The sequence below is a fragment of the Amblyraja radiata genome, chromosome 38 (assembly GCF_010909765.2).
Source record: "Amblyraja radiata isolate CabotCenter1 chromosome 38, sAmbRad1.1.pri, whole genome shotgun sequence".
Lineage (NCBI taxonomy): Eukaryota > Metazoa > Chordata > Chondrichthyes > Rajiformes > Rajidae > Amblyraja > Amblyraja radiata.
Genome location: NC_045993.1, coordinates 2855286 through 2958435, shown reverse-complemented (window position 1 = coordinate 2958435; position 103150 = coordinate 2855286). Strand labels below are relative to the sequence as shown.

The window sequence follows — 103150 nt, the reverse complement described above, 5'->3', positions numbered from 1 at the left end:
GAGCCAGGCCAACGTGTCATCGTCCAGGTCAATCAGACCTCGTTCACCATTCAGTGGCCGGTGTTTGGGGCAACTGGTGACTATGTGCTCCACTGTCTGTGTTGGGTCCCCACACTCGCAGGAGGCGTTCGCTGTCCACGAGGCCCCACCTCTTCATTGTTACTCCATAGCGTTCGATGCCCGTCCTCAAGCGGTTGAGGGTTGTCCACTGCTTTTGGGGCAGGTCCTGGCCAGGGACGTCCATGGGGTCAATTTCCGCTTACATCAAGCCAATTAACGTTCAAACCTGTACGTCTTTGGAGCGCGAGAGGAAACCGTAACAGCAGAGAAATAGCAGTAAATTGTCCCTCATGTGTGTGTGTGTGTGTGTGTGTGTGTGTGTGTGTGTGTGTGTGTGTGTGTGTGTGTGTGTGTGTGTGCGTGTGTGTGTGTGTGTGTGCGTGTGTGTGTGTGTGTCGGATGGTGTTAGTGTGCGGGGATCGCTGGTCAGCGTGGACTCGTTGGACTGTAGGGCCTGTTTCCGCGCTGTATCTCCGAACTCTCGCCGAGATCGCCAGCGGTGGAGCTTCCATCCTTGTTGGCTTTGGAAGCCACGTTCTCCGGCAAGGAAGCGGCCGTTCCAGGCATCCCAAGCCGCTGAGAGGATTCTCCCGACGCCGGAGCACCGTCACACGGCGAGAACGGCCTGGAACATCGGGCCCTGTAAAGGCAACTGTGGAGGCCTCAATAGGCCCGACTATGGGTGGACATGGGATGGGGACTGGACATTGTGCCTTCCCTCATAATGGGAACCATTGTGGGGGGATGTTTTTATGTTTACATGTCTTTATTACTGTTATGTCTCTATTCTTTATTTCTGTGCTGCATTGGCAAGAAGCATTTCACTACACCTAGGTGTATGTGACCAATCAAATCACCTTTGAACCTTTGGACCTTTGAACTAAACTAACCCAAAATGCATGCTAAGCTAATGTCACATGGACTCGGAAGACTTTACACAATTAAAGTTCTTGCAGAACTCCACAGATACCAGCTGACTAATGAATCATGCCATCTCACATCACCAACAAAGAAAGCTTGTAGTGAAAAACCATTATTGGTAAGCATGAACATCACATGTTTTTAATCAGAAAGATACAGAATGAATATCAACACAGCCTAGTAACTTATCAAATATTCTTACATACACATTCCATGGATTCCCTTGCAGTGAACTTTTAAAACTAGTTACAAAATTGGTAATAAGCAGGACATGATAAACAAGATAAGGAAAAGGTTGGATCATTACTATTGATATATTTGTAAAATGCAGGCAGTTTGTCTATAGTCAACTATTGAAGAAGGATAAATGTTTTGGGTCAGATGCACACAGGGTTTAGATGATGAGCTGGTTAGTCAAAGAACATAAAACATCCAACTGTTTCCTTGATCTTTGTCCTCTCTGATCTCTCGTTTTCACGCCTTACCTTTCCATATCTCTGTGTCTCCCTCTCCCCTGACTCTCAGTCTGAAGAAGAGTCTCGACCCGAAACGTCACCCATTCCTTCTCTCCGGAAATGCTGCCTGTCCCGCTGAGTTACTCCAGCATTTTGTGTCTGTCTTCGATGTAAACCAGCATCTGCAGTTGCTTCCTACATATAGAACAGTACAGCCCAGAAACAGGCCCTTCGGCCCACATTGCCTGTGCTGAACAAGATGAATTGTTCTCCTCTGCCAGCAGGTGATCCAGATGCCTCCCATTCCCTGCCTATCCATGTGCCTATCCAAACGCCTCTTAAATCCTACTATTGTGTCTGCTTCCGCCACCAGACTGAACTTGGAGTTTGAAGAACTGAAGACCTTCAGTCTGAAGAAGGGTCCCGACCTGAAACGTCACCCATCCTTGTTCCCTAGTGCCGCTGCCTGTCCCGCTGAGTTACTCCAGCACTTTGTGTCTATGTTCAAGAACTAGAGATGCTGGTTTATACCAAAGATGGACACAAAGTGCTGGAGTAACTCAGCGGGTCAGGCAGCGTCTCTGGAGAAAGGGGATAGGTGACGTTTACTCCAGCACTTTGCGTCCTTTTGCGTATTAACCAGTTTCTACTTTCAATTTTTCTGTCTTTCTATCATCACAGATTATATATCAGGAGTGGATTGCCCTCGCCTCCAGTGCATGTTTGAATGTTCAGTAACAGAAGTTTTCTTTAGAACTACTGCATGTATGGCTCGGGGCACATGTCATGAACAATGCATTTCAGAGCCATCTTTGAAACAAGGCCTGCCTTTCGACGGAGACATCAGAGTTTGCAGATGTTGCAAATCGAGCAAAAACAAACTGCTGGAAGAACCTGATGGGCCAGGTGACACGTGCAGCAAGGTAGAGTGAAAAGCTTTTTGTTGCACGCTATCCAGTCAGCGGAATGACAACACATGATTACAATCGAGCCGTCCAAGTGTACAGATACAGGATAAAGGGAATAATGTTTTGTGCAAGGTAAAGTCCAGTCAAATCTGATTAAAGAAAGCACCAGATAAATGGAGAGACCAGTGGAAGTCAGCGGAACCATCTATGCTACACCAGTACATCAATGACCCCATGGACGTCCCTGGCCAGGACCTGTCCCAAAAGCAGTGGACAACCCTCAACCGCTTGAGGACGGGCATCGGACGCTATGGAGTAACGATGAAGTGGTGGGGCCTCGTGGACTCTAATAGTGGAAAAGAGGACACTTACACAATTCATCTTTGGTAAGAGTAAGCACACCTTCGGCTGATTACTTTGAATGGTTGTTGTACAGAACATAATGTACCCTTTCTTAAGTTGCATCATCGAACATTCCATTCTAAGTATAGCATTGGGTTAGGTTCACAGGCACCTCCTCCCACCTCATCTACTGTATCCACTGTTCCGGGCGTGGACTCCTGTGCATCGGTGAGACCAAGCGCAGGCTCGGCGATCGTTTCGCTGAACACCTCCGCTCAGTCCGCCTAAACCCACCTGATCTCCCGGTTGCTCAACACTTCAACTCCTCCCTCCCATTCCCACACTGACCTTTCTGTCCTGGGCCTCCACCACTGTCAGAGTGAGGCCCAGCGCAAATTGGAGGAACAGTACCTCATGTTTCACTGGGGCAGCTTACACCCCAGCGGCATGAACATTGACTTCTCTAACTTCAAGTAACCCTTGCTTTGCCTCACTCTCCATCCTGTTTCTCCGACCAGTCGGACTGCCCCCGATCTCTGTTTTATCATGTAAGATTGTTAAGGGTTTGGACACGCTAGAGGCAGGAAACATGTTCCCAATGTTGGGGGAGTCCAGAACCAGGGGCCACAGTCTAAGAATAAGGAGTAAGCCATTTAGAACGGAGACGAGGAAACACTTTTTCTCACAGAGAGTGGTGAGTCTGTGGAATTCTCTGCCTCAGAGGGCGGTGGAGGCAGGTTCTCTGGATGCTTTCAAGAGAGAGCTAGATAGGGCTCTTAAAGATAGCGGAGTCAGGGGATATGGGGAGAAGGCAGGAATGGGGTACTGATTGGGGATGATCAGCCATGATCACATTGAATGGTGGTGCTGGCTCGAAGGGCCGAATGGCCTACTCCTGCACCTATTGTTTATTGTCTATCTCTGTTTGCTTTGTTGTCACCTTCTCCTAGCGTCACCCCCTCCTTATCTCCAGGGATGCTGCCTGTCCCGCTGAGTTACTCCAGCATTTTGCTTCTACCTTCGGTGTAAACCAGCATCTGCAGTTGCTTCCTGCACATTGGGTCAGGATTAGTTCACTCCATTGCTGCTAGTGTTGAGTAGTGAAGTTCTTTCAATACCATTCCATTGGACAGGGGTTGTGGTGTTATGGGACTACAGCCGCAGTCACTCAAGGCGTTCCCCAAGGCTCCGTACTCGGCCCCCTCCTCTTCATCATCTACATCCTCCCCCTTGGTCAGATACTCCGCCACTTCAATCTGGACTTCCACTGTTACGCTGATGACACCCAGATTTACCTTGGCACCAAATCCCCCCACAACCCCCCCCCCTCTCCCATATCAACTCCTGTTTGTCAGCTATAAAAACCTGGATGCAACATAATTTCCTCAAACTCAACAGCGATAAGACAGAATTCCTCCTCATAGGCTCCAAAGCCACACTCAGCAAAATCAATAACCCCACTCTCACCATCGACGGCACCACTGTCTCCCCATCTCCCCAGGCCCGCAACCTTGGCGTGATCTTTGATTCCACCCTCTCCCTTGAGCCTCACATCCGCCATGTCATTAAAACCTCCTTCTTTCATCTCCGCAACATCGCCAAACTCAGACCCTCTCTCACACCTCCCGCTGCTGAAAGACTCATCCATGCCTTCATCTCCTCCCGACTGGACTATTGCAACTCACTTCTCCTTGGCATCAGCTCCACCTACATCAACCGACTCCAACTCGTCCAGAACGCAGCCGCTCGACTCATCACCCACACCAAATCCTGGCATCACATCACTCCAGTCCTCAAACAACTTCACTGGCTTCCCATCTCCCACCGGATCACCTACAAAATCCTGGTCCTCACCTACAAAGCCCTCCACCATCTGGCCCCCCCATATCTCACTGACCTCCTCTCCCCCTACCAACCCTCACGGTCCCTCAGATCCACATCAGCCGATCTCCTCTCCATCCACAAGTCCAACCTCCGCAGTTTTGGGGACAGAGCCTTCTCCAGGGCAGCTCCCAGGCTCTGGAACTCCCTCCCCCAACTGATCCGCAATTCCGTGTCCCTCACCATCTTCCAGTCCCGCCTCAAGACCCATCTCTTCACCTCTGCCTATCCTTAGCCCCACGTCCCCCTCCCCGTCCCTTTTCATCTGTGCATTAATTGCCTCATACTGTGTTTTGTATTGAATTCTGTCTTTACTTTGTGTACTAGTCATGTCTCTACTATTTATTTCATTCCCCTTACATGTTTTTCCTCTACATGCTCAATTTTTGTAAGGTGTCCTTGAGACTCTTGAAAGGCGCCCATAAATAAAATTTATTATTATTATTATTATTATGGGAAGAAGGCAGGAGAAGTGGGGTTAGGAGGGAGTCAGAGATAGATCAGCCATGACTGAAAGGCATAGTAGACTTGATGGGCCGAATGGCCCAATTTTTTTCCTATCACTTGCGAACTTATGAAGTTATGACACTGAAAGGTTTGATAGAGTGAATATGAATAATGAAAGGCCTGGATAGAGTGGATGTGGAGAGGATGTTTTCACTAGTGGGAGAGCCTAGGGCCAGAGGCCATCACTTCAGAATAAAAGGACGTGCCTTTAGAAAGATGAGGAGGAATTTCTTTAGTCACAGGGTGGTGAGTCTGTGGAATTAATTGCCGCAGAAGGCTGCGGAGGCCAAGTCAATGGGTATTTTTAAGGCGGAGATTGACAGATTCTTGATTAGTAAGGGTATCAGGGGATATGGGGAGAAGGCAGGAGAATAGGGTTGAGAGGGAAAGATGATTGAATGGTAGAGCAGCCATGAATGAATGGTGGAATAGACTTTATGGGCTGAATGGCCTAATTCTGCTCCGAGAACTTATGAACATACTAACTAGCAACAGTGGGGTGAGGTGGATCAAAAATACACTGTGGGAACAATGCGATAACACTGAAGAGGGTGCAGAGGGGATGCACCAGGTTATAGCTTTGAGTAGACAGTTACAGCGTGGAAACAGGCCCTTCGGCCCACCCAGTCCATGCCAGCCATTCACACTAGTTCTATGTCATCCCACTTTCTCACCCACTCCCAACACACTAGGTGAAATTTAACGAGGGCCATTTAACCTACAGACCCGCACGCCTTTGCGATGTGGGAGAAAACCGGAGCGCCCGGAGAAAACCCACGCTGTCCCAGGGAGTTGTTGCCTGGGATGGTGTTTCAGTTCTTAGAAGACACTGGAAAGACTGGGCGTTGGTTTTCTTTGAAGCAGAGGAGGGTTGAGCAGGTCTTGATGGATTCTGTGGTGGAACAGTAGTCAAACAGGTACAGGGGGATGAATACGTTTGGGTTCAGAGCTGCAAGGAGAGGCGTTGAATGATTAAAAGGATTATGGTTCTGTGTTTCAATTCACATTCTCTGCTCACAAATCATTGCTCACAAATCTAGTTATAATTGTTGTCAGGAATGTATGTTTGTGACAAATATACAGTAGGATTGTCACTGAAGTGTATGCCAAATAAAGAATTTCACCGTACTTAGGTACTTAGTAATTTTAAGTTTATTTAATTTCATGTTCCATGTATCTTGTTGTGTTTTTATGACTGTCGGCAGACCAATTTCCCTCCTGGGATAGATAAAGTTCTATCATATCGTATCTTATCCCATTGCATCGTATCGTATCGTAGTATTAAGTATACGTGACAATAAACTACAATTGGACCATTGAATGTTTAGTTTCGTTTAGAGATACAGCGCGTTCCCACCGAGTCCACGCCGGCCAGCGATCCCGGCACACTAACACTATCCTACACCCACTAGGGACAATTTACAGTTACTCCAAGCCAATTAACCTACCTACTGTACGTCTTTGGAGTGTGGGAGGAAACTGAAGATCTTGGAGAAAACCCACGGGGTCAAGATTCAAGATTCAAGAGAGTTTATTGTCATGTGTCCCAGATAGGACAATGAAATTCTTACTTTGCTTCAGCACAACAGAATATAGTGGGCATGAATACAGAACAGATCAGTGTGTCCATATACCATTATATAAATAAGGGAGAACAGGGAGAATGTACAAACTCCGTACAGACAGCACCCATAGTCGGGATCGAACCCGGGTCTCCGTCACTGCAAGCTGTAAGGCAGCAACTCTACCGCTGCGCCACCCTGCCGCCTGTTCTATTCACATTAGAATATACACTGTTTATTCTGTGAGCTTCATGCAAACAAGGAATTTAATTGCAAGCTGGTGTATATGACAATAAACTGCTCTTGAATCTGAGTCTTAAACGTTGGCCTTCCTTGCCCCTAAAATACCATTGCCAGACCATGAATATACCGCTTGGAGTGCATACTGTCGTTGTGTCCTTGGGCAATGCACTTCACCCACCTTTGCCTGTGTGTGAATGTGTGTGAGTGATTGGTGGTGGTCGGAGGGGCCGTAGGCGCAGATTGGCAGCCACGCTTCCGTCAGTCTGCCACAGGGCAGCTGTGGCTACAGAAGTAGCTTACCACCACCGAGTGTGACTGAGGAGTGAATGAATAATGCGATGTAAAGCGCCTTGAGTATTAGAAAGGCTCTATATAAATCCCATCCATTATTATTATTATTATATATGAATAAAAAGAAGACCATAAGACATAGGAGCAGAATCATGCCATTCGGCCCATCGCGTCTACTCTGCCGTTCAATCATGGCTGATCTATTTTCCCCTCTCAACCCCATTATCCTGACCTCCCCGTGGCCTTTGACGCACCTTACTAATCAAGAACCTGTGAATCCCTGCTTTAAAAATACCCAATGACTTGGCCTCCGCAGCCGTCAGTGGCAACGAATTCTACAGATTCACCGCCCACTTCTTCAAAATCTTTTTGTAGAATGCAGTCCAGTCACATAAATTGTCTGGTGAAAATGCAGTTTATTTCAGCTATAATTCTTTTTTTTTAAAATATTAATTTTATTAGAAGCAATTGTACAAGGAGAAAGTAATCGACATAACAATTATACAATTTTCGTACAGCTTCAGTTTTGACATTTTATAAACTAATAACTAAATTGGAAAAAAGAAAAAGGGAAAGAAGGGAAAGGGAGATCAGTTATAATTCTTACACATGATCCAAATAAAAATCACAAAATCACATGCCACATGACCTAGTTCAGCTTTTGTAACCTTTGGAAATTCCCAGTATAAACCAAACTGGTCACAAAGGCCACAGCTGACAATGGCCTGTTTCCTTGACCAGCGTTACTTTTTTTGCACATCTTTCATTTATTGTTCTATATCTCTCTACATCCGTCTGTATCTCTTGTTTCCCTTTCCCCTGACACTCAGTCTGAAGAAGGGTCTGGACCCGAAACATCACCTATTCCTTTTCTCCAGAGATGCTGCCTGACCCAGGGAGTTAATCCAATTTTCTGTGTCAATTTCGCTCAAAGTCTATTGCCACTCGGAACCTCTTGGCTCAATGCACATGTACTGTTTTCACCGCATGACCCTGCTTTTTAGTTTTGACCTGGCGACCTGCAGTGAATTAGAAGCTGTACCTATGCAATACTTTGCCCTAAACTTACAGCCCAACAATCTAGTTGGGAATGTTATCTGATTGGACTGACAAGGGTAATAGATCTGTTTTTTTACATGTGAATGTAAAATTGCTACAAATGAACATTGAATGGAATGTCCCGGTACTGAGCAATAAATAACTTTTATTCCTTGATTGTTTTGTTAAAGGTGAAAGTAACAATTGCCCTTTGCATACCTCAGAGTTACTAAATAGCTTTCTGTTGTGGTAATGAGTAAATTATTAGAATTTTAAATGAGTAATCGTGATTAGTTTTTAGTTGCATTTTTGCACTAAGTAGAATAATTTATCTTTTTATTTTGCACTAACTTTTGCATAACTAGCTTTTTTTGCACTAACTTTTGCACCAACATTTTTGCACTAACTAGAATGATTTATTTTGGGTAAAGCGACTTGTGATTTTTAGACTGAGGTGCAAAAGGCAAATGGGTTTATCCAGGGGATAACCGACCACAGTTTTCACTCTTGGTAATTGTGATGGGAGCTGGATTGAGAAAGTGCATTGTGTCATAATTTAATGAGGACATCTGGTCAAAGAGGCCTTGAGTCATGAGTCAATAGTCACGAGAGTCAAGAGTATTTTATTGTCACAAGTCCCGAAACGTAACCATGGAATTCTTACTTTCAGCGGCATGACAGATACACAGTTATATTAACATAGTGGAGTGGATGGTCGTAGAGTCGAAGGGAAGGAGGAATTACTGTCTCCAACTACATTCTATCTTTGTCCCGCCTCTCCCCTGACAACAGTCTGAAGAAGAAGGGTCTCGACCCGAAACATCGGCCATTCCTTCTTTCCAGAGATGCTGCCTAACCCGCTGAGTTACTCCAGCATTTTATGTCTATCTTCGATTTAAACCAGCATCTGCATTTCTTTCCTACACATAGATCATTGTTAGCCGGGGGAAGTTCACAACTAAGAAAACAGAGATAAAATGTAGTCGGAGATAGTAAGACTGTTCGGAGAACTGGAAAGGGGAGGGATAATAATAATAATAAATTTTATATTTAATGGGCGCCTTTCATACAAAATCTCAAGGACACCTTACATAGTAAAACATATAATCGGAGTAAAACAAGTAATTAAAGACATCACAATGACACAAATTAAAAACAGAATTCAATCCAAAAACAGAAAATCAAAAACACAGTGTGAAGAGGGATGGAGAGATAGAGAGAGAGAGAGAGGGAAAGCAAGGGGTTACTTGAAGTTAGAGAAGCCAATGTGTGTCCTATCTGGGGCCACATGACAATAAAACACTCTTGAGTTGCCCAAAGATCATAGAACTCTTGACTCATTGTGTCTCCCTGCCAGCATCAAAGATGGCGCCGGCCATACTGGCACAGCCGCGTGACGCCGCCCCCGCTCCGTGACAGCACCGTGCTGTGGTCCCGCCCCCCGCCGCGCCGCCATTGGTCGGAGCGCCGGCTGTCCGGGCTCTGAGTGGGCGAGGCGGCTGTCCGTCAGGCGGGGGGGGAGGGGGAGGGGGAGGGGCTGGGGTTGGGACGGGGACGGGGTGCGGGGACGGGAGGAGCCGGGCTGCAGGGAAATGGGGAGTGGGTGAAGGTGAACGGTGGTGGTGCAGGTGTCGGTGCAGGTGAGGAGGGGGCGCTGTTGTGGCGGCAGCGGCGCGGGGGGGGGGGGGAGATGGAGATGATGATGATGGAGTCGTTGCCATGGCAGTGGGGGCCTGGCCCTGCGGCGCCGGCAGCAGCAGCATCCCCCCCCCCCCTCATCATCATCATCATCATCATCCCGGGGCCGGGGTTGTGGCCCACACCTGAGACCCAGGCTTTGGCCTTGGTGCTTGGGGCTTGTACTACATTGTGCTTTGAGGCTTGGGGCTTGTACCTAGTACATTGTACCTTGGGGCTTGTACTACATTGTGCTTTGAGGCTTGGGGGCTTGTACCTTGTGCCTTGTACCTTGGGGCTTGTACCTTGTGCCTTGTACCTTGGGGCTTGTACTACATTGTGCTTTGAGGCTTGGGGCTTGTACCTAGTACATTGTACCTTGGGGCCCCTGGGTCTATGGCTTAGGCTTGTGTTTTGGGGCATTTGCTTGGGACGGGACTTCTGTCTTGGTACCCAGGTTTGGTACTTGTAGTACGATTGTGCTTTGGGGCTTGTACCTAGTACATTGTGGCTTGGGGCCCCTGGGTCTGTGGCTTAGGCTTGTGGTTTGAGGCATTTGCATGGGACGGGACCTCTGTCTTGGTACCCAGGTTCGGGGCTTGCAGCCCAAGCTTGGGGCCCTTGGGTCTGTGGATTGGACCTTTGCTTGTGATTTGGGGCTCTAGGTTGGGGCTTGGGGCTTGTGAGCCAAGCGTGGGGCCCCTGAGTTTTGCGGCTTGGAGCCCAAGCTCGTGGCATGGAGCTTGTGGCTTGTGGCCAGAGCTTGGGGCCCAAGCATGGGGATCAAAGTTGTGGCTTGGCAACCCTGGGCTTGGGACCGAGGCTAGTGGCTTGGAGTTCAAGCTTTGGGCCGCGGGCTATGAGTTCCCGGGTTTGTGGCTAAAGCTTGCGGGCCTCGGGGTTAGTCTGGTGTCTTGAGGTTAGGGGCCCCTGGGCTTGTGGCTCCAGGCTTGGGAGTCTAGCTAGAGACAAAATGCTGCAGTAACTCAGCAGGTCAGGCAGTATCTCTGGAGAGAAGGAATGGGTGACGTTTCGGGGTCGAGATCCTCCAGACTGCAGGTCAGGGGAGAGGGAGTCTAGAGATATGGAAGGGTAAGTTCTGGAAACGACAGAAGAAGCAGACTGATTCAAGATTCAAGAGAGTTTATTGTCATGTGTCCCTGACTTATCTATACTCCCAAGCCTTTCCTGACGTCCTCTGAGTGAGGGCTACATGTATATATGTATGTAGTTTGTTTTGTTGTGCTATTCTTCTAACAAATGTAAAGCACTTTGGCCAACGAGAGTTGTTTTTTAAATGTGCTATATAAATAAATGGGACTTGACTTGACTTGATAGGACAATGAAATTCTTGCTTTGCTTCAGCACAACAGAACATAGTAGGCATGACTACAGAACAGATCAGTGTGTCCATATACCATTATATAAATATATACACACATGAATAAATAAACTGATAAAGTGCAAATATACAGATAATGGGCTATTAATGTTCAGAGTTTTGTCGGAACCGAGTTTATTTGTTTGTAATGTATGGCTGCAGAAACGACATTTCGTTTGGACCTCAAGGGGTCCAAATGACAATAAATTGAATTGTATTGTATTAATGGCTGTGGGGAAGTAGCTACTCCTGAACCTGGTCGTTGCAGTCTTCAGGAAAGGAAATGTAGAATGGTTCATTGTTGGCTGAGGGGAAGGCGACAAGGGGGCATACAATCAGTAAAATTAATCAGGATAGTGAAACTAGTCGGAGAACTAGGGTGGGGGGAGGGATGGTGGCAGTCCCTCATTGGCAGACCCCTGGCCATCTTCCTGGTGAATTGCAGTTGTTAGTGTCAAGGCCAAGTGAGTGGTTCCACATACAGAATGTCTTTAGGAATATCACTCCTATGAAACATGCATTCAGGGAACCATAAAAATCGAAATTGATATGGTACAATGCAAAGATAGACACAGAAAGCTGGAGTAACTCCGCAGGTCAGACAGCATCTGTGGAGAAAAGGAACAGGTGACGTTTCGGATCTAGACCCTTCTTCAGTCCCTGGTTAGGGTGGTTAGGTCTCGACCCGAAACGTCACCCATCCCTTCTCTCCAGAGATGCTGCCTATCCCGCTGAGTTACTCCAGCTTTTTCTGCCTATCTTTGGTTTAAACCGGCATCTGCAGTTCCTTCCTACACATGGTAAGCGCGATCTGGGAAGCGCGATTCTCTCCCCCTTCTGCAATCTTTGAAAACATGCTGATGCTAGGCCAATACTCGAACGCCCAGTTATTGCCTGCAAGCCTAACTGAAGTCAGTTGCGTGGGAATCAAGGACAAGGTTGTTGGTCTGGAATAACATTCAGTGCCATGTTAGCATGCGGTGGGTTAAAATATGTTGCAAACCTGAAATTAACCAATGAAACTTTTTTTGTTGTTGTGTATGGCCCTATGGTAATTCGCATATGTACCTTAATTGGTACACGTGACAATAAAATACCTTTGATCCTGGGTCACTCGCAACTCTACCGCTGTGCAACTGCTGTTCCTTTCATTTTGTATGCTTGCCAAATGAGAGTAATAGTTGACATGAGATTTGCATATACTCCATTCTGTTATCAGCCAATATCTTTCCAATCAAAGGCTTATTATTATCGGTGAGTGCATCAATTTGTATTCATTGGCCGCCTGCATTTGCCTAGAAAGCCTCCCGATGCTCTTTCGAGAAGTATCAGCAAACAAACTAGTTGTTCAAGAAGGGACTGCAGATGCTGGAAAAATCGAAGGTGGACAAAAATGCTGGAGAAACTCAGCGGGTGAGGCAGCATCTATGGAGAGAAGGAATAGGTGACGTTTGGGGTAGGGACCCTTCTTCAGACTTCAAACAAACTAGGTCACATAATGAAATATTCAGGTGTATGGAGGTTTATAAAGGACGAGAGGAAGGAGGCAGACAGGTTTAAGGAGGGAATTCCGGGCCTTGTATATCTTTGTTTGGCAGCGAAACAGTCTTGACGCCTGTTCTTCCAAACTAGATGTTGCAACAACAAATGCTAAATGTTGCAACTTACCGAGGTACAATTTGACAGCTGAAAGATTGCTTCTAACTTCTGATCGTATGTAATCTTGTGATTATAATTGGATTAAAATTATTTTAATTCTTTAGCATTGCTGGTGTGCGACTTTGCGACAAATTGGATTTCACTAAACCTGTTTGCTGCTCGTAAGCGCTAACTCGTTGCCTGGCACTTTGATTCTAATCTGGAATAAGCAATGAATATGTGAGAACGAAAGCTAGATACTGTTGAGGTTGGAGATCTGAAATCGGAACTGAGAACGCTGGAAGGATTCACCAGGTCAGGAAGAAAGACACAGCGATGGTGGTGGGGGAAAATTTTAGTTTAGGAAGGAATTGCAGATGCTGGTTTACACCGAAGATAGAGACAAATGCTGGAGTTACTCAGGGGTAGATCTCAACGGAAGGAAGGTCGGCGAGCCCCAGGCGGGTCAAAGAAATGCTTCAAGGACAACATCAAGAACAGTTTGAAGAAATTCCACATTACATCGAGCATCCGGGAGCACATTGCACTGGACAGGCGCTCCTGGAGGAAATCCGTGCAGGAAGGTGCTGCAAGTCATGAAACGGAACTACGCCGTGTCGCAGAGACAACGCAACAGCACCGTAAGGAGAGAGAGAAGGGGGCTCGACGACTACCAACTCCAGTGCCCACCTTGCACCAAGGTGTGTGGATCACAGCTCGGCCTCTACAGACATCTGCAGACCCACAAGTAGACAACCCTATGGAGAGGAGAGGACAGTCGTACTCGTTTTGAGTGACCACCGATGATGAGGAGACGTACAGTCTTTTACCCAATCTATTATGGACACAAATTGATGAGTCTATCTTTAGTTTGGTGTACTTTATTGGTACAATGTTTGGCAGATGCAGTATAATGTGGATAAATGTGAGGTTATCCATTTTGGTGGCAAAAATAGGAAAGCAGACTATTATCTAAATGGTGGCCGACTAGGAAAAGGGGAGATGCAGCGAGACCTGGGTGTCATGGTACACCAGTCATTGAAAGTAGGCATGCAGGTGCAGCAGGCAGTGAAGAAAGCGAATGGTATGTTAGCTTTCATAGCAAAAGGATTTGAGTATAGGAGCAGGGACGTTCTACTGCAGTTGTACAGGGTCTTGGTGAGACCACACCTGGAGTATTGCGTACAGTTTTGGTCTCCAAATCTGAGGAAGGACATTATTGCCATAGAGGGAGTGCAGAGAAGGTTCACCAGACTGATTCCTGGGATGTCAGGACTGTCTTATGAAGAAAGACTGGATAGACTTGGTTTATACTCTCTAGAATTTAGGAGATTGAGAGGGGATCTTATAGAAACTTATAAAATTCTTAAGGGGTTGGACAGGCTAGATGCAGGAAGATTGCTCCCGATGTTGGGGAAGTCCAGGACAAGGGGTCACAGCTTAAGGATAAGGGGGGAAATCCTTTAAAACCGAGATGAGAAAAACTTTTTTCACACAGAGAGTGGTGAATCTCTGGAACTCTCTGCCACAGAGGGTAGTCGAGGCCAGTTCATTGGCTATATTTAAGAGGGAGTTAGATGTGGCCCTTGTGGCTAAGGGGATCAGAGGGTATGGAGAGAAGGCAGGTACGGGATACTGAGTTGGATGATCAGCCATGATCATATTGAATGGCGGTGCAGGCTCGAAGGGCCGAATGGCCTACTCCTGCACCTAATTTCTATGTTTCTATGTCCCATGTACCGAGGTGCAGTGAAAAGTTTCTTGTTGCCTGCTATCCAGTCAGCAGAAAGACTATGCATGATTACAATCAAGCCGTCCACTGTGTACAGATACGGGATAAAGGGAATAACGTTTAGTGTAAAGTAAAGTCCGATTAATGATAGTCCAAGGGTCTCCACTGAGGTAGATGGTATGTCAGGACCACACTCCAGTTGGTGACAGGATGGTTCAGTTGCTTGACAATGTCTTGGTGGCTGATGCTATTGCTTGTGAGAATAACGTTCACATTATTTGCACATTCCAATGGTATTCGGGGAATGAGAACAAGATTACAGACAGTCCTAGAACACAAACGCTGCCTAACTGGTAACCAAGTTTAGTTTAGTTTAGAGATACAGTGCAGAAACGGGCACGGAGTCCGTGCCGACCAGCGATCCCCCTGTACACTAGCACTATCCTACACACTAGGCCCAATTTAAAATTTTACCAAAGCCAATAAACCTACAAACCTGCACGTATAGGAACTGTATATCAGGAGGTGCAAATCCAGAGCCAACAAGATCATGGGGGACCCCTTCCACCCCAGCAACAGACTGTTCCAGCTGCTACGGTCAGGCAAACGCCTCCGCTGCCATGCTGTGAAAACAGAGAGGATGAGTGGGAGTTTCTTCCCAGAGGCCATTAGGACTGTAAACTCCTATCTCACCAGGGATTAACTTACTGTACCAGTTTACTGTTGTGTGATGTCTTTTTAGATTGCTGTTTCTTTTTGTTTTTGTTCTCCCACAAATATGTAATTACCGATCCTGTTCCATTCTGTTTTGTAGTTGTTTTTGCACAATCCGCAAGCATTGCCACTTTTCATTTCACTGCACATCTTGTATGCGTATGTGACGAATAAGCTTGACTTGAGATACAGCGCGGAAACAGGCCCTTCGGCCCACCAGGTCCGCACCGACCTGCGATCCCTGCACACTAACACGATCCTACACCCGTGCCACAGTATGCTGAGCTGGGCACTAAAAGACTAAATGACATCAAGGGCAGGTTAAGACTTGATGCACTCGAGTTTACAGAGAGTAAAATCACATTTAGATGTCCCCCTATGAGTTGTTGGTAATCCTAAAGCCTGTGATACCTTAGACCCATTCACCCTCTGCACATCCAAATGTGTGAATATCCATAAATCGGATATAAAGTAGAAGGCAATAGTCTTTTTGTTTTTAATTACAATTACATTTGGTTTTGATAATATGAAAAAAAAAAGTGAAGCAGAATTTAAAAACTGCCTGGAATGCAGAGGAGAGAAATTGCATGGTTTGGGTGTGATATCTTTCGCAGAAATGAAAATTGAAACTTGCGTCAGCATTTTTGTAAAATATCTGGTACTTAGAAGTATAGCAACAATGAATCTCTGTAATGCACGAGTCATGGGTTCAGTGAACTACCAACTAGAAAAGCAGGTAATCGTGGGATGATGCAAACTTGCCTCAAGGATGCTACTGAAAGGAATTGAAGTCAAGGTTAAATATTCAGTGCCCCACTCAAAGTAAACATGAGAAAGTGGGGATAGAGTTATTAGTGTCATAAGGCACGGAAACAGCCCCTTCAACCCAACTTGCCCAAGCCGACCAATGTGTCCCATCTATCCTAGTCTCACCTGCCTGCCTTTGGCCCATATCCATCTAAACCTTCCCTATCTATACATCTGCCCAAATGTTTTTTAAATGCCTCGACTGTGTCCTCTGGCAGCTCATTCCGTATACCCACCAGCCCCTGTGTGGATAAAGTTGCCACACTTCACACGCTGGGGAGCAATTTGCAGAGGCCAATTAACCTACATACAAACCCGCATGTCTTTGGGGCGTGGGAAGAAGCCGGAGCACCTGGGGGAAACCTCACCGGGTCACCCGAAACGTGCAAACTCCACACAGACAACACCCGAGGTCTCTGGTGCTGCGAGGCAGCAGCTGTGCCACTGTGCCACCCCTCATACTACCAACCCCTCAGGAATGCTTCAATGCTAATATGGCACTTTGGGACATTATGACTGTGAAAGATGGTCTAGTAATGAGATTGACCTCTGTGTTGTAACCAGTGACAATCATTTTTATCAAAATAAGTTGATAACCAAAGTTGGGAAGCTTTTCACTGCATCTCAAGAGTCAAGAGTGTTTTATTGTCATATGTCCAAGACAGAACAATGTAAGTCTTGCAGCAGCACAACAGAATATGTAAACATAGTACACTGTAAACAATATAATAAATGAGAAAAAAGTTCAGTGTGTGTGTGTGTGTATATTATATATCTATCTTCTATATTACTAAAAGTCTGATCTTGACCGCTTTTGGCCCACCGTGCTACGATTTCTGAGAACACCGCCACCTACGGCCGTCATTCTTGGCCACCTCTCTCAGAGCCCCCCTCCGACCTTCCGGGACCGGAGGATTTTTCCCATTGATGAAAAATCAGAGAGATATTAATGTTTTAAAAAATTCCCTATTCTCTCTGCTGCCCCCGCCGACAGCAGGGGGGAGGGACTATAAAACCCGGGGATTATCGCTCAGTCTCTGCCAGACCCAGGAAGCGACCCAGGAAGCGAGAGGGTCACGGCTCTCTGAGCTGTGCATAACACTGAACGCACGTATATTCCACGGTGAGTCCCCTCGATGCGGCTGTAAAGTGGCTGCTGCCCAATTGTTTGCCTCGCCTTTATAAAAAGTTTGTGTTCAGAAAATGAATTTTGGTTGTCGGGTGGCTGCAGCCAAATCGTTTGCCTCGCCTTTTAAAAAGTTTGCGTTCACAAAATGAATTTTGGTTGTCGGGTGGCTGCAGCCAACTTGGTAAACCAGTACCTTCGGCCCACAACACCCATACTTGCGCAACAGAAAGCCCCCCCCACTGGTGAGCAATATTGGAATTGGTGGAGAGGTGGAATATTGCGTTGGTGACCAGCCCTCCCGTGTGATGCAGGGACCCAACGGGTCCCACTTAGTCTAATATATATATATATGTATATATATATGTATATATATATGTGTGTATATATATATATATATACACACACACACACACACACACACACTGCTCGCACACGCTCTAATAGTGTAAAAAGAAAACCAATATGGCACTTTGTAGTTCATAGCTTATTTGGAGGTTGTCGTCCTTAACAGTCTGATGGCTGCAGGGAAGAAGCTGTTCCTGAAGTTGAATGTTACAGTACACATGACAATAATTAACTAATCTAGCATGTTTTTTTTCTCCTCTCATTCCTCCTGTGCCCCTCCTCCGTGCCCATTCCCTGTCCCAACTCACCCAAGGTCCCGTTGCCGAGGGTCGCCGCAGAGATGCAGTTCTTTGGCCGCCTGGTGGAGAGGCTGAACACCGTGACCAACCTCTTCGCCAATCCTTACCGGGTGCGGGAGGTGCCGTTGTCTGCGTATGCGCCTCAGCACAGGGTCATGGACGACGGACAAGTGGTGCTCTACAGAACCGCCCAGTCCTGGGACTGCTTGCTCATCAATCCAAGCGCACCTCACAATGCTTTGAGGTGAGGATCTTTTGTAGGCAATCTATCAGCCATTCGCAAACACCCTGAAATGCAGAGCCACACTTTGCAAGGATGTATTTCTGTCGTGACACAAATCTAGAATGAGTTCTAAGGAAGTGGAGGTGATGATGGGCTTTCTTTATGATTGCATCAATATACAAAATTAGACTTTGGAGTTAATTAAACGATTCCATTATTGAAAAGTGCACAAATCAATCACATGTAAAATGCGAGATGAATAGACAATAGACAATAGGTGCAGGAGTAGGCCATTTTGCCCCTCGAGCCAGCACCGCCATTCAATGTGATCATGGCTGATCATCCCCAATCAGTACCCCATTCCTGCCTTCTCCCCATATCCCCTGACTCTGCTATTTTTAAGAGCCCCATCTAGCTCTCTCTTGAAAGCATCCAGAGAACCTGCCTCCACCGCCCTCTGAGGCAGAAAATTCCACAGACTCACCACCCTCTGTGAGAAAAAGTGTTTCCTCGTCTCCGTTCTAAATGGCTGACTCCTTATTCTTAAACTGTGGCCCCTGGTTCTACACTCCCCCAACATCAGGAACATGTTTCCTGCCTCTAGCGTGTCCAAACCCTTAACAATCTACAGACGAAGAAGGGTCTCAACCCGAAACGCCACCCATCCCTTCTCTCCAGAGATGCTGCCTGTCCCGCTGAGTTATTCCAGCGTTTTGTGTCTCTCTTCAGTGAGGTGCCTTTACAGGATAGACAAGCCGTCACAGGCAACTCGAGATTCTCCTGGTCTGGTTTATCCCACCTTGCTTTCACCAGGGTCAAGTTGTGAGGCAGGATTAGAAACAAATTGGAAATGGATTGCCAAGAATTTAGGGTCTGGGCTGAATTGGCCGAGGTTTTCAGGGAACTGAATGGAGAGTTAGGGGAAGGCAAATTCCAGTGGTTGGGGAATCCAGAGTTTGTGTAAGACTTTGTGGAGTGAACATTTCTTTCCACACAGATGATGGTAGGAATTTACAATACTCTGTGTAAATGTCAACTCATGGTAAATCGGTTGTTTTGGTTTTGTTGAGCTGTAGTGGGCTGCACAGCGGTGCAGCTTGTGGAACAGCTACCTCACAGTTCCAGTAAACCCGACCTCCAGTGCCGTCTTTGTGGAGTTTGCAACTATCTTTGGTGTAAACCATCATCTGCAGCTTCTCCCTACACATTTTGTCCTGGTTATATCCCTAACAAGATTAGTACATCTCAGGGCATCGGGTCCAAAATAGATTTAACTGGAAAAGAATATAGCCCTTTATCTTAGGAAGACAAAAATGCTGGAGAAACTCAGCGGGTGAGGCAGCATCTATGGAACAAAGGAATAGCTGATGTTTCGTGTCGAGACCTAAAAAAATGAAGAACTTATTCTTCAAATGAAAACTAGTTTTTCACTAAGAGAAGGGGCTATATTCATTTTGCCTTTTACATTTTTTTTATTTAACGCATGACAAAAGCTAATTTTGGATCTATGAGCATGCATTAAGTCTGGAACGGGGGTGGGAGATTGCAACCTTCACGTGGTCCGCCCTGTTTCGACGAATGCAATCAACCTGCCGTGCACAATCAAGTAAGATCAAATAGAACAAGTTGTCCTACAACTTTAGTCTGTGCACGCCATACGCAAGAAGAAGTCTGGAACTATCTACCCTTGCTTTCCCCTACCTCTCACCCACTTATTGACCCATGTTCCAATCGAGGTTCTCCACTGAGCGACTCTCTTTTCACCCAGAGAGTTGTGAATCTGTGGAATTCTCTGCCAGAGAAGGCAGTGGAGGCCAATTCATCGGACATATTCAAGAGAGAGTTAGATTTAGCTCTTAGGGCTAATGGAATCAAAGGATATGGGGAGAAAGTAGGAACGTGGTACTGATTTTGAATGATCAGCCATGATCATATTGAATGGTGGTGCTGGCTCGAAGGGCCGAATGGCCTACTCGTGAACCCATTTTTTCTCTTAAGTTTTTATGTTTCTGTTTATATGGAGCATTTAACATAGCGAAAACATCCAAGAGTTATTTGCAGGGCTATCCAGAAGAAAAAAAAACCAGGCTAGGCCATGTAAGGAAGTGTTGGGGTTGGTGAACAAAACATTAGTTGTTTCCAAGAAGGAGAGCGAGGTGGAGAGGTTTAGGACGGGAGCTAAGAGCACTGGTAGCTAACGGGATGTTTGCCAAAACCGGAGCAATTATATTCAGGAAATAAGAGGAGCTCACGAACACGATTATTTTGTTGGATTACTGGGAGAGAGGAGATTGCAGCATTAGTAAGAGGTGAAGTCAATGGAGGAGTTGGGAAACAAGGTTGGGGCTTTGTTAAAGCTGTGGGCGCAAAGGTGGCTCGGAATTCTCGCAGTACTTTCTCCCCCTTTAGTAATCCCAGTCGATGTATGTAAAGCAACTTTGGTTGTGGGACAAAGCCCAGAGGCAGTTGGGTTGGCAGCAACAAAGTTGTTTTGGCTGCAGTCTTCTCCTTTCCTTGGGTGAGTGTGTTCTGCGGTGCAAACAAGACAATTATAACGGCAGGAGATGGAAGTATCACAGCATAAAGTTGTTTTCAAACATGTTTCTTGCTACCAGGATGTTGTAGATGAGCATTCAGAACATATTTTTAGTTTAGAAAATGGTGATTGAAGTGATGAACTATATCTTCAAAGGTAGACAAAAAATGCTGGAGCAACTCAGCCGGTGAGATAGCATCGATGGAACGAAGGAATAGGTGACGTTGGCTCCATAGATGCTGCCTCACCCACTATTCTTCGCTACATAGATGCTGCCTCACCCGCTGAGTTTCTCCAGCATTTTTGTCTACCTTCGATTTTTCCAGCATCTGCAGTTCCTTCTTAAACAATTGTATCTTCAAAATCACCACCAGTCGAAGCTCGAAGGAAAGATTGAAGCATAAATGGTATTAGAAATTCTTTATGTTCACATGTTTTAGGAGCAGAATTAGGCCATTCGGCCCAACGAGTCCATTCCGCCATTTAATAATGGCTGATCTATCTTTCCCTCTCAACCCCATTCTCCTGCCATCTCCCCACAACCCTTGACACTCGTACTAATCAAGAATCTATCAACCTTCACTAATGGGGTTAGGAGGGAGGGATAGATCATCCATGAGTGAGTGGCGGAGTAGACTTGATGGGCCTAATTCTGCTCCTTTCACTTATGACCTTGAGTGAATTAGACAGCACCTGAAGTTTATGGAAGCGGCCATTCCCAATCCTTTTCTCGTTTATTCTCCTGTTCTCTTGTGCTCGCAGGTTGTTCCAGTTGAGCTCTGAAATAGAGGCAAGAACCGTCTTCGTGCAGTTTGCAGAGAAGATCAGGCCATTCTACGAGATCTCGCCGGAGTCGCTGAAACTGGACACGGTGCAGCAGCTGACGGACTGCTTGCGAAGCCACCCGACCTGGCCCTTGGCCCACGTGGCTGTGGAGATGGGAATGAAGGACAGCTTCCGTCACAATCACATCATGCGGTAATGGATTTGTGTCGGGCCTTATGAGCCCAGTGGTATGAATGTTGATTTGTCGTGAAGATAGACGCAAAAAGCTGGAGAGAAGGAATGGGTGGCATTTCGGGTCGAGACCCTTCGTCAGACTGATTTGTGCTAATGGATTGTGTTGAATAGAATAGAATATTCCTTTAATAATCCTTTTCAGGAAATTATTTGCCACGACAGCTTCAAGACAAACATAACATAACACCACGCTTTCATACATAACAAGTTAAAATACGTTAAAATACAAGTTAAAATACAATTAATTTAAAAAAAGTGCAGTTATTTGTGCTCATTAAAAAGTCTTATTAAAAAGTCGGACAGTGTAGGTGACAATAAAAAGGTACGACTCTTTGGGCGACTACTCACGTCCATACAGGCTTCACGTGTCGATATGTCACGGGGTGACGCCTGTATGGTCATGAGTAGTCGCCCAAAGAGTCGTGCCTTTTTCTGGTCGCCGCTGGATTTTCAACATGTTGGAATTTTTTGGCGACCTGCTGCGACTATGAAGGGTGCCGGCAGTCGCCGAAAAAGTCGCCGAAAAAGTGGGACATGCCCTTTACACTATCCTACACACACACAAGGAACGAACAGCTTACAATTTTACCGAAGCCAATTAGCCTACAAACCTGTACGTCTTTAGAGTGTGGGAGGAAAGCGGAGAAACCCCACACAGGTCACGGGAAGAAATTAGAAACTCCGTACAGACAGCACCCTTGGTCGGGATCGAACCTGGGTCTCTGGCGCTAAGAGGCAGCAACTCTACTGCTGCACGATACAATCTGCAACATCCAGGTTCAGAAACACAAGTTTAAACAAACTCTGAACTATAACAACCTATTACACTTTATCTGTTTACTGATGTGTGTGTGTATATACACACATCATATATATATATATACACACACACACACACACACACACACACACACACACACACACACACACACACACACACACACACACACACACACACACACAAATATATATAAATAAATAAATAAATAAAAATATATAGATAATATACATGTATATGTATAAAAAATAGTAAAATAATAAAATAATTTATATATATAGATCCACATCAGCCGGTCTCCTCTCCATCCACAAGTCCAACCTCCGCAGTTTTGGGGACAGAGCCTTCTCCAGGGCAGCTCCCAGGCTCTGGAACTCCCTCCCCCAACTGATCCGCAATTCCGTGTCCCTCACCATCTTCCAGTCCCGCCTCAAGACCCATCTCTTCACCTCTGCCTATCCTTAGCCCCACGCCCCCCTCCCTTTTCATCTGTGCATTAATTGCCTCATACTGTGTTTTGTATTGAATTCTGTCTTTACTTTGTGTACTAGTCATGTCTCTACTATTTATTTCATTCCCCTTACATGTTTTTCCTCTACATGCTCAATTTTTGTAAGGTGTCCTTGAGACTCTTGAAAGGCGCCCATAAATAAAATTTATTATTATTATTATTATTATAATATATATATATATATATTCTATGGTATATGGACACACTGATCTGATCTGTATTTATGCCTACAATGTCCTGTTGTGTGCTGCAACAATGCAAGAATTTTGTTGTCCTATCTGGGACACATGACAATAAACTCACTTGACTTGACTCTTGCATGTTTTCTGTTGGAGTGTCCACGGACCGTGAGAATAACATGCAATTCTGCGTGCAGCTGCATCAACGACACGGAGAGCGAGGAGGGCATCACCCCTATCCACCTGGCCTGCAAGAAGGGCGACGTTGACTGCGTCCGTGAGCTTGTGGAAGGCTGCGGCGTTCGCTTGGACGTGGCGGATAAGAACAGCGAGACGGTCTATCACTACGCTGCCACGCAGTCGAACTGTCAGATCATCGAGGTACGCACCAAATTCATCAACCATTCTTGGGGCCTGCAACCGTGTCAAACGTTACGGGGAGAAGGCAGGAGAATGAGGTTGAGAAGGAATAAATAACTCGGCCATGATCGACTGGCTGGGCAGACTGGATGGGCAATATGGTCTAATTCTGCACCTGTGTCTTATGGTCATGAAATGTTAGCTCTCTTTTCCCCTCTCTCTGCAGATGCTGTCAGACCTGCGTCTTTCCAGCATTTTGTTTCTTTTTTAATCCATACTTCTTGCAGAGTTTTTCATCCTCGGAAGAAACACTGAACCAACATGCCGAATGACTCAAATGATACATTCGGACACTTGCAGCCAATTCCTGAAAGCTTTTTCGATAGAACACAAAGATTAAGCACTTTTTTTTTCGCTTGTGACCTTCACAAGGAGATAGGAAGGAATGAAATGCCTGGATGTACACAAAATGCTGGAGTAACTCAGCGGGACAGGCAGCAACTCTGTAGAGAAGGAATGTGTGATGTTTCGGGTCTCGATATAATTTAGTTTAGGAAGGAACTGCGGATGCTGGTTTACACCGAAGATTGACCCAAAATGATGGAGTAACTCAGTCAAGGAATGAGTGATGTTTCGGGTCGAGACTCTTCAGACCCGAACCGTCGCCCATTCCTTCTCCCCAGAGATGCTGCCTGTCCCGCTGTGTCACTCCAGCATTTTGTGTCTATCTTCGATTTAAACCAGCATCTGCAGTTCCTACCTAAACTAAACACAATGAAATGCCTGATCTTTGCTGAGATCAGAGGCTGTAAAGATTGCCACATTTTGGCCAAACTTCTAGCAACGCGAGGCAAAGATTTGCGACGTATTGGATGGGACAAGTGTTTAGTCTGCTGTAAGATTGACTTCATTATTTGAGCTTCCCCAGCCAATATTTAGTACGACAGAATTTGGAGTGGGATTTCATGTCTAGTGATCTGTGCATTCCTGCCTAATCTGAAAACATGACGTTTGTCTGGGATAATTTCTGCAATGATAGTTGTGTAATTAATAAACTTGTCTCTGCATTTGATGAAAGAAGCAATTAATGCCTTTGTCTCCAGAGATACTGCCTGTCTCGCTGAGTTACGACAGCACTTTGTGTTAAGCTCTAAAGGAGATGAGGAGGAATTTCTTTAGTCAGAGGGTTGTGAATCTGTGGAATTAATTGCCACAGAAGGCGGATTTTGACAGATTCTTGATTAGTACGGGTGTTGGGGATCAGGAGATATGGGTTAGTGCATGAAAGTGGCAATGCAGTCTGAAGAAGGGTCTCGACCCGAAACGTCACCCATTCCTTCTCTCCGGAGATGCTGCCTGTCCCGCTGGGTTACTCCAGCATTTTGTGTCTATCTTCGGTTTAAACCAGCAACTGCAGTTCCTTCCGACACAAAAGACCAGCCATTTTCTAAATGTTTAAGAAGAAACTGCAGATGCTGGGGAAAATGGAAAGTAGACAAAAAATGCTGGAGAAACTCAGCTGGTGAGGCAGCATCTATGGAGCGCCTAACATCGTCTACTCCTTGTCTCCATAGATGTTGCCTCACCCGCTGAGTTTCTCCAGCATTTTTTGTCTACTAGCCATGATCTCAATGAATGGTGGGGCAGTTTTGAGGGATATAATGGCACAATGCTGATTCCATTTATGATGTTCTGATCAATTGAAACCAGCTCATCTGTCATCAACGATGACCTGGCAGGATAAACATGCTCTGCTGCATTAGAAAAGGATGTCTGAATTAACTAGTTTGACTTGAAGTCATTATCGAGATGTTAACTAGATCCATGTGTGTTCTCTAAACCACCATCCTTTGACTTGGCACACAATGATCTGTGAATCTTGCCATGTCTCCCACTAGTCCATTATTGTTAGGCTATGGGGTGCGAGTTCCAGTGTTCTGATGCTCATTGGAAGCTGACTTGAGGCCTTTACTATGACCCCTTTAGTTAAGACCATTTAGCTTGCACGCTGTTGTATATATTTGTTCTGGACGCCAGCCCGGGAGTCGAGTGGTTCAGCGACCATGACTATGCCCGCAGCCACCTACTAAAGCGCATGGGGGGGGAAAACAAAACCCTGATCTTATTTGCACTTATTTCATGTCTGTTTTTAATTTGCAGTTGTTGAGTAAACAGCATTCTATCGGAGTGAATCACTTGAGCAACAATGGCGAGACGCCACTTCACATCGCTTGTCGGTTGGGAAAATCTGATGTCGCCAAATCCTTGCTCCTCTGCCAAGCCAGGTGCAACATTGCTGGATCACAGGGGTATCCCATTCACACGTCCATGAAGTTCAATCAGGTTGGGTAAGGACTGAATTCATGTGCAGGTGTCTCTCTGGCTGTATCTCCAGAATCGGGCAGCATGGTGGCCCAGCGCAGCACAGGCAGTTGCTGCCTTGTACACTCTGAAATTTAGAGGGATGAGAGAGGATCTTATTGAAACATATAAAATTATTAAGTGTTTGGACACGCTAGAGGCAGGAAACAGTGTTCCCGAAGTTGGGGGAGTCCAGAACCAGGGGCCACACAGTTTAAGAATAAGGGGTAAGCCATTTAGAACGGAGATGAGGAAACACATTTTCACCCAGAGAGTGGTGAGTCTGTGGAATTCTCTGCCTCAGAGGGCGGTGGAGGCCTAGTTCTTTGAAGAGAGAGCTCGATATGGTTCTTAAAGATAGCGGAGTCAGGGGATATGGGGAGAAGGCAGGAACGGGGTACTGATTGGGGATGATCAGCCATGATCACATTGAATGGCGGTGCTGGCTCGAAAGGCCGAATCTTGACCTACTCCTGCACCTATTGTCTATTGTCTGTAAATTAGTAGCCTGGACAATGCCAACACGTGTGACTTTCCCATTGTGTTTTCTTGTCTAGCTGTGCCGAGGCGATTCTTGAAGCCGATCCGAAGCAGGCCCATAGTGCGGACGCTCAACATGGGGGAACTCCTCTTCATTGGGTCAAAAAAGCCGAGGTTATTTTCCTTTTTAAAGCCCTTGCTTACTATCTCTTTAGGAAAGAACTGCAGATGCTGGAAAAATGGAAGGTGGACAAAAATGCTGGAGAAACTCAGCGGGTGAGGCGGCATCTATGGAGCGAAGGAATAGGTGACGTTTCGGGTTGAGACCCTTCTTCGGACTGATGAAGGGTCTCGACCCGAAACATCACCTATTCCTTCGCTCCATAGATGCTGCCTAACCCGCTGTGTTTCTCCAGCATTTTTGTCTACCTTTGCTAACTATCTCACTCATATAAGCTTGGATAGGGCCAAGTGTATTAGCTTTAACTCAATACTGCTTTATAGCAGTGTGTTGCCTTTCAACAATACTTCATTTATTGTGCAAAGGTTTATTTTGTTCTGGGGTTCAATAGTTCTTTATTATCCCAGTAATACAGGGACATTCTTTTTTTTGCATGCAGTTCAGTAAATTATTTCTGCACACAAGTACAATCCCATATTAAGTACAGAGTGTATAGAAACGCTGGCACAGTGGGAGTGGCGCAGCGGTAGAGTTGCTGGCTCACAGCGCCCGCGACCCCGGTTCAATCCTGACCACGTCTGCTGTCTGCACGGAGTTTGCACGCTCTCCCTGTGACCGCGTGGGTTTTCTCCGGTTACTCCGGTTTCCTCCCACACTCCAAAGACGTGCAGGTTGGCAGGTTAATTGGCTTCAGTAAAATTGTAACTTGTGTGTAGGATAGTGCTAGTGTACGGGGTGGTCACTGGCTGGCGCAGACTCGATGGGCTGAACGGCCTGTTTCTGCGCCGTATCTCTAAAGTCTAAATAGTTGACTGAGACCATATACAAGAGTCACTGGGTTTGGTGCCATTTTCAAAGTGCAAGCTGCAGCTGACCCTAGTTGCAGGCGTTGCCTCCATTTGATTCATCCACCGAACCATCATCCCTCTCCTCGCCCGGCCACCTTCAGCCTCTGTGCCCCAGGGGTGCCTCCCTTTATCATCCCTTTGTTTAGGTTAGAGACACAGCGCTGGAAACAGACCCACCAAGTCCACAACGACCGGCGATCCACGCACGCTAACACTATCCTACTGCACACACTAGGGATAATTTTTCCATTTATAACCAAGCCAATTAACCTACAAACCTGCACGTCTTTGGAGTGTGGGAGGAAACCGAAGATCTCGGAGAAAAACCACGCAGGTCACGGGGAGAAGGTACAAACTCCGTACAGACAGCACAGGATCGAACACGGGTTTTTGGCCTTGTACGCGTGTGTAATGCCCCTGTCCCACCTAGGAAACCTGAACGGAAACCTCTGGAGACGGTTCCTGGAGGTTGCAGGTGGTTGCCGGAGGTTGCAGGTAGTGGAAGCAGGTAGGGAGACATGACAAAAACCTCCGGGAACCTCACAGAAACCTTGGGTGGGGCGCAAAGACTCCAGAGGTTTCCGTTCAAGTTTCCTAAGTGGGACAGGGGCAGCAACTCTACCGCTGTGTTCTTGCGCCCGCCATCGTCAACTACCTCCACCTTCCTCTCCGGTCTCCGGGGATAAGCAGGGGTCGGGCTCAGCGGCTTCCTTCCACGGGCGGTTTTCCGCAGTGGGCGAGCCCGGCCCTGCCGCGCAGCGCGACGGGTTTTGAGAGCCGCCTTCGTGATTGCAAATTGTTCCGCCGTGGAATAACGGCGTTGTGTTGATGGGACTATTTCAGATGATTCGGCTGCTGATGGACCACGGATGTAGCTTGAACTACCTGAGTAAGACTGGGGAGACGCCCTTGCACATCATGGTGAAACGCGAGCGTTTCGAGTGCGCTTTGGCACTGCTGGTGCACGGGGCCGACACGAACGTAAAGGGACAGAGTGGTAATACTCCTCTTCATCTTGCCATGAAGGTCAGTGTTTTTCCAATACTTCACTGAATTGTCAATCAGTCAGCAGTCAAAGTCAACTTTATTCGTCCCTTGCACATTACATGCAGTGAAATGAATTTGCCAGCAGCGATACACTTAAAAAGAACACACAATACACAATAAAATTTGACACAAACATGCAAGTGCGCGTTAGTTTATAGTCACTAAATGTATTCCTCATTATCTTTTGTGTGTGTGTTGTTTTCTCCAACTAGCCATCCCATTAAAATGTACCGGAAGAATCATAGTGAGGAACTGTGGGGAAGGTTGGGCTGAGATAGGTGCGAGGATCGCAATATATGGAAAAGCTTACAGGAAGAACTGTCCAGTTAGATTGCCTTTATTTCTAAATTGTCCTGAATTCATTTACATACTGATGACCTTTTCCATTCTTAATGGCATACGGTCAGAGGGAGATCCACACGGGAACAGGCCATTCAGCCCATGGGGCCCATGTTGACCATCAGCCACCCATTTACACTAATACTACATTGATCCCACTTTATTCTTTCCATCAGTGTCTTCCCCCCCCCCCCCCCCCCCCCCCCGCACAGGATCCGTTACTCACCTACACACAGTGGCCAATTAACCTACCAAACCTTTGGGATGTGGGAGGAAACGGGAGCACCCAGGAAAACTCGCACAGTTCACAGGGAAAATAGACAATACTGGCCGTCAGGACTGAACCCCAGCTGTGTGCTGAAACCTTTCAAATTGCTGCCTTGGTCTTCGTCATAGAGCATTGGAAACGAGCCCTTCAGCCCAACTTGCCCACGCCGAACAACATGCTCCATCCACACCAGTCCCACCTGCTTGTGTGTGGCTCACATCCTTCTGAACCTATCCTATCCATATATACCTGTCCAAACATACCTGCCTCAACTGCCCCCTCTGGCAGTTTGTTCTATAAACCTACCGTCCTATGTTTAAAGAAAGTTGCCCATCAGGTTCCTATTAAATGTTTCTCCCCTCACCTTAAACCTATAACCTCTGGTTCTTGACTCCCCAACGCTGGGGAAACACTAGATGTATCCTCTCTATTCCTCTCATGATCTTATACACCTCTAAAAGATCACCCCTCATCCTCCTGTGCTCCAAGGAATATAGTCCTTGCCTGCTCAACCACTCCTTATAGCTCAGGGCCTTGAATGTTGGCAACACCCTTGTATATCTTCCTTGCACCCATTCCAGCTTAACAACATCTTTCCCCTACGCGGTGACCAAACCCGCACACAGTTTGCATTAACCAACCTGATCTCCCGGTGGCTCAGCACTTCAACTCCCCCTTCCATTCCAAATCCGGCCTTTCTGTCCCGGGCCTCCGCCATTGCCAGAGTGAGGCCCAGCGCAAATTGGAGGAGCAGTACCTCATATTTCACTTGGGTAGTTTACACCCCAGCGGTATGAACATTGACTTCTCCAATTTCAGGTAGTCCTTGCTTTCTCCCTCCTTCCCCTCCCCTTCCCAGCTCCCCCACAGCCCACTGTCTCAACCTCTTCCTTTCTTTTTCCCGCCCCCCCCCCCGACATCAGTCTGAAGAAGGGTCTCGACCCGAAACGTCGCCTATTCATTCTCCATAGATGCTACCTCACCCGCTGAGTTCCTCCAGCATTTTTGTCTGCCTTCGATTTTTCCAGCATCTGCAGTTCTTTCTTCAACACAATACTCTAAATGTCTCTTCACCAATGTCTTGTACAACGGTAATATGACCTCCCAACTTTATGCTAACTTCGAGTAATTGAAAAGGAACAGGCTTTATTTGTCTCTCCAAGAATGTGCCTTAATTGCAACTTGGTTCGCTGAGTTTATAAAGATCTGAGAAAGATAATTGCAATGTTTGCAATTTCTGTAAGAATTCCAATCTGTTACGTAATGCTGCTTGGAATGTATTTTAACCTCGAGGTGCATCAGATAAACGAGACCATCTAGAGTCAATTAGCACAGAAACAGTCCCAGTCTGCCCACTAACTCTTCGCTAACTATCCCACATTTATTAAAACCAACCCGACACTAATCAAATGCTATTCTCCCCACATTACCATCAGCCCTTCTCGGTTTCAGTCACTCACCTACACACTGGAACAATATACATTGGCTAATTGAATGCCTAACCTGCACGTCTTTGGGATGTGGGAGGAAACCAGAGTGTCCGGAGAGAAGACACACACAGTCACAGGGGAGGTCATGCAAACTCCACTTAGATGCTGCCTGACCTGCTGAGTTATTCCAGCATTTTGTGCTGCATTCTGTGTTGAAGGGGTCCTGCTGGCTTTCCCCACACAGGCACTAGAGGTACTATGCCCTGATTCCATCATCTTGATTTAATATATGTCAGCTCATGCAGCAGGATGTGACCTAATTGAATGGTAAGTTAGACAAAAAGAAGGAATTTGTATGATTTCCCAAAGACGGGTTTAGTTTAGAGATACAGCGCGGAAACAGGCCCTTCGGCCCACCGAGTCCGCACCGACCAGCGATCCCCACACACTAACACTACCCTACACACACTAGGGACAATTTTTTAACATTTATACCAAGCCAATTAACCTACAAACCTGTACGTCTTTGGAGTGTGGCAGGAAAGTGAAGATCTCGGAGGAACCCCACGCAGGTCACATAGAAACATAGACAATAGGTGCAGGAGTAGGCCATTCGGCCCTTGGAGCCTGCACCGCCATTCAATATGATCATGGCTGATCATCCAACTCAGTATCCTGTACCTGCCTTCTCTCCATACCCCCTGATCCCTTTAGCCACAAGGGCCACATCTAACTCCCTCTTAAATATAGCCAATGAACTGTGGCCTCAACTACCCTCTGTGGCAGAGAATTCCACAGATTCACCACTCACGGGGAGAATGCACAGACAAGTACCCGTAGTCAGGATCAAACCCGGGTCTCTGGCGCTGTAAGGCAGTAGCCACGCCACCAAGCCGCCCGTTCTGACTGGGTTGGGCTAAATAGTTGTGAGAATGGGTTTCTCCGTCGTTTGGCCACGTTAATAATATTTACTTTGGAGGGCAGGACTAACCTCCAGCATCTTTGCGGTAAAGAAACCTTACTTCCTGCCACAGGATAGCAATTACTGTTGGAATTGCTGAGACAAAATACCCTTTTGTTTCTGCCAGCAGGGAGGTGCCCGTGGTGATGGGCGTTTTTATCCCCATTTCCCAAAAATTCACTTAGTCATGCTGTTTTTGGACATTTTTTGATTGTGGGCATTTCTGACGAGCTCAGCATTTTTGTCTATCTTTAGAGTCATTGAGTCATACAAGCGTGGAAACTGGCCCTTCGGCCCAACTTAATCACAGCGGCCAACGTGTCCCATCTGCCTGCATTTGGCCCATATCCCTCTAAACCTGCCCTATCCATGTGCCTGTCTATATGCCTCTGAAACATTGCCTCAACTACCTCCTCCGGCAGCTCGTTCCATACACCCACCCACCACCCTTTGTATGAAAGAGTTACCTCTCAAGTTCCTTTTGAATCTTCCCTTCCCCTCCCCCCCACCTCACCATAAACCTATGGTCTTAAACTTGTTTAAGGAGGAACTGCAGATGCTGGAAAATCGAAGATAGACAAAAATGCTGGAGAAACTTAGCGGGTGAGGCAGCATCAATGGAGTGAAGGAAATAGGAAACCCTTCTCCAGACCTTAAACTTGCGGTCACCTTAAATTAATGTTTTATGTTTTATTCTCAATTGTTTACTGTATGTCGTGTTGTTATTTGCGGGCGGAGCACCAAAGCAAATTCCTTGTATGTGTACATACTTGGCCAATAAACTTATTCATTCATTAATGAATTCACCTAGATCTTCTATCCGTATTTCACACCTTTTTGTCTCACACCTCCAGTCTTTCCATCTGTGGACTTTGTTTTATTTTGGAGTATTTGTATTGGGGGACACCGAGTGAAAGCTGAGCTGGAATTCCTTTTTAAACCGTTCAGACCGACCAATGCATAAAGCTTCAACTTTTTGAAATGTACATTTTAAAAATTACTGAAATAGCTTTCTGTTGTTGCAGCTTGACAACTTGGATCTCATCAAGGCTCTGATTGTCTTTGGTGCTGATGTGAAATCCCCCAATGACTTTGGAGAGACGCCTGGCTTAATTGCTGCACGGCACAGCAAAGGTGGGAATGTCCATTGCGTAGGAAGAATTGTGAATAGATGCTGGTTTAAACCGAAGATCGACACAAAGTGCTGGAGCAACTCGGCGGGACAGGCAGCATCTCTGGAGAGAAGGAATGGGTAACGTTTCGGGTCGAGACCCTTCTTCAGACTGAGCCCTGTCTCAGTCTGAAGATGCGTCTCGAACAGAAACGTCACCCGTTCCCACGATCCAGAGATGCTACCTGTCCCGCTGAGTTACTCCAGCATTTTGTGTCCATCTTTGGGAATATCCATTCAATGTCAAGGCTTACCTGGGGAAGAAAAAGTGGTATCAGCGAATGTAAAGCATTGAGTCATTGAATATAAAGGCACGTGTTAATTGAAGGTAATAGGACATGTATATTTGGTTAAAAGTCACATGTTTAATGAATGTATGATCGTTGAATCATAACTCGACTGTTTAAAGACTTTGATGAAACATTGTCCCTCTACAAACTGATAGACCTGAAAATAACACTGAACAGGGACCTATAAACCTAACAATGGGAAGAAAGCAGGAAAAGGGTACTGATTTTGGATGATCAGCCATGATCATATTGAATGGCGGTGCCGGCTCGAAGGGCTGAATGGCCTACTCCTGCACCTATTGTCTATGTTTCTGTCCTAACTAGCAGTTTCCGCATAAAAGAAGTATAGAATTCACTTCTTTCAGAAAACATTGTTAATAGCCTTGCTACTAATGTTGGTACACTGCTTTCCAGCTTCAGGAATAGACATTGGAGCCTCTTTTGGAACATATGTGTAGCATCCCAGTTATTTCCAGCTTCTTCCGATCCCTATCACCTGTCCTATAACCTGTCTATGCACACTAGCACTATCCGACGGACCAGGGGCAATGTACAATTTACAGAAGCCAATGAACCAACAAACCGGGAACAAAGGAGGGGACTGGGGGGGGGGAGAATACAAAGGCGGACCTGGCGCAGAATACTTTGTGACTTTGTTGGTGCCCTTTATGTGGTGACTATTGGCATACCTTGGGTACGCAAGCAAAGGATTTCACTGGGACAATAAAGCATTCATTCATTCATTCATTCATTCATTCATTCATTCATTCATTCATTCAAACCTGTATGTGCAGGTTTGTGGATTAATTGGTTTCTGTAAATTGTCCGTGGTGTGTGTAGGATAGTGCTAGTGTACGGGGTGATCGCTGGTCGGCGCGGACTCGGTGGGCCGAAGGGCCTGTTTCCACGGTCTATCTCTAAAGTCTAATGAGTGGATTTCTAAGCCACTCCTCCTGTACTTATAGCGCATGTTTGTTCTAAACAAATCAAGTGAATGTGCATGAATTGGCCCATTCTGATTGAAACCAAAGTTGTAAATGTTTCAAATGTAGTGAGAATGTAGAACGTGTCCTAATGTAAATTAAATTGATCCAACAAATCTGCTCAAAGATTCAGGCAGCTTCTTTAGAAAAGGTGGATAGGTGACGTTTATGGACAGGAGCCTTTCTTCCAACTTGCCTGCAATTGCCCAGGTATCAGTATGAAGAAGGATTCATAACCCGAAAACACAAAACGCATGTCTGTCTGATTTGCAATAAAGAGGTTGAAAATGATTATCTCAAACTGAACCGTAGCCTTTATAGTTTTTAGATGTATTGGTCAGCACGCAACAAAAAGCTTTTCATTGTACCTCGGTACATGTGACAATAAACTGAAATGAACTATGTAGTGCATAAAGATGCATTAATAACAAATAACCTTTAACAGTTCAACCTGCATGTGGTAAATGTGTTTTATTTTGGATTAGATTAATGATAATGCCTTGTGTATTACTTGCCTGGTACTAACTGTTTGATGCCCTCAAAGGCAATAACCGGAAGGTGATGCTGAACCTACTGTATAGTATAGGTGTTGAATGCTGTTACCCGCCTTCTGATCCCCCCACCTCGCCATCTAGACAGCCAGCAAGACCAGCCCCTGTGAGAGGCAACACTGGATTAGGTAACCCCGGCTATTGACTTTGTTCTGTTGCAACTTTCCTTTTTGTCTTCAGGGCCTGTCCCACTTACGCGATTTTTTTTTTGGCAACCTACCGGCACCGTCACAATCGCAGCAGGTCGCCGAAAATGTTGAAAATCCACCAGTGACCAGAAAAAGGTACGACTCTTTGGGCGACTACTCTCGGCCGAAATTTTTCAAAATGTTGAAAATCCAACAGCGACCAGAAGAAGGTAAAACTCAGCGGGTGCGGCAGCATCTAGGGAGCGAAGGATCTATTCCTTCGCTCCATAGATGCTGCCGCACCCGCTGAGTTTCTCCAGCAATTTTGTCTACCTTCGATTTTCCAGCATCTGCAGTTCCTTCTTGAAAGTAAAAATCTTTGGGCGACTGCTTGCACGACAGATGGCACAATGGGCTAAGTGTTCGGCTGGCAACCTGAAGGTGGCCGGTTCGAATCCTGCTTGGAGTGTGTACTGTCGTTGTGTCCTTGGGCAAGACACTTCACCTACCTTTGCCTGGGACTAGAGACGGAAATTAGCTACTGATTGGCTACAATCTCGCATATTTACGTGCAAAATGTTCATTAATATGCACTGTCCCTATAAACAAATTATTATTATTATTATTATACAGGCGTCACGTGTCGACATATCATGGTCGTGAGTAGTCGCCCAAAGAGTCGTACCTTTTTCTGGACTCTGCTGGATTTTAAACATGTCGAAAATTTCCGCCGACCTGCTGCGACCATGACGGGTGCTGGCAGTCGCCGAAAAAGTCGCGTAAGTGGGACAGGCCCTTGCACCTGAATCTCTCCTGCTTTGCGGTGGTGGAGCTAGGGGAAGGGTTGTGAGAGACACAAAATCTTTCCCTTTCTGAAATGCTTTCCTATCCAGCCGAAAAAAAATTCGCAGAACAAGATCCTCTTGTCGTTCCACTTTCTCGTTCCCAAGTCTGCTTTTAATTTGTTTTAGAATCGCTTTGATGTTTATTTAAAAAAAAAAGTGAGATAGAATACATATGGATGGTAAACCTCAAGTCAAAAGGGGCTATAAGGAGGTGAAGATCGGGCGGCACGGTGGCGCAGCGGTAGAGTTGCTGCCTTACAGCGCCAGAGACCTGAGTTCCATCCTGACCACGGGTGCTTGTCTGTACGGAGTTCATAAGATAAGATTCGTTGATAAGATTTGTGATTAGTGCAGGTGTCAGGGGTTATGGGGAGAAAGCAGGAGAATGGGGTTCAGAGCGGAAACATCCTTTCCACATCCATCTTTGATCCTTAAACCAAACCAGAAGAAAGTGCATGGAGAGGTCTGGCCGTGACATGTGTGGGTTTTCTCCTACTGTATGTAACGGCTCAAGTTCACAAATGACTCTTGCGGGGGAAAAAAAAAGTCATTGCAGGTAACATGTTAATGCAACTCCACCCCACAAAACATGGCTGTCACTCAACTCCGCTACATGGCTGGTCCGGTTTCCTCACCCAATCCAAAGACATGCAGGGTTTGTAGGTTAATTGGCTTGGTGTAATTGTAAATTGTCCCTCGTGTGTGTGTGTGTGTAGGGTAGTGCAAGTGTGCAGGGATCGCTGGTCGGCACGGACTAGGTGGGCTGAAGGGCCCGTTTCCGCGCTGTATCTCTAAACCAAACTAAACTATACAATACAATACAATACAATACAATACAATACAATACAATTTATTTGTCATTTGAACCCCATTGAGGTTCAAACGAAATGTTGTTTCTGCAGTCGTACACACAAGAAAGACCCAAGACACAACACAATTTACACAAACATCCATCACAGCGCATCTCCTCCTCGCTGTGATGGAAGACAAAAACTTATCTCTCCCCTGCACTCCCCATTCCCCTCCCGATGTCAGAGTCAAAGCCCCCGGCGGGCGATGGTAATTGTCCCGCGGCCATTTAAGCCGCGCCGGGTGATGCAAGGCCGCGCTCCGGGTCTTGTTGTTGGAGTCCCCGGCAGGCGCTAGCAAAGTCCCGCGGCCATTCCAAGCCGCGCGGGGCGGTGATGTAAGGCCCCGCTCCAGGTAATCTTCAACCCCGCAACTCAGGCGGGGGAAGTCGCCGTTGCGGAAGCCCCGAAAAGCGGTCTCCCAGCAGGGACCCGCGGGCTCCCGTCTGCCAGACCTGCGGTTGGAGCCTCCGAATCCCCGGGGTCGGGTCGCAGCAGCGCGCCACCACCGCTCCTCCCGCTCCGAACTCAGCCAGCGATGGTGAGTAGGTCCGCAGGCTCCGTGACTGGAGCCCCAGGTCGTTCCTGCTGGAGGCCGCTCCACGGTGCTAGGCCCCAATGACAACGGAGACCCGACAGAGAAAAGGTCGGGTTCTCCATGCAGGGGATAGATTTTTAAAGTTTCCCCCCGCCCCCCTAGAAGGCATGGCTCTAAGGTGAGTGGGTGATGTGCGGGGTAAGTTTTTGTCTTTGCACAGAGAGTGGTGGGGGCAGTTTTGTTAAAAAACTGCACCACAAGTTGACTAGAGCCACTACCCTTTGTCTGCCTCCCCATAAACACAAGTAGAACAGCAGTCACAGGCACTGCGAAGTCATCGTTTATGAAACCATCTGTTTTACCAAGTGCCGGATAGATGCCAGTGTGGTTTCCACATATTTGTCTGAAATGCCAGCTACAATTGGCAAGTTCTGCATCGTCCTCTTAGTCAAGGGTGGAGCACAGCTACACACAAACAAAATGCCTTCACTATTACACCAAGATAATTGTCCTGGAGAAACATCAAATAACAGGGAACTATTTGTTTTAGCCAGACCTCTCCATGCGCTTTCTTCTGGCTTGGTTTATGGGCCAAAGATGGATGTGGAAAGGATGTGGTTCTGGACGCCCCCGACATTGGGAACATTTATCCTGCATCTAGCTTGTCCAGCCCTTTTATAATTGTATACGTTTCTATAAGAAACCCACTCATCCTTCTAAACTCCAGTGAATACAAGCTTCGTCTTTTCAATCTTTAATAGCGGCGACCAGAAAGACGCTACGACTCTTTGGGCGACTGAGGAGACGACTCACGACCATACAGGCGACACCCTGGCGACATGTCTTGAGGTGAAGCCTCTATGGTCGTGAGTAGTCGCCCAAAGAGTCGTACCTTGTTCTGGTCTCCGCTGGATTTTCAACATGTTGAACATTTTCGGCAACCTGCAACGACCTATGATGGGTGGGGTGGAATCGCGTAAGTGGGACAGACTCATAAGTGCCAGCCTTGTTGTGTGGGGTGGAGTTGCATTAACATGTTACCTGCAATTACTCCCCCCCCCCCCCCACCCCCAAGAGTCATTTGTGAACTTGAGCCATTACAGTAGGAAAGGAAGCCATTCAATCCCTTGAGTCTGTGGTAACTCTGCAAACGCAGCCTGCTCATTTCTGTTCCGCACTTTGTTTTTTCTGACTGTCTTCATGCTCGCTGGAGATGGACACAAAATGCTGGAGTAGCTCAGCAGGCCAGGCAGCATGTCTGGAGAATAGGAATAGGTAGCGTTTCGGGTCGAGACCCTTCATCAGACCCGAAACGTCACCTATTTTTGCTCGGTGGTGCTGCCTGACCCGCTGAGTTACTCCAGCATTTTGTATCTATCTTCGGTGTAAGCCGGCATCTGCAGTTCCTTCTTACACATTTCACGCTCACTGGGATATCTTCTCAGTTTTCCAATTTTCCAATTCAAATTCAAATTCAGAAACCAGAGTGTTGAAACTGAAGATTCAAGGAATTGCAGATGCTGGAATCTTCAGCAGAGCACAAAATGCTGGAGTAACTCGGCAAGTTGGCCCACTGAGTTATCCCAGCACTCTGTGTTCTACATTCAGATTGGAACTTGTTTTCATTTGGTCTCCCAAGTACTAACCCAATAACAAACTTCTCTCTGCTTCTCTTTCCTGCTAATCAAATAACACAGTTTTAAAACTGGAAAGTTTTTTTTCACCCAGTGAACAAGGTGAAGGAGCTGAATGGAACTAAAGAGTACTTTCTGCTTTCAGGATATGATGACATTGTAGGGATTGCCACTGTGCTGGGGTCTTTAACCAAGGGCTTGGACTTTCCAGATGCTAATGGCGACAGACATCGAAGGTGAGAAAGCAAAATATGCGTCTAATCAAACCCCACTGTTATTGAGTGATACACAAATAGACCCTTCGGCCCAACTTGCCCACACCAACCAACATGCCCAATCTTCACTAGTCCCACCTGCCCGCGTTTGGCCCATATCCCTCCAAACCTGTCCTATCCATGTAGGTGGTGGGTGTTTGGAATGAGAAAAACCCACGCAGGTCACGGGGAGAACGTACAAACTGTGTACAGACAGCACATGCAGTCAGGATCGAACCTGGCTGGCTGGCTCGAAGGGCCGAATGGCCTACTCCTGTGTCTATTGTCTACTGTCTATAAGCCGGGTCTCTGGCGCAGTGAGGCAGCAACTCTACCGCTGCGCCGCCGTGCCTTGTGTAAACCAGCATCTGCTGTTCCTGGCTTCTACGCTTAGTGGGATTGTGTCTATTTCCAGATATGATCGCTTGCTGTGCCTGGACGGAGGAGGGATCCGAGGTCTGGTCCTGATTCAGCTGCTGATCGCTATTGAGCAGACAGCGGGGCAGCCCATTCGCGAGCTCTTCGACTGGGTATCAGGCACCAGCACTGGGGGCATTCTGGCTCTCGCCATTGTACACGGTGAGCGACCTGTGGAACCCACTAGGGACAATTTCACAACTTACCAAAGCCAATTATCCGACAAACCTGCACGTCTTTGGAGTGCGGGAGTAAACCGAAGCACTCGGAGAAAACCCACGCAGGTCACGGGGAGAACGTACAAACTCCACACAGACAGCACCCGTAGTCAGGATGGAACCCGGGTCTCTGGCGCTGTGAGGCAGCAACTCTACCGCTGCGCCGCCCACGTTCATAGTACTCATTAAAAAGAGGAATCAGTTTAACTTGTATTCACGCTGTCTATTTCCTAATCCTTTAGGCTTTATTTTGATTTTTTAATTAAAATAAATATTAATAATAAATGCAGTGTCAGCAGATTCCAAGCTTTAGGTTTAAGCATATTATTATCAAGAGCCTTCTTCAGACTGAGAGTCGGGGGAGAGGGAGACACAGAGATGTGAAAATGAGAAACATAGAAAATAGGTGCAGGAGTAGGTCATTCGGCCCTTCGAGCCTGCACTGCCATTCAATATGATCATGGCTGATCATCCAACTCAGTATCCCATCCCTGCCTTCTCTCCATACCCCCTGATCCCTTTAGCCACAAGGGCCACATCTAACTCCCTCTTAAATGAGACATCAAAAGAAAGCTTCTTCTTGTTGAGTCCACACACAAGATTAGAAGTTGTTCAGCCAGAGCTAAACAAACTTCTCGGCATCTGCGTACAATGGTGTCTGTCTTGTCGCTTCTTGTGCGTGGTGGTAGAACGATTGGTGGAAACAGGGCCGCGACGTGAATGCTCTTTCCTTGACCCCATCACAAGAGATGAGAGGTTCAAGGAAACTGTAAGCTAAACTAAGATTGCTTGCTGTTACTGCTGTGATGTGGCTTTCATCATGGGATAAACCTTTCCTCCCTCTTGTAGGAAAACCCATGCAATACCTGCGTTGTCTCTACTTCCATATGAAAGACAAGGTCTTTAAAGGATCCAGACCATTCTCATCCATTCCACTCGAGGAGTTTTTAAAGAAGGAATTTGGGGAGAATACCAGGATGACGGATGTGTTAAAACCAAAGTAAGTTGATAGATTTCTCTGTTGAGATGGTAAATAAACCTTGCTATCTCTTTGTGGAAAAAGTGAACCGCAGATGCTGGTTTACGCTAAAGGACACAGAGTGCTGGAGTAACTCAACGGGTCAGGCAGCGTCTCTGGAGAACATGGATAGGTGACTTTTCGGTGTCAGGACCCTGAAGAAGGACCCTCACTCTTCCATTTGTCCAGAAGTGATTCCTGGCCCGCTGAGTTAAGGGCCTGTCCCACTTTCACGACCCAATTCACGACCTCTGCCGAGTTTGCCCTTGACTCATACTCGCAGCATGGTCGTCACGAGGTCGTAGGAGGTCGGAGCAGGTCGTGATGCTAGTCGTAGGTACTCGTGGCATCAAGTAGGTCGGAGCGTTTTTGGAAAAATGTCCACGAGTAAAAAAGGTCGGGAATTAGGTCGTGAAAGTGGGACAGGCCCTTAACTCATAAAGTCATAAGTGACTGGAGTAGAATTAGGCCATTCGGCCCATCAAGTCTACTCCGCCATTTAATCATGGCTGATCTATCTCTCCCTCCTAACCCCATTCTCCTGCGTAAGTGTACGGGTGGGTGCGCGTGTGTTTGTACGCGTGTGTTAGTGCGCGGATGTTTGTGCGCGGGCGCGTGTGTACGGGCGTGTGCGTGTGCACGGGCGTGTGCGGGACATGTGTGCGTGTGCGTGCGTGCGTATGCGTGTGTGTGTACACGCACTGGGCCTTTTCCTCGTTTATTATATTGTTTACAGTGCACCATGTTTACATATTCTGTTGTGCGGCTGCAAGTAAGAATATCTTTGTTCCATCTGGGACACGTGTCAATGACAGACTGGTGACTCTTGTCTCTGTGTGTTCCTTGCCTCCTCCACCACTGACAGAGTAATGGTGACCGGAACCCTGGCCGACCGGCATCCTGGGGAGCTTCACCTCTTCCGTAACTACGACCCTCCGGAGTTGCTGCACGACCCGCCCTTCTTGCCCACTGCAGAGTTCAAGGCCCGCACCCAGCCCAAAGGTACGGCTCGAAGGGCCGAATGGCCTACTCCTGTATCTATTTCCTATGTTTCTATAGGCATCTGCTTCACTGCCTGTCTACGTTTAATTTGCTGATCAAAAGAAGATTCTCTAACCTCAAGTAACCCTTGCTTTCCCTCCCTCCCTCTCTCTCCATCCCTCCCCCTTCCCAGTTCTCCCACCGGTCCGACTGTTCCCCTTCTTCTTCTTTTCTCGCCCATCTTGTTACAAATGTTGGCCTCGCTGTTATCGTCCGTCCTGAAAAGGATGCAAGCTTCCGGTGACAATCAGTGGGAGCCATCACTTGTCGCAGTGGATGATGGTGGTAGCAGAAATAGCTCAGGATACTCCCAGTTTCCAGCCCCGACACGTGGAAGCTTACCCGTAATGTTCCCCTGATTACATTTTATCATATTCTGTCTGAAGAAGGGTCTGGACCTGAAACGTCACCCATTCCTTCTCTCCAGAGATGCTGCCCGTCCCGCTGAGCTACTCCAGCTTTCTGTGTCTATTTAACATTTTATCTCTGTTTGTTGTCACCTTCTAGTTAATAATAATAATAATAATAATAATAATTTGTTTATAGGGACAGTGCATATTAATGAACATTTGCATGTAAATATGCGAGATTGTAGCCAATCAGTAGCTAATTTCCGTCTCTAGTCCCAGGCAAAGGTAGGTGAAGTGTCTTGCCCAAGGACACAACGACAGTACACACTCCAAGCAGGATTCGAACCGGCCACCTTCAGGTTGCCAGCCGAACACTTAGCCCATTGTGCCATCTGTCGCATGATCTGTAATAATGATCTGTTTTACATTTTCCTTGAACCTCATCTCTCTTGATGTCTCGTTTACCCTTCCTTATCTCTGTCTCCCTCTCCACTGACTGTGTCTCAACCTGAAATGTCACCCGTTCCTTCTCTCCAGAGATGCTCCCTGTCCCAGAGATCAAAGTTTTCAAATGACAGAGAGAGAAAGAGAGTTTAATTCATATTTCAGTTGTGTTTCAAAGTTGCGTTTTGGCAGAATATCACTTCACATTGGACAGATAAACATCGAAACTTAGTTTAGTTTGCTTAATATTATTGTTGCATGTACTGAGGTACAGTGAAAAGCTTTAGTTGCTTGCTAACTAGTCATCGGAAAGACTGTACTTGGAGCCACCTATTTAAAAAAAGAAGAGGTTTTTAAAAATATATAGTTATATGCCGTTTACGGAGTTTGTACGTTTTCCCCTGTGAGTGCGTGGGTTTTCTCCGGGTGCTCCGGTTTCTTCCTACACTCCAAAGACGTGCAGGTTTGTAGGTTAATTGGCTTCAGTAAAATTGTAAATTGTCCCTAAGTGTGTGTAGGATAGTGTTAGTGTATGAGTCGATGAAGGGCCTGTTTCCACGCTAAATCTCTAAAGTCTATAGATTAAGTTTAGTTTAGAGATAGTGCGGAAACAGGCCCATCGGCCCACCAAGTTCGTGCCGACCAGAGATACCCACACGTTAACACCATCCTACACACACCAGGGACAATTTACACAAACACCAAGCCAATTAACCTACGTCTTTGGAGTGTGGGAGGAAACCGAAGATCTCGGAGAAAACCCACGCAGGTCACTGGGAGAGCGTACAAACTTCCGTACAGACAGCACCCGCAGCCGGGATGGAACCCAGGTCTCTGGCGCTGTGAGGCAGCAACTCTACCGCTGCACCACCGTGCCGGCTTCTATTCTCCCATAAACAGTGGCAAAAGCTGGCGGGCTTCCCAGATGCTGGAATATTGTTCCCTGAGCTACAACAATTAAAATTGCAGTCGGTGCCACAGATAGGTTTCTTTTAAACGTAGGAAGAAAAAAATGGTGTGCGTGTGTTTATTTTTAAATGCACAATCCCAGATGTAAGACTGTCTAAGAATGTGTGCTGCAATGGAGATGGAATTTCCTTAGGCTTTGTTTTAGGAATGTACAGCATGTTAGAAATGTTGTCAGCAGAAATATCCAAGGCTGACTGTTTTCTTATTCATTTTATAAGACGAGAGACAAAGTTTAAAGGAGAAAATGTGAGAATAGTCGGTGTCTTGACCAAGGTGCCGGGGTGGTGGTGGTGGAGTCAGACAGGATAGTTGCTTTTGAGAGCCTCTTAGATAGGCACATGGACATGCATAGAATGGACAAGGCACAAACTCCATACAGACAGCACCAGTAGTCGGGATCGAGGAGGGAGGTGGGGGGGGCGGATGGTGGTGGGGGTGGGGTTAAATCCAGGTTTGATCCTGACTTCGAGTGCTGTCTGTCTGGAGTTTGCACGTTCTCCCTGTGACCACACTGTGGGGTTTTCTCCGGGTGCTCCGGTTTCCTCCCACATCCCAAAGACGTGCGGGTTTGTAGGTTAATCGGCCCTCTGTACATTGCCCACAGTGTGTCGAGAGTGGGGGTGAAAGGGGCGCCCCAACCTGTCGGTGAAAGGTCGGAGACTTTAAAATGAGTAGCTTATAAACTTAGAGAGGCGTATTAGATCGTGAGAGGAATAGATCATAGTCTCTTGCCCAAAGTAGGTGAATCGAGGACATAGGTTCAAGGTGAAGGGGAAAAGATTTAATAGGAATCTGAGGGGGTAACTTTTTCACACAAAGGGTGGTAGGTGTATGGAATGAGCTGCCAGAGGAGGTAGTTGAGGCTGTTACTATCCCAACGTTTAAGAAACAGTTAGACAGGTACATGGATATTACAGTTTGGAGGGATATGGACCAAACGCGGGCAGGTGGGACTACTGTAGCTGGGACAATAGACAATAGGTTCAGTAGTAGGCCATTCGGCCCTTCGAGCCAGCACCGCCATCCACTATGATCATGGCTGATCATCCACAATCAGTACCCCGTTCCTGCCTTCTCTCCATATCCCCTGACTCCTCTATCTTTAAGAGCTCGATCTAACTCTCCCTTGAAAAAGGACATGTTGGCCGGTGTGGGCAAGTTGGGCCGAAGGGCCACGCTGTATCATTCTATGACTCTCTCTAAACGGCTATTTGAAACCACGATAGACACAAAGAGCTGGAGTAACTCAGCGGGACAGGCAGCTTGTCTGGAGAGAAGGAATAGGTGACGTTTCGGGTGGAGACCCTTCTTCACACTGATGTTGAATGTGATTTGAAGCCTTTGTCGTTGTCTTTCTTCTAAACAGACCAGCTGGTGTGGCGAGCTGCTCGTTGTAGTGGTGCAGCCCCAACGTACTTCCGGCCCATGGGCAGATTTCTGGATGGGGGGCTTCTTGCAAATAACCCAACACTGGATGCAATGACTGAAATACATGAGTACAATCAGAACCTGAAGAGAAAGGTACGTCTCATTTAGTTTTTAATTCCCTTCTGCTAAAGCCGCTGCCTCAAAGTGCCGGCTTTGATCCTTTTGGTTCTGTTTGTTGTCACGTGTACCGAGGTACGGTGAAAAGCTTTTGTTGCCAACCCCCACAATTAAAACGTGGATTACGGAAATGTCTATTTAAGAGGGAGTTAGATGTGGCCCTTGTGGCCACGTTTTGGTTTTCCCGTTCGTTCCCTCACAAGAAGCCGCGTTGGTGACGAAATATGTATCTGCCTACTTTGTTTCAGCGAAGATTAAACATAAAGTGCAAAGAGGCCCTTCATTCTCATCTGTATAAAGGATGAGGTACAAAAAGTTTTTTAGTGTAGTTTAGAGATACAGCGCGGAAACAGGCCCTTCGGCCCACCGTGTCCACGCCGACCAGCGATCCCCCCGCACACTAGCACTAGCCTATACCTATTCTCGCCCCCACCCACCCTACTCTCAGCCTGAAGATAGCGTCAGCTATCCATTTTATTCCAGAGATGCTGCCTGACCCGCTGAGTTATCCTGAAGAAGTATCTGAAGAAGGATAAGGGGGAAATCTTTTAGGACCGAGATGAGAAAAACATTTTTCACACAGAGAGTGGTGAATCTCTGGAATTCTCTGCCACAGAAGGTAGTTGAGGCCGGTTCATTGGCTATATTTAAGAGAGAGTTAGATGTGGCCCTTGTGGCTAAAGGGATCAGGGGGTATGGAGAGAAGGCAGGTACGGGATACTGAGTTGGATGATCAGCCATGATCCCCCTTTGTTTAAGGGGGAAATCTCTGGAATTCTCTGCCACAGAAGGTAGTTGAGGCCGGTTCATTGGCTATATTTAAGAGAGAGTTAGATGTGGCCCTTGTGGCTAAAGGGATCAGGGGGTATGGAGAGAAGGCAGGTACGGGATACTGAGTTGGATGATCAGCCATGATCATATTGAATGGCGGTGCTGGCTCGAAGTGCCGAATGGCCTACTCCTGCACCTATTTTCTATGTTTCTATGTTTCTATTCCTTCTCTCTGTAGATGCTGCCTCACCCGCTGAGTTCCTCCAGCATTTTTGTCTACCTTCGATTTTTCCAGCATCTGCAGTTCTTTCTTAAACACTGAATCTCGTGCTGTGTGTTTTCACACTTCTGTGCCTTTTGCCCGATGGGAGAAGGGTAGGAATTCTGGATGGTTTCAGCTTTTGAGAGTCTAGATGTTTTTCTAATTAAAATGTGTTCACTGTGCAGGGCAGAGAAGGTCAGGTGAAGAAACTAGGCATCGTGGTTTCACTTGGAACGGGGAAACCCCCACAGGTGCCTGTGTCTTCTGTTGATGTGTTTCGTCCATCCAACCCTTGGGAGCTGGCCAAGACTGTCTTTGGTGCCCGCGAGCTGGGCAAGATGGTGGTCGACTGTGTGAGTATAAATCATAGAAGCATGCTCACTTTCACCACACTCGTTTACATGGACCGTGTGTGTGTATATGTGTGTGTAATATTGTGTGTACAGTATGTAATAGTGTAGTGTCTCCATAATTCTAACTGCATTTTTAATGTCTTCATTTTACACTTTTTTTCCTGAGAAATATTGTTTTTTTTTTTGCCATCGCCCTTCCTTTGCTTTCCCCCCGCCTCCCCAAAACAAGCCACATTGCTGTAACTTTGAAACATGACCCTATGACTCTGCAGCAACTATTAATGTAACCTTTAACGTCTGGTCTACAGTGCACTGATTCTGATGGCAGAGCTGTGGATCGAGCCAGAGCTTGGTGTGAAATGGTGGACATTCTATACTTCAGGTACATATTGCATTGAATTAACCAGCTGGCAAATTCAATGTTGAGCTTGATGTTGCTATCCTGCAGTACGTTCATGAGTTCATAAGTTGTATGGGGCAGAATTAAGCGATACGGCTTTGCAGGACGTCATGAAATAGGAGCATAGAAAGCATATCTTCCTCGATATTAGCAACAGCAAACATTCTGGGATTAAAGGGCCTGTCCCACTTGAGTGTCATTTGCGCACCCTTTATTTATTTATTTATTTATTTTTAACCTCAGAGTTATTTTATTAGAAGCAATGTACATACATCTTAATCATAATATGCAACATATTACATTTCTTGTACAACTTCTTTTGCGCGTCATTTATGCGACACCATTTACGTGTCACGACGCACGTATCACGCGCACATGGCACGTGGTGAGGCGTGGTGGTGTAGGCAGTGACCCAGGATTTTGGGATTCACAATATCTTTGCGTGTCATCCCAAGTGGGACAGGCCATTAATAATCCAAATAACAGTGTGAGCTGCAGGCAGGCAGTTCAAACCTATTGCCTCTAACCTAGTTAGACGTTTCGGGTCGAGACCCTTTTTCAGACTGAAGAAGGGTCTCGACCCGAAACGTCGCCTATTCCTTCGCTCCATACTCTAAACTAAATTGAACTAATATTCACAGAACCTCTTCCCTCAAAGAACAGAGCAATCTGTTTTAATACTGTGAGAAGGAGCCGTATGGATAGAAACATAGAAAATAGGTGCAGGAGTAGGCCATTCGGCCCTTCGAGCCAGCACCGCCATTCAATATGATCATGGCTGATCATCCAAAATCAGTACCCCGTTCCTGCTTATTCCCCATATCCCTTGATTCCATTAGCCCTAAAATCCCTGTCCCACGGTGCGAGCTCATTCCAAGAGCTCTCCCGAGTTTAAAAAAAAAATTAAACTCGTGGTAAGCACGGAGAATTAACGTAGCGGGTACGTCGGAGCTCGGGGACGTCACTTAGCGCTAACGGCAGGTACTCGGGAAGACTCGCTAACGGCAGGTAAGCACGGGAAGACTGGTGGAGATTTTTCTACACGTTGAAAAATGTCCACGAGAGCCCCGAGTACCGACGAGTGGCCATTACCGTAAATCTCTGAGTTCGAATCAGGGCAAGCTCGGGAGAACCCGTGGAATGAACTCGTACCGTGGGACAGGGGTTTATGAGCTAAATCTAACTCTCTCTTGAAATGATGTTGTTGGCTGGAGTTTGATTTGGTTTGTTGTTACTTTGCAGGCTGAACTCTCAGCTGAAGACAGACGTGATGCTGGATGAGATCGACGATGCTATTTTAGTCAACATGCTGTGGGATACACAAATCTACATCCACCAGGAGAGGGAGAGAATCAAAGAACTTGCCCGCCTTCTGTTAAGTGCTTGATATTTGGGGAATGAAGATCGATTGTTGACTAACTGACTGAATCAGTGACTAAAACGTAATACCGTTGTCGCTCGAACTGCCAGAATTCTTTACCCTTTATTTAATATTTATTCTTTTTTTTAACACTAAATAATGGTACCTTGCAGCACCTTAACCCAAGAAAAACACAGAATGCCTTCGAGAGTTTGTGTAAGAAGGAACTGCTGATGCTGGTTTAAACCAAAGATAGGCACAAAAAGCTGGAGTAACTCAGCGGGACGGGCAGCATCTCTGGAGAGAAGGAATGGGTGACGTCTCTCCAGAGATGCTGCCTGTCCCGCTGTGTTACTCCAGCTTTTTGTGTCTGCGTTCGAGAGTTTGGTGCCTTGCGAAAATGAAGTCAAGAAGAAACGAAGAGGATTCTGGTCAATAGTTCTTCTTCTTCTTGTGTGTGCCGTGCACAGCCTCTAACAACACACCACGTCTATTTGTTTGTGCATGTCGGGTTGATTGCGTTAGTCGAAACAGGGTGGACCACGTGAAGGTTGCAATCTCCCACCCCTGGTCAATAATGTGAATCTAACATCAGTCTTTTTCTGATTTATTTTAATTTTAATGAGTCTTATTCTGGCTGAGGGTTTTGGGTGGGGTGGGGGGGGGGGGGGGGGGGGGGTTACACGAGGCAGGGATTGCTGCTGATGGATGCTTCTGGTGAGAGGAAGGCAGATCTGGCCAAAGATCCCCACAAGTATTTATCGAATCAGTTGGAAGCCTTTGAGCTTTTGGAGGGAAGAGAATCCGGGAGCCGTCTGCAGTTGTATATCAGAGCTGTCAATGGTACATTGTACATGTCCACCACCGAATGTCCGGCACCTCCTTTAATCCACACTCAAAATCCCCCCCTGGAAAATGTGGTGCCGAGGCTGACCTCGTCGGGACTTCCACGGCAGATCGATGGGTCTGTTGCCCCTCTGGCCGGGACTCTAGAACCCCGGCCTGGCTGGAGCCAGCAGATCCATTCCCACAGCCGACTCCGCGGGCCAGTATCTCGCCCTCCCTCCCCCCCCCAGCGGCCGAGGCGGAACATTCCGGTCCCTCTCGGAGGCCGGGACCTCTGTTGCCCCGGCAACACGGATAATCAGAGAACCAAGGGTGGCAGGATATCAGTGGTGGACTCGTCATTGCATCATCGGTCAGTGTGAGTTTTATAAAATGTCAGGATATATTAAGCAGCAAAGGTAACCTTGCAGAATGATCTAATATGCCTTGTTATATCTCTCTATTCCCCCCGGCCACCCATAAGCTTTGTCCTGCCTCGCCCCCTTCTTCAGCTTTCTTCTCTTCTCTCCCCCCCCACCCCACCTTCAATCAGTCTAAAGAAGGGTCTCGACCTAAAACGCCACCTAACCCTGTTCCCCAGAGAACTGACAGCCTTCCTTATGTTTTGTAAAGCATCTGAATGTTTGCCGTTCATTTTGTCGTGTTCTACGAAGGCTGCGGATAAATGCTGCTTCACTAAGTCTCTGGAAGAGCTACAGACAAACTGTGCCTTTTGGTCAGCAAAGTCTTTTAATTTAAACCATGTAAAGAGGGCAGTTAAAGCTGGAAATACGGCCACTGTCGACTTGTTCATGAAACATGATTTTGTACTAATATTGTACGATGTGATTCGATTAAATAAATTAACCCATCTAAATGGACCAGAAGAAGGGGAATTTTGTCTTCATGGAAGCGTAATAATTTATAAAAGATGACCATCCTCATCTCATCTCATCTCATTCACCTCTGGGCACCAAGTTATAGGAAAGATGTCGTCGAGCTGAGGTGAGAAGAAACTTTTTCACCCAGAGAGTTGTGAATTTGTGAAATTCCCTGCCACAGAGGGCAGTGGAGGCTAAGTCACTGGATGGATTTGAGAGAGAGTTAGATAGAGCTCTAGGGGCTAGTGGAATCAAGGGATATTGGGAGAAGGCAGGCACGGGTTATTGATTGGGGACGATCAGCCATGATCACAATGAATGGTGGTGCTGGCTCGAAGGGCCGAATGGCCTCCTGCACCTATTTTCTATGTTTCTATGAACTGGAAAGGATGCAGAGAAGATTTACGAGGATGTTGCCAGGACTAGAGGGTGTGAGCTACAGGGAGAGGTTGGGGCATGCTGGGTCGCTATTCCTTGGAGCGCAGGAGGATGAGCGGAGATCTTATTATTGGTGTACAAAATCATGAGAGGAATAGATCGGGTGGACGCACAGAGTCTCTTGCCCAGAGTTGGTGAATCGGGGACCAGAGGACATGGGTTTAAGGTGAAGGGGAAAAGATTTACTATGCGTCTGAGGGGTCATTTTTTTCAGAGGGTGGTGGGTGTATGGAACGAGCTGCCAGAGGAGGTAGTTGAGGCTGGGACTATCCCGAAATGTAAGAAACAGTTATGGGCCTCTCCCACTTAGGCGATTTTTTAGGCAACTACAGATGACTAGTTTGTCGCCACATGTTCGCCAGGTGTAGTCTCCTCAGTCGCACAAAAAGTCGTAGCGTCCTTCTGGTTGCCATTAAATTTTCAACGTGTGCTTGACGCCAATGAGCGCAGCTCGACTTCTCCTGACGTAGGTGCTGTCGTAGGTTGTCGCCGGTTTTTCGGCGACCTGCTACGACTATGACAGTCGTCGGCAGTTGCCTAAAAAATCGCCAAGTGGGACAGGCCCGTGAGGTTCAAGTTCAAGTTCACGTTCATGTGAGTTTATTGTCATGTGTCCCTGTATAGGACAATTAAATTCTTGCTTTGCTTCCGCACACAGAACATAGTAGGCATTTACAACAGAACAGATCAGTGTGTCCATATACCATAATATAAATATCTACACACACGAATAAATAAACTGATAAAGTGCAAATAACAGAAAATGGTTATTAATTAGGTCCACTGGGTGATTAGGTAGGTACATGGATAGGACAGGTTTGTAGCGAAATGGACATCCTGGAAAATTTCACTCCATAGCTCCCCCATGAGAGGTTTGACATTTCCGTACAAATGTTATCACCCCAATTTCCCAATGAGAGGCCAAGTTCACTAATATTCACCGTTCTTTGCGCCGACCAGCGATCCCCGTACACTATCCAACACACACACTAGGCACAGTTTACCATTTCTACTGACGCCAATTAATCTATAAACCTGTACGTCTTTGTACCTGTACGTTCTGCTGACAATCCAGTAAAATGAGACTACAGATAAGGACAAGTGTAGATAGGTTCAAAAGTCCACTGATTGTAGTGTAGGAATAGTAGACAGGTTAGCACGCAACAAAAGCTTTTAGGATCACGGTGGCGCAGCGGTAGAGTTGCTGCCTTGCAGCGAATGCAGCGCCGGAGACCCGGGTTCGATCCCGACTACGGGCGCTGTCTGTACGGAGTTTGTACGTTCACCCCGTGATCTGTGTGGGTTTTCTCTGAGATCTTCGGTTTCCTCCCACACTCCAAAGACGTACAAGTCATAAGCGATAGGAGCAGAATTAGGCCATTCAGCCCATCGTCAACTTTGCCATTCAACCATGGCTGATCTATCTCTCCCTCCCTCCCGCTCCTGCCTTCTCCCCATAGCCCCTGACACCGATACTAAGCAAGAATCCATCTATCTCTGCCTCAAAAATATCCAGACTTGGCCTCCACAGCGAATTCCACAGATTCACCGCCCTCTGACTAAAGAAATTCCTCCTCATCTCCTTCCTAAAGGAACGTGCTTTGGCGGCAGTGGGTGGCAACCTGAAACGTCGCCCGTTCCTTCCCTCCACAGATGACGCCTGTCCGTCCCGCTGAGTTACTCCAACATTTTGTGTCGATCTTCGGCCTCAGCGGGGCCTGATCCATGCGATTCCCCAGGCTGCTGCCGGGCCTCCAGCGGCCCACTTTGCCAAAGCCTCAACCGTGTCCCAGCCCGCTCACCGACCCGACCCTCCATCCACCACCATCTGGAAATCGGCCCTTTGTCCAATGTTCCCCACCATCGGCAATAATATTGCTCCCACCTCTTGTAGTTACACAGGACACTGGGTAGGTGGTGCTGTCTGCTGTTAGATACAGGTTTAACTTCAGTAGCATTCACTGTTGTTGACTTTCCCATTCAATAGGCAATAGACAATAGGTGCAGGAGTAGGCCATTCGGCCCTTCGAGCCAGCACCGCCATTCAATGTGATCATGGCTGATCATCCCCAATCAGTACCCCGTTCCTGCCTTCTCCCCATATCCCCTGACTCCGCTATTTTTAAGAGTCCTATCTAGCTCTCTCTTGAAAGCATCCAGAGAACCTACCTCCGACCTACAAACCTGCACGTCTTTGGAGTGTGGGAGGAAACCGGATTAAGAATAAGGAGTAAGCCATTTAGAACAGAGACGAGGAAACGCTTTTTCTCACAAAGAGTGGTGAGCCTGTGGAATTCTCTGCCTCAGAGGGCGGTGGAGGCAGGTTCTCTAGATGCTTTCAAGAGAGAACTAGATAGGGCTCTTAAAAATAGCGAAGTCATAGAAACATAGAAAATAGGTGCAGGAGGAGGCCATTCGGCCCTTCGAGCCAGTACCGCCATTCAATATGATCATGGCTGATCATCCAACTCAGTATCCCATCCCTGCCTTCTCTCCATACCCCCTGATCCCTTTAGCCACAAGGGCCACATCTAACTCCCTCTTAAATATAGCCAATGAACTGGCCTCAACTACCTTCTGTGGCAGAGAATTCCAGAGATTCACCACTCACTGTGTAAAAAATGTTTTTCTCAGGGGATATGGGGAGAAGGCAGGAACGAGGTACTGATTGGGGATGATCAGCCATGATCATATTGAATGGCGGTGCTGGCTCTATGCCTACTCCTGCACCTATTGTCTATTGTCTAAAACCCACGCAACTCATGGGGAGAAGGTACAAACTCCGTACAGACAGCACCCGTAGTCAGGATCGAACCTGGGTCTCTGTCTCTGTGAGGCAGTGACTCTACCACTGTGCCACCGCACCGGTAGAAAATAGACAGCTGTCTATCCTGTTAAATAGAGGAGAGCCCTGAACTTTGGCTTGCCATTTAAATTAAACTCATTCAGAAAGCTATTGCGAAATAAGCAAAGTTTATTATTCTGTAAGCTATACTGTCTAAACCTCTTTATAGCTTTCCTGGACAAATTCCATGGTTATGGCCAGCTGATAATGAGGTGGATGAGTTAGATGTGGCTCTCAGGGCTAACGGAGTTAGGGGATATGGGGAGAAAGCAGGAACGGGGTACTGATTCTGGATGATCAGCCATGATCACATTGAATGGCGGTGCTGGCTCGTAGGGCCGAATGGCCTCCTCCTGCACCTATTGTCTATGTTTCTATGATCGTTTGGTCTGGAGTGTTGAGGGGTGCCCTACACACTCGTGGCGCAGCGGTAGAGTTGCTGCCTCACAGCGCCAGAGACCCGGGGTCGATCCCGACTACGTGTGCTATCTGTACGGAGTTTGCACGTTCTCCCCGTGACCTGTGTGGGTTTTCTCCGAGATCTTCGGTTTCCTCCCACACTCCAAAGACGTGCTGGTTTGTAGGTTAATTGGCTTGGGTTTGTATACTTGATATATGTGTAAATTGTCCCTAGTGTGTGTAGGATAGTGTCAGTGTGCGGGGATCGCTGGGCGGTGCGGACTTGATGGGCCGAAGGGCCTGTTTCTGCGCTGTATCTCTAAACTAAACTAGTTTACAATTTTTGTTTTTTTACTGAAGCCAATTAACCTCCAAACCCGCACGTCTTTGGAGTGTGGGAGGAAACCGGAGCACCCGGAGAAAACCCACGCGGGTCACGGGGAGAACGTGCAAACTCCGTACAGACAGCACCCGTGATCGGGATCGAACCTGGGTCTCTGGCGCAGTGGTGCAGGATTGCTCTGTGAGCTAGCATCGACTCAAGGGATTGAATGGTCACCGTCTGTGTTGCATGGAAATAGAATTTTTAAAAAAATTTCTGGAATCTATTTCAGTGGCAGTTTTTTGAAGAGTGTGTGTGTGTGTGTGTGTGTGTGTGTGTGTGTGTGTGTGTGTGTGTGTGTGTGGGTGTGTGTGTGTGTGTGTGTGTGTGTGTGTGTGGGTGTGGGTGTTGGTGTGTGTGTGTGTGTGTGTGTGCGTCAGCAGGTTATTTTTTGTAGGGTTACCTGTGACAGGTGTGAATGTGTATCACAGAGTGTTTGGGTTGGTGTCTGAAACGGAACAAGGTGCTTAGCAAGCGGGGAGTTTTGCTAGACAGCTGGCAGCTGAGGTTCTGATGAGGTGCGGAGGTTTTGTGGCATCCACTGCCGACACCTAGACATCTCACACTGGGACAAGTCACAGTATATCGGTACTTTCTGCAAACAGTCACAGGAGAGAGAAGAGAGAGAGACGGGGTGACAGAAAGTGAGACGGTGGGCAGAGAGAGTGAGACTCGGACAGAGAGAGAGGGGCAGAGAGAGAGAGACGGGGCAGAGAGAGAGAGACGGGGCAGAGAGAGACAGAGACACAGAGAGAGAGAGAGAGAGAGAGAGAGAGAGAGAGAGGGAAAAAGATGAGGAAATAAAATACCTTTGAATCCCACAAATAAAACAGCTACTAAGTATTTAACATCCTTTGCAGTCCCAGCATATTTTTTAGTCTGAAGAACGACATATAGATGGATCCCAATCCAAAACGTTGCTTATCCAAGTTCTCCAGAGATGCTGCCTGACCCGCTGAGTTATTTCAGCACTCTGTGCTTTTTCTTTTGTAAACCAGTACCTGCAGTTCCTTGTGTTATTCTATTTTATTCTGGCTGGTTACACAGGTAAGTGATCCGGATTGTCTGGAGGGAGGGAGGGAGGGGGGGAGGGGGAGAGGGTGCAAGGATCAGGTTAGTTACCGCCAGATAAATTATTAACAGTATGATCCTCTGTACATCTGGACTGTCATTGCAGTCTCAACCTTCACACACGCACAGAGTGGGGAAGAGAGGCACATTTGCAAGACTGCCCCTGACGTTTGTTTGTGCCCCCCCCCTCAACCCCACCTCTGGACCATGGCTCAAACGACTGACCAAGTCTACTATTCAACTCTGAACACCTACCAGGTAAGGGACGGCACGGGGAGGAGGGGGGGGGGGGTGGGGGGGGTGTGTGCAGCGGTAGAGTTGCTGCCTCACAGCGCCAGGGACCCGGGTTCCATCCTGACTAGGGGTGCTTGTCTATACGGAGTTTGTACCCTCTCCCCGTGACCTGCGTGGGTTTTCCCCGGGTGCTCCGGTTTCTTTCACCCAGGGTCAGGGAATCGAGAACCAGAAGAAGTAGGTTTTCAGTGAGAGGGGGGAAGGAACTTTTTCCACACAGAGGTGGGTGGACATACAGAACAAGGCTAGATGCAGGAAGATTGTTCCCGATGTTGGGGAAGTCCAGGACAAGGGGTCACAGCTTAAGGATAAGGGGGAAATCCTTTAGGACCGAGATGAGAAGAAACTTTTTCACACAGAGAGTGGTGAATCTCTGGAACTCTCTGCCACAGAGGGTAGTTGAGGCCAGTTCATTGGCTATATTTAAGAGGGAGTTAGATGTGGCCCTTGTGGCTAAAGGGATCAGGGGGTATGGAGAGAAGGCAGGTACGGGATACTGAGTTGGATGATCAGCCATGATCATATTGAATGGCGGTGCAGGCTCGAAGGGCCGAATGGCCTACTCCTGCACCTATTTTCTATGTATCTATGTATAAGCTGGATGAGGTAGCTGAGGCTGCAACCATAACAGCATTTCAAAGCCATTTGGACACGTACATGGATAGGATCGGATAGGTTTAGAAGGATGTGGTCCAAACGTGGGCAGGGAGGACTAATGTAGATGGGGCATGTTGGCCGGCATGGGCAAGATGGGCCTAAGGGCCAGTTTCCGTGCTGTTTGTGACTCTATAAGTGTTAGAGCCTGCCTGTGCATTCACTGCAAACTCAATGAGTGATATTGCATGGAAACAGGCCCTTTGGCCCAACTTGCCCACACCGGCCAACATGTCCCAGCTACAAAGGTAGACAAAAATGCTGGAGAAACTCAGCGGGTGCAGCAACATCTATGGAGCGAAGGATATTGGCAACGTTTCGGGCCGAAACCCTTCTTCAGACCTATCCCAGCAACACTAGTCCCACCTGCCCGCGTTTGGTCCATATCTCTCGAAACCTGTCCTATCCATGTATAAAAAAAAAAATGTCCCTCAGGTTCCTATTTAAACTTTTCCCCATCACCTTTTGCCTCATATTGTGTTTTGAATTGAATTCTGTCTTTACTTTGTGCACTAGTCATGTCTCTACTATTTATTTCATTCCCCTTACATGTTTTTCCTCTACCTGCTAAATTTTTGTAAGGTGTCCTTGAGACTCTTGAAAGGCGCCCATAAATAAAATTTATTATTATTTTATTATTAAACCTCACCTCACATGGCGAAACCCTACCCGCAAAGACCTTTGATGATATTTTCCGACACTTGCCGCTCGCTTAAGTTGCTCAAAGCGTCGCCACTTATTCAGGTAGAATATCAAATTCTGTTCATTAGTTAATTGCTCGTCCCAAACCTATCAGTTTAACAGTTCATCATTTATTAACAGTCCACCCAAGCTGCGTACCTATCCAGTCGTTCACTCGTTAATCCATTTTGGACCAACAAGGTGCAAAGATGTGGACCTTCCATTTTGTCTGCTCAGTTGGTTGTATGATCAAGTATCCCTCATGGACTCGTACATCGGCGAGACCAAACGCAGACTGGGCCATCGTTTCGCTCAGACCTATCTACCTGATCTCACGGTTGCCAAACACTTTAGTTCTCCTTCCCATTCCCACACTGACCTTTAAGAGGGTTAAATATGGCCCTTGGGATAGAGGGATCAGGGGGTATGGAGAGAAGGCAGGTACATAGAAACATAGACAATAGGTGCAGGAGTAGGCCATTCGGCCCTTCGAGCCTGCACCGCCATTCAATATGATCATGGCTGATCATCCAACTCAGTATCCTGTACCTGCCTTCTCTCCATACCCCCTGATCCCTTTAGCCACAAGGGCCACATCTAACTCCCTCTTAAATATAGCCAATGAACTGTGTGGCCTCAACTACCTTCTGTGGCAGTGAATTCCACAGATTCACCACTCTCTGTGTGAAAAATGTTTTTCTCATCTCGGTCCTAAAAGATTTCCCCCTTATCCTTAAACTGTGACCCCTTGCTCTGGACTTGTACAGGATACTGAGTTGGATGATCAGCCATGATCATATTGAATGGCGGTGCAGGCTCGAAGGGCCGAATGGCCTACTCCTGCACCTATTTTCTATGTTTCTGTCCAAGGCCTCCTCCATTGTCAGAGTGAGGCTAAATGCAAATTGGAGGAACAGCATCTCCTATTTCGCTTGGGCAGCTTACAGCCCAGTGGTCAGAATGTTGATGTATTTAACTCCAAGTAACCCCGGCATTCTCATTCTCTCTCTCTCCCTCTCCCTCTCCCTCTCCCTCTCCCTCTCCCTCTCCCTCTCCCTCTCCCTCTCCCTCTCCCTCTCCCTCTCCCTCTCCCTCTCCCTCTCCCTCTCCCTCTTCCTCTTCCTCTCCTCTTCCCTCCCCACCGACATGTTGGCCAGTGTGGGAAAGTTGGGCCGATGGGCCTGTTTCCACACTATCACTCTGTGTCGTAATGACTGAGGTAGATAGTAGTCCAGTGCTGCTCTCTGGTTGTGGTAGGATGGTTCAGTTGCCTGATAACAGCTGGGAAGAAACTGTCCCTGAATCTGGAGGTGTGCGTTCGTTTTCACACTTCTGTACCTCTTGCCCGATGGGAGAGGGGAGAAGAGGGAGTGGCCGGGGGTGAGACTGGTCCTTGATGATGCTGCTGGCCTTGCCGAGGCAGCGTGAGGTGTAGATGGAGTCGATGGAAGGGAGGTTGGGTTTGTGTGATGGTCTGGGCTGCGTCCACAATTCGCTGCAATTTCTTGCAGTCTTGGCGCAGTTGGAAGAGCGGGTACCTCACAGCGCCGGAGACCACGGTTCGATCCTGACCTCAGGTGTGGAGTTTGCCGAATAGCCTAATTGTGTTCCTATCACATATAAACTTATGAGTGTGGCAATGGGCAGGGGCGGGAGCCTGTAGTTATAACGTTATCGTTCTCCTTGTGTCTCAAATTCAAATACCCTTTGTACGGGACCAATGCAGTTCGCTTGGGCTCACTGAAGTGTTTAAGAAAGAACTGCAGATGCTGGGACAATCGAAAGTAGACAAAAATGCTGGAGGAACTCAGCGGGTGAAGCAGCATCTATGGAGAGAAGGAATAGGCGACGTTTCGGGTCGAGACCCTTCTTCAGACTGATGTTGGGTGTGGGAGGGGGGGGAGAAAGAAAGGAAGAGGCGGAGACAGTGGGCTGTGGGGGAGCTGGGAAGGGGAGGGGAAGGAGGGAGAAAGCAGGGACTACCTGAAATTGGAGAAGTCAATGTTCATACCGCTGGGGTGTAAACTGCCCAAGCGAAATATGAGGTGCTGCTCCTCCAATTTGCGCTGGGCCTCACTCTGACAGTGGAGGAGGCCCAGGACTGAAAGGTCAGATTCGGAATGGGAGGGGGAGTTGAAGTGCTGAGCCACCGGGAGAGTTGAAGAGTTTAGTTTAGTTTACAGATAGAGATACAGCGTGAAAACAGGCCCTTCGGCCCAGCGAGTCCGTGCCGACCAGCGATCACCCCGTACGCTAACACTATCCTATACACCAGGGATAATAACTACATTTATGCCAAGCCAATTTGTCTGCAAACCAGCCATCTTTGGAGTGTGGGGGGGAAATCTACGGCACGGAAACAGGCCCTTCGGCCCAGCGAGTCCGTGCCGACCAGCGATCACCCCGTACGCTAACACTATCCTACACAATAGGGACACTTTACAATTCTATCAAAGCCAATTAACCGACAAACCTGCACGTCTTTGGAGTGTGGGAGGAAACCGGAGCACCCGGGGAAAACCCACGCAGGTCACGGGGAGAAGGTGCAAACTCCGTACAGACAGCACCCGTAGTCGGGACGGAACCCGGGTCCCTGGCCCGTGAGGTAGCAACTCTACCGCTGGGCCACCCTGCTGCTTGGATACAGACTGGCGCTGCCTGCCAGAGTAAACCGCGGGCTGGCAGCGATCGGTCCCTGTAACCCAGGCCCTTGTGTTTAATTGCAGAATATCATGGAACACTTCAACCCTGGGCTGCAGAATCTGGTGGTACTGGGAAGCAACTTCGTTAAAGCCTTTAGAAGTAAGTATTGAACTGAGAGTCAGCTGAGACGTTTAATACTGCTCCCATTTTGATGATCGTTAAGATTGTGAGTGATAACTGAATAGATATATTGAAGTTTGGAAGAGCTTCACAGTCGGTCCAGCTCCCAATGCAGCCTAACTTGTGCAACAATCCCTATTTTCCTTCTCTCACTATCGCTCCCACCCCCCCCCCCCCTCCCTTCCCTGTTCCCCACCTGGATATCCCAAATGCACCATATTTCTACTTTACCACCCCCCCCCCCCACTTCCATATACATGTTTATATTCCTTCCTCTAGCTTCACATTTCACTATTCTATCCGTGAATTAATATAATAATAATAATAATAAATTTTATTTAATGGGCGCCTTTCAGACATCTCAAGGACACCTTACATAGTAATCGGAATAACATATAATCGGAATATAACAAGTAATAAAGACATCACAGAGACACAAATTAAAAACAGAATTCAATCAAAAACAGAAAATCAAAAACACAGTATGAAGACAATATAGACACATATACAGTAGATACACTGGACTTTTATCCCCTGTTCTGTACTAGGTTTACATATTCTGTTCTGATGCAGCAAGCAAGAATTTCATTGTCCTATCTGGGACACATGACGATAAATCTTTTGACTCTAATATTTTACTCTCCCATGTGAAATTCTTTGCTTGCGAACACAAGGTATGTAAATAGTCGCCACATAAAGGGCGGGGACAAAGTTACCCCCCCCCATTATTCTCCCCCACCCCCCTCCCCCTCTCGGGGGTCCCCACATTCCAGCTCCCCCATTGTTCACCCCCCCTCTCTCATGCCGGGTACTCCATTGTCCATTGTTCCTCCCCCTTCCTCACGACTGTCCCCCCCCCCCCCACGCCGGGCCCCTCCTTTGTTCCTTCCCCCCCCCTCCCCGCCCCCTCCCCGCAGCGGCGTCCTCACTTCCACGTGGTCCGTCTGCGCCGTTATCAGCCGCCGCCCCGACCTCTCCACCATCGCCGCCTGGTCCTCTCTGGACACCTCCGTGGCGCCGATCCCGACCCCGGCCCCAGCCGCTGGCTCCATGGACTCTGTTGGCCCCGGGCTCCGACCCACGAGGCTCTGGCCTCGGCCCGCCAGGAGGCATCTTATCTTCTCATCTCTAACCATTTGTCCACCACTTTTCTTTTCAGTTTAGTTTAGGAGATACAGCGCGGAAACAGGCCCTTCGGCCCCCCCGAGTCCGCGCCGACCAGCGATCCCCGCACATTAGCACTATCCTACACACACTAGGGACAATTTACACGTACACCAAGCCAATTAAGCTACAAACCCGCACGTCTTTAGAGTGTGGGAGGAAACCGAATATCTCGGACAAAACCCAGGCAGGACACGGGGAGAACGTGCAAACTCCATACAGACAGCAATAGACAATGGACAATAGGTGCAGGAGTAGCCCTTCGAGCCAGCACCACCATTCAATGTGATCATGGCTGATCATCCCCAATCAGTACCCCGTTCCTGCCTTCTCCCCATATCCCCTGACTCCGCTATATTTAAGAGCCCTATCTAGCTCTCTCTTGAAAGCATCCAGAGAACCTGCCTCCACCGCCCTCTGAGGCAGAGAATTCCACAGACTCGCCACTCTCTGTGAGAAAAAGTGTTTCCTCGTCTCCGTTCTAAATGGCTTACTCCTTATTCTTAAACTGTGTGTGGCCCCTGGTTCTGGACTCCCCCAACATCGGGAACATGTTTCCTGCCTCTAGCGTGTCCAAACACTTAATAATTTTATATGTTTCAATAAGATCCTCTCTCATCCCTCTAAATCTCAGAGTGTACAAGGCAGCAACGTACAAACTCCGTACAGACAGCACCCGTAGTTGGGATCGAACCCGGGTTTCTGGCGCTGCAAGCGCTCTGAGGCAGCAACTCTACCGCTGCGCCACCGTGCCGCTGTTCTCCAGAGACGCTGCCTGACCCGCTGAGTTACTCCAGCATTTTTGGTCTATAAATAGGCCGATCAAAGGTCACTGAGACCTCGCAAGCCGGAGTTGCTTATCAGAATATCGTGCCTAGGACAGCTGCCTCTTCCAGCAATAAAATCACTCCTTAGCACGGAACAAAGGTCTTTGTCACTGCATAAATGCCATTGATTACTTTAGATACAGCGCAGAAACAGGCCCTTCGGCCCACCGTGTCCGCACTGACCAGCGATCCCCGCACGCTAGCACTATCCCACAAACAATTTGGGTGCAGGTCTTTGGAGTGTCGGAGAAGGGTCTCGACCCGAAACGTCACCCATTCCTTCCCTCCGGAGATGCCGCCTGTCCCGCTGAGTTACCCCAGCGTTTTGTGGCTATCTTGAGTGTGGGAGGAAACTGGAGCTACCCCACACGGTCATATGGCAGAACGTACAAATCTCCAAGCCTGTTTCCGCGCTGTATCTCTAAACTCCCCCTTCTCCCCTCTCCCATCGGGCAAGAGGTACAGAAGTGTGAAAACGCACACCTCCAGATTCAGGGACAGTTTCTTCCCAGCTGTTAGCAGGCAACTGAACCATCCTACCACAACCAGAGAGCGGTGCTGAACTACTATCTACCTCATTGGAGACCCTCGGACTTAGCTGGCTTTACCTTACACTACCCTTGTATTGTAAATACACAGTAAATGGCTCGATTGTAATCATGTATTGACTTTCAGCTGACTGGATAGCACGCCAGGTGGGAGGTGGCAGCGCCTAGCGGCAGCGGCTCGACTACAGTCGTCTGTCTTTGTTTATTTTTGTCTTGTTAAATGTATGTCTTTGAGTTAGTTTTTATTTTATTTTTTTAGCTGTGTATATGTGGGGGGTGGTGGGGGGGGGGGCTGTGGGGGAAACCGTTTTAAATCTCTTCCCTGTGCGGGGACCCGACTATTCCCTGTCGGGTCTCGGATGTCGTTGGGCCTAACATCGTGGAGCCGGCGGCGACCTCCGGCCGGGACTAACCTGAGGGCTCCAGTTGCAGAGCCTGCAGAACGGACATCGCGGAGTTGGCCGACTTCGGAGCGGGAAGAGCTGTGGTGGCGCGCGGCTGCGACCTGACTTTGGAGTTCGGAGGCACCGGCCGCAGACCCGGTGGACGGGAACATCGGGAGCTCGCAGGTCCCTGGTGGGAGACCGCTTTTCCGAGCTCCGCAACGGCGACTTCTCCCGCTGGAACCGCGGGTTTGAAGGACATGGAGCCGGGGCCTAACATCGCCCGGCGTGGCTTAAACGGCCTCAGGACTTACCATCGCCCGCCGGGGGCTTTAACATCGGAGCCCCAGTTCACCTCGACACTGCAGTGGGACTGCTGGACCACGGGAGAAGGAACAAAGGGAAGAGATAAAGACTTTGCCTTCCATCACAGTGAGGAGATGTTGGAGACTCACTGTGATGGATGTTTATGTAAACTGTGGGTCTTGGATTGTTTTGTAATGTAAAAAACTGTAGAAATGATATTTCGTTCAAACCTAGGTTTGAATGACAATAAATAGCATTCTCTTCTCTCTCACACATACCTCGGTACTGGTGACAATAAACTAAACTCAAGTTAGACTAAACGAGGAAACTAAATGCGTGTGTCCTGCTCTCTCTCTCCAGCATTGACCGGAGCAGCCAACACGTACTTCGTTGCAGTCGGGAAGTTTGGCGAGCAGGCATTGAGTACGTCAACGTCACAGATACTGGGTAAGAGACCACCTATTTTATTTTTATTCTTATTTTATTATTATTATTAATTTATTTTTTTCTTTAGTTTAGGGCGGTTTTGTTTTTTCTTTTTTTCCTTTTCTTTTTGTCTTTTCATCTTTATTTTCTTTTACACTTATAGGTTTTCTTTTAAAGATTTAACTATATTTACATAGAGACCGGGAAGTCTATATTCAATGTGTATTTTGACACTGGTCTCATAGTTAGGTCTGAAGAAGGGTTTCGGCCCAAAACGTTGCCTTTTCCCTTCGCTCCATAGATGCTGCTGCACCCGCTGTGTTTCTCCAGCTTCATATTTAGGTTATACCTGTTATTAATGTAATCCTGATTGCTATGTATCAATATCTTTGGTATGTTTATCATTATTCTTTTTGCTCTGTTTTTTATGTTTTATTTTTGGGGTTTTTTGGAAAGAAAAACAATAAAAAGATTTTAAAAGAAAGAGGCCACCTTCACCCAGACTGTGAACAGTGAAAGGCCTGGATAGAGTGGATGTGGAGAGGATGTTTCCACTAGTGGGAGAGTCTAGGACTAGAGGGCACAGCCTCAGAACTAAAGGATGTTCTTTTAGGAAGGAGACAAGGAGAAATGTCTTTAGTCGGAGGGTGGTGAATCTGTGGAATCCTTTGCTACAGAAGGCAATGGGGACCAAGTCAGTGGATATTTTTAAAGGGGGGGGGGGGGTGGTCGGTGAGCAGGCAGGGACAGAGGTGGCATCTTAAACTGGCATCTTAGAAGTTCAAGTTCAAGAGAGTTTACTGTCATGTGTCCCAGATAGGACAATGACATTCTTGCTTTGCTTCAGCACAACAGAATATAGTCGGCATGAATACAGAACAGATCAGTGTGTCCATATACCATTGTATAAATATATACACACATCAATAAATAAAACAGATAGTGCAATTAAACAGATAATAGGCTATTACAGATAATGTTCAGAGTTTTGTTTGAGTTGAGTTCAATAGCCTGATGGCTGTGGTGGGTTGAGAAGTGAAGGGTTGGGAACTTCTAAGCTTTGCATGTTTGACCTGTGAACTGACTTGTTGACCTCTTTTGTTGCCCAGGTCAGATCCTATTACAGATCGCGGACACACAGAGGGAGCTCAACAACGACCTGGAACTAATTGTAGGTACCGCTACTCACTTCCTGTCACACTTCCCGACTTCACTGATTATATCCCTGGTTATTGTTGGGGAAAATGTGGAACTGCAGGTGCTGGTTTACAGGGGAAAAGAAAGACTCGGTGGGCCGGAGGGCCTGTTTCCGTGCCGTATCTCTAAACTAAACTACCGTTTAACTTCGCAGTTTCGGAGGTTTAACGATGAGCTGCTGCGCGAAATGGAACGCAATACTCAACTGGACGTGGATTATATAACTGTGAGTCCGCACTCCTCATTAGTCTGCTTCAATCTCGGGGAGACAACATGAACCTGGTTCCAGCCACACCTCGGGTGCTGTCTGTGTGGAGTTTGCACGTTCTCCTTCTGGCTGCCGAAACAGAAACTGATAAATGCACAAAAGGACACAGAGTGCTGCAGTAACTCAGCGGGTCAGGCAGCATCTGTGGAGAACATGGATAGGTGACGTTTCACAGAGTGCTGGAGTAACTCAGCGGGTTAGGCAGCATCTCTGGAGTGAAGGAATTCCTTCATTCCAGCATTTTGTGTCAACCTACAAACCTGTACGTCTTTGGAGTGTGGGCGGAAACCAGAGCACCAGGAGAAAACCCACGTGGTCACAGGCAGAACGTGCAAACTCCGTACAGACAGCACCCGTAACCATCGTAAGAGGTCTAGTCCCCTGAGCAACGAAACATCGAAAAATAGGTGCAGGAGTAGGCCATTCGGCCCTTCGAGCCAGCACAGCCACTCAATGTGATCATGGCTTTTTCCCCCATATCCCTTGATTCCGTTAGCCCTAAGGGCTAAATCTAATTCTCTTGAAAACATCCAGTGAATTGGCCTCCACTGCCTTCTGTGGCAGAGAATTCCACAGATCCACAACTCTCTGGGTGAAAACGTTTTTCCTCATCTCAGTCCTAAATGGCCGACCCCGTATTCTTAAACGGTGACCCCTGGTCCTGGACTCCCCACCAACTTGTTTCTCTTCCTTTGCAGAAAAGCAAACATCGCTTCGAAAAGGAGCACAGGGAGAGGACTCAGATGTTGAACGACACAAACACAGAGCTACAGAAGCTGGAGAGGATGAGAAACTCACACACCAGGGACCTGCAGGTGAGCGGAGGCTGCAGATGCTGCAAACCTGAGTGAAAAAATACAGTGCTGGAGGAACTCAGCGGGTCAGGCAGCATCTGCGGATTGAAAGAATGGTTTCTCAATCCCCTCCCCTCCCCACTCCCCCCCTATCCTCACCCCTCCCCACTGCCCACTCCCCCCCCCTATCCTCACCCCTCCCCCCCACACCCCCTCTTCTCCCCATCCTCACCCCTCCCTGCTCCTCCCCTCCCCCCCACACCCCTCTTCTCCCATCCTCACCCCTTCTCCCAACCCCTCCCCCTCTCCTCTCACCTCCCCACACACCCCTCTCTCTCACTTCCCCACCACTCCCCCTCTCCCCTCCCCCTCCCTCTCTTCTACTCCCCCCTCTCTCCTCCTCTCCTCCTCTCCTCCTCTCTCCTCTCCCCTCTCCTCCTCTCCCCTCTCCTCCTCTCCCCTCCACCCCCCACCCCCCTCTTCCCTCCTCCTCTCCCCCTCTCCTCTCTCCTCCTCTCCTCTCTCCTCCACCCTCTCCTCCTATCCCCTCTCCCCTCCCCTAGCTCCACCCTTCCCCCCTGTCCCCCTTTCACTAGCGATGTACTTGGTGTTTCAGGAGAAGCTCAGCACGCTGGAGTCGGGCATGGAATCGTTCCTGAAGAACAGCTACAGACTGGCTGTGGCGGAGGAGAGGCGCCGTTACCGGTTTCTTGTTGAGAACCATTTCCACTTGTCGTACTACTTCCTTCGTTTCTACAGCAAGGTTGGCATCGGCACCAAACCCGAGCGACACACTTTTAATTCCCGTTTCAGTTTAATTTCATGGCCACGCGTACTGAGGTCCAGTGAAACGTTTTTGTGTAGTTTAGTTTAGAGATACAGTGCAGAAATACAAGGAATTTGCCTCGGTGCTCCGCTCGCAAGTGAATTGTTTACTGTATGTCTTTTAATTTTTAGTGTGTTTTTTATAGTCCTTCGTTTTACGGTTTTTAATGGTTTTTAATTGTTTGTAATAGCTTTTTGTTCATGAGTTCTCATGTACAGCACTTTGTGGCAACTGTAGTTGTTTAAAGTGCTTTATAAATAAAGTTATTATTATTATTATTATATTGTTACATGAGGGCGGAGCACCAAGGCAATTTCCTTGTATAATAATAATAATAAATTTTATTTAATGGGTGCCTTTCAGACATCTATGCCTGTATGTACATATCTTGTATGTGTACATACTTGGCCAATAAACTTATTCATTCATTCAAACAGGCCCTTCGGCCCACTGAATCCGCGCCCACCAGCGATCCCTGCACACTAACACTATCCCACACACACTAGGGACAATTTACATTTAGACCAAGCCAATTGACCCACAAACCTGTACGTCTTTGGAGTGTGGGAGGAAACCGAAGATCTCGGAGAAAACCCACGCAGGTCACATGCAAACTCCGTACAGACAGCACCCGTAGTTGGGATTGAACCCGGGTCTCCGGCGCTGCATTCGATGTAAGGCAGCGACTCTGCCTGTGTTTGGTCCATATCCCTCTAAACCTTTCCCACCCCTTCTCCCATTAACCCTTTCATCTTCATTTCTTCTGCTGTGTTGCAGGCACGAGAGGCCCTCCACAACAAGGTGCCGGGGTGGAGAGAACACACCAGCTCTGCAGCTGATGGCACTGCCTCGGGCAGGTCCAGCCCTCGCCCCCCGAACATGGGCGCACCTCTCAACGTGGTAATGGGAAAATCGGAAAGGCTCTTCCTCCCCTCCCCTCCCCTCCCCTTCCCTCTCCTCCCAGACCAATTCCTCCCAGACCAATCCCTCCCAGACCAATCCCCCCGTGATCTGGCCCATCACAACCACTGCAAGGCAACAATGATTGATTCACAGAATGATACAGTGTGGAAACAGGTCCTCTGGCCCACCTTGCCCACACTGGCCAACATGCTCCAGCTACACTAGTCCCACCTGCCTGCCTTTGGATCCCTCTAACCCTGTCCTATTCATGTACCTGTCTAACTGTTTCTTCAACGTTGCGATAGTCCCAGCCTCAACTACCTCCTCCGGCAGCTCGTTCCATACACCCATAAAAAAATGCTGGAGAAACTCAGCGGGTGCAGCAGCATCTATAAAAAAAGGTTCCTATTAGATCTTTTCCCCTTCGCCTTAAACCTGTGTCCTCTGGTCCTCGATTCCCCTACTCTGGGCAAGGGACTCTGTGCATCTACCCGATCTATTCCTCTTATGGATTTTGTCCACCTCTATAAGATCACCCTCATCCTCATGAGCTCCAGGGACCAGAGTCCCAACCTGCTCAACCTTTGCCAAAAGCCCAGACCCTCGAGTCCTGGCAATGATCTAGTAGTGTCTTCTTGGTCATCGGTGCCGGCTCAGATTTGTTCTGAAGCTTTTCATACCTATAGTTTCTCCCTCCCCCCGACTCTCAGTCTGAAGAAAGGTCTCGACCCGAGACGTCACCCATTCCTTTACCCCCAGAGATGCTGCCTGTCCCGCTGAGTTACTCCAGCATTTTGTGTCTAGTTTGGACTTTGAAAATACAGCGTGGAAACAGGCCCTTCGGCCCACTGAGGCCACGCTGATCAGCGACCCATGCACACTAGCACTATCCTGCACACACCAGGGACATTTACAACTTTATCAAAGCCAATTGACCTACAAACCTGCACGTCTTTGGAGTGTGGGAGGAAACCGGAGCACCCGGAGAAAACCCACGCAGTTAGTTGGTGTTTGTTGTGTTCAATAGCCTGATGGTTGTTGGGAAGAAGCTGCTTCTGAACCTGGAGGTCTCATTGACTGACTGACTGACATGATTAATTTGATTTGATTGCCTGTGATTAATTAATTGATTGATTGACTGACTGACTGACTGACTGACTGATTGCATGACCGTTTGATATGAGTGATAGATTGGTTGATTGATTGGATTTATTGGACGATTGAATGATTTTATTGGATTGATTGATTGCGATTGATTTGATTGATTGAATTATTGATTGATTGAACTTCGATTGATCGTGATGACGATTGTCACGTAACAATTCACTGCTGAGAACAAGTGGATGGAGAGCCAATAATCCTGCAAATTGAGCAATTGTTCTCCCCTCTCCCCCCCCCTCTCCCCCCCTCCTCCCCCCTCTCCTCCCCCCTCTCCCTCCCCCTCTCTCCCCCCCCTCTCTCCCCCCCCTCTCCCCCCCCTCTCTCCCCCCCCTCTCTCCCCCCCCTCTCTCCCCCCCTCTCTCCCCCTCTCTCCCCCCTCTCTCCCCCCCTCTCTCCCCCCCTCTCTCTCCCCCTCTCTCTCTCTCCCCCCTCTCTCTATCCCCTCTCTATCCCCTCTCTCTCTCCCCCCCCTCTCCCCCTCCCCTCCCCCTCCCCCCCCCCCCCTCCCCCCCCCCCTCCCCCCCGCCCCCCCCTCTCCCCCCCTCTTCCCCCCTCTTCCCCTCTTCCCCTCTCCCCTCTCCCCTCTCCCCTCTCCTCTCCCCTCTCCTCTCCCCCCTCCCCTCCCCTCTCCTCCCCTCTCCTCTCCCCTCTCCTCCCCCACAGATCGAGGCTGCCAACGTCGACACCATCTCAAGACGCAGCTATCTCCCAAGCCCTCAGCCTTCCCGGCGTGAGATGAATGGAGGCGACCTGTTGCCATTCGCAAACTCCGAGCCGAGCAAACCAGGAGAAAGGAGTCCCTTAATGAGTGAGACATCTCATAACATCCCATCCATGCATATCTCTCTCTCGCTCCCCCTCCCTCCTCTCTCTTCCTCTCAATTGCCTTCATGTTTTATTGAAGACCTCACAAAAGCAGCCACCTCCCATTTTTCATTATACTTTCCTTTAATGTGTGAAGCTTTGGGCAGCATGACGTTTTGAAGGATGGGGAGGGGAGTGGGGGAGGACCTAATTGAAACTTAAATTGAAGATCTCTCTGGGGGACAAAGTTGAGGCTGGATGAGAATTTAGAACGATGAAGAATAGTGAAAGGCCTGGATAGAGTGGATGTGGAGAGGATGTTTCCACTAGTGGGAGAGTCTAGGACTAGAGGGCACAGCCTCAGAATTAAAGGACGTGAGATCCCACTCCAAGTTCTGTTGTACAAAATATGTCAAATAATGACATCATGTTTACAGCCCGAATACCCAATCTATTCCTCTCATGATTTTATACACCTCAATAAGATTATCCCTTGTCCTCCTGCACTCCTGGGAATAGAATCCCAGCCTGCTTGACCTCTCCCAAATGCTCAGACCCTCGAGTCCAGGAAATGATCTAGTGTCTTCTTGGCCAAGGATGCTGGCTCTGCTTTGTTCCGAGCCAGCATTGTCCCAGAGCCCCAGCCTGCTCAACCTGTCCCTGTAGCTCGGACCCTCTGAGTCCAGGCTGTCTTTCTCCGGTTGTAATGTTGGTTTCATCTCTCCCCAGGACTGGGCTCGGCTGGGGGTCAGTCGCAGGGGCCGCGGGGGGACAGAGTCGCTGGGCTGACCGGCGCCCGTGTCCAGGCCGTCATCTCCCACGCAGCCGTCCGCAACCAATCCATGCTCAACTTCGAGAAAGGAGATATCGTCACCATATTGGTTCCAGAGGCCAAGAACGGCTGGTTGTTCGGCAAGCTGGAAGGGTCACCAAAGTAGGTCATCACCCGACCGACGACTGATATTTAGTTTATGTTTCAGAGGTGTGTGTGTGAGTGTGAGCGTGTTTGTGTGTTTGTGTGTGTGTGTATGTGTGTGTGTGTATGTGTGTATGTGTATGTGTGTGTGTGTGAGCGTATGGGTGTGTGTGTATGTGTGTGAGCGTATGTGTATGTGTGAGCGTGTGCGTGTGACTGCGTGTGTGTGTGTGTGAGGGTTTGCGTGTGTGTGTGAGGGTTTGCGTGTGCGTGTGCGTGTGTGTGTGTGTGTGTGTATGTGTGTGTGAGCGTGTGTGAGAGTGTGTGTGTGAGCGTATGTGTATGTGTGAGCGTGTGCGTGTCACTGTGCGTGTGACTGCGTGTGTGTGTGAGCGTGTGCGTGAGTGCGTGTGTGTGTGTGTTAGCGTGTGCGTGTGACTGCGTGTGTGTGGGTGAGGGTTTGCGTGTGTGTGAGGGTTTGCATGTGTGTGTGTGTGTGTGTGTGTGTGTGTGTGTGTGTGTGTGACTGTGTGCGTGTGACTGCGTGTGTGTGTGTGTGTGAGCGTGTGCGTGTGACTGTGCATGTGACTGCGTGAGCGTGTGCGTGAGTGTGCGTGTGTGTGCGTGTGTGTGAGAGTGCGTGTGTGTGTGTGTGAGCGTGTGCGTGAGTGTGCGTGTGCGTGTGTGCGTGTGCGTGTATGTGTATGTGTGTGTGTGAGCGTGTGTGTATGTGTATGTGTGTGAGCGTATGGGTGTGTGTGTGTGAGCGTATGTGTATGTGTGAGCGCGTGCGTGTGACTGTGCGTGTGACTGTGTGCGTGTGTGTGTGTGTGAGCGTGTGTGTGTGTGTGAGCGTGTGCGTGTGACTGTGCGTGTGACTGTGTGCGTGTGACTGTGTGCGTGTGTGTGTGTGTGAGCGTGTGCGTGTGTGTGCGTGTGTGTGTGTGTGCGTGAGTGTGCGTGTGCGTGTGTGTGAGCGTGTGTGAGAGTGTGTGTGTGAGCGTATGTGTATGTGTGAGCGTGTGCGTGTGACTGTGTGCGTGTGTGTGTGTGTGAGAGTGTGAGTGTGTGTGCGTGAGTGTGCGTGTGTGTGTGAGCGTGTGTGAGCGTGAGTGTGCGTGTGTGTGTGTGTGTGAGAGTGTGAGTGTGTTTCCCAATGATCAGCACAGCAATTACTACATTTGTTTGGTTTAGAGATACTGCGCTGAATCAGGCCCTTCGGCCCACCTGCTGGGGTTGGTGGAGTGTGGGAGGAAACCGGAGCACCCGGTCACGGGGAGATCGTACAAACTCCGTACAGACAGCATCCGTAGTCAGGATGGAACCCGGGTCTCTGGCGCTGTGAGGCAGCAACTCTACCGCTGCGACACCGTGCTGGAGATGAAGGTGCTTGTAATTTCTGCTTCATTGAATGATGACACCTTCATGGTCTTTGTTCCCGCAGGCAGGGCTGGTTCCCACATTCCTTCGTGCAACCTTTTCAGAAAGAGGTCCAGACTCACGAGCCGTCACTCAGGTAATTGTGTCACTCAGTATTCAGCGCGTTGGTTGTGTTTCAATGCACATTGGTTCCGTTTTAGTTCATTGTCACGTGTAGCGAGGTACAGTGAAAAGCTTTTGTTGCGCGCTAACCAGTCAGCGGAAAGACAATACATGATTACAATCGAGCCGTCCACAGTGTACAGATACATGATAAGGGAATAACGTTTAGTGCAAGGTAAAGCCAGCAAAGTCTGATCTAGGATAGTCCGAGGGTCACCAATGAGGTAGATAGTAGTTCAGCACCGCTCTCTGGTTGTGGTAGGATGGTTCAGTTGCCTGCTAACAGCTGGGAAGAAACTGTCCCTGAATCTGGAGGTGTGTGCGTTCGTTTTTACACTTCTGTACCTTTTGCCCGATGGGAGAGGGGAGAAGAGGGAATTGGTTGAGGTTCACAGCTCAGACTGCAACTTGACTGATGGATGAGGCTGTGAAACACAGATGGATGTTTAGTTTGAAGATAGACACAAAATGCTGGAGTAACTCAGCGGGACAGGCAGCATCTCTGGAGAGAAGGAATGGCTGACGTTTTGGGTCGAGACTCTTCAGTTTAGTTTCTTAGTTTAGTTTAGACATCCAGCGTGGAAACAGGCCCTTTGGCCCACCGAGTCCGCGCTGACCAGCGATCCCCGCACACTAACACTATCCTACACACCCTAGCGACAATTTATAACTTTTACTGAAGCCAATTAACCTGCAACTCTGTATGTCTTTGGAGTGTGGGAGGAAACCGGAGCTCCCGCGGGTCACGGGGAGAACGTACAAACTCCGTACAGACAGGACCCATCATCAGGATGGAACCCGGGTCTCTGGCGCTGTGAGGCAGCAACTCTACCACTGTGCCACCGTGCCGCCCTTATTCATTGTGAGATCCTTGCTTCTCAGATCACGTGACAGGTTCCCTTTGATTCCATGGTCTGGTTTAGTTTAGTTTAGAGATGCAGCACGGAAACAGGCCCTTCGGCCCACCGAGCCCGTGCCGACCAGCGATCCCCGCACACTAACACTATCCTACACACACTAGGGACAATTTACAATTATACCAAAGTCAATTAACCTACAGACCTGCACGTCTTTGGGTGATGGAGTTTGGGGCAGCGTGAGAGAACGTTTATGGACACAGAATTGGCACGGGATCTCCGGTTTCCTCCCACACTCCAAAGACGTGCAGGTTTGTAGGTTAATTGGCTTCGGTTTCAAAGGTAAATTGTCCCTAGTGTGTGTGGGATAGTGTTAGTGTGCGGGTGAACACTGGTCAGCGCGGACCCGGTGGGCTGAAGGGCCTGTTTCTGTGCTATATCTCCAAACCAAACTAAACATCCATCTGTCAGACAAGTTGCAGTCTGAGCTGTAAACGTTGACCAATGTCTCTCACAGAGTGATACGCAGAGGTGATACGCGGAGTGATACACAGAGGTGATACACAGAGGTGATACGCAGAGGTGATACTCAGAGGTGATACACAGAGGTGATACACAGGAGTGATACACAGGAGTGATACACAGAGGTGATACACAGAGGTGATACACAGAGGTGATACACAGAGGTGATACGCAGAGGTGATACTCAGAGGTGATACACAGAGGTGATACACAGGAGTGATACACAGGAGTGATACACAGAGGTGATACACAGAGGTGATACACAGAGGTGATACACAGAGGTGATACGCAAGAGTGATACACAGAGGTGATACACAGACGTGATACACAGAGGTGATACACAGGAGTGATACACAGAGGTGATACACAGGAGTGATACACAGAGGTGATACACAGAGGAGATACACAGAGGTGATACACAGGAGTGATACACAGAGGTGATACACAGGAGTGATACACAGAGGTGATACACAGGAGTGATACACAGAGGTGATACACAGAGGTGATACACAGAGGAGATACACAGAGGTGATACACAGGAGTGATACACAGAGGTGATACACAGGGGTGATACACAGAGGTGATACACAGGAGTGATACGCAGAGGTGATACACAGAGGTGATACACAGGAGTGATACGCAGAGGTGATACACAGAGGTGATACACAGGAGTGATACACAGAGGTGATACACAGAGGTGATACACAGAGGTGATACACAGAGGACACAGGCCCTTCAGCCCAACTTTCCCCATGGTGTTCTCTCCCCCACGCAGGCCGTTTCCAATGAGGAGTGGACGCAGCACGGAGGACCTGCTGGACCCCAAGCGTTACATGTTGCCGCTGGTGGACTACAGCAGCCCTGTGGCCAGCGTGGTCCCCGACCCACCGCCTCTGCCCCACGGCGCCTCCAGGAGTCACAGCCCGGCCCCTCCAGACCTCAGGAGCCGGCGGGGCAGTGCAGTCAGTCTGGCCGTGTCGGAGGGTGGACAAAGCAGGGTGAGTATGGCATCTTACCCGCTCCCCCACCCCTGCCAGTTTTAGACACATAGAGACATAGAAAGTAGGTGCAGGAGCAGGCCATTCGGCCCCTTTCGAGCCAGCACCGCCATTCAATATGATCATGGCTGATCATCCAGAATCAGTACCCCGTTCCTGCTTTCTCCCCATATCCCTTGATTCCATTACCCGAAAAGCTAAATCTAACTCTCTCTTGAAAACATCCAGTGAATCGGCCTCCACTGCCTTCTGAGGCAGAGAAATCCACAGAATCACAAATCTCTGGGTGAAAAAAATTACATCTACAGTAAAACACTATTAAGATGAAATACATTTCAGAAGAAAGACACAAAAAGCTGGAGTAAGTCAGCGGGACAGGCAGCATCTCTGGAGAGAAGGATTGGGTGACGTTTCGGGTCGAGACCCTTCTTCAGACTAGGTCCTGGTTTTGAGATGTAGCCTCTTCTCGTGTTCTTGAGTCTGAAGAAGGGCTCCGACATGAAACGTCACCCACTCCTTCTCTCCAGAGATGCTGCCTATCCCGCTGAGTTCAGAGGTGGAGGCCAGGTCTCTGGATGCGTTCAAGAGAGAGCTAGACAGAGCTCTTAAAGATAGCGGAGTCTAACTCTTTCTTGAAAGTATCTAGGGAACCGGCCTCCACCGCCCTCTGAGGCAGAGAATTCCACAGACTCACCACTCTCTGTGAGAAGATGTGTTTCCTCGTCTCCGTTCTAAAAAGCTTACCCCTTATTCTTAAACTGTGGCCCCTGGTTCTGGACTCCCCCAACATCAGGAACATGTTTCCTGCATGTAGCGTGTCCAAACCCTTAATAATCTTATATGCTTCAATGAGATACCCTCTCATCCTTCTAAACTCCAGAGTGTACATGCCCAACCGCTCCATTCTATCAACATATGACAGTCCCGCCATCCTGGGAATTAACCTTGTAAACCTACGCTGCACTCCCTCAATAGCAAGAATGTCCTTCCTCAAATTAGGGGACCAAAACTGCACACAATACTCCAGGTGTGGTCTCACTAGGGCTCTGTACAACTGCAGAAGGACCTCTTTACTCCTATAGTTTAGAGCAAGATGATGTCCAGTTAAGTCTGATGCATGATTACAATCAAGCTGGCTACAGTGTAGATGTACAGGATTAAGGGAATAAGGTTTAGTGCAAGGTAAAGTCCGATCAAAGTTAGTCCGAGGGTCTCCATAGTCAGAATGTAATCGGAGGTTTGTGATATGGTTTCATCTCCTCTCGCTAGCCGGCCAAATTTGCGTCGATTCTCTTGGACACAACTTCGCAGCCAGATTTCTGGTGGCTTCAAGGGAGCAGTTCATTCTGCTAGAGTCCGTAAGATGGCTTCACTTTCACCGCAGCTCTCGGGAACGTTTAACCCTCTCCCACTGACCGTGGGCGCAAATGCCCGTTGTCCCGTCGTCTCTCCCGCTGGCCTGACGCAAGGTCGTCTGGCCCTTGTTTTGGACTTTACCCCAAACACTAACAACAGCTTGGAGACAGACACACAAAATGCTGGAGTAACTCAGCGGGACAGGCAGCATCTCTGGAGAGAAGGAATGGGTGACGTTTCGGGTCGGTGGCACAGCGGTAGAGATGCTGCCTCACAGCGCCAGGGACCCAGGTTCGATCTGTACGGAGTTTGTACACTCTCCCCGTGACCTGCGTGGGTTTTCTCCGGGTGTTCCGGTTTCCTCCCACACTCCAAAGACGTGCGGGCTTGTAGGTCAATTGGCTTCAGTAAAAATTGTACATTTTCCCTAGTGTGTGTAGGTAAGTTTTTTTTCTGTACCTGTTCAAACCTCTAGTTTGTTCCGTATTTTAACTTGTTCCACATTCCCCATCAAACCTTTTGTTCCTCTCTGATGAACACAAAATTATTTTTCCCATCTATATCTCTCATTTCCCTCTCCCCTGACTCTCCGTCTGAAGGGTCTTGACCCTAAACGTCACCTATTTACTCCAGAGATGCTGCCTGACCCGCTGAGTTACTCCAGCATTTTGAGTCTGTCTTCGGTTTAAACCAGCATCTGCAGTTCCACCCCACACACTAACAACAGCTTTCTGTTTTGGCCTTGTCAAAATAACTGAGGTGACAAAAATAACAAAACGGCGGGGATTGTCGGCACTGGACCTATACTCGCTGGAGGTTAGAAGGATGAGGGGGCACCTCGGTGAAACCTAGGGAGAACGTGCAAAAATCCACACACAATCAGCATCCTTAGTCTGGATTGACAAAAATGCTGGAGAAACTCAGCAGGTGCGGCAGCATCTATGGAGCGAAGGAAATAGGCGACGTTTCGGGATTCCTTCCTTAGTCTGGATTGTCCCTGGTGTTTAGCTAAGTTCAGTTTAGTTTTTGTCACCTGTACCGAGGTACAGGGAAAAGCTTTTGTTGGTCAGCGGAAAGACAATACATGATTATAATTAATAGCCAATAGACAATAGGTGCAGGAGTAGGCCATTCGGCCCTTCGAGCCAGCACCACCATTCAATATGATCATGGCTGATCATCCCCAATCAGTACCCCGTTCCTGCCTTCTCCCCATATCCCCTGACTCCGCTATTTTTAAGAGCCCTATCTAGCTCTCTCTTGAAAGCATCCAGAGAACCTGCCTCCACCGCCCTGCGAGACAGAGAATTCCACAGACTCACCACTCTCTGTGAGAAAAAGTGTCCGTTCTAAATGGCTTACTCCTTATTCTTAAACTGTGTGGCCCCTGGTTCTGGACTCCCCCAACATCGGGAACATGTTTCCTGCCTCTAGTGTGTCCAAGCCCTTAACAATCTTATATGTTTCAAGCAGCCCACAGATACATGATAAGGGAAGAACGTTTAGTGCAAGGTAAAGCCAGCAAAGTCCGATCAAGGATAGTCCGAGGGTCACTAAAGAGGTAGATAGTAAATAGATCGTCGCTGTGAGGCAGCAACTCTCTCCGCTGTGCCACCCAAGTGCCCAAGTGCCTTCTGTACATGTTAGAAAGCTCGGAGCAGTGGCACCAACATACCCTGAAAACCCCATCACTGATTTTGAAAGATCAAATCTATAAAGCATAAAAACCACTGAACTGGCAGCAATTATGGTGTGCGAGAGGGTTAATCGGAAGTGCTTTATTTGTGGAGTTTGCATGATTGTTCTACTGGTGAGCAGATCTGGTAGATGTAATGTGCAGGAAGGAACTGCAGATGCTGGTCTAAACCGAAGATAGAAACAAAAATGCTGGAGGAACTCAGCGGGACAGGCAGCAGCATCTCTGGAGAGAAGGAATGGGTGACGTTTCGGGTCGAGACCCTTCTTCAGCCTGAGCCGAAACGTCACCCGTTCCTTCTCTCCAGAGATGCTGCTGCCGGTCCTGCTGAGTTACTCCAGCTTTTAGTGTCTACCTCTGGTAGATGTAATATCATCTTCCTCGTGAGTTAAAACACAAAGTGCCGGAGGAAGTCAGCGGGTCAGGCAGCATCTGCGGAGTGAATGGACAAGGAGACGTTTCAGGTGAAGACCTTTCTTCATACCCTACCTGAAGCTTCACCTGTCGATTACCTCCTGCCTGACCCTCTCCTCCAGTGCCTTGCTCAAGTTCCAATCACCTGTGTCCCTCTCCCCCTCTTAGAGAAGAGTCTGTTGCTCATCTTAAAGATAAAAGTGTTTTACTGAAGATAGATTCAAAATCGGCACGGTGGCGCAGCGGTAGAGTTGCTGCCTCACAGCGCCAGGGACCCGGGTTCGATCCTGACTACGGGTGCTGTCTGTACGGAGTTTGTACGTTCTCCCTGTGACCTGCGTGGGTTTTCTCCTGGTGCTCCGGTTTCCTCCCACGCTCCAAAGACGTGCGGGTTTGTGGGTTAATTGGCTTCGGTAAAAATTGTACATTTTCCCTAGTGTGTGTAGGATAGTGCGTGCGTGCGGGGATCGCTGGTCGGCGCGGACTCAGTGGGCTGAAGGGCCTGTTTCCGCGCTGTATCTCTAAACCAAACTAAAATGCCGGTGGAACTCAGCGGGTCAAGCAGCATCTCTGGAGAAAAGGAATAGGTGACGTTTGGGGGTCAGGCCACCCCTTCAGACCCTTTTCAACATTGTTTGATGAACAATTGACAAAAACAGTCTGAAGAAAGGTTTTGACCCAAAACGTCACCTATTCCTTCTCTCCAGAGATGCTGCCTGACCCGCCGAGTTACTCCAGCATTTTGAGTCTATCTTCGGTATAAAATCAGCATCTGCAGTTCCTTCCTACGCAAAGTGTTTTACTGAGTTTGGTTCACGAATTTGAAGTGTGACATTTCTGCACGTACATCGGGGACACAAGGAACTGCAGGCGCAAGAATCTTGAGCAAAAAGACACAACATGCTGGAGGAACTCAGCAGGACGGGCAGCGTCTGTGGTGGGAATGGACCGAGGAGCCGAGACGTTTTCTGTCTATTTTCCTGTACAGATGCTGCCTGACCCGCAGAGATAGAAACATAGAAACATAGAAAATAGGTGCAGGAGTAGGCCATTCGGCCCTTCGAGCCAACACCGCCATTCAAAGTGATCATGGCTGATCATCCAGAATCAGTACCCTGTTCCTGCCTTCTTCCCATATCCCTTGATTCCGTTAGCCCCAAGAGCTAAATCCAACTCTCTCTTGAATACATCCAGTGAATTGGCCTCTACTGCCTTCTGTGGCAGAGAATTCCACAGATTCACAACTCTCTGGGTGAAAATGTTTTTCCTCATCTCAGTCCTGAATGACCGACCCCTTATTCTTAAACTGTGTGACCCCTGGTTCTGGACTCCCCCAACATGGGGAACATTTTTCCTGCATCTAGCCTGTCCAATTCCCTTAAGAATCCTGTATTTTTCTAACAGATCTCCTCTCATCCTTCTAAATTCCTGTGAATACAAGCCCAGTCGATCTTTCCTATCATCAATCAGATCCTCCAGTACTTTGTATTTCACTCAAGATTCCAGCATCTGCAATTCCTTGTGTCTTCCTCAGTTTTATACATGTATATCTTTAGTTGATCATGAGCCTTGCTGAGAATAGTCTGCCATCCTGTCACTGGTAGAATCTTGCAACACCACCCCAGAGTAGCCTGGGTTCGATCCTGACCTCCAGTCATAGCCTCGTGGAGGTTGCACGCTTCTTCTGTGAGCGTGTGGGTTCCCTCCGGGTGCTCCGGTTTCCTCCCACATCCCAAAAACGTGCGAGTTCGTAGGTGAATCGGCCCTCTGTAAATTGTCCCTAGTGTGTGGGGAGTGGATGGGAAAGTGGGATAACATAGAACTAGCGTGAACGGGTGATCGATGGTCGGCGCGGACTCGGTGGGCCGAAGGGCCTGTTTCCGCCTGGCATCGCTAAAGTAAACCAAGCAATTTTCACGGCTGTGTTTAAGAAGGAACTGCAGATGCTGGAAAAAATCGAAGGTAGACAAAAATGCTGGAGAAACTCAGCGGGTGAGGCAACATCTGTGGAGCGAAGGAATAGGTGACGTTTCGGGTCGAGACCCTTTGGACATAGATGCTGCCTCACCCGCTGAGTTTCTCCAGCATTTTTGTCTAGTTTCAAGGCTGTGATCTCTTTCGATTAGAAGAGAATGGAATGCCAGCAGATGGTGCTATTGCACTGTAAACTCCAGCTACTGCGTAGGAAGGAACTGCAGGTCCCGGTTTACACCGAAGATAGACACTAAATGCTGGAGTAACTCAGCGGGACAGGCAGCATCTCTGGAAACTTACAAAATTCTTAAGGGGTTGGACAGGCTAGATGCAGGAAGATTGTTCCCGATGTTGGGGAAGTCCAGAACTAGGGGTCACACAGTTTAAGGATAAGGGGGAAGTATTTTAGGACTGAGATGAGAAAAACAATTTTCACACAGAGAGTGGTGAATCTGTGGAATTCTCTGCCACAGAAGGTAGTTGAGGCTACAGTTCATTGGCTATATTTAAGAAGGAGTTAGATGTGGCCCTTGTGGCTAAAGGGATCAGGGGGTATGGAGAGAGGGCAGGTACAGGATACTGAGTTGGATGATCAGCCATGATCATATTGAATGGCGGTGCAGGCTCGAAGGGCCGAATGGCCTACTCCTGCACCTATTTTCTATGTTTCTATGAATGGGTGATGCATCTGGTCGCGACCCTTCTTCAGACAGTGAGTCAGGGAGGGGGCAACGAGAGGTCTGGGAAGGTACAGAACAAAGCCCAGCCTGCATCGGTGACTTGGGAAAGGTGGAGCCCACAATGGTCCATTGTTGGTTGGGGACGAGGTGATAACGAATGGATACAAACGGTGAAATGAGCAAGAGGGCTAGGGTGGGGGAGGGGGAGGGATGGAGAGAGAAGGGGATGCAGGGATCACTTGAAGTTAGAGAAGTCAATATTCATACCGCTGGGGTGTAAGCTGCCCAAGCGAAATATGTGGCGCTGTTCCTCCAATTTGCGCTGGGTCTCACTCTGACAATGGAGGAGGCCCAGGACAGAAGGGCCAGTGTGGGAATGGGAGGGGGAGTTGAAGTGTCTGGAAACTGGGAGATCAGGGTGGACTGAGCGGAGGTGTTCAGCGACTGTTGGTTCAGCTGGAGGAAAGGAAGGACCTCGTTCTGTCCCGCTGAGTCATTTTGTGTTCATCTTCGGTTTAAAAAAGCTTCTTCCGACACAAGAACAATGGAACGATCGCCCGTTCACACTAGTTCTAAGTATTATACTTCTTCTTCTCCGTCTTGCGTATGGCGTGCACAGCCTAAAAGTTGCAGAACAACTTGTTCTATTTGACCTTATTCGATTGTGCACGTCGGGTTGATTGCATTGGTCAAAAACAGGGCGGGCCACGTGAAGGTTGCAATCTCCCCACCCCGGTATTATTCTCATTGACTATGTCAACGTTTATTGCCCATCACCAATTGCCCCTTGATTTAAATGCCTCTAGATGTTCTCACGGGGCTGGTGAAAGTCAAGACACACTTGGATATGGAGAGACACACAATCCTGGGACAGAGTTCTCCCAGTTTTTATTGTTAACAAACAAAATTTGAGTGTTTCATTTCTCGTTTTCTGTTTAGATCTTTGGCGGGACAGAAAGCCAGCACGAACTTTTTCCCAGGTAAGGTTCATTTTTATTCAAACAACTGGACAAGAGGTGCAGGATGATAATAGAAACATAGAAAATAGGTGCAGGAGGAGGCCATTCGGCCCTTCGAGCCAGCACCGCCATTCATTGTGATCATGGCTGATCATCCCCTATCAATAACCCGTGCCTGCCTTCTCCCCATATCCCTCGACTCCACTAGCCCCTAGAGCTCTATCTAACTCTCTCTTAAATCCATCCAGTGACTTGGCCTCCACTGCCCTCTGTGGCAGGGAATTCCACAAATTCTCAACTCTCTGGGTGAAAACGTTTTTTCTCACCTCAGTCTTAAATGACCTCCCCTTTATTCTAAGACTGTGTGGCCCCTGGTTCTGGACTCGCCCAACATTGGGAACATTTTTCCTGCATCTAGTTTGTCCAGTCCTTTTTATAATTTTATATGTTTCTATAAGATCCCTCCCTCATCCTTCTAAACTCCAGTGAATACAAGCCTAGTCTTTGTTTTGGTTGATGAAGTCAGCTAGGTTTGGATTAGTTTAGTTCATTGTCACATGTACTGAGGTACAGCGAAAAAGCTCTTGATGCGTGCTAACCAGTCAGCGGAAAGACAATACATGATTACAGTCGAGCCGTCCACAGTGTACAGATACATGACAAAGGGAATAACGTTTAGTGCCAGAGAAAGTCCAGTAAAGTCTAACTAAGTCCAAGGGTCTACAATGAGGTAGATAGTAGTTGAGGACCGCTCTCTGGTTGTGGTAGGATGGTTCAGTTGCCTGATAACAGCCGGGAAGAAACTGTCCCTGAATCTGGAGGTGTGCGTTTTCACACTTCTGTACCTCTTGCCAGATGGGAGAGGGGAGAAGAGGGAGTGGCCGGGGTGAGACTGGTCCTTGATGATGCTGCTGGCCTTGCCGAGGCAGCGTGAGGTGTAGATGGAGTCGATGGAAGGGAGGTTGGTTTGTGCGATGGTCTTGGCTGCGTCCACAATTCTCTGCAATTTCTTGCGGTCTTGGATGGAGCTGTTCCCGAACCAAGCTGCGATGCGTCCCGATAAAATGCTTACTAGGATGCATCTGTAGAAGTTGGTGAGAGTTGTCGGGGGCATGCCGAACTTCCTTCTGAGGAAGTAGAGGCGCTGATTGGCTTTCTTGACCATTGCTTTAATATAGGCTGAAACTTGAAACTTACCGCATAGTGAAATGGATATGGAGAGGATGTTTCCACTGGTGGGAGAGTCCAGGACTAGAGGGCACAGCCTCAGAATTAAAGGACATTCCTTTACGAAGGAGAAGAGGAGGGATTTATTTAGTCAGAGGGTGGTGAATCTGTGGAATTCATTGCCACAGAAGGCTGTGGAGGCCAAGTTAATGGATATTTTTAAGGTAGAGATAGATAGATTCTTGATTAGTACGGGTGTCAGGGGTTATGGGATGAAGGCAGGAGAATGGGGTTAGGAGGGAGAGATAGATCAGCCATGATTGAATGGCAGAGTAGACATGATGGGCCGAATGGCCTAATTCTACTCCTATCACTTAAGACCTGTGCTGTTTAAGGTGCTGGAACCAAAGTCCAAATGAAGGCACAGAGAGGTGAAGTCCTACACCTCATCACCAGGGGGCGACACGGTGGAGTTGCTGCCTCACAGCGCCAGAGACCCGGGTTCGATCCCGACTAGGGGTGAATGGGGTTAGCAGGGTGGAGTAGACGTGATGGGCCGAATGGCCTAATTCTGCCTCCCATCGTTTCTAAAGTTGGTGATATGGACTCCTCGAACGGGGAGAGGACGGGGGGAGTGGCCGCTAATTCTCTGGCTTTCTGTTTTGCGTCCTTTAGGGGAACCAATCCTTTTGCGACTGTGAAACTGAGGCCGACTGTTACCAACGATCGATCGACACCGCTTATCCGATAGACGGGACGTTAGAAGCGCTGTTCCTGCCGCTCCAGAGAGAGGGAGAGAGCGTGAACCGTGCCATACACGGTGCTGGAGGAACTCTGCGGGTCAGGCGGCATCTGCGGAGGGAAAGGACGGACATCATCTCCCGACCCGAAACGTCGCCTGTCCGTTCCCTCCTCCGATGCTGCCGACTTCCTCCGGCACTTTGTGTTTTGTTCCAGATTCCAGCATCTGCAGTTCCCCGTGTCTCCGTGATCAGTGTCATGTTTTACCGTTTATACCAATTTTTGGGATTAATGTTGTGTTTAGATCTATCTCAAAGGAAAATGGGGCGGGCACGTTGGCACAGCGGGTAGTGCTGCTGACTCACAGCAGCCAGAGACCACGGTTCGATCCTGACCAAGGGTGCTGTCTGTACGTTCTCCCCGTGACCCGCGTGGGTTTTCTCCGGGGACTCGGGTTGCCTCCCACACTCCAAAGACGTACGGGTTTGTAGATTAGTTAGCTTTTGTAAATTGTAAATTGTCCCTTGCGTGTAGGATAGTGCTAGTGTCGCGGGCTGGTCGCTGGTCAGCGCGGACTCGGTGGACTGAAGGGCCCATTTTCGCAGGTCTACAGTTTCCTCATACAAGAGTCGATGGTCGGGATTGAACTGGGAACTCTGGTGCTGTGAGGCAGCGGCTCTACCCGCTACACCACGGGGCTGCACCTCAGAACCCACAGTCATCCATGTAGCTGGATACGAATTTATTAATTATGATATTATGTGATTAAGAATTTGCAACAATGTCTTAGGAATGTGATTCCTACTCAGCTATCATTTGCATTTCCATCCAACACTTAGAATAAAGGTTTGGCTGCTGAAACATGTGTTAATGTACAGTGCATTTTACAATCGAACATGTATGTTTATTTGTGTAGGAAGGAACTGCAGATGCTGGTTTAAACCGAAGATAGACACAAAGTGCTGGAGTAACTCAGCAAGTCGGACAACATCTCTGGAGAGAAGGAATAGGTGACGTTTCAGCTCGAGACCCTTCTTCAGACTGAAGGGATGCTGTTTGACCCGCTAAGTTTCTCCAGCTTTTTGTGTTTAAGAAGGAACTGCAGATGCTGGAAAAATCGAAGGTAGACAAAAATGCTGGAGAAACTCAGCGGGTGAGGCAGCATCTATGGAGCGAAGGAATATGTGACGTTTCAGGATCTCGACCTATTTCCTTCGCTCCATAGATGCTGCCTCACCTGCTGAGTTCTTCAGCATTTTTATCTACCTTCCAGCTTTTTCTACTGAATCTTTAGTATGTTTGTTTAGTTTAGTTTCGAGATACAGCGTGGAAACAGGCCCTTCGGCCCACCGAGTCCGTGCCGACCGACGATCCTCGCACGATATCACTATCCCACACACACAGAAGCAAATTAACCTACAAACCAGCACGTCTTTGGAGTGAGGGAGGAAACCGGATCACCTGGAGAAAACCCACGCAGGTCACCGGGAGAACGTACAAACTCCGTACAGACAGCGCCCGTAGTCAGGATGAAACCCGGGTCTCTGGCGCTGTGAGGCAGCAACTCTACCGCTGCTCCATCATGCCGCTCCTGGAGATTTAGATCTTTAGATTGGAGAGGATTTAGAATACCGAATATAGATCACTGCAGCATGGGAACAGGCTCTTCGGCCCATAATAACCATGCTGTGATACTAGTCCCACCTGCCCGCGTTTGACCCATATCCCTCCAAACCTGTCCTATCCATGTACCTGTCTAACTGTTTCTTAAAAGTTGGGATAGACCCTGCCTCAACGACCTCCTCTGGCAGCTCGTTCCATACACCCACCACCCTCTGTGTGAAAAAATTACCCCTCAGGTTCCTATTAAATCTTTTCCCCTTCACCTTAAACCTGTGTCCTCTGGTCCTCGATCCCCCTACTCTGGACAAGAGACTCTGTGCATCTACCCGATCTATTCCTCTCATGATTTTGTACACCTCTATAAGACCGTATCCTACACCCAGCTTTCATAATGCCTGTAACATATAAGGAGTTCTCTGGGATGACTTCATAATGAATTTGGAATGTGGCAAAAGGTTTAAATACAGGAAACGTTAGAACGATCTGCCTGATTCCTGCAGACTTCCTAAGGTAGTGGGCAGTGGCAGGGACTGGTGAGTACCCCGGTGGCTGTACACCTTGAAAATAAGTACTCATGTTTGAGTAAGGGTGGGGGAGACGGCCTACCTGGGGGCAGCGACAGTGGCCGGGCCTCCGGCACAAAGACCGGTCCTGTTGCTCAGAAGGGTAAGGAAAAGAAGAGGAGGGCAATTGTAATAGGGGACTCTATAGTCAGGGGGTCGGATAGGCGATTCTGTGGACGTAGACAGGAGACCCGGATGGTAGTTTGCCTCCCTGGTGCCAGGGTCAGGGATGTGTCTGAACGTGTCCACGAAATCCTGAAATGGGAGGGAGATAGAAACATAGAAACATAGAAAGTAGGTGCGAGAGTAGACCACCAGGTCCGTCGAGCCCGCACCGCCATTCGCTCATGGCTGAACACTAAACAGACACACTTACCCACAAACAGTAGACACAAGACACAGAACACAAGACACTACCCTCCCCTTTATACCGCTATCACCCCTCTCCACCCCAAGAACCTCGTGATCTCCTGGGGGAGGCAAAAAAACGGATAAAAACCCAGGTCCAATTCGGGAAAAAAATCCGGGAAATTCCTCTCCGACCCCAATCCAGGCGATCGACACTTGTCCAGGAGATCACTCAGGTCTTACTATACTAACCATACCTAGGTCCATATCCCTGCCCTCTCCCCGTAGCCCCTTATCCCCTTGGCAGCTAAAAAACCATCTATTTTAGACTTAAATATATTTAACGTTTCTGCTTCCACTGCTCCCTGGGGCAGTGAATTCCATAAATTAACCACCCTCTGGGTGAAGAAGTTCTTCCTCATCTCAGTTTTAAAAGAGCCCCCCCTTATTCTGCGACTATGTCCCCTAGTTCTAGTTTCCCCGATCATTGGGAACATCCTCGGTGCATCCACCCGATCAAGGCCCCTCACGATCTTATATGTTTCAATGAGATCGCCTCTCATTCTTCTAAACTCCAAAGAGTAGAGTTCCAGCCTACTTAACCTTTCCTCATATGTCAATCCCCTCATTGCAGGAATTAATCTTGTAAACCTTCGCTGCACTGCCTCCAGGGCTAGTACATCCTTTCTTAAGTATGGACCCCAGAACTGTACACAGTATTCCAAATGTGGTCTCACCAATACTGTGTACAGCTGCAGCAAGACCTCCGTGTTTTTATACTCAATCCCCCTAGCAATAAAGGCCAAAACTCCATTGGCCTTCCTGATTGCTTGCTGCACCTGCATACTAACTTTTAGTGATTCATGTACTAATACCCCTAGATCCCTTTGCGTTGCATTACAACGCAGCTCCTCCTCATTTAGAAAATAACTTGCCCTATCATTTTTTTTCCCAAAGTGAATGACTTCACATTTATTAGTATTAAATTTCATCTGCCAAGTTGTTGCCCACTCACCTAGCTTATCTATATCCTTTTGCAGACTCTTCCTATCCTCCTCATCCCCTACTTTTCCTCCCATTTTTGTATCGTCCGCAAATTTTGATATATTACACTTGGTTCCCTCCTCCAAATCATTTATATAAATTGTGAACAACTGGGGTCCCAGCACCGACCCTTGCGGAACCCCGCTAGTTACCGGTTGCCATCCCGAGTATGAACCATTTATCCCCACTCTCTGCTTCCTATTTGTTAGCCAATCCTCTACCCATGCTAATATATTACCCCCAATCCCATAATTTTTTATTTTTAGCAATAGTCTCTTATGTGGCACCTTGTCAAAAGCCTTTTGGAAGTCCAAGTATACCACATCCACCGGTTCCCCTTTATCCACCCGGGTTGTTACTTCCTCAAAGAATTCGAGCAGATTCGTTAAACAGGACTTCCCCTTCACAAAACCATGCTGGTTCTGTCCGATGAAGTCATGTTTATCCAAGTGCCCCGTTAGTGTTTCTTTAATAATTGTCTCTAACATTTTACCCACCACCGATGTTAGACTAACCGGTCTATAGTTACCCGCCTTCTGTTTACTTCCTTTTTTAAATATAGGTGTTACATTGGCCATTTTCCAATCCACTGGGACCGTTCCTGCCTCCAGGGAGTTTTGGAAAATTATCACCAATGCATCCACAATCCCCACCGCTATCTCCCTCAAGACCCTTGGATGTAATCCATCAGGCCCAGGGGATTTATCCTCCTTCAGTCTCATTAATTTCCCTAATACCACCTCCTTGGTGATCTTAATAGTATTTAGCTCCTCCATTCCTACCGCCCCCTGTTTATCCAGCGTTGGAATATTTTTTGTGTCTTCTATGGTGAAGACTGATACAAAATACTCGTTTAATGCCTTTGCCATTTCCATGTTCCCCACCAACAACTCTCCAGTCTCACCCTCCAATGGACCAACGTTCACCTTAGCCACCCTTTTTCTTTTTATATAGCTATAAAAACTCTTACTATTAGTTTTTATGTTGTTCGCTAAATTCCTTTCATAGTCTATTTTCCCCGTCTTAATTAATCTCTTAGTTATTTTTTGCTGACCTTTAAATGCTTCCCAATCCTCTGCCCTCCCACTATCTCTGGCTACCTTATATGCCCTTGCCTTCAGCCGAATACTATCCTTTATAGTTTTACTGAGCCATGGCTGACTGTTCTTACCCTTACCCCTTTTTTTCTTCATAGGAATAAATTTTTCTTGAAGGTTATACAGTAGATCCTTAAACGTACACCACTGCTCATGTACCGTCTTATTCTTGAGTCTGCTATCCCAGTCAACTTTGATCAGCTCAGTCCTCATACCTTCATAATCCCCCTTATTTAGACTAAGCACCCTAGCCTGAGTTTCAACCTGCTCCCCTTCTATTTGAATATGGAATTCGACCATATTGTGGTCACTTGTTCCCAACGAGTCCCTAACTATGACATTTTTAATTAATCCTGCTTCATTACACAGGACCAGATCCAAGATTGCCTCCCCCCTTGTCGGTTCTGTGACATACTGTTCTAGGAACCCGTCTCTAATACATTCTATAAACTCTTCCTCTAGTCTACCCTGCCCAGTTTGGTTTGCCCAATTAATATGAAAATTGAAGTCCCCCATGATTACAGCAGTTCCCTTTTTACATGCGTCAACTATTTGCAGATTTATGTTCTGACTAACAGCGTCACAGCTATTTGGAGGTCTATAAATTACACCCACTAGTGTTTTTTTCCCCTTGTTATTCTCTATCTGTACCCAAGCTGTTTCACTATCCTGATCCTTCAACGCAATATCCTTCCTCTCTATTGCCGTTATTCCCTCCCTTATTAAAAGGGCCACCCCTCCTCCCTTTCTTTCCTGTCTATCTTTTCTAATTGTCGAGTACCCCTCTATATTTAACTCCCAGTCCTGATCCCCTTGCAGCCATGTCTCCGTAATGGCCACGATATCATAACTATATATACTTAATTGCACCGTTAATTCATTTATCTTATTTCGAATACTCCGTGCATTTAGATAAAGCACTTTCAGATGATTTTTACTACCCTTCCTTTCCGTTTTTGCCCCTTTTACATCTAGAGCTTTATCTTCACACATTCTGGATCCTCCTGTCACATTTTGATTTTCCGCTTCCCCACTGATACCCTGCTCTATTTCCTCTACCCCTGCCTTTATTACCCCCCTTGATACCTCCCCCCCGCTACTTAGTTTAAAGACCTCTCTACTGCCCTAGTTATATGATTTGCCAGGACCCCAGTCCCAGCACCGTTCAGGTGAAGTCCGTCCTTACAGAACAGATCCCCCCGTCCCAGTACTGGTGCCAGTGGCCCAAGAAACCAAACCCATTTTTCCCACACCAGTCTTTGAGCCACGCATTCAGCTTTTTAATTTTACGTACCCTCGCCGATTTGGCCCGTGGCTCAGGTAGCAATCCGGAGATCAGTACCCTCGAGGTTCTGCTTTTTAATTTATTCCCTAACTGCTCAAACTCCTTCAGCAGATCCTCCTTCCTCGTCCTTCCTATGTCATTGGTCCCCACATGGACCACGACCACTGGATCCTCCCCCTCCCTCTGCAAATTTCTCTCCAGCACCGCAGAGATATCCTTAACCCTAGCACCGGGTAGGCAACACAGCCTTCGGGACATGTTCTGCTGGCCGCAGAGAACCTTATCTACCCCCCGAATAATACTATCCCCTATCACAACGGCATTTCTTCTAACTCCCCCCTCTTGAATGGCCCCCTGATCCACGGTGCTGCAGCCAGGTTGCTCATCCCTCCCACAGCCCCTGATCCCGTCCTCACATTGAATAAGAGCCTCGGTCATGCTCGTCAGGGACAAGGGCTGTGGCTCCTGCCGCATCTCCTCCTGGTTCCCCCTACCTGCCTCGCTTATGGCCACACCTTCCTTTCCTTGCTCACTAACTACTGAATTAGTTAAACTGGTCGGTGTGACCATCCCCTGGCACAAAACATCCAGGTAATACTCCCCCTCCCTGATGTTCCGCAGCGTATGAAGTTGGGTCTCCAGCTCATCAATGCGGAGCTGGAGTTCCGCTAGCCTCAAACACTTACTGCAGCTGTAGGGATCATCTACATCAATGGTGTCGACAAATTCCCACATCTCACAGTATTGGCACATCTCCTGGCCGCCCATCTTGTTTTTTACTTCCAGCATTCCCGATGGCATGCTCCGTGAAGTTGGATTGAATGGAAAGAAGTGACGAGCCTGTGATAGACTGGATTTCCACATCTGCTGCCCTGCAATACAAGGGTGTCTCCTCCTCACTGCATGAGATAAGCCTGAGGTTGTGGTACATATAGGTACCAACGACATAGGTAAAAAAAGAGAAGAGGTCCTGAAAGAAGAATTTAGGGAGTTAGGTAGAGAGTTAAGGAGAAGGACTGCAAAGGTAACAATCTCAGGATTACTGCCTGTGCCACGCGACAGTGAGAGTAGGAATGGAGCGAGGTGGAGGATAAATGAGTGGATGAGGGACTGGTGCAGTGGGTATGGATTCAAGTTTCTGGATCATTGGGACCTCTTTTGGGGAAGGTGCGACCTGTACAGAAAGGACGGGTTACACTTGAACTCGAGGGGGACCAATATCCTGGCGGGGAGATTTGCAAAGGCTACTGGGGAGACTTTAAACTAGTATGGTTGGGGTGAGGGACTCAAATTGGGAAAGCTAGCAGTCAATGTGTGAGGCAGGAGGCAGAGAATGGTAGCACTCTGACCCAAAATGTAGGGGAGAGAGAAGAAAAAGAAAATAAACAGAGAATAAGAGATGGTGGGTTTCTTAAATGTGTATATTTTAATGCTAGTAGCATTGTAAGAAAGGTGGATGAACTTAGAGCCTGGATTGACACCTGGAAGTATGATGTTGTGGCGATCAGTGAAACATGGTTGCAGGAGGGCTGTGATTGGAAACTAAATATTCCAGGATTTTGTTGCTTCAGGTGTGATAGAATTGGAGGGGCAAGAGGTGGAGGTGTTGCATTGCTTATCAGGGAAGATATTACAGCAGTGCTTTGGCAGGATAGATTAGAGGGCTCGTCTAGGGAGGCTATTTGGGTGGAACTGAGAAATGGGAAAGGGGTAGCAACACTTATAGGGGTGTATTATAGACCGCCAAATGGGGAGCGAGAATTGGAAGAGCAAATATGTAAGGAGATTGCAGATATTAGTAGTAAGCACAAGGTAGTGATTGTGGGAGATTTCAATTTTCCACACATAGACTGGGAAACACATTCTGTAAATGGGCTGGATGGGTTGGAGTTTGTAAAATGTGTGCAGGATAGTTTTTTGCAGCAATACATAGAAGTACCTACTAGAGAAGGGGCGGTGCTGGACCTCCTGTTAGGAAATGAGACGGGTCAGGTGGCAGAGGTATGCGTTGGGGAACAGTTCGGGACTAGTGATCACAATACCATTAGTTTCAATATAATTATGGAGAGGGTCAGAACTGGACCTAGGGTTGAGATTTTTGATTGGAGTAAGGCTAACTTTGAGGAGATGCGAAAGGATTTAAAAGGAGTAAATTGGGACATTTTGTTTTATGGGAAAGATGTGGAAGAGAAATGGAGGACATTTAAAGGTGACATTTTAAGAGTACAGAATCTTTATGTCCCTGTTCGGTTGAAAGGAAATAGTAAAAATTGGAAAGAGCCATGGTTTTCAAGGGAAATTGGACACTTGGTTTGGAAAAAGAGGGAGATCTACAATAATTATAGGCAGCATGGAGTAAATGAGGTGCTTGAGGAGTATAAAGAATGTAAAAATAATCTTAAGAAAGAAATTAGAAAAGCTAAAAGAAGATATGAAGTTGCTTTGGCAAGTAAGGTGAAAGTAAATCCAAAGGGTTTCTACAGATATATTAATAGCAAAAGGATAACGAGGGATAAAGTTGGTCCATTAGAGAGTCAGAGTGGACAGCTATCTGCAGAGCCAAAAGAGATGGGGGAGATATTGAACAATTTATTTTCTTCGGTATTCACCAAGGAGAAGGATATTGAATTATGTGAGGTAAGGGAAACAAGTAGGGTAGCTATGGAAACTATGAGGATCAAAGAAGAGGAAGTACTGACACTTTTGAGAAATATAAAAGTGGATAAGTCTCCAGGTCCGGACAGGATATTCCCTAGGACATTGAGGGAAGTTAGTGTAGAAATAGCAGGGGCTATGACAGAAATATTTCAAATGTCATTAGAAACGGGAATAGTGCCGGAGGATTGGCGTACTGCGCATGTTGTTCCATTGTTTAAAAAGGGGTCTAAGAGTAAATCTAGCAATTATAGACCTGTTAGTTTGACGTCAGTGGTGGGCAAATTAATGGAAAGGATACTTAGAGATAATTTATATAAGCATCTGGATAAACAGGGTCTGATTAGGAACAGTCAACATGGATTTGTGCCTGGAAGGTCATGTTTGACTAATCTTCTTGAATTTTTTGAAGAGGTTACTCGGGAAATTGATGAGGGTAAATCAGTGGATGTTGTATATATGGACTTCAGTAAGGCCTTTGACAAGGTTCCTCACGGAAGGTTGGTTAAGAAGGTTCAATGGTTGGGTATTAATGGTGGAGTAGCAAGATGGATTCAACAGTGGCTGAATGGGAGATGCCAGAGAGTAATGGTGGATGGTTGTTTGTCAGGTTGGAGGCCAGTGACTAGTGGGGTGCCACAGGGATCTGTGTTGGGTCCACTGTTGTTTGTCATGTACATCAATGATCTGGATGATGGTGTGGTAAATTGGATTAGTAAGTATGCAGATGATACTAAGATAGGTGGGGTTGTGGATAATGAAGTAGATTTTCAAAGTCTACAGAGAGATTTATGCCAGTTGGAAGAGTGGGCTGAAAGATGGCAGATGGAGTTTAATGCTGATAAGTGTGAGGTGCTACATCTTGGCAGGACAAATCAAAATAGGACGTACATGGTAAATGGTAGGGAATTGAAGAATGCAGGTGAACAGAGGGATCTGGGAATAACTGTGCACAGTTCCCTGAAAGTGGAATCTCATGTAGATAGGGTGGTAAAGAAAGCTTTTGGTGTGCTGGCCTTTATAAATCAGAGCATTGAGTATAGAAGTTGGGATGTAATGTTAAAATTGTACAAGGCATTGGTGAGGCCAATTTTGGAGTATGGTGTACAATTTTGGTCGCCTAATTATAGGAAGGATGTCAACAAAATAGAGAGAGTACAGAGGAGATTTACTAGAATGTTGCCTGGGTTTCAGCAACTAAGTTACAGAGAAAGGTTGAACAAGTTAGGGCTTTATTCTTTGGAGCGCAGAAGGTTAAGGGGGGACTTGATAGAGGTCTTTAAAATGATGAGAGGGATAGACAGAGTTGACGTGGATAAGCTTTTCCCACTGAGAGTAGGGAAGTTTCAAACAAGGGGACATGACTTGAGAATTAAGGGACAGAGGTTTAGGGGTAACATGAGGGGGAACTTCTTTACTCAGAGAGTGGTGGCTGTGTGGAATGAGCTTCCAGTGAAGGTGGTGGAGGCAGGTTCGTTTTTATCATTTAAAAATAAATTGGATAGTTATATGGACGGGAAAGGAATGGAGGGTTATGGTCTGAGCGCAGGTATATGGGACTAGGGGAGAATACGTGTTCGGCACGGACTAGAAGGGTCGAGATGGCCTGTTTCCGTGCTGGAATTGTTATATGGTTATATGGTATGAGTCTAATCACGGTACAATTGTACTTCAAAGTGCCGAGGGGAAGACCATTAGATGTATATCTCACTCAATATTACTTGGTAGTTCTACTCTGGTGAGAATGCGATATTCACATGGATTTTTATGTCGTGTTCACCTCTCTTTTACTTTTGCAAATACTTTGTCGAACGAAAACGGAAGATAGACACAAAAAGGAGATTGAGGGGGGATCTTATAGAAACGTACAAAATTCTTAAGGGGTTGGACAGGCTAGATGCAGGAAGATTGTTCCCGATGTTGGGGAAGTCCAGGACAAGGGGTCACAGCTTAAGGATAAGGGGGAAATCCTTTAAAACTGAGATGAGAAAAACTTTTTTCACACAGAGAGTGGTGAATCTCTGGAACTCTCTGCCACAGAGGGTAGTTGAGGCCAGTTCATTGGCTATATTTAAGAGGGAGTTAGATGTGGCCCTTGTGGCTAAGGGGATCAGAGGGTATGGAGAGAAGGCAGGTACGGGATACTGAGTTGGATGATCAGCCATGATCTTATTGAATGGCGGTGCAGGCTCGAAGGGCCGAATGGCCTACTCCTGCACCTAATTTCTATGTTTCTAAAAGCTGGAGTAACTCAGCGGGCCAGGCAGCATCTCTGGAGAGAAGGAATGTGTGACGTTTCGGGTCGAGACCCTTCTAAAAACGTCCACATTTCAACAAGTAGCTAAAGCTATCTCTCGGAAGGAACTGCAGATGCTGGTTTACACCAAAGATAGACATAAAATGCCGGAGTAACTCAGCGGAACAGGCAGCATCTCTGGAGAGAAGGAATGGGCGACGGTTCGGGTCTGAAGAAGAAACGTCTGCATAGCTGCTGCCTGTCCCACTGAGTTACTCCAGCGTTTTGTGTTTACCTGAAGCGATATCTATCCTTCTATCCCGTCACGATGGAACAGAGCAAAGAGCAGAAACAAGGAACTGCAGATGCTGGTTTACTAAAAAAAGACACAAAGTGCTGGAGTTAAGGGTCTGTCCCACTTTTACGACCTAATTCACGACCTTTTTTTACTCGTGGACATTTTTCATTAAAAACGCCCCGACCTACTTGATGCCACGAGTACCTACGACTAGCATCACACCCTGCTACGACCTATCTACGATCTCGTGACGACCACGCTGCGAATATGAGTCAAGGGGAAACGCGGCAGAGGTCGTGAATTAGGTCGTGAAAGTGGGACAGGCCCTTAACTCAATCCTACATCCACTAGGGACAATTTACACGTACACCAAGCCAATTAACCTACAAACCTGCACGTCTTTGGAGTGTGGGAGGAAACCGGAGATCTCGGGGAAAACCCACGGGGAGAACGTGCAAACTCCGTACAGACAGCACCCGTGGTCAGGATGGAACCCGGGTCTCTGGCGCTGCAAGCGCTGTAAGGCAGCAACTCTACCGCTGCGCCCCGTTGATGTAAACTCTGCTAATTTCTGCTCATGATGTAAGACACCCTTGGAAGGTTACCATGACACTGGTGCGGTTCGACAGGTGTAAGTGAGGTGAATCCAAATGTCAACTTAAAATCTAACGCCTGAGGGCAAAGGATCTGAAGTCACGTACCTTTCACTCTGCAAAGAATGCGCTTGGATTGAATCGAACTGTCGACCACACCTCCAGATTCACGGGGAACTTATGTGGGAAAGAACTGGTTTGCACCAAAAATAGACACAAAAAGCTGGAGTAACTCAGCGGGACAGGCAGCGTCTGCGGAGAGAAGGAATGGGTGACGTTTCGGGTCGAGACCCTTCTTCAGACTGAGAGTCAGGGGAGAGGGAATCTTTCTGTCCTGGGCCTCCTCCACTGTCAGAGTGAGTCCCGATTCGAATTGAAGGACATTGTGTCTCTATCGAATTATTGAGACACATTGGGGCAGTTTCTTCCCAGCTGTTATCAGGCAACTGAACCATCCTCTCACCAACTTGAGAGCAGTCCTGAACTACTATCTACCTCATTGGAGACCATTGGACTATTTCATTGGACTTGACTTTGCACTACAAGTCATTCCCTTTGTCATGTTTAAGAAAGAACTGCAGATGCTGGAAAAATCGAAGGTGGACAAAAATGTTGGAGGAACTCAGCGGGTGAGGCAGCATCTATGGAGCGAAGGAATAGGTGACGTTTCGGGTCTCGACCTATTCCTTTGCTCCATCGATGCTGCCTCACCCGCTGAGTTTTCCATACATATGATCAGCCTCCATGTCCTTTCCAGTTAATTGTCAAATTAATAAGCAATTGAGTAATTGCCCTCAGAGCTTTGCTGAGAGATGTAGAGAATAAAGGGGATGACATATCATAGTGGACGCTACCCGGTCCATCACCGGCTCCGACCTCCCCACCATCGAAGGGATCTACAGGAGCCTCTGCCTCAAAAAAGAGGCAGCCAGCTTCGTCGTAGACCCACGCCACCCTGACCACACTCTCATCTCGCTGCTGACATGGGGAAGCCTGAAAACGGTGACATCCAGGTTCAGGAACAGCTTCTTCCCGACAACCATCAAGCTGTTGAACGCGACAAACTCCATCGATGAACTACGAACGGCCTTGGTGCATTAGGGACTTCAGGGCTTTGTTTTGTTCATACGGGTCAATAGACAATACACAATAGGTGCAGGAGTAGGCCATTCGGCCCCTTCGAGCCAGCACCGCCATTCAATGTGATCATGGCTGATCATCCCCAATCAGTACCCCGTTCCTGCCTTCTCCCCATATCCCCTGACTCCGCTATTTTTAAGAGCCCTATCTAGCTCTCTCCAGAAAGCATCCAGAGAACCGGCCTCCACCGCCCTCTGAGGCAGAGAATTCCACAGACTCACCACTCTCTGTGAGAAAAAGTGTTTCCTCGTCTCTGTTCTAAATGGCTTATTCCTTATTCTTAAACTGTGTGGCCCCTGGTTCTGGAATCCCCCAACATCGGGAACATGTTTCCTGCCTCTAGCGTGTCCAAGCCCTTAACAATCTTATATGTTTCAATGAGATACCCTCTCATCCTTCTAAACTCCAGAGTGTACAAGCCCAGCTGCTCCATTCTCTCAGCATATGACAGTCCTGCCACCCCGGGAATTAACCTTGTAAACCTACGCTGCACTCCCCCAATAGCAAGAATGTCCTTCCTCAAATTAGGGGAGCAAAGCTGCACACAATACTCCAGATGTCAGGTTAAGAACGGGTGTTGGGGTGGGTGGGGGGTCCGGGCCCGACGCCGTGCCCGTGTTGGCTCCGTCCACCGCCGCCCTGTGCAGCTGCCGCTGGCTGCGCCCCATCCACTCGCTCGCTCGCCCACCCGCCCGCGGGCACCTCCACCAACACCGCCCGCCCTGCTGCAGTCAGGCTGAGAGCTTTTTGCATTGCTGAGAGGCGACGCATTCAGATCTGCAACAGCTGTGGTTTGGAAGCGAACTTGAGTAGGTAACGGCCCCTGTAACGCATCTTCTCTATGCCCTTGGACTTTATATTTAGTCCGCATTCGCCAGCGCTTCTGTGTTAAAAGCAAAGGTTGATCATGTCCCAAGCAACCCCCTCCCCGATGAATTCCTGCAAACATAAACAGTCGTACACTGTCAATAGACACTGACAATAGGTGCAGGAGTAGGCCATTCGGCCCTCCGAGCCAGCACCGCCATTCAATATGATCATGGCTGATCATCCCCAATCAGTACCCCGTTCCTGCCTTCTCCCCATATCCCCTGACTCCGCTCTTTAAGAGCCCTATCTAGCTCTCTCTTGAAAGCATCCAGAGAACCTGCCTCCACCGACCTCTTGAGGCAGAGAATTCCACAGACTCACCACTCTCTGTGAGAAAAAAAGTGTTTCCTCGTCTCCGTACTAAACGGCTTACTCCTTATTCTTAAACTGTGTGTGGCCCCTGGTTCTGGAAACTAGTAACTACAGATGCTGATTCACCAAGGAAAGGCACAAAGTCACAAGTGCTGGAGGAACTCGGAGAGTCAGGCAGCATCTCTGGAGAGAACATGGAGAGGTGACGTATTGGGCTTCTAAAGGATGCTTTGTGATGGTCCCGACCCGAAATGTTACCTATCCATGATTTCCAGAGCTGCTGCCTGGCCTGTTGAGTTTCTCCAGCGTTTTGTGTCGGTCCAATTTTTGCTGAGTATAAAAAGGCGTATGGTATGCTTGTCTTAATTGGTCGGGGCATTGAGTATTAAGAGTCAGAAGGTTATGATGCCGCATTTGGAGTGTTGTGTGCAGTTCTGGACGCCCCCATTACAGGAAGACCATGGAGGCTTTGGAAAAGGGTGCATAGGAGGTTTCAATAGACAATAGACAATAGGTGCAGGAGTAGGCCATTTGGCCCTTCGAGCCAGCACCGCCATTCAATGTGAATTTAGGAGATTGAGAGGGGATCTTATAGAAACTTACAAAATTCTTAAGGGGTTGGACAGGCTAGATGCAGGAAGATTGTTCCCGATGTTGGGGAAGTCCAGGACAAGGGGTCACAGCTTAAGGATAAGGGGGAAATCCTTTAAAACCGAGATGAGTGGTGAATCTCTGGAACTCTCTGCCACAGAGGATAGTTGAGGCCAGTTCATTGGCTATATTTAAGAGGGAGTTAGATGTGGCCCTTGTGGCTAAGGGGATGAGAGGGTATGGAGAGAAGGTAGGTACGGGATACTGAGTTGGATGATTAGCCATGATCATATTGAATGGCGGTGCAGGCTCGAAGGGCCGAATGGCCTACTCCTGCACTTATTTTCTATGTTTCTATGATCATGGCTGATCATCCCCAATCAGTACCCCGTTCCTGCCTTCTCCCCATATCCCCTGACTCCGCAATCTTTAACATCCCTATCTAGCTCTCTCTTGAAAGCATCCAGAGAACCTGCCTCCACCTGAGGCAGAGAATTCCACAGTTTCCCTGAATGATACTTGGATTAGGGGATATATATCAGCTATAAATTGGACAGACTTGAATTGTTTTTGTGGAGGCAGGAACTGCAGGTGCTGGTTTCAACCGAAGATGGACACTAAATGCTGGAGTAACTCAACGGGACGGGCAACATCTCTGGAGAGAAGGAATGGGTGACGTTGCAGGTCGAGATGAAGGAGGGTCTCGACCCGAAACGTTACCCATTCCTTCTCTCCAGAGATGCTGCCAGTCCCGCTGAGTTACTCCAGCATTTTGTGTCTATCTTCGGTGTAAACTGGCATCTGCAGTTCCTTCCTACACACACCACAATGGTATTTAAGAGACTTTTGGAGATGCACATGGATATGAATATGGATTATGTGTAGGCAGATAGGAGTCTTGGTGTCATGTCCAGCACAGGCTTTGTGGGCCGAAGGGCCTGTTCCTGTACTGTTCCTTCGTTCTACGTCACCATCTTATCAAAATCTTATCTATACTCCCAAGCCTTTCCTGACGTCCACTGAGCGAGGGCTATATTGTATGTAGTTTGGCCAACGAGAGTTGTTTTTTAAATGTGCTATATAAATAAATGTGACTTGTCTTGACTTGGCCAACTGTGGCAATCAGTGATGCATCATATCGCACACATGGACGAGACCATCTTTTATCTATGAATCTTTTTTAAGTTTCAGTCTTCGAATGGACCTGATCCAGGAATTTCTGATCCCACCCTGGCTGGTTCCCCTGGTGAGCTCCGAGCCCTGGCTCTATCTGTGTGAGATCACATCCAACCCCTGGATATGGAGAGGACTTGTGCTTTTGCTATTCGGCCTGTAAGTATTGCCTTGTCGTGTTAGAGATACAGCGCGGTAACTACAGGCCCTTCGGCCCACCCACCCAGTCCGTGCCGGCCAGCGATCCCTGTTTCACGGTTCGCAACTTTTGCCGTCCGGAAGAGTCTGTGTACCACGTGTACATGGAGGTTGAGTTTATGAGGTTGCAGCTCCTGTTCCAATACCTTTTTAGTTTAGTTTAGAGATACAGCGTTGACACAGGCCCTTCGGCCCACGAGTCCGTGCCGGCCAACACTATCCTACACACACTAGGGACAATTTACTCTCACCACCAAGCCAATTAACCTACAAACCTGCACGTCTTTGGAGTGTGGGAGGAAACCGGAGATCTTGGAGAAAACCCCAGGCAGGTGACGGGGTGAAGTTACAAACTCCGTACAGACAGCAACCGTAGTCGGGATCGAACCCGGGTCTGTGGAGCCGCGAGGCAGCAACTCTAACGCTGCCGCCAAACCGCGCCGCACCTCATGTGAACCGTTGCCGCCCCTCTCGTTGCAGGTACGTCTGCTGGCCGTACAGCACCTTCAAGGAGCTCTACATCCCCGGTCCTTCACCCAGACTCTTCCTCGGATCCATCCCCGACTTCTACCGCAAGGTGAGCCACCTGGCGGGAGGCGAGCCACCGGGAGATCAGGTTGGTTATTGCAGACCGAGCGGAGGTGTTGGGCGAAGCCATCGCTTGGTCTCACCGAACCGATGTAGAGCAGCTGACACTTAGAGCAGCGGATGCAATAGATGAGGTTGGAGGAGGTGCAGGTGAACCGTATTAGCCGGGACATCCCGTAGATTGGGCTACATTGGTTTGTCCCGTATTTGACCGCTACTACTTGGGGCCCAGGGGACTGTCGGATCCCGACGTAGTGCATCCCATGGAGTGCAGCAGCAGCAGCAGCAGCAGCGCCTCGCCCGTGGCCCCGTCGGTCGGTCGGCAGCCCGGCCAGCTGTCCGACCTTCAGACCTTCGCTTACCGCCGACACCACCACCCTTCCATCTCATGACCGATCATCGGTTCATGAGTTGGACGGGGCGCCGGACTTTGGGCCAAAACTCCTCAGCTGGCCCGCCGGCTGGGCTTTGTGTGCAGTCCAGCACCCGGGCCAACTCATCATTCACCCAGCCACGGCCCAGTCGGTCAACGAATTGCCGTCGGGAAGTTGTCCCGTAGTTTGACCTTTTGTCCCTTATTTGGGAGTGAGGAAGTTGGCGCCCCTAGTAGACAACCATAATATATTTCCCTGGATGGAAACATCAAATACAAAAAGCGCGCAGCTTTAAGGCGGGAGGGGGAAAAGTTTAAATGAGATGTGCGGGGCAAGTTCTTTTTTAATACGGGGGTTTTAGTTTTTTTTGTTTAGTTTAGAGATACAGCGCGGAAACAGGGCCTTGGTCCCACCGAGTCCGCGCCGACCAGCGATCCCCGCAAACTACACTGCCCTACACACACTGGGGACAATTTTACATTTAAGCCAAGCCAATTAACCTGCAAACCTGCACGTATGTGGAGTGTGTGTGTGGGGGGGACTACAGCACGGAAACAGGCCCTTCGGCCCACTGAGTCCGTGCCGACCAGCTGAGTCCCGTACGCCAGCACTATCCTACATAATAGGGACAATTTACAATTTTATCAAAGCCAATTAACCTACAAACCTGAGGCACACAAAAATGCTGGAGAAACTCAGCGGGTGCAGCAGCATCTATGGAGCGAAGGAAATAGGCAACGTTTCGGCCCGAAACGTTGCCTATTTCCTTCGCTCCATAGATGCTGCTGCACCCGCTGAGTTTCTCCAGCATTTTTGTCTACCTTCGATTTTCCAGCATCTGCAGTTCCTTCTTAAACAACCTACAAACCTGCACGTCTTTGGAGTGTGGGAGGAAACCAGGGTCACCCGGAGAAAACCCATGTAGGTCACGGGGAGAATGTACAAACTCTGTACAGACAGCACCCGTGGTCAGGATCGAACCCGGGTCTCTGGTGCCGTGAGGCGGCAACTCTACCGCTGCTCCATCGTGCTGCCTCAAACCTCACGTTATTTTCCTCGTCTCTAGGATATTCACATCGTCGACCTAGAGAGCTACGACACATTTGGAGATATCTGGGGGTAAGGCCATTTGTACATTGGTTACAATAAATGTCTCCTGAACACCTGGAAGGTAGCAGGATGAAGATTCAATTCCCCAGTGGGAAATAGCAACTGCAGGATAGGACCTTGGTAGGAACTGAAGTTGTACAGGGCCCTAGTGAGACCACACCTGGAGTATTGTGTGCTGTTTTGGTCCTATAATTTGAGGAAGGACATTCTTGCTATTGAGGGAGTGCAGCGTAGGTTTACAAGGTTAATTCCCGGGATGGCGGGACTGTCATATGCTGAGAGAATGGAGAAGCTGGGCTTGTACACTCTGGAGTTTAGAAGGATGAGAAGGGATCTCATTGAAACATATAAGATTGTTAAGGGATTGGACACGCTAGAGGCAGGAAATATGTTCCCGATGTTTGGGGGAGTCCAGAACCAGGGGCCACAGTTTAAGAATAAGGTGTAAGCCATTTAGAACGGAGACGAGGAAACACTTTTTCTCACAGAGAGTGGTGAGTCTGTGGAATTCTCTGCCTCAGAGGGCGGTGGAGGCAGGTTCTCTGGATACTTTCAAGAGAGAGCTAGATAGGGCTCTTAAAGATAGCGGAGTCAGGGGATATGGGGAGAAGGCAGGAACGGGGTACTGATTGGGGATGATCAGCCATGATCACATTGAATGGCAGTGCTGGCTCGAAGGGCCGAATGGCCTACTCCTGTACCTATTGTCTATTATCTATTGTCTATTGTAAAGGATAGCCAAGAAACTTGTTAAAGCTTTGGAGCAGGTTGAGCTGTAACATTGGTTATTTGGGATATTTTATTTTTGTTTTGGTTGTTTTTGAACGGAAAGAAGGGAAGAGATTGAACTTTTTCCCGCCTTCCATCACAGTGAGGAATGTGGAGGAGTCACTGTGGTGGATGTTTATGTTAAAATGTATTTTGTGTGTTCTGTTGCTTTTAATTAGTATGACTGTGGCAAATCAAATTCCTCGTATGTTGCAAAACATAGTTGGCTAATAAAATATTATTGTGATTATGATTTATTTAACCTATGATGAGCGTTTGACGGCACTGGGCCTGTACTCGCTGGAGTTTAGAAGGATGGGGGGGGGGGGGGGACACATTGAAACTTACTGACTAGTGAAAGGCCTGGATAGAGTGGGAATGTGGGTGGCCTGGATAGGTGCCATAGGGTGCCATTGGGTGTCATTGGGTGTCATTGGGTGTCATTGGGAATGCCGTGGCCTGGATAGAGTGGGAATGTCAGTGGCCTGGATAGGTGCCATAGGGTGCCATTGGGTGTCATTGGGTGTCATTGGGTGTCATTGGGAATACCGGTGGCCTGGATAGAGTGGGAATGTCAGTGGCCTGGATATGTGCCATAGGGTGCCATTGGGTGTCATTGGGTGTCATTGGGAATGCCGGTGGCCTGGATAGAATGGGAATGTCAGTGGCCTGGATAGGTGCCATAGGGTGCCATTGGGTGTCATTGGGTGGCATTGGGAATGCCGGTGGCCTGGATAGAGTGGGAATGTCAGTGGCCTGGATAGGCCTCCTCCTACACCTAGTTTCGATGTTGCTATGTTTCTGTGACAGCCGGGCTGGTTTCTTTCTCCTTACGTCCACTCTGACAACGTGTCTCTCTCTTTCTGTCTGAACAACCCCGAAACAGACTGTTCCTGGGCCGCCAGCCGTTCCTCATGATCGCCGACACTGAGATCATCCACAAGCTGTTCATCGAAGAAGATGGCAAAATCTTCGCCGATGTTCGAGTAAGTTCGCACTCCCCACAACCGCTCATGGGTGATTGGAGCCATTCGGCCCATCCAGTCTACTCCGCCATTCAATCATGGCTGATCTCTCTCTCCCTCCTAACCCCATTCTCCTGCCTTCTCCTCATAACCTCTGACACCCGTACTAATCAAGTATCTATCTATCTATCTATCTATCTATCTATCTATCTATCTATCTATCTATCTATCTATCTATCCCTGTGTTAAGAATATCCATTGGGTGTCACTTGATGCCATTGGGTGTCACTGGATCTAAATGGGTGCCATTGGGTGTCATTGGATGTCAATGGGCGCCACTGGGTGTCACTGGGTGTCATTGGGTGTCACTGGGTGTCATTGGGTGCACTGGGTGTCATTGGGTGCACTAGGTGCCATTGGGTGCCATTGGGTGTCACTGGGTGTCACTGGATGTCAATGGGTGCTATTGGGTGTCACTGGGTGTCATTGGGTGCACTGGGTGTCGTTGCTCTTCACTGCGTTCCATTTCTCCGCAGGCTCGCCGATCCCACTGTCCGTTCAGCGAGAGTTTCTTCCAGGCAGAGGAGTTCGATCAGCGGCGGTGTCACCAGCTCCTCTCGCCCGCCTTCGGAGTTGAGCAACTGCGCCAGGTCTTGGTCACACCCCCCCCCACCCGCCCACCCCCCGCGGGACTGCCCCTTGCAGCCATCTCGCTTTCCCAGACACACAGCACACTGTACCACAAGATCCAGGAG

General features: G+C 47.9%; 3 protein-coding genes across 8 annotated transcripts in view; all 3 read left to right on the top strand.

Moving 5' to 3' along the window:
- Positions 1–9743: 9743 nt before the first annotated feature.
- Positions 9744–48482, top strand: pla2g6 (phospholipase A2 group VI). 3 transcript variants are annotated; one of them, XM_033013057.1, is made up of 18 exons: positions 9744–9849; positions 13956–13964; positions 17943–18174; positions 21452–21667; positions 23375–23558; positions 25698–25885; positions 26456–26552; positions 28251–28433; positions 32478–32586; positions 34441–34575; positions 38586–38676; positions 39110–39273; positions 40179–40329; positions 41213–41349; positions 44518–44672; positions 45915–46082; positions 46391–46464; positions 47725–48482. In XM_033013057.1, the coding sequence occupies exons 3-18, from the start codon at positions 17972–17974 to the stop codon at positions 47867–47869; spliced, it is 2400 nt and encodes a 799-aa protein (XP_032868948.1). In that variant the 5' UTR covers positions 9744–9849; positions 13956–13964; positions 17943–17971; the 3' UTR covers positions 47870–48482. The 3 variants fall into 3 exon arrangements, with proteins under 3 accessions (XP_032868948.1, XP_032868950.1, XP_032868949.1); XM_033013059.1 differs by lacking the exon at positions 34441–34575; XM_033013058.1 differs by lacking the exon at positions 13956–13964 and having other exon boundaries at positions 9771–9842; positions 17945–18174.
- Positions 48483–54733: 6251 nt separating this feature from the next.
- baiap2l2 (BAR/IMD domain containing adaptor protein 2 like 2) lies at positions 54734–82998 on the top strand. Of its 4 annotated transcripts, none has more exons than XM_033013377.1 (15): positions 54734–54941; positions 59039–59114; positions 62724–62810; positions 63899–63960; positions 64141–64212; positions 64953–65069; positions 65665–65811; positions 66652–66774; positions 68602–68746; positions 69472–69676; positions 71103–71174; positions 73355–73577; positions 74847–74935; positions 80637–80677; positions 82499–82604. In XM_033013377.1, the coding sequence occupies exons 1-13, from the start codon at positions 54891–54893 to the stop codon at positions 74928–74930; spliced, it is 1464 nt and encodes a 487-aa protein (XP_032869268.1). In that variant the 5' UTR covers positions 54734–54890; the 3' UTR covers positions 74931–74935; positions 80637–80677; positions 82499–82604. The 4 variants fall into 4 exon arrangements, with proteins under 4 accessions (XP_032869268.1, XP_032869269.1, XP_032869270.1 ...); XM_033013378.1 differs by having other exon boundaries at positions 74847–74931; positions 82499–82561; XM_033013376.1 differs by lacking the exon at positions 74847–74935 and having other exon boundaries at positions 54735–54941; positions 82499–82998.
- An 11321-nt stretch (positions 82999–94319) lies between these two features.
- Positions 94320–103150, top strand: part of LOC116966784 (cytochrome P450 3A29-like) — a 16142-nt gene continuing 7311 nt past the window's right edge. The window contains exons 1-6 of the mRNA XM_033013124.1: positions 94320–94344; positions 96094–96259; positions 99071–99206; positions 100619–100671; positions 102317–102416; positions 102932–103045. Of these exons, the coding sequence (XP_032869015.1) occupies positions 94320–94344; positions 96094–96259; positions 99071–99206; positions 100619–100671; positions 102317–102416; positions 102932–103045 (594 nt within the window). The remainder of the gene's footprint in view (positions 94345–96093; positions 96260–99070; positions 99207–100618; positions 100672–102316; positions 102417–102931; positions 103046–103150) is intronic.

What these genes read in the sequence shown, in the direction of transcription:
- pla2g6 (XM_033013057.1), top strand. Translation starts at nt 17,972, where the DNA reads ATGCAGTTCTTTGGCCGCCTGGTGGAGAGGCTGAACACCGTGACCAAC. An exon ending in GGCTCTCGCCATTGTACACG is followed by an intron (nt 39,274 to 40,178) that starts GTGAGCGACCTG and finishes TCCCTCTTGTAG; the next exon opens with GAAAACCCATGCAATACCTG. An exon ending in GTGGACATTCTATACTTCAG is followed by an intron (nt 46,465 to 47,724) that starts GTACATATTGCA and finishes GTTACTTTGCAG; the next exon opens with GCTGAACTCTCAGCTGAAGA.
- baiap2l2 (XM_033013376.1), top strand. Translation starts at nt 54,891, where the DNA reads ATGGCTCAAACGACTGACCAAGTCTACTATTCAACTCTGAACACCTAC. An exon ending in CTTCGTTAAAGCCTTTAGAA is followed by an intron (nt 59,115 to 62,723) that starts GTAAGTATTGAA and finishes CTCTCTCTCCAG; the next exon opens with CATTGACCGGAGCAGCCAAC. An exon ending in AGAAAGGAGTCCCTTAATGA is followed by an intron (nt 68,747 to 69,471) that starts GTGAGACATCTC and finishes ATCTCTCCCCAG; the next exon opens with GACTGGGCTCGGCTGGGGGT.